The sequence below is a fragment of the Prionailurus viverrinus genome, chromosome A2 (genome assembly GCF_022837055.1).
Source record: "Prionailurus viverrinus isolate Anna chromosome A2, UM_Priviv_1.0, whole genome shotgun sequence".
In the NCBI taxonomy this organism is placed as follows: Eukaryota; Metazoa; Chordata; class Mammalia; order Carnivora; family Felidae; genus Prionailurus; species Prionailurus viverrinus.
The window spans coordinates 15,340,591-15,480,635 of NC_062562.1; the positions used below are offsets into that span (position 1 = coordinate 15,340,591).

The 140,045-nt window shown below is 49.9% G+C and overlaps 5 protein-coding genes and 1 long non-coding RNA gene across 11 annotated transcripts; 4 read left to right on the top strand and 2 right to left on the bottom strand.

Annotated features, from left to right (window-relative positions):
* The first annotated feature begins 5,687 nt into the window (after positions 1–5,687).
* CCRL2 (C-C motif chemokine receptor like 2) lies at positions 5,688–8,872 on the top strand. Of its 4 annotated transcripts, XM_047849119.1 has the most exons (4): positions 5,688–5,751; positions 6,087–6,185; positions 7,181–7,298; positions 7,733–8,872. In XM_047849119.1, the coding sequence occupies exon 4, from the start codon at positions 7,792–7,794 to the stop codon at positions 8,839–8,841; it is 1,050 nt and encodes a 349-aa protein (XP_047705075.1). In that variant the 5' UTR covers positions 5,688–5,751; positions 6,087–6,185; positions 7,181–7,298; positions 7,733–7,791; the 3' UTR covers positions 8,842–8,872. The 4 variants fall into 4 exon arrangements, with proteins under 4 accessions (XP_047705075.1, XP_047705077.1, XP_047705079.1 ...); XM_047849121.1 differs by lacking the exons at positions 5,688–5,751; positions 6,087–6,185 and adding an exon at positions 6,790–6,907; XM_047849123.1 differs by lacking the exons at positions 5,688–5,751; positions 6,087–6,185 and having other exon boundaries at positions 7,062–7,298; positions 7,733–8,504; positions 8,598–8,872.
* A 2,390-nt stretch (positions 8,873–11,262) lies between these two features.
* Positions 11,263–39,700, bottom strand: LTF (lactotransferrin). The gene is made up of 17 exons (XM_047849112.1): positions 39,582–39,700; positions 33,544–33,707; positions 31,834–31,942; positions 31,341–31,523; positions 30,855–31,002; positions 29,897–29,952; positions 26,558–26,736; positions 25,925–26,099; positions 24,954–25,108; positions 23,365–23,455; positions 22,041–22,088; positions 20,757–20,912; positions 18,907–19,048; positions 16,908–16,975; positions 14,223–14,407; positions 12,865–13,054; positions 11,263–11,454 (listed from the first exon to the last, which is right to left on the bottom strand). The coding sequence occupies exons 1-17, from the start codon at positions 39,622–39,624 to the stop codon at positions 11,420–11,422; spliced, it is 2,127 nt and encodes a 708-aa protein (XP_047705068.1). The 5' UTR covers positions 39,625–39,700; the 3' UTR covers positions 11,263–11,419.
* Positions 39,701–54,069: 14,369 nt separating this feature from the next.
* RTP3 (receptor transporter protein 3) lies at positions 54,070–79,602 on the top strand. Of its 3 annotated transcripts, XM_047849487.1 has the most exons (4): positions 54,070–54,074; positions 57,511–57,514; positions 75,268–75,427; positions 78,786–79,602. In XM_047849487.1, exons 3-4 carry the CDS (start codon positions 75,273–75,275, stop codon positions 79,516–79,518), a joined length of 888 nt encoding a protein of 295 aa, XP_047705443.1. In that variant the 5' UTR covers positions 54,070–54,074; positions 57,511–57,514; positions 75,268–75,272; the 3' UTR covers positions 79,519–79,602. The 3 variants fall into 3 exon arrangements, with proteins under 3 accessions (XP_047705443.1, XP_047705442.1, XP_047705441.1); XM_047849486.1 differs by lacking the exons at positions 54,070–54,074; positions 57,511–57,514 and adding an exon at positions 73,970–73,986 and having other exon boundaries at positions 75,213–75,427; XM_047849485.1 differs by lacking the exons at positions 54,070–54,074; positions 57,511–57,514 and adding an exon at positions 74,534–74,960 and having other exon boundaries at positions 75,213–75,427.
* Positions 79,603–85,000: 5,398 nt separating this feature from the next.
* On the top strand, positions 85,001–86,193 carry LOC125160598 (uncharacterized). The gene is made up of 3 exons (XR_007150294.1): positions 85,001–85,607; positions 85,731–85,885; positions 86,007–86,193. It is a non-coding gene; the product is annotated as an uncharacterized LOC125160598 (long non-coding RNA).
* LRRC2 (leucine rich repeat containing 2) lies at positions 85,215–110,750 on the bottom strand. The gene is made up of 8 exons (XM_047849688.1): positions 110,626–110,750; positions 104,341–104,548; positions 102,496–102,652; positions 101,634–101,770; positions 96,510–96,655; positions 94,564–94,719; positions 88,183–88,319; positions 85,215–85,264 (listed from the first exon to the last, which is right to left on the bottom strand). The coding sequence occupies exons 1-8, from the start codon at positions 110,748–110,750 to the stop codon at positions 85,215–85,217; spliced, it is 1,116 nt and encodes a 371-aa protein (XP_047705644.1).
* Positions 110,751–136,121: 25,371 nt separating this feature from the next.
* On the top strand, positions 136,122–139,806 carry TDGF1 (teratocarcinoma-derived growth factor 1). The gene is made up of 6 exons (XM_047850413.1): positions 136,122–136,238; positions 137,249–137,307; positions 137,389–137,526; positions 138,158–138,272; positions 138,371–138,480; positions 139,617–139,806. The coding sequence occupies exons 1-6, from the start codon at positions 136,204–136,206 to the stop codon at positions 139,730–139,732; spliced, it is 573 nt and encodes a 190-aa protein (XP_047706369.1). The 5' UTR covers positions 136,122–136,203; the 3' UTR covers positions 139,733–139,806.
* Positions 139,807–140,045: the final 239 nt, after the last annotated feature.

Sequence of the window (140,045 nt, forward strand, 5' to 3'; positions counted from 1 at the left end):
GGTTGAACGTCCAGCTTTGGCTCAGGTCATGATCCCACGGTTCATGAGTTCGAGCCCCACATCGGGCTTCGAGCTGACAGTGCAGAGCCTGCTTGGGATTCTCTCTCTCTTGCTCTCTCTCTCTTCCTCCCCTACTTGTGCTTTCTGTCTCTTATAAATAAATAAATAAATAAATAACCTTTTAAAAAAGTATTTTTAGGGGCACCTGGATGGCTCAGTCGGTTGAGCGTCTGACTTCAGCACAGGTCACGATCTCACGGTTTGTGAGTTCGAGCCCCGCATCGGGCTCTGTGCTGACAGCTCGGAGCCTGGAGCCTGCCTCAGATTCTGTGTCTCCTTCTCTCTCTCTCTCTCTCTCTCTCTCTCTCTGCCCCTCCCCTACTCATGCTCTGTCTCTCGAAAATAAATAAACATTAAAAAATGTTTTTAAGTATTTTTAAACCTTTTTTTCCCCTAAGTGTATTTATTTATTTGAGAGAGACAGAGACAGCGTGAGCGGGGAGGGGGCCGAGACAGAGGGAGAAAGAATCCCAAGCAGGCTCCACGCTGCCAACGCAGAGCTCGACGTGGGGCTCAAACCCCAGAAACCATGAGATTGTGACTCGAGCCAAAACCAAGAGTCAAACGCTCAACCGACCGAGCTTCCCAGGACCCCCCCCAAAAAAAACATTTTTATAAGGAATCCAGATCCTAAAAACAAAAACAAACCGGAATATCATTACCAGGAGCCACTCGGTGTGTACAAGGGTGTATGTGACTCTTGTGCAATGTGTCCTCTGGCCCTCGCTCAACACATTGCCCCAGAATGTGAGAAGCCCAAGAAACCCTTCTGGAACAGGAGGGCTTTTACTCAGTAGGTGTTTTTCCTGTCTTTTCCTAGGGATACACTCTCCCTTTCTACCCACTTGTCTCCCAACGGGAGAGTGTTAGGATTAGGATAACTCTCAGGATTCACTGATTTTCCCTCTTTCTTTAATGCTGTGCCTGTATTAGGATTAGGTTTAGGCATAACTGTAATGCCCACCGTTCAAAGTTTTGAAACAAGGTTGTACCCTATTTCGTGTTCGGTTGCTACTGACAGATTTTGAGAATTTTTGCTGGTGAAGCTGTCGTGTGGTCGTTTTATAAGGTACCGATGGGGGGAGAGGCCGTGACCCTGCTTCCCTCTGCCACCTTTACTGGAAAGGCCTGTGCAGATGTCTTTTTAGATTGCATGAGGGTTTCAGAAACTCCAAGCGTGGCTTCAGCTGGGGCAGCCCAGGAGGTAATGGTGCCTACGTGTTGTCCACCGTATCGCGAGTAGGGGGAGAGTGGACACCTCCCACTCACGGGCACGCGATGCGTCAGCTGCCCCAGCTTCACAGAGCAGTGGATGGCATTTCTCCATGGGAGGCTGTTGGTGACCCTGGGGAGGCCGATCTCAGGGGAATGGTGGAGACAGACGCCAGGCTGGAGGGGACTGAGTGGGGAGTGAACGATGATAATATAGGAAGAGTGGGTTTGGACGACGAATGAAGGCTCCCCAAGAAGAGGGAGGGTATGTCGTTAGAGCGGACTGTGGGGTTAAGGATGGGTTTATTATTTTTCTGGGTTTTTTTTATTTAAAATTTTTGTTTTTTAATATAATTTATTAGCAGGTTGGCTAACCTACAGTATATACAGTGTGCTCTTGGTTTTGGGGGTAGATTCCCATGATTCATCGCTTCCATACAACACCCAGTGCTCATCCCAACAGGTGCCCTCCTCGATGCCCATCACCCAGTTACCCCTCCCTCCCCGTCAACCCTCAGTTTGTTCTCTGTATTCAAGAGTCTCTTATGGTTTGCCTCCCTCCTTCTCTGATTGTAACTATTTTTTTCCCTTCCCTCCCCCCATGGTCTTCTGTTAAGTTTCTCAAGATCCACATATGAGTGAAAACATGATACCTGTCTTTCTCTGACTGACTTAGTTCACTCAGCATAATACCCTCCAGTTCCATCCACGTTGCTGCAAATCTTTCTCATTGCCAAGTAGTATTCCATTGTAGATATAAACCACATCTTCTTTATCCATTCATCAGCCAATGGACATTTAGGCTCTTTCCATAATTTGGCTATTGTTGACAGAGCTGCTGTAAACATTGGGAAAGATGGGTTTACAGTCTTTATTTAAGGGAGACACCAGGGGCGCCTGGGTGGCTCAGTCGGCTAAGTGTCTGACTTCGGCTCAGGTCGTGATCTCACGGTCCGTGAGTTCGAGCCCCGCGTCGGGCTCTGTGTTGACAGCTCAGAGCCCGGAGCCTCTTCGGATTCTGTGTCTTTCTCTCTCTCCCTGCCCCTCCCCCACTCACACTCTGTCTCTCTCTGTCTCTCAAAAATAAATAAACATTAAAAAAAAAACTTTAAGGGAGACACCAGAGCATTTCAATATCGCGAAGAATCTAATAGATTCTGGCTGCTGGCGATCAGAGTGCAGGAGGAGAAATGAACCTTTACTATCAGAGGAACAACTCTTCCTACGGAGGAGGGAAGAATGGAGATGCCACCATGCATTTGAAGCCAGAGCCCAGGGGGTGGACAAAAGCAGAGATGGGCTCGCCTCCTGAGCGTAAGTGTGGACGGTGGCGGTGGGCGTTCGAAGGCATAGGAAGAGGTTTCGGGTGCTTGGAACAGCTGATGGCAAATAGGAGAAGGGGACAATTTGGGACACTCAGAAGAGTGACTAAGGAGACTAGAGGAATTTCTAGAAGCTAGCTGAGATGGGAGACCACAAATTAGTGATAGGTCTTCTCTTCGTGGCTTAGGTGGTTTCAACCAGCTATCCTCAGACTCACATACTCAGAGAAGGAGTGAAAAGGAGAAGCAGGTGGGGAGGGTCGATCTAAGGCCGGGGCTTCAAGGGAGGGCCAGGTATTGCCCAGAGAGAGTGGCTAAGTGATAGACTTGGATCCCAGCGAGACAGGAGGGATGTGACCACCCGGGGGGCTCGCGGGCAGAGGCCGGGGGGGCTCGAGGAAGGAGCACGGGCAGGAGCAGAAAGTAAACGGCGGGCGGGGGTGGTGGTGGTCAAAGCAGTGGAAGCTGTAATCAGGAAAGTGAGCGAGTGTACTGCAAGGCTTCGGTGGTGAATCAGCGTCAACGGACCTCAGGGAAGTCGAATTCGTGAGTTGATGGAAGTTACGAGCTGGTACAGGACGAGGGTCAACACCGGGGACATGGAGGAAATTGGGATGGACCGAAGTTCATTATCCATGGCTTTAATTTTTAAAAAGTGGGGTGGGGGGAGGGAGCAGGCAGGCAGGCGGTGGCAGGGATGCAGTGGAGCAGAGGGTGATACAGTTACAGGACTGGGGACCGGAAGCATACCTGGGAACAAGGGTCGGCAAGTTGCACCGGGGCCAGGGATGTCACCTCCTGACCCCCAAGATAGGTGTGAGAGGGAAGGGGTGCCGCCAAGGGATGAGAAACGTTAGGAATATTCTGGGAAACGTTAAGGAGGTCAGCAGGAGTGTCTCTCATGGAATTCAGGTTCCAGAGGGCACAGAGGAAGAGCGTGGGGGGGGGAAAGGGAGCACGGAGAAGTGAGCTGAAGGCAAAGAGGGCACGAGGGAGATGGTGATGAGAACCAGAGAAGGCACATGACCTGAGGAGTTGAGCAGGATGGGCCATGATGGCAATCCCTGGTCTCATGTGTTCCAGAGAGCTCGAGCTTGGCAGGCCACAGGTAGATGGTGGTGGGCAAGATGGTCAGAGAGGGATGAAGTGTTGCAAAGCATTTTTCTTCTCCAGCAAGCCAAGGGCTCAAGCCCCTAGAGATGGATGCCGCCCTTCTGAGGTTGTGTTAGCTTGGCTCCTTCGAGATGGGATGATGTGGCATAGAAGAAATGCATTAGAGGAAATGTCTCTGAGAGATCGTAGGGAGCCGGAAGAAGCTGGGAAAACCCCAGATCACAAAGCAGATCTGAGCCCCAAGTAAAGGAGAGAAGGAGGGTCAAGGCTTGGGGGCGAGGGGAAGCACCAGCCAAAGTCACCGTCAGAGGAGCCGGCCTCCCAGGACTGGGCCTGCTCCGGTGTCCCTAAAAGGGTCACTGGCCGGAGCAGCCCCCGGTAAGCACGGCCTTTGGAGGGCACGCGAGGATGTGTTTCAGGGTGAGGCAGCTGGGACCCTCAGTTACACTCCCTTCAGAGTGGCGGAGGCCCGTCCCCATGGCCGCCCCACGACACAGTAGTGTCGTGTATGTCACGACAACACTGATGTCAAAGGCAACACTTCTCAAATTGTGTTCTACAGAACCGTTGGCCCGTGAGGACCTGTTTGTGAACATCAAAGGGGGTTCCACGATCAAACCACCTTGGGAAACACTGCAGACCCTCTCTTCCTCAGGGAGGATCGCTGTACTTATTGGTGTATTAAGAGTTCTGAGAAGTCCTGTAGTAAAGAAACTTGCTTACATTTTTTAGTTCAGTTTAGTTCCCAGAAGGAACACCCTTGGAAGGTGCCTTCCCTCCCAAGGCTGAGATTCGGAGCTGAGATCCGAGATGGTATGAATGCAACCCACTGAATCGTGTGCTTTCCAACGTTAGTTATCGGGCCCCCTCATGTGCCGCTCCTGTGCACACCTGTTGCCAAGCTTTCTCTGAGCCATCCTGTGTAAAAGGTGAACTCTTGCACCCCCCGGCCCTTCCTACCCTCTTTCCTGCTTTTTCCCTATAGCACGTCTCTGCCACTACCCTACAGTTTACTTACGTATTCTGCTTCTGTCCGTAGCACGCAAGCTCCGTGAAGTTCAGGATGTTTGCCGGCCTCGTTCATTGATGTTCACCTTGTTCACCCAGGATGGCGCTGGGCACACGCCAGGCACTCCGTATACATAGTTGCGGAAAAGACGAATTGAATAGATGAGTTGATCTGTGTGTATAGGAAAGCAAGAGTTCTAGTTTCTTCCTCTCTTCGACGGAAATCGGGGTTAAATGACAGTGATAAAGAACTCAAGGTTTGTGAGCCACATGCCAAAGCCACAGAATGTGGTGAGGTTTCACAAATAGCGAAGAGACCCTATTATGGTTCCAGCCAGTGGAATGGTAACGAAACTCTCCTCTTGCCTCCGCTTCAGACCTCCAAACCATTCCTTCCTACCAATTTAGAAGTTTCTGGAATCCCATGGCCTTGGAGATCTAACACACAGTACAGTGATTAGAGGCGACGAAATTGTATAATAAACCTCGAACTTGCTGGCAGAGTAGATCTGAATTGTTCCCACTCCTAGTAGAAGAAATGATGGTCGCGTGATGGGAACAGAGGTGTTGGCTAACCTTGCAACGGCAATCCTTTTGCAATATAAACGTATCAAATCAATACGCTGTACACTCTCAGCTTACACAATGGTATATGCCGATTATATCTCAATTAAAGAAAACAAAACAAAAAATAAAATAAAAGGAAGAGCTCCCTGGCCTGAGTGTGAATAAGCAGAATGTTGGGAGTCAAGCCAAAATAAAATAATACTGAAAGTGAAGCCCGTACTAATATCAGGAAGTTAGGGTGAGCCTGAATTTCTAGTGTTTTTCCTGGGGAAATTCAAATTTCAAGTAATTCTGTGACATACGTGAGGTCCTGCTGGCTGCTGTTTTCCTTTAAATAGAGGAAATAATCATTAATCATGTAGTGTGTGTGTGTGTGTGTGTGTGTGTGCGTCCACGGGGCTTTTTTAGGTTTCAGAGTTGACTTGACTACTCGCTGCCTCACCCCGGATGGATCAGTGAGCATCAGACAGTAAGGCACCAAGGTCCTGGGGTCGTAGGGCTGGTGTGGCTCAATAGCCCAGGCATGTCTGTTGGTCCCAGAGCTGTGCCCAGGGGGCAAGGCTTCCGGGGGTGGGCAACTCCCACTCACTCACAGAAGCCTGGGGGATGGGGGGGAGTGAGTGGGGCAAGCCTTGCTTGGGAAGTGCTCACATTTGGGGTTCCCAATGACACCAAACCCCTCCACGCAGAGGAACATCATCTTCGAGGCAAATTTAATGCTCGACCACATGTTCGTCTGAGCTCTTTTATCTATGTTTTCCTTTTCTTTTAATAGCGTGCTCAGTTCTATTTCCATCTCCGCAGGTCCACGCTCTGCAGTGAATGCTCACCTCGGACACGTCTCTGGCATTCGTTGACAGGACGCCGTTTAACCAACTCTGTGAATGCTAAACCACGGTGTAGGTCTGGTCCCCAAATTAGGTCAATCACAGGTACAGGGACTTGATCCGGAGGAAGTTCATACAGACTTTCCAGCTGGTTCACGTTCCTCCTCTCCACCCACCTTTCTTCCAAGCCACCCCCATGCAGCCCCCCGCCCGCTAATTCCTCCCACTCTCCCAAATCTGGAATCTTCCCGGCCTCCTTCCTCTCTGGCCTCAGACCTCTCACCCCACCCCTGCCTCAGTCAGGGGGTAGCACGTTCCCTCGCCGCCTCTGTAGCCCAGACTTGGCATTGCTTCCGTGGAATTTCCTGGCATCTTCTCAGAGCAGGGTCAGCACCTCACGGCTTGCCTAACTCCGGGTTTTCCCCACTGTCAGTTTTCCTCAAATCCCACAGCAGCCCCACACCCACTGGTACTGAGCATCTCGGCAGAAACGCCCTTCCCTGTCCCAAGTGACACCCCTCCGTGGCTTCCTTTGTCCCCCAAGTTCTCTCTCGGGACCCCCTCCTCCCTCAGCCACAGCTCAGTGTCTCTCAACAATGACAAGGAGAATCCAAGCACATGCCACTCACTGTGGTTCTCCCCGAGCGTTCTAGATGCCGGGTGGTTTCTGCTGCTGTGGATGAGCCGCTGCAGGGGAGCGCCGGGCCCTGGGGTCCGGACATAAAGCTACCACAGGACCCTTTCTCCTCCGCTGCTGGCTGTTACCTGCTCAGAAGAGCCCTCCTGCCACCCCACCTGGTATCACTGGGGAGCAGTGACAACTCAGTTCCCTTATCTAGGGCAGCCAGCCGGACGCCTGTCTAAAGGCCACAGGGAAATCAAAGGCGGGGTCGGGGGGGGGAACCGGGAGGAGAAAACAACTTCCTGGTTTGGCTCAAAGGCTTGAGAAACACTCTAGGGGTCTGGAGGAGCTTTCGAGCTGCTTTATTTGGGTTACTCCCCGAGACCGGGCACTTGTGGTGTAGACGTAGACCTACCAAGGGCTAAAAGTGGCTTCTCTTGCCCCTCAAGGTCAGGACCGTCTGCTCAGAAGAAAGCCGGTCTCCCAGCTGCCCCCAGGCCATTCCCACAGCAGCTCGGATGGTGGGTCAAGAGGCTGTGCCCTGCCCCCCTGGAACTCGGTCAAGTGGTAAGTCATCCAGTGACGTTCCTGTTGGTGCTTGGGGATGGTTTCACTTTTGCAAACCTTTGTTTCTCTCCTTGGAGAGAAGGACTCAGTCATCAGCCCAGCCGGTCACAGGAAGCTCCTTCACAGGGTGAGCAGGCTTTTTGCACACGTAGAAATTAGGACCGGGACCGACTTCGAGGAAACTAGACCACAGTTCTCGGCTCTCTTTAGAGCTCTGTTTTCTCAGATGGTGTCTTCAGACAGGCAAGTCTTGTTTCCACCAGGAGAGCTGAAGTTCTCTGAAGACGTGGAAGGCTTCCTTTTATTCCCCCGGGGTGTCAGCACCGGTTTCAGTCTCCTGAGATGTACACCTACTGTGGGTACAAGGAAGCACCAGGAGAGGGTAAGTATGGCTTCGTGGATGCTAATCCAGTTTTTTTTTTTTCCCCCTGCAGGACCACCCAGCTGTATGAAGGGAAGATAATCCTTCACTTCTCCACAGGGCAGGCTGACGATGGCTAATTACACGTTGGCCCCGGAGGATAACTATGACGTCCTCATAGAGGGGGACCTGAATGACGACGAAATAGAAACGTGCCACCCATACGACGCCAAGGTTCTCTTGAGCCGGGTGGTCCCCAAGCTCTTCATCCCTGTGCTCCTGGCTGGACTGCTGGGCAATATCTTGACTGTGCTCATCCTGGCGAAGCACAAAGGACTCAGGCGCACGGAAAATGTCTATTTCCTAAACCTGGCAGTTTCGAATTTATGTTTCTTGCTCTCCCTGCCTCTCTGGGCCTACACCGCGTCCCATGGGGGGGTTCTGGGCAGCCCCGTGTGTAAGACTCTCGTCGTATTTTCCTCCGTAGGCCTGTACAGTGAGGCTTTTTTCAACGTCCTTCTGACCGTGCAAAGGTACCTGGTGTCTTGCAACATGAGAAGGTTTCCCCCGACCAGGACGGTGCGCTGGAACATCGCCTCGACTGTTCTGGCATGGGGCCTGGCCACGCTGGTCATTTTGCCTGAATCCGTGTTTTACAAACCTCAGATGGAGAGCCAGAAATACGAGTGCTTTGTTAGCAGCCCTCCCTTCCTGCCAGCTGAGGAGACTTTCTGGAAGCATTTTCTGACCCTGAAGATGAACATCCTGGGCCTTCTTTTCCCACTGTGCGTTCTCACGTCTTGCTACACGCGTTTGCGAAAAACGCTGAGCTCTAGGGGGAGGAGGTATGACCCTCACAAGCTCGTGTTTGCCATAGTGGTTGTTTTCCTTCTGATGTGGGGCCCCTACAATATCGCACTTTTCCTGTCCGCGTTCAGAGAGCGTTTCTCCCTGCACGACTGTCAGAGCAACTACCACCTGGACAGAAGCGTTCAGATCGTGAGGATCGTCGCCGCCACCCACTGCTGCGTCAACCCCGTGCTCCACGCGGTCCTCGACACCACGTTCCGAAGACACCTCTGCCGCCTGTGCTGTCTGCGGGGTGACAGTCCGCTTCGGGGCGCTGAGGGCTCCGCACAAGACGCGTCAGTGGAAGAACATGACGATTTCACCAGAGTGTAAACAGGCTTCCGTCAACGGCGGGATAAATAAACATCGGGTTTTGTATTGCTGCGTCGTGTGTGTATTTATTTTTACACATCTGTGTCCAAAATAGGATACGAGAAGAGAGGCGCCTGGGTGGCTCTAGTCGGTTAAGCGTCGGATTCTTGAGCTCAGGGCATGAGCTCATGGTTCGTGGGTTCGAGCCCCTCATCGGGCTCTGCCCTGCCAGTGCCAGACCTGCCTGGGATCCTCTCTCTCTCCTTCTCTCTCTGCCCCTCCCGTGTGTTCTCTCTCTCTCTCGCTCTCTCTCAAAATAAATAAAAAATAAACTTAAAAATATTTTTAAAAATAGGATATGAGAAGACAAGTGGGGAGCACTGAATTTGTCTTAGGTGTCGTGCGAGGCAGGCCCTTGGCAAACGTGAGCTCCTCCGCGGCTCAGTGCTTGTCCGTGGGTGTAGACGGCATTTGTCTCATTTCGCCAAGGAGGAAACTAAGGCTCAGAAATTGGTCTCGGCTCACACAGCTAGAAAGTGGCAAGGCTGGGACCCAAATATGACTGCCATTCATTGCAGAATCTATGCTTTGTCCAGCACCCCAAACTTCCAAACACCGGGCAAGAAAACACGTGAAATAAATATGTGCTCTTACAACCAGACCACATTCCAAATTAGAAGCAACCTGTTCATATAAAAGCAATCGTTCAGGCGCATTTTCTTGCAGGTAATTAAAAGAACTGGCCGGCTGAAGCTATGGGTAAAGAGGTAAAAGCGACCTGGTCCGTGGAATTCACTAGGTTTTCTTGCTACATGAATAGCCTGCACAAAGTAACTACAGGCAAGAATATTTTCAAGGAAGTTGAGAGAACACTAATTCAGTACAATCTGAAGTGCGATCTGCCAATACGTGTTATAAGCGATGGGAGTTCAAGTCTGTGTTGAGCAGGAAAAGGCTCAGTTGGCCAAATTTACAAAATCTGTAAAAGTGGTAAAGTCAATGGTCATTCGCTACCGGTACTCTGTGGGAAATAATTGGAATTTACGATGTGAATTAAACCAGCAGTCTCAACGGTGAGGTTCATTGGCTGCCATGGGCTTACCTATCCTTAATTCTGTTGGGTTTTTTTTTCTGAAATAAAAATTTTCTATCGTGACTCACCCTACCTCACAGCAGTTTTGTGGCTTAGCAGTGGCAGATTGCGTTCAGGGCCACGACGGAAATTTTTCTGAACAAGAAGGATGGTCCGTATCTACTTTATAGAACACGGAATGGCTTTGAAAACTAAATTTCTCTGCCGAATTCACTATGTTTCTTAATAAACTCAACCTGACGTTACGAGGCAGAATAGCACTTACATATGAAGCATACACTGTAGCAAAGTCACTTGACAACTAATGTTTGAATCACAAGAAACGTCAAGACACTTTATATACTTCCCATGTGCTATCAAAGTTAAGTCAAAGATAGAGGAGGACCTGGAAAGTGTTATGCTAAGTGAAATAAGTCAGACTCAAGACAAATGTTATAGGACCTCACTCATAGGTAGAATCTAAAAATCAAAACAGGGGCACCTGGGTGGCTCAGTTGGTTGAGTGCCCAACTCTTGCTTTCGGCTCAGGTCATGATCTCGAGGTTTGCGAGTTCGAGCCCTGCATCGGGCTCACTGCCGTCAGCTCAGAGCCTGCAGCCTGCTTTGGATCCTCTGTCCCCCTCCCTCTCCCGTGCTTGTGCTCTCCCTCTCTCAAAAATAAATATTTTTTGGGGGCGCCTGGGTGGCGCAGTCGGTTAAGCGTCCGACTTCAGCCAGGTCACGATCTCGCGGTCCGGGAGTTTGAGCCCCGCGTCGGGCTCTGGGCTGATGGCTCGGAGCCTGGAGCCTGTTTCCGGTTCTGTGTCTCCCTCTCTCTCTGACCCTCCCCCGTTCATGCTCTGTCTCTCTCTGTCCCAAAAATAAATAAAAAACGTTGGAAAAAAATTTTAAAAAAATAAAAATAAAAATAAATAAATAAATATTTTTTAAAAATGTCTTAAAGGTTTTCACCTTTCCCTATGATCCTTGTAGTTGTCTGTTCTCTACTCGGGTTTGTCTGTCTACTCCCTATTCCCTCGCTCTGCCCTAGAAACACATGCACACGCAAACACACGCCCACACACAGGTACAAGTGCACACACAGACACACGCGCACACGCATACACGAGCACACGCACACACATGGCACCGATCATGTGAACGACCAGCCAGATGCCCCTGAGAAAGCCAGCTGCCGGGCCTGTCCTTTGGCTCCAGACCAGCAGGCCCCGAACCCAAAACTCCAGGCGCTGAACCTGGAAAACACGCAAGGACAGGCCCAGCTGTGCTCATATCCGATCAGACACAGGATTTCAGTATAAAATTCTAGAGAAGATGAAAGGACGCCTTCTAAGGAATGAAAACCGACAGCCTTTCTCATTTCCTTTATTGCCGGGATGACCGCTGAGGGCCGCGAAAGCGGGTGACTGGCTGGGAAGGGGGACAGCCCAGCGCCCCAGGCGGGGCTGAGAGCGGGGCGGGCCTGGGGTGCCGCAGGAGGGGAGGCCACGGAGTCTGCGGGTGGGTTTACCTCCTCAGGAAGGCGCAGGCTTCCAGAAGCGCTGTGGGACACACCAAAGCAGAAGAGTCAGTAACTGATTTCTTTTAATCAATAGATCAATCAAGGAGGGCACAAAGAAACAGACCCTCCCCTGCCTTCGGCGGTGCCGGCTCACTTGTCTCCCTGTGCCTTCCTCCTCAGGCCAGCCCAGCCGCTCGGGTCCTGGCTAACCCGGGTGATGTCCCGCCCTGGCCCGACGGACACAGCCCCCACCCCATCTGTCTCTAACGGAACCAAGTGTCACCCTCGAGTTCACGTGACACGATGGTCCTCTCACTTCTGAAATGTGGGCAACCCACGCCCTCGTCTTTATGCAAATCTGTCTCCACTCGTGTTCACCCAGCCCTTCACAAATACTCGCGGGGGCCTGCTTTGCGTGAGTCACTGCGCTAAGTGCTGGGGGCTCGGCAGGGACACACAGGCCCTGCCCTCAAGGGGCAGGCAGTCTGTGCAATCCTGAGCTGGCTGCTCCCAAGAAGAGCCCTACAACCTCTTTCTCAAAATGTCATCAGTGCCAGGACCACCCGACCACGATCCCGAGACGCCGGGTGGTTAAGGACAGTGACGCTATTGACGTTTGGGCCCAGGCAATTCTTCATCGAGAAGGCCGTCCCGTGCTTTGTTTGGTAGTATCCCTGGCTTCTGCTCCCCAGACGCCAGCAGCACCCCCCTAAGTTGTAAGAATCAAAAACACCGCCAAGCGTTGCCAGATGTCCCCTCGGTGTGGGGCAGGGGAACTGTGCCTGGTTGGGAACAGCTGATACAGAGATTCTTGGCCCCGCCCCACCCCTGGACCACCCCACCCGATGCCTCCAGCTGTCTGGACGAGGTGCCAGAAATAAGACTTTGGGTGATTCCCCGCCCGGCCTCCCCCGGCACAGGGGAGGCAGTGCCCGTTGAAATTTTAGAATCACCGCCTGGAGCCTTACAACGCTCTGCGATGTCTTAGAAATGTTTTTGGAGGGCCAAGTTATTTGTCAATATGTTTTCCTGGCTAAGATACTTTCTGAGAATTTGTAGTCTCGACAGTTGGCATATATGGTAATTGTCTAGAGACCGGGGTTTGTCCTTTCTGAATACATACACGTATACACATACATATATATGTGTGCAGGTGTGTATACTTACATATAGATATACACACGCTTCATTCTACTGAATACAATGAATTCTCAGTGTCTAAAACCTCCCTGACAGGCACTTACAATCAGGATTATAAAAACTTAGCATATTATCTACTGCTTTACTTTTCCTGAGTGTTTCCACCCCATCGGTGAGGCTGTAACTTCCCGAGGTCGGGGGATATCGCATTGCCTTCACATTTTTTTTCCCATCTTCCCTCCTGGAATGCCGTTTGGCCCTCCAACCTTGCCCTTCACGTGCGATGGTTTCTCCGGGACGTCCTACTTACGGGAGGTTGAGCACTGTCTCAGATTACCAACGGCCGTGACATATGCCGACCCCAAATATTCTTCATATGTCGTTTTGCCTTGGAGTTTGGCCAGGCACTCGGTGTTGTCATTGAACAGGAGGTTTTTGGTTTTGGACCGGAACAGGCAAAACTCACTCGGGCATTTGTCTCCGTTTGTTCCAAAATGAGTCTGTACCAAAAGGGCAGACAAGTAAGCGAGTCGCCGAGGGAAACAGGAGAACGTGTGGACCAGGAGAGGCCAAGGACATTCCTTCCAGCCAGGCTCAGCCCTGAGTTCTGGAGCTGAGTTCTGGAGTCCTTCCACTGCCTCAGCTGAGCCTCCTGCCACCCCCGTGTCATCCCGCAGCCCGTGCCCCGGGTGGCCGACCCACCGGGCAGGGCCTGGGCACCCCCCCCACTACCTCTGACCCACCTCCCACCATCGTCCCCTCCTTGTTAATCTGTGGTCTCTTCCCTTAGAACCTCTGGGTGGCCAGGTGACAGCTGAGGATTTCCGAGATCACCTACGGCATTCCCACAGGCCAGCTTTCCTGGAGAAACTGTCTGCATCGGAAATCTTCTCTGCCACTGAGCAGGTCATTGCCTTGGGCGGGCCGCTCAGCCTCCCGTGGCCATAGATCCTCCTCTATGCCCAGGAGTCAGAGCAAAACACCTCGATGATTAAAGACCTCTTATCAGCCCCAGTGAGTGTGCCAACAGTGAGATTACCGCGCCTTTTATTACGAGGCCGGGGTACTGTCTTTAAAGCACACTTAAGACGCATGGGGTTTTAATACAAAACTAGAAGCTCTAAAAGAGAATCCCAGGGGCGCCAGGGTGGCTCGGTCGGTTAAGCATCCAACTTCGGCCCAGATCGTGATCTCACGGTTCGTGGGATTGAGCCCCGCGTCGGGCTCTGTGCTGACAGCTCGGAGCCCGGAGCCTGCTTCGGATTCTGGGTCTCCCTCTCTCTCTGCCCCTCCCTGCTCATGCTCTGTCTCTGTCTCTCTCTCTCTCCAAAATAAATAAACATTACAAAATATTTTTAAAAAATAAAAGAGAATCCCAGACTTTAAGGAAATTGCACAGTTTGCTTCAAACCACTTTCCACAGACAGCCTTCAATCTATGGGAGTTCTGGGTCTGTTGTTGTCCTTCGAGATTACAAAGGCGGATGCCTCTGCTGTTCTCACGGAGACTCCGGGCAGCTCCTCAGCATGAAGCCAACACATGAAGCCACCGGCGCCAGGCAGAGGGACAAGACACAAGGGCCGTGGGTAGGCGGCTTTACCTACAACCGCCCCGCCCCCCAAGAGCCCGGCCAGTTAAGAAAGGGCCGGAGGCCCTGGGGATCCGCACCTGCTGTTGGAGCAGCACCTGCTCCAGGTGTTGAGCCTTATCTTCCCGAGACACCACGCCGTGGTTCGGAGCCCTGGCCAGGTGGCACCTCTCCGCCTCCTTCACAGACTTCCGGGTGCCGTCCAGGCACAGCAGCTCAAAGTCCTCCAGCTTCAAATCCTTAGCCCATGCCTCAGAGCTCCTTCCTGGGGAGAGAAAAAGAGGCGGCATCAGCCACGGCTGTTCAGCTTAGTCAAAGGTCCGCCCTGGGTGGGCTGGACGAGTCCACCGGCCTCTTGAAACGCGCACAGGCAGGTCTCAGTGACTCGAGAGAGAGGGAAGGAAGCTTTGTCGGCACCGACGATACGAACTTCCAACATATCAAACGTTAGGGCTGCTTCCATTCAAGGGAATTAGGAGTCAACAACCAAAGAGAGGGAATCATTGACACGTTCTACAACGTGGATGGGCCTTGAAAACACGATGCCAAGTGAAAGAAGCCAGTCTCAGAAGGCCACATGGTTCCATTTGTGTGAAATGTCCAGAGCAGGCCAATCTACAGAGGCAGAAAGCAAACTGAAGGTTGCCAGTTCTGGAGGAGAGGGGAAGGGCACAGGGTCACTTTATGGGCTTGTGTGAGTATTCTAGAATCGGACTGTGTGGGTGGGTCACACAGCTCCATGAATGTGCTGGAGACCACCGAATCGCACACTTTGAACGGACGGATTTCGTGGCATGAATTATCTCTCAATAGAGCTGTTGATTTTTTAAAAAGAAAACCTTCCATCTATGCCACATTTTCTAGTGAGCTCCAGAAAAAGAACCATCTGGTTTATGTCCGAGAAGAAATTGCTTTCTCCTTCCTTTCGTGTTCGAATGGTCTTACTGTCACTAGGAAAAGGAGAGGAACCTCTATACATTTCTCAAATATGTTCAGTCAATTCCAATAAAACGCACTTGTGAAATCCCAAAGAAATTGACAGACAATTAAATCTGACATCCATCTAGGGGATCAAGAGTCCCCTGATTGGGATGAGCACTGAGAAGTATACAGAAGTGTTGAATCCCTATACTGTGTATCTGAAACTGTTATCACACTGGATGTTAATTATCCTTCAGTATAAAAAAAAAAAAGCTGACATCAATCTGATCCTTGGACATCACTTAGAGTGACGGTTCACAAATTCAAAATGTAATCGTATGCATGTCTGAGTGTGTGCAAATACAGGTTCATTGCTCAGACCCCTGCGTCTCTCTTTCCGCTCGCTCTCCTCAAAAAAAGGGGCGCCTGGGTGACTCAGTCAGTTGAGCATGGGACTCTTGATTTTGGCTCGGGTCATGATCCCAGGGTCGTGGGATCGAGCCCTGCGTCAGTCTCTGTGCTGAGTATGTAGCCTGCTTATGAGGCCCTCTCTCTTTCTCTCTCTGCCCCTCTCCCCAGCTTGCATGCTCTCTCTCTCTCTAATTTAAAAAAAATTTTTTAAAAACACTTCATCCATTCTCTTGGCTTTGTCTATTTGATACTGAGATCATTCCAAATTTATATGGCTGTCCTCAGTCCATCTCCATGGAGAGGGGCAGGAGGAGGGAAGAGGGGCTGTGAGTGCCGATGTTTGAAAGACAAGGCAGGAAGTCCAGGTGGCTCTTCCTCAGGGGATGAAGTGGCAAGTTATCTGCTGGGGGCCGTGGGGGCCGAGTGGGGCTGCAGTTCGGAAGGCAGCCAGATGTACGGGTGCGGAAGTTGGCAATTATCACCATTCATCTTCCATCATCTGTATCTGCCTGTGACTTTGTCTCCAGTGACTCCCAAGGAGTTTCCAGACTGAGGGCTCCCATGAGGTCCCAATGAAGGCCCTTACTTCCTTTTTTAAAAAGGGAAGTTTGGGGCGCCTGGGTGGCGCAGTCGGTGAAGCGTCCGACTTCAGCCAGGTCACGATCTCCCGGTCCGGGAGTTCGAGCCCCGCGTCGGGCTCTGGGCTGATGGCTCGGAGCCTGGAGCCTGTTTCAGATTCTGTGTCTCCCTCTCTCTCTGCCCCTCCCCCGTTCATGCTCTGTCTCTCTCTGTCCCAAAAATAAATAAACGTTGAAAAAAAAAAACTGTATAAAAAAAAAAAGGGAAGTTTGGGGCACCTGGGGGTTCAGTCGGTGAAGCGTCCGACTTCGGCTCAGGTCAAGATCTCGCAGCTCGAGAGTTCGAGCCCCCCGTCGGGCTCTGCGCTGACAGCTCGGAGCCCGGAGCCTGCTTCGGATTCTGTGTCTCCCTCTCTGCCCCTCCCCCACTCACACTCTGTCTCCGTCTCTCAAAAATAAATAAACATTTAAAAAAAGGAAATTGTATTCATTGTATTTGCGCATATCAATTTTTCTTTCTTTCTTTTTTTTTTTTTTTTTTTTTTTTTTTTTTTTGGTAGCATCCACATTCAGTTGTCCATGTGGGAACAGGCAGACGGTGTGCTTCGTGGGTGACTAGACAACGCCAGGGAGACATTTGTTACTGAGCACGGCTGGTGCGTGTTTGTGTGCGTGTGTGTGTGTGCGAGAGAGAGTGAGACAGAGGGAACTTGGTTTCAAAGGCAACGTGACACTCACAGATGCACCATGTTGCATATGAGGTAAAGAATTTTGGAATGAACTTGATCCAAAGCCTGGAAGAGGTTCTAATAGCTTCCCGACTGCACATCTGAATACTGGGATGTATTCACCCACCATTCGTGTTCTGCAGGACAGTGGAGTCTTTCACAAAGGCGACGTCTCCGGCCTTCTCAGCCAGGCACCTAAAATAAACACATTGCCCGAGAAGAAAAACTATTAGGGTTTTCATAAATATTTGTCATATGCGTGGCACAGACGAAAACAAATATTCCTGGAACTTAGGATTTTAAATGGTAGCTTGAACACGCATGTGAACCTTCCCTGCTTCTAAGATCCCAATAAAATACCATTAGTGAGATTTTTTTTTTTTACAGTAGTGAGATTTTTTTTTTTTTGTAAGCCATAAACCATGAGCAAGAGGAGGGCAGCAGGGAGAGAAGATAATATGACCATGTTTGGAAGGTGGAGAGCAAATCAATGAGCAGTGATTTCCTCAGCAGAGCACAGAACAGCGGTACCATAAGCCGGAAGTGTAGGAAGCCCAGAAGAAGACGGATGTGCACTGCAGAGCTCCAGAAAGACTCATCAGTCAGAAGGACCAGGCACCCCTGAGAGTGGCTGACACAGGAGGACTGGGCAGGTACCCTCCTATCCCATGCACCCAGGAGAGCACTCCCCCTCCCCCCACCCAGCAGAAGACTGAAGGTTTGTTCACAGGAACTTGCACCCGAACAACACTACGGACAGACAGCCAAGCACCGCAGAGGGCAGAGGCCCAACACTAAAATCAGAAAGGGGATTGAAAGGGGCGCCTGGGTGGCTCGTCGGTTAAGCATCCGACTTCAGCTCAGGTCATGATCTCACAGTTCGTGGGTTCGAGCCCCTGTCGGGCTCTGTGCTGACAGCTCGGAGCCTGGAGCCTGCTTCGAATTCTGTGTCTCCTTCTCTCTCTGCCCCTCCCCTGCTCACGCTCTGTCTCTCGCTCTCAAAAAATAAATAAAACATTTTAAAAAAGAAGAAAAGAAAGGGGATTGAAAATCTCTATTCTGGAAGATTAAATCACAACCCCTTTCCCCTACTCAGCCTCCCGAGGAGCATACGGGGTGATTCGTTCTCTGGAGAAACTGATAAACCCAAGGAAAACGGCTATCGATTCTGATATTTGATGCCCCACAGTGAAACGACACAAACCAACTGCACCACAGGTGAGGCCCCTACTTGCCAAGATGTGGTAACTGATGCAGAACTGTGACAGCGCCATTATTTCCTTCTTAAATAGGGACAAAGGGCCAGAAACCGCTGGATAGTTGAAGAAATACCAGAAAAAATAAATAGAGACCAAAGCGATACTCAGAAAATACAGAGACAATATGGGAGAGAGAATAACACTTTTTTTTTAAAAAACGACAATGAATGTCTTTAAAGGGATAAGAGAAGGGGCAGCATTCATGAAACAAGAATGCAAAGTCTGAAAAAGGAGCAGTCAGAACAAAGAGTTCTTAGAAAGTAAAAAAAGAAAAAATCATCATCATAACAATTCTTAAAAATGATAGAACAATTAGAAGGTTAAGCTGAGCAAATATCCCAGAAACTGGAAGATAAAGAAAAGCAATTATGAAAAAATAAATAAGAAGAAAATGAGATGCTAACCCAGGAGTCTGTAATTTAAGAATCACAGTTTAAAGAGAAACCAAGGGCGCCTGGGTGGCTCAGTCGGTTAAGCGGCCGACTCTTGGCGTTGGCCTAGAGGGTGGCAGCTACAGGAGAGAGAAGTCTTCCCCTAAAATTGAATTATAGACGGGACTTAAGGGGCCACGTACTCTCCCCATTTGATTCTGAGGATGAGGACCCTGAGGCCCACTGAGGCCGACCTTGGCCCCAGGCCACAGGGAGGGCCCGGCTGAGCTGAGGTCAGACAGCACCCTGTCAGCCTCCACTGTCTGCAGTGGCTTGTGTGGGGGAGGAACAGTCCATCAGTGGACCTCCAGGCTGCTCCCTGCCTCTGCCGCGACAGGCCATATCTGACCCCTTAGAAATGCACTGCCAGGATGAAAGAGGATGACGGACGAAGGACAAGTCCCTGCCCTGGGGGAGGCTCGGCCGCGGCACTCACCTGAAAGCCCCAGTGTAGCCAAAGTATCTCTCGCTGCTGTTGGGCACACACTTGTTCTCACCCGTTTCGTCGCCAATGCACAGCGCACAGAGATTGGAGTTTGGGTCGGACCCGGGGGCACAGCTCTCGCTAAAGAATTCTCCTGCGGGGAAGGAACACCGGGAGTCAGCTCTTCCTGCCCGAGTCGACGTAAGAGGCCTTTGCCCAGCAGGCGATGCTACTGGGTCTGGGTTCACTACACGGCCCAGGACAGACAGAACACGCTCACCGTCGCGAATGGCAACACGGACCCACCCACCGAAGGCCCGCCAGAAATCGGAGAAGCTTCTCCCTGTAGGCACCGACGGGAATCTTGATTGCAGCCGGAGAAAAGAGTCTGTCACTGGACAGAGGGTCCCATGATGACAGCCTCGAGCTGGGGACTCAGCTGATGAACTTGGTGGCACCCTGCAGGACCTGATTTTCCTTTGCCTCCGAACTAGAAAGCCAGCTTTTGACCCAGGCTCCTGGTCCCTTAGAATAAAGACCGGGCCTCCCCCGCCACCCCGTGCCCAGTAGAGCCATGTGGCTAGGGACGTGCCAGGGAGCATCAAGCAGGAGCGCTGCGTGCCAACGTCCTGGAAACACCCTTAAAAGACAGTTGGCACCTGCCTTTTGCCTCTTCTTCTCCTTCCCTTCCTTCATTCTGCACATGGAAAGCAGAAGCGGGAACTAGACCTCCACGGGCCACGAGGTGACCTTGAGCATGGACGCCACATTGTCAAAGCCCGGGTTGCTGACACTGTGCTGCTGTCCCAGTAGCTGTGGACGATCCACCTCTGGATTGCACTTGCACGAGAGGGAAATCAGCCTCTTCCAGTCAGGGTTTTCTCTCCCAGCAGCTTAACCGTAATCTGCACTAGCCCTTCGTGTGGTTTAACCCGAGTTAGGGAGTCAACATGGATTAATGTGGGTTGAGGAGACAGAACACGATGCGGACAAGAAAGCCCCGCCTCGATGAGCAGCGAGAGCCCGTTTTGAGACGCGTGCAGCCCCCGCCCCCGGAAGAGCCACCCCGCGTGCCGACCTCCGGAGGAGGCTGGGGAGCACCCCGCTAAGGTCCTGGCGGCTTCCGCCCAGCTCGGAGGAGGCCGCGGGGGTTGTGCAGAGCAACCACAGCGAGCGCTCGCGGTGAGGAGCAGAGCCACGTGGAAACCTGCCCGAACCAGGGTCCCTAACCCATCCAAAATGCAGGAGGGCCCCACCCGAGGAGACCCCTGCACGAGAGGTGAGCCCCGGCGGGAACATGCCACATACTTCCACGGCACCAGGCCCACAGCAGGTAGGGCACGGGGTGTGAGCCTGGGGTACGGCCGGGACAGAAGGCCCCAGAAGCAGGTGAGCCAGAACCCTGGAGGTCTAATTTGGTTTCCTTGCCATGTGGAGCAAGAAGTCAGCTTCATGAGGCAGGCAGGTGCCTTTCCCCAAGTTAGGAAGCCAGCGCCTAAGAGAAATTCGGATCCAGGGCTCCAAGAGATTAAAATAATAATAATAATAATAATAATAATAACATCCGTACTTCTCAGAACCTGCCTCCGTTCTTAGGGTGCAGAGAAACAGACTGATACTCCAGAATTTTTATCTTGGGTTGGGGGGGCTGGGGTGGCTGGGGCATGGGACGTGTTGGGTAGAGACCCACTCAGTGCTCCTATGACTGTAGGAGGCAGCCACACAGAGAACACGCTTACCCCAAAAGCGGCCCGCGGGCCGCAGTCAGCCTGCACATCCCCGCCCCTGCCCTTCCCTGAGGTTCCACAGCTCGATGTGCCTACCGCCCAGGGTGGCCCACCCACGACTCCCTCAGGCCTCACCAAATTTGCAGGAGCCCGTCTGGCTGAACAGCAGGCCCATGGGGATGTTCCAGCCGGCAGTCCTGTCCACGGCGGTGTGGCAAGACTTCCTGCCTCTCAGAGAATTCCAGGTGATATCCGCATCTGATTTCCTGACAACTGCCACGGCAAGGTACCCTTGAGCAACAGAAGAGCAGGACTTAACCTCCAGGGTGCCTGGCATGGGACTCTAGCGCATCCGTCTGCAAGCCAAGCCAAAATAAGTCAAGAAGCATCGCCAGGCGATGATGCCCCCAGATATCCGGCCACTGCCTGAAGCTTCGGCTGCTGTTCTATGGGAAGGTGAGAACGATGTAGGCTATGAGACGAAATAATAAGAAAAGCTGATCCTTCCTCTGTATTTATTTTTGAGAGAGAAAGAGACAAAGCACGAGCAGGGGAGGGGTAGAGAGGGAGACACAGAATCCGAAGCGGGCTCCAGGCTCTGAGCCGTCAGCACAGAGCCCAAGGCAGGGCTCGAACCCACAAACTTGGGAGATCGTGACCTCAGCCAAAGTCGGACACTTAACCGTCGGACCCGCCCAGGCGCCCAGGAAAAGTGGATCCTTTAAGTGATTGCTAGGGACTGTCCTTGGCCAGGCACACATTGTGAGCTACTAAATTAGACGTGAGCCACTAAGGCAAAAAAAAAAAAAAAAAACACTGAACAAGCGTGACCCCAAGAGTGCATAAATCACCAGCTGCAACAGACACTGGGCCACAGCCACGATGGCCACCAGACTAAGTGCTGTGTAGGTGCGGGGAGTGTGTCTGCAAGGACCCCCTCCCCCCCCCCCCATGCCGAGTCCAAACCAGCCCTGCACCGTGAGAGGGTCCACATGGTGGCAATCCCTCTCCTGACGGTGCGTCACTGACGGATTCCAGCCGTGGACAAGTGCGGAGCTCCTCTCGCGCTGAGCAAGCCCAGGCTCCAGCGGGAGGGTGGGGGTACCGCTCAGAGCACAGGATCTAGCCCGGGAGACCCGGTTCAAGGCCAGGATCTGCCGCAGTACCGTCCATGGCTGTGAGAACGGTGAAGAACTCTGACAGTTCTCTGCTAAGCGTGAAGGTCAATACAACATTAATTACAATTACTCGTCTATGAATTATTTGCCTCTTCAAAAGAGCTTACGGCTTCTGTGGCTGTATCTCTTTCTGTGAGGTTTTTTTTTTTTTTTCTTTTAAGTTCCCGGCCGCCGCCTCCTCCTCCTCCTCCAGCAATGAGAACTTACCCCATGACCCTGAAATTAGCAGATTCCAACTCACCTTCCACTCGTCTATCCTCACAACGTTCATTATTAGGGATCTGTGATTCTGAAAGGAGCACAAACAAGCAAAATGTCATTAAACACTCAGCTTTACTGAGAAGCCACAAACTCTTAAATCTCAGCGATGCGGGATCAAATCCGAAGAGACCGTCCAGCAATCCCGTGCAGCAGAAAGGCACAGATGCGTGTGTTCAGCAAAAGACACAGACGCAGATGCCACCAATTGGAAACGACCCAAACAACAGCCACCAACTGGAAATGACCCGAACGCCTCTCCCCCGTAGATGGACGAATAACTACAGAATACCATACAGCAGCGAGATTCAATACTCTTTGGATGAATCTCACGGACATGACACTGAGCAACAGACGTACAAAGCACGTGTCTCGCACGGAAGGTTTAAAAACAGGCAGATATTGGGGCGCCTGGGTGGCTCAGTCGGTTAAGCGGCCGACTTCGGCTCAGGTCATGATCTCGCGGTCCGTGAGTTTGAGCCCCGCGTTGGGCTCTGTGCTGACCGCTCAGAGCCTGGAGCCTGTTTCAGATTCTGTGTCTCCCTCTCGCTGACCCTCCCCTGTTCATGCTCTGTCTCTCTCTGTCTCAAAAATAAATAAAACGTTAAAAAAAATAAAAAAAAAAAACCAGGCAGATATTGGGGCGCCTGGGCGGCTCAGTCGGTTAAGCGTCCGACTTCGGCTCAGGTCATGATCTCACAGCTCGTGAGTTCAAGCCCCGCGACGGGCTCTGTGCTGACAGCCCAGACCCTGGAACCTCCTTCGGATTCTGTGTCTCCCTCTCTCTCTGCCCCTCCCCTGCTCACGCTCTGTCTCCATCTCTCTCTCAAAAAATGAATAAAAATTAAAAAAAATATTTTTTAAACAGGCAGAATTGATCTGTGCCGTTTGAAGTCAGGGGTTACTGCCCTCGCTTGAGTAAGGCGGCTGGTGGCAGGAGGGCGCCGGGGGCCATCTGGAACTTGCCGTGATCGGGGCACTAGGGCATGGGGACCCACCAGTTTGTGACACGTCACTGAGTTGCACTTACGGGCACTTTTCTGTATGTATATTGTACTTGACTAAAATCCTGCTTTACATGAAGAAGAGGAAACCAGTCTGTGCTTTGTCACTTCTCAACACACAGGCCGTGTGAGTAAAGGCCCTTTTCATCTGTTCTTGCTCCCCCTCCCTGATTCTCCTGTTTGAATGCATCCGTCCATCTCAGCATCTGTCCCTGGACCCACCAAGTGGGGTTACTGCTCCCATGGGCCAGACGGAAGAAACCAGAGAGGACACCCCCGCCCCCGCCCCCAACACCGACTTACTTTGGTTCTCTGCCAGGACAGGCACCAAACCACACTTGCCCGCCACATAGATCAGTCCTCCATCCAGGCTCAGGGCGTCGGCTTCTCCTTTCTGTAAAACCAAAGCAAATCGTCGGCACCATACAGAGGGGCGCTTTCCCGTCTCGCCTATTTCTAGGCTGTCTGAGAGAACGGCTTTAGGTCAGAGAATGTCAGGTGCTCCGACGAGGTAGCAGAAAGAGACAGGGCCTGTTTGAACTGAGCACCCAAGGAAACACTTGGCACACTCTCGATTATCAGCCCCGCGCACCCTTCGTGCGGTCGCTCCCAATGGACAGACCAGGCACAGGTTGCGTTGACCCTCTGTCCCCCAGACGCTCTTGGGACGCCCTCCTGGACCAGCCTCACTCAGTGAGGAGACGGATCGAACAAGCCGCCTCGTCTGGTCTCAGCCCCTTGGCGTTACGCTCAAGTTCGACACAGAAGTTGTTCAACAAATGAGCAGAAACGACTGAGCTGCCTCGCCAGGGGAATGAACGCACCCGCACCCCAACATTCGAGTATGGATTCATCAAGACTGCAAACTCGCTCTTCGGCTCAGTAATAATTTTCTTACAACTCTATTTAAAAAAAAGCTGGAGGGACGCCTGGGTGGTTCAGTCAGTTAAGCGTTCCGACTTCACCTCAGGTCACGATCCCACATGAGTTTGTGAGTTCGAGCCCCACATCGGGCTCTGTGCTGCCAGCTCAGAGCCTGCTTCGGATTCTATGTCTCCCTCTTTCTCTGAGCCTTCCCCACTCTCTCTCTCTCAAAAATAAATAAACGTTAAAACTTTTTAAAAAGAAACTGGAGGGGCACCTGGGTGGCTCAGCCGGTGAAGCCTCTGACTCTGGATCTCGGCTCAAGTCATGATGATTTCACCAGTTTGAGCGTTCGAGCCCCACATCAGCTCTGTGCTGACAGTGTGGAGCCTGCTTGGGATTCTCTCTCCCTCTTTCTCTGCCCCTCCCCCACTTCCCCACTTGCATACACACACACACACACTCTCTCTCTCTCTCTCTCTCTCTCTCTCTCAAAATAAATAAACCTTACAAAAATTTTTAAAAACTGGAGATATGAAGATATGGATGAAAATTTCTATTCAGGGATGCAGCACGGGGGGCAGGGTGGGGGGTCTAATGGTAATAACAAAATAACGGGCCAAAGCAGAATAGGTTCGTGGCTGAACAGCCACAGCCACGGGAAAGACATCCTCAAATCATTTTTCAGTGTTTTCAGGGAATAGATATTCACGTGGGAGAATGGCCACGATGTCCCGTTAAGTGGCAAGGACTCAAAACCAACCGAACTGGCACGATCCAGGACGGTTGCGGGCACGCGCACGCGTGTCCGGAGAAATCCGGGGCTAGGAAATTATCAAGACTTTAGCCGTGGTGTATCTCTGCTGTTTGTTTTTCTACGAGCTACCTTTCTATGTCCTCCCAGCGCCCTGCAACAATCACGACTGTTCCTCGAAGCGGGGGAGTGGAAAGGCCACAAGCATTCTGGGCCTGCGCGGTGTCTCCCGGTCCCGATCGCCCCCACCCCCCGGTGGAGCCCGCGCCCCTACCAGGACCAGGGCGATGCAGTCCTCGCCGGTGGGCGCCGAGACACAGGTCACGTTCCCGCGGCTCGCGCGACTCCACTGCTGACACTTGCGCTCCTCCTCTCGGCCCACCGCGCACCAAGCGACGCGCGCGCGCCTCTCCGCTACTTCCGCAGCCGCTGCGCACAGGGACACACAGGGACACAGCGGTCGGTCGTGGGGCCCAGAGCCTGGCGGGGACACCCAGGCGCCGCCCACCGCCCGGAAGCCCTGCGCTCGCTGCCCCCTGCCGCTCTCCCCCTCCACTCTCAGGGGCCCAACCCCTTGGCCAGGCGCGCGTAACCCCGGGCCTCCTATTTCGGTTCCTTTGGAGGCTTCCCTGGCTTCTAACCCACCCTTCAAGCCTTAGTGCGGTGACTTGCCTAGTATCTGGGTCCCACGGGATTAAAGCTCCAAGGACACAGACAGCGGCAGCCCCAAGAGATGGCCTAGGGGACTGACCTCCCCTCAGTCAGGCACCACCATTAACTGCATCGCAGTGTCCTCGCTCAGGCTGACTCCATCTCAGCCCCCCAGGAGAGGAGGAGCCATGACTGAGCTGGCCCCCTGTGGTACCCCGGCCAAGTCCAGGGCCCCAGTCCAGAGCTGCGTTCACCAGGCCTCCAGATTCATCCCAGGAGGGGCCCTGGCTCTCTCGGTTCATGTGCGTGGTTCTTACTTCATAGGGAGGCAAGTTGATTGTTCTGTCCGGGCCGGGGAGCCGGGGACATACAACCACATTAACTGGGTGTCTGTCACATTAGTCCCGAGACTCTCCCGCATGTTAAAATGCCCTGGCTTGCTTCACGGCACACTGGCATCTGCCTCGAATGGACAAGGGCCGCTCCAGAGCAGGGCTCTGCTGCCGGAGAAGGGAGAGTACTTTCTGGAAGGCCTGCCCCTTGGCTTAGCACCCCCACCAGCCTGCCCGCAGGGCCTGCCCGGGCCTCACTCACTTTCCCTCAGGCCCTGGATGGCAGTGAGGTAGTTGAAGCCAAGGTACAGCCCGGAATCGACCCTCGAGGGGACCCTCAAAAACCCAAGGGCAGAGTCTTTGAACAGCAGATCCTTCTCATCCTTAGGGGAGCCAAAGAGCTGGAACGCAGGTGACTTGTCTTTTCCAAACTTTTCCTAATTAAGGAAAAATGGAATTACAGCGTCAGTGGGAAATAGACAGGAAAGAAAAGCACAATGTTGAACCACAGCGCCCGGAGCTTGGTTGGGTGTTGGGGACCTTGGTTCACTTCCTCGTGTGGAGGGACTGGCCCCGTGGCTCATTCAGCTGTGGCTTCAAAAGTCGCTAGGGCCCGGGCACCTTAGAGTCCTGAGAATACTGCCTCATCGTCCCCCTGTTGCTGCTCCAGCCCCTGAGACACCGTTCATCAGTAATGCTGGAGAGACCTCTATTGTTTCTGCTGTCCAGAGCCCATTGAATCTGTTAGCCTTTGTGCAGAGAGGCCGCAGAAAGACTTGTAGAGCAGCAGGACATTCGGGAAGGAAGCTCCCCACGGCAAATCCAGGCAGGTGGGGAGGGCCTCGGGAGCGGAGGGGGGGGTGGGGGGTGGGAGAGGGGTGGAGGAGGTGGACACCTGCGCCTTGTTGAGAAGCTCCCAGATCAAGTCCTCCTTGCCATCCACACTTCGGGCCACAACAGCGTGAGAAGGGATCCGGGCCAGGTGACACTCCTTGAACGCGTCCACTGGCTTCCGAGTGTTGTTTAAGCAGAGCAGCTCGTACTTGTCCTGGTCGGCCTTGTCTGGCAGGCTCTCTGGAGGAAAGGTGGAGGTGGAAGGGAGCCCGATGAGCCCACTGTAGGCATTACCCGTGAGCTGGAGCTCCCCTTCTCCCACATCGTGAGCTAGAGGAGACATCATGGGTACTCTACAGAACTGGGTGGCGGGGGGGGGGGTGTCAGAAAGGCAGTGGATTGCTCCGGAACACTCAAAAAAAGTAACGATAGTAACCAGAAAGCCTTGGGGGCTAGCCCAGTGTTCCTCTGGATCATACAGGCTGCTCTGGGATTGATGCACCTTCTGCCTGGCCAGCCAAGGAGGCTGAACCAGACCCCATCTGTTTCCATGGTAACCCCTCCTAGAGGCAATCCCAGCGCAGCAGCCAGGGGGCGCTGCCTTACCCACCTCTCTAGAAAGAATAAAAAGTTACAAACATTTTTAAGGCAGGATGTACAGTTGAATCACTTCCCAACCTGAGGTGTTATCAAAAGAAGGGGAAAGTCTGTTTTTATGAGTGAGTTCAGCCCAATTTGGAGCTGCCAATGTATCTCATATATGAGCATGTATAGTGACAATAGGTAAAGTGACAGGAACCTGACCAAGTCCTTTTGGGAGATTAGTACAACCTTGAGCTCAAAATCAGAGAGAGCAGTACAGGAGAGAAGAATTACAGGCCTATTTTCCTTATGAGCATACGTGCAAAAATCTCAAATATACATTAGCTAACTCAACCTAACGGAGTATTTTAAAAACTAATAGATCAGGGTTAAGGTTTATCAGCTTATTTCATTAACAAAGAACGGTCAATCATCTAAAAAGCCAGAATACTCCACGTCATTAATAAGCACCATGAGATAATCTTAACAGATGCAGAAAAAGCAGGTGTGCGTTCAACATCTAGTTGTGGTTGGGTTTTTTGTTTGTTTGTTTCAGGAAACTAGTAATATGGAGAATTTGGTAAAGTTCTTGAACCTGAGAAATGCCTTTCATCAAAATGGCTGCAGCAAAATCATACTAGCAGGAGAAAATGCAAGCATTCGCTTCAAAATCAGGAACAAAGCAAAAATGTCAGCTGTCATATTGCCAACACAGTGCCGGACGCAACTGACAAAAGAAACGAGATGGAACCACCGGAAGGAAGAAGGCAAACTCTATTTAAAGATGATGCGATCCACGGGGGTGCCTGGGTGGCTCCGTCTGTCGAGCGTCTGACTCTTGACTTCCGCTCAGGTCATGATCTCAATGGTTGTGAGACTGAGCTCCCCGCTGGGTGTGGAGGCTGCTTGGGATTCTCTCTCTCGCTCCCCCTGTGCCCTTCCCCCCCCCCCCACCTCAAAAACTGAAAATAAAAAAATAAAGATGATGTGGTCATCTACATAGAAAAGCCAACAAAACCAAGGAAGAAGGAATAAAACCAATAACGGTATCCAGCAGGGTAGAACTTCCAAAACCAAGTATTATCCTCATTAGCAACAACCAAGCAGAAGCTAAGATAGAATATCAGACTGTAATGGCAACCCGAACCATGAAAGAGCTAGTAACTAACCTCGCACAGTAAGACCAACAAAGAGAAACTTTGTAAGTTCCGTTAAAGGACATAGAAGAGGTGTGATCAAAGGAGGAAGATTCATCGTGATCAGGGATTGGACAACTTGACCTTAAATATAGTTCCCCATGGACCAATTTAAACTCAAAACAATTCTAATTAAAATTAAAGGATGACGTTTTTAGAAAGCCAGCAAAAGAATTCTACACTTTTCATTGAACGAGATTTGAAAACGAACAGCCAAGTGTAGGGTGAGCTCTCTCTCCACGAACCCACGTCGGGCTCTGCACTCCCATCACAGAGCCTGCTTGGGATTCTCTCCCTCTCTCTCTGCCCCTCCCCTGCTCGCTCGCTCTCTGTCTCTTTCAAAATAAATAAACTAAAGAAAGAAGGCCTCTCCCTGAATCAAAATCATGAAGAAACAGGCATTAAACTCAATAGGAAAATAGTCAAGATTAGAAAATGACTAGCAAATATATTGAGATGATCAATGTAAGCCTATCTCCGGAGGTCTCGGGTCAGTGGGGTGGGTCTGTCTCTGGTGGTCCTGGTAAGCATGTGTTCAGCCCGTGCACACCCAGCAGGGTGCAGCAGCATGTGGTATTTCAGGAATCTTCTGCACAACAGTAAGAGGACACACAGGAGAACGTGAGTCATGGAGCTGTTTGTGGTACAGGGAAAGGCAAGGTGACCTAGGGTGACGGATAAGTAGAACCCGATGAGCATTCCTCAGCTGTCAGAAACACTGAACTAGACATACAACACAGATAAATCTCCAAAACAAGACGCTGAATGGAAAATCCTGGCAGCAGCATGGTTTCTAATGCCGAAACTTTTGTGGTCTCAGAACCCAAAAACCTGTGTCGGGGACAGAGGCGGGGGTGTCTCTGAGGAAAAGAAAGGTAGTGGGTATTGGGGGATTTAGAGAAAGCTGATGGCTTAAAATGGGAAATAAGGGGTACCTGGGGGGCTCCGTCGGTTAAGCATCGGACTCTTGATTTCAGTTCAGGTCATGATCTAGGTTTCGTAGGTTCAAGCCCCACTTCGGGCTCTGCTCTGGCAGCGTGGAGACTGCTTGGGGTTCTCTCTCTCTCCCTCTCTCTGCTCCCCACCCCCCATGCTGTCTCCACCTCTCAAAATAAATAAATAAACTTTTTAAAAAATGATAAAATAGGGCGCGTGGGTGGCTCAGTTGGTTTAGCGTCCAACTTCAGCTCAGGTCATGATCTCATGGTTTGTGGGTTCGAGCCCTTCGTCAGGCTCTGTGCTGACAGCTCAGACCCTGGAACCTGCTTGGGATTCTGTGTCTCCCTCTCTCGCTCTCTGCCCCTCCCCCGCTCGTGCTCTGTCTCTCTCTCTCTCTTTCTCTCTCAAAAACAAATAGACAGTAAAACATTTTTTTAAATAAAAGTAAAACATATCAAAAGGAAATAATAAAAGTAAAACATATCAATAGATAAATAAATAAATAAATAAATAAATAAAGTAAAACATATCAAAACAAAATAATATCAAACAAGAGGCCTGCCCCGTAGAGAACCTTGATAATAGCGTGCCAAGAAGTGAAGAGTCCAATTTGCTCAATGCTCAGAATTATGGCAAAATAAAACCAAAGGAGGCTGTACCCTAGGTCTCCTCCCACTTCTTACCAAACACTGTAGTGTGCCTGACAAAAGCCACATCTCCACCTCCTTCGTGCAGACACCTGTGAAATGAGAAAGTCGCAGAAGGGTCAGCACAGAGCCGGCTGTCCCCAGCTTCTTCCTCAGGCCTCCCAGGGGAGCAGGGCCCCGGGCTCCCCTCCTCTGAGGCTTTGGAGCGCACCTGTCTGGGAGGGCGGCCACCTCCAGATAGATTGTGAGGAAGGACGGCTTAGGGGCTGGCCAGAGCCCCCCACCTCCTGCGTTAGGGCCTGAAAGGGCAAAACGGGTCTTTCTATATAAAAGGATCTGAAGCCTCTATATGCCTGAGTATGTGGTCCTTTCTCCCAGGACCGAGTGGGGAAATGTGCTGCGGCCAAGCGGGGAGGCCTCCGTCTGCAAAAATGCCTGAGCTCAGGAGGCAGATGTGGGGAGAGAAGCAGCATCCGCCTCATCACGGGGCATGGGGGGGCAGGGGGTGCAGGGGGCAGTCGGGCAGAGCTCGCTCTCTCCCGGCTGGAGGAGAAGCCCGCGCGGGGCGGACCACCTCAGCCTGGACGCTCCAGCTGTCCTTCCGGGAGCGAGGGCCTGGTTGTCTCAAGACAAGACCCCTTCAGTCCCTCTGTGGCTAGGGAGAGGGCGGAAGTCAGCAGGGAAACACAGGACATCCCAGTGCAAACAAAGCCACGGCCTCGTCTCTGGGGACAAGGAATGACCCCTGTCGGGGTGACGGCTCACGAGGCTGGGGTAGAGGTAAAGGGCCCGTAGAGGGGGATCCGGAGGGGAGGGGGCTGGAGGGGCACGTGCACTGGGCAAAGCCAGTGCCCTCTTTGGACTCAGGAGAACGACACCTGCTCTGCGGTCCCTGCCGGCAGGCTGAGCTGTGACTGGGGCCAGAGAAAAGGCCTCCCGGCCTGAGGACACAGGGTGCTCAGGCCACTGGGGAGAAGAGGGCCTTCTCACTCACTTGAAGGCACCGGCGTAGCCAAAGTATGGTTCCTGGGAGGAGCAGGCACATTTGTTCTCCCCTGTCCCCGCACACAGGCTACACAGGTTGGGGTACTCTCTCCCATCCGCGCAGGGCACACAGCTGGCAGAGAAGAAGTTGGCCGCAGCTGTTGAACACAGAGAAATAGGCCACAGGGTGTGAGCCAGTCCGGCCGCAGCTCATCACATCTCCCAGGGACGCTGGTACAAACTGGGGAGGGGCGGCGGGGGGGTGGAGACTGAGCCCCTTCCTCCACCCCTGCGGGACAGCCTCTTACGTGAGGCTGGGCGCTCAGAGCCGCGCCTTGGCCGACAGCAGACTCAGCTGCCGCCTCCCAAAGGGCCGCTGGTGCGGTGGGCCCACTGGGGTTCATCCCACGTTTACAAAGTGGCCTGCGCGTGCAACCAGCGTGGAGACCCCCCCTCCCACGCCCAGAGACTGCCCACAGTCCTCCAGTCATCTTACCCTTCTCAAGGGGCTCGGGCGGCCCTGCCCAGTTTAAGAATGGACGAAGCAACCCCATAGGGATGTTCCATCCGGCGGACCTGCCAAGGCCTGTGTGGCAGGACTTCCTGCCTTGTAGCTGGTTCAGCTGGAAGTTGGTTCCCTTCTTTGCTATGGCCACAGCATAATAGTGGATTTGTGGCTCTGCAAAGGGACAGAGAGAATTGAAAGCTCTTAGCCCAGACCAGAGGGAGAAAAACAGCCCAACGTGACCTTGCCCTGGTGGAAAAGGAAGCCATATGCTAGCTTTTCCTGGGACCTGCTCTGTTTCCCCAGGGAGCACACACGTGTCCTCCCCCAGCGGGTCAGCATCGGGCCCAAAGAGCCCAGGGACTCAGTTCCCTGCAAGTGGGATGCCGTCCGTGAGCCCACCTCTAGATGTCATCCACTCTGCACAGAGCCCGGGGCCAAGGCCAGGGCCACCCCAGCTTCCGGGTCTCCAGGGAGAACTCACCCGCTTGGGTCCCATAGACCTCAGCCGCTACAGGTCGCAGTTTATTGGGGTCCAGTCCTGCCTCGTACACCAGACCACCATCAAGGGTCACAGCATCTGCCTCGTTCGCCTGAAAGCAAAGAGGCCAGGCCAGCTTCAGGAGAGAGCCCACCCCAACCCAGGCAACTGGATTTCAGGAGGTCAGAAAGATCTAGAAGGATCTTCAAAAGGGTCTCCTTTGGGGCATACTCACTCATGTTCGCTTGGTGGCACGAGTCAAAGTTCCCTCTTTTGAGGGCAATAGCTTTAACTACGGACGTTGGCATATTGTCTCTTTCTTATAAGCGTCCCCACCTGTATCGTCTCATGGTTCCTGCCCTTCACAGTCATTTATACTTACAGTTGTTTATTCTAGGGGCACCGGGGTGGCCCAGCCGGTTGAGTGTCCAACTCTTGATTTTGGCTCAGGTCATGATCAGAGTCATGGGATCGAGCCCCATATCAGGCTCCAAGCTGAACATGGAGACTGCTTGGGATTCTCTCTCTCTCTCCTCTCTGCCCCTCTCCCTTGCTCATGCTCTCTCTCTCTCTCTCTCTCTCTCACATAAATAAATACAAGTAATAATAAATGAAGTTGTTTATTCTAGATGCTTTCTCTAGAAAGCCCTATATTGATTTAAGTTCTTTTTTATTGAATAGAAAATAAAACTATTCCGCTATCTTAAAATCATCATAATAAATCATGTTCATCCTTTTTAGCGTATTACTTCTCATATGTTTCCGTATGTCTTATATTTGCAATCTGGTACAGATAATACGTTGTGGACTGCTTTCTTCTTCTAAAATGGCATGCATTTTCATACTTCTGCAGGGCCTTTGTTGACTTCATAATATTTTACCATAATGTGGTTGTTCCATGGTTTGTCAAATAACCCCTCAGATGTTCAGCACTTTCTTTTTGCTATGAAATCTACGCTCTCGTGGGTAGCTTTGTCCTCGTAGAATTTTTTCCTTCCGATGGCCTGTCACCTTGGGATAGGCAACTAAGCGTGGACTCGCTCAGACAGTGACCTTGTTTATCTTCGTGGCTCTGGCTGTTCTTGTTAGTCCACTTTCCAGAAGATTTGTAATGCCAATTTGGAAGGCCACCAACCAAGAAGACCAGTTTCACTATAAAATCACCAGCAAGGTAGGCTTTCGTTTTATTTATAAAATCATCAGCAAGGTAGGATTCATTTTATTGCCATTACTTAAGAAAATGCAAGTTCCAGGGCGCCTGGGTGGCTGAGTCCGTTAAGCGTTCAACTCAGTTTCGGCCCAGGTCATGATTTCACAGTTCAGGTGTTTGAGTCCCATGTTGGGCTCTGCAGCTGGCAGCGTGGAGCCTGCTTGGGATTCTCTCTCTCTCTCTCTCTCTCTCTCTCCCCCCCCCCCCGCCCCTTCCCTGCTCGTGCTCCTCCCTGCCTCTGTCTCTCAAAATAAATAAATAAACAATAAAAAAAAGAAAAAAAATTGTGTTGCAACCACAGTTTCCCCACACGTGGTGTCGCCGCTTTAGAATGTTAGTATCTGCTTTCCAAATAGTCTTGTGTCCTATGAGGAAGGAGCACTCCCAACCCATCGGTGCCCGGGGAAGAAAAGCAGAAGAAGGGGGAAATGCATTTTTTACTTTATTCCCTTCCCTTCCCTTCCATCCAATTGGGTTCCAACCAACACATGGTACTGACTTACCTTGATGGCCTGGATACATTCTTGGCGAGAGTTTTTCCTTGTGCAGGAGACATGGGGGCCACCCACTTCTCTCATATTCTGTTGGAATTTGGTGCATTTTGCTTCCTCTGCCTGTGATATGGTGCACCACCGAACACTTCTCCCAGGGGTGCCCAGACACACACCTGGGAGAAAGAGTAAGGGCTCAACCACTGCCCATAGGAGAGGCCACCTCACCCCCTGCCAGACTTATCCAGACTCCTTCATCTCTCTGCTCCTCCTCCTTCTGCCCCATTCGGCCACTAAGTCAGGCCGGTCTCCTCAAGTGGAAGTGTCTTGACTGTCTAACAAGCGTTCTCTGCCGGCCAGAGGGGTCTGATTCTCCGCAAATTCAAGGAGACAGTCAGAGACTCTGGGTTACCTTCCTTCCTGTAACTGACACATTTCCTACCTCTAAGAACTGGTGACGCTCCTTTGCCTCAGTTGGTGGAGCTTTGTCCCGCTTGAAGCTGGGAGGTAGGCAGGAAAGGGATTCTTGCTCCTGTTTTGTTAATGTGGAATCTGGCTTTTGAGGAGGCTGAGGGACTGACGGCTCAACAGTGGCAAAATCTAGCCAAGAATCCAGGTGTCCCTAGACGGTTGTAACTGCAAGAACCGCCCCCCGCTGATGCCGAGGCAACTTAACCGCACCGGACTCCTTGTCAGTAGCTATACCGAGTGGTGTACCAAATGGGTCAATGTGCCCGAGTTACCACCATTCGCCTCTGTATCAGAAAGACTGGCTCTCCTACCTTGCTGATAGGATCGATGCAATTAGGAAGGAGCCTGGACCAGATTTGCTCACAGCTCTTAACCAACACATGGTTGCCTGATAAATGGCATCTATGAAACACTTACAGTTTTTCACCACTAAATTAAAATGGTGAAAGACTGAAGGCTTGCCCCCGGAAGATCAAGTCTCCACTCTCAGGTTTCCTGTGCAACAAAACACTGGAGATCCTAGCCACGATAATAAGAAAATGCAATAGAAGTCATCCAGACCAGAAAGGAAGGAGTAAAACTGTCTTTATTTGCAGATGACTCTAGAAAATCCTAAGGAGTGCACAGAATGCTATTAGAACGAATACACAAATATAACAAGGTCACAGGATTCAAGGTCAATACACAAAGAGCAATTATATTTTTGCAGATAAGCCTTGGATGCTCCAAAAATAAAATTAAGAAAATAATTCTATTCGCAATAACATCAAAAAGAGTTAAATACTTAGGGAAATATTTAACCAAAAAATACAAAACTTACGCTGAAAATTAAAACTTTGCCGAGACGAATTAAAGATCTAAATAAATGCAGAAACATTTACGTGCACGCTTTATGAATTCAATATTGTTAGGATGGTAATTCTCCTGAAACTGAGATAGAGTATCAACACAAACCCTATCACAATTCCAGCAGGCTGGGAGGAGGGGGAGGTTTGCAGAAGTTGACAAGCAGATTCTATAATTTATATAAGATAAATAAATTGATGCAAAATAGCCAAAATAATTCTGTATAATTTACATTGACAATTTATTTTTGTATAATTTATACATAATAGTCAAACAATTTTGAAAAAGAACAAACCTCGAGAAATTTTACTTCCTAATTTCAAAACATACTATAAAGCCAAAGTTATCAAAAGGGCGTGATATTAGCATAAAGACAGACATATAGATCAATGAAATAGAATGCTTATATGTACATTCAATTGATTGTAGACAAAGGCACTAAGGCAATTCATTGGCAGAAGGGCAGTCTGTTAACAAAGGGTCCTAGCAGAACATATATCCACATACAAAAACGATTAACTTAGAGCCCTACCTCACACCATACACAGAAAGTGGATCATAGAATTTAGTATAAGAGATAAAACAATTAAACTTTTAGAAGGAAACACAGGGAAAAACTTTGCAAGCTTGGGATGGGCAAAGTTTAATCAGCCATGACACCAACAGCACAGTCCATAAATGAAAAAACTTGATAAAGTGACCTCTCAAAATCCAAAACTTCTGTGTTTCAAAAGTCAGTTAAGAAAATACAAACACAGAGGTGCCTGGGGCAAGGCTCAGTCAGTTGAAGCCACTTTGGGAAACAAATTGGCAGCTTCTCAAAATGTTAAACATTTTGACCCAGGAATTCCACTCCTAGATATGTACCCGAAAGAAATAAAAGCGTATGTCTGCATAAAGACTCGTGTATGAATATTCACAGCAGCATTATTCAGAAAAGCCAAAAAGGGGAAACAGCCTGAAAGTCCAGCCACGGGTGAATGGCTAGACAAAATGCGGTGCATGCACCCAACAGAGTATGATTTGGCAGTAAAAAGGAAGGAACCAGCAGCATGCGCTACAACATGAATGAGCCTCATTCACGCTAAATGGAAGAAACCAGACACACGACACCACCTGCCGTATGACTCCGCTTGTATGTGAAAGGTCCTAAAAGGCAGACTGATGAAACAGAACGTAACTAGCGGTGGGCCGGATGCTGGGGCGGGAACGGAGAGTAACTCTAAATGGACATGAAGAATCTTATCAGCGGGGCGGAAATGTACTAAAAAGATTTCACAGTGATGGTTGTGCCTCTTGGTAAAATTCCTAAAAATCATTGAATTGTACACTCGAAGTAGGTGAATCTTATGATATGTAAAATACAGCTCGATAAAGCTCTCTCTCTCTCTCTCTCCCTCTCTCTCTCTCTCTCACACACACACATACACAAAGACATGCACACACGTGATTGCAAAAGCCCCTTTCCCACTTGGATACGCTTTAGAGTGGAACATTCAGCCCTCTGCTACTTCCTGTTCATGAACGATCCCCTGCGCAGTCAGACCCGCCAAGGTATTTGAGGCTCCCTGGGAGGGTGAGGGGAGGAGGGCAGCGGCTCCCAGGCTGAGTCAGCGGGGGCTCAGGGGCATATGCTGCCACACTCCTTCCCCACTGACCGTCGTCCCAGGAAATCCCAAAGGATGTAATCGATCCCGAGGCCCTCAGGGAACTGTCCTGCCATAAAAATATTAACCTGGTCCTATCCGGCCACTCGTGACCCAGTAGCATTTACTGGAAGTCTGTATACACAGCACCGTGTCTCATGTAAGCAGACGGGACAAGATCTCCCCTCCCATCTGGAGAGAAAAAAAAGTCAAAAAAGAGGAAGCTAAGGATGATGAATGCTCTAGAAGAGACAAATGCCAGACCAGAAGTGAGCTCCTGGGGACCAGGAATGACGGTGGTGTCGTTCCTGGAGGCGAGAACCATGGACCCATGTGCACACAGCTAATGCTGCAAGCATTTCACATCTTCTCTGGACATCGAATCTCCCAACTCTCTGAGTTCTGCTAATATCATTTCCAGGTGAGAAAATCGTGTCTTTAGCTAGTTACGTGGCTTGCCCGAGGTCCCACAGCTAATAAGCATTGGGTCTAGGATTTGAATCTACGCAGTCTGACAAACCCCCGCCCTGTTCTTACCACAAGGCTAGCCAGTCTATTTAGGCTGGCTAGGTTAGAATCGGGCTGCAGTGGAGATGGGGCTGGCAAAGGATTTGGGGCCAGAGCGTGGAAAGCCCTCCAAGCTGGTCAGAGGAGGTCTGGTTCCAGAGGGAGTAGAGCTCGCTCATGAAGAGAGTAGAGATAAGGGCTCTGCCTAGAATGGGGGAGGGAGTGGACTGAAAGCCGGGAACCAAGCAGAAAGGCCCTGGGAATGGAGAAGGGGCAGGAATAGGGAGCTGGCGTCAGAAATTAGCTCGGTGACGGATGGGATCTGGGGGTGAAGAGGGAGAGCCAAACAGAAGGGCATGCTTCAAGGTGGGGGGAGGGCACGAACAGCAGCAGGAATGGGGAACCCACGGGTAGAGCTCATTTCTCCCTTGGCTGAACTAGGAGACTAAAGGACCACCGAGGGGTTTTCCAAGATCCACCGTCCCAGCCCCCCCAAACACCAGGGGCACCAAGTGCACCACAAGCTCATCCCCCCCCCCCAAGAGCTCTCACCAGCCGGCTCTGAAACCACACATCCCCCCCCCTCAAGATGATATGTTCCCCAAAGCAGGTGTAGGGCTGGCCCCTCCTGTATCCCCAACCTAGCATCTGAACTATCTGCCCCTCAGACGCTGCCCCCATGAGCCTGGATGGAAACTTCTTGAAAGTAGGCATCTTGTGATTGTTTCCATGCAGACATGCGGTGTTCTGACCTCAAAAGGCAGGGGCTGGGATGGAGCTACCCTTCTCGGCCCAGCCAGCCTCTGCCAGCCAGCACAGCCATGGGGGCAGGGCAGGAATCCCCCAGGACAGGTGACAGGGTTTCAGTGACACTTTAGGATGCTAGCCACCATTCTATTGACTGTAGGACTTAAACTGCAGATTCAGCAGGGGGGAGGGGGTGAAGGGAGGGGGCGAGGCAACCAAAGATTCAAGTGAAAGTGGAACCCAAGGGTGCAACTCTGAGCCAGGATCTGTGGCTGCGACCTGTGACCACATCCAGGAAAGCAAGGTTTCCTGCTTCTCGATCTCTCCCAAGCAGCCCCAACCCTGTGCTGTGCTACCCAGCAAGCCCCAGGTCAGGGAGCAGAAGGGAAGTTGGCTTTGGCAGACCCGATCCTGCCTCAGAGAAGACAGGGATGACAATACCATAGGAAGGAACTTGGAGAAGGGGACCAGAGGTGGGGACAGAGATGGCTTCACAGTCCCTAGGTTTGGGGGCATAAGGTCACTGTGCGCTCTATTAGTCCTTTCCACCCAGGGAGCGCCCAGCTCAGAGGAAGCTGACCTGGGCTGGCAGGGGCCTGGGAATTGGGAGACACCTGTCCTTCGCCCCCCACCCCCCACTTACTGCCCAGGCACTCATGCCCCTCACAGCCCCGCCCCTCCCCTGCCGGAAGCCCCGCCCTCACACATCTACATCACTAATGTCTACGACTGGTGAGTGCCCTCTGTAAACCCCCAGAAATTGTTTCAAATAATTCTAGTCTGGGCACATTGAAAACCAGAAATCAGGGCGAGGGGGGTGCCCCTGGGTGGCTCAGTCAGTTAAGCATCAGACTCTTGATTTCGGCTCAGGTGATGATCTCACGTTTTGTGAGTTCGAGCCCTCCATCGGGACCCGTGCTGGCAGTGCGGAGCCTCCTTGGGATTCCCTCTCCCTCTGTCTCTCTCTGCCTCTCTCTCTTCTCTGCCCCTCCCCCACTCGTGCGCGCACTCTTTCTCTTCCAGAATAAATAAATAAGCTTTAAAAAGAGAACAGAAATCAATCATCTTTCCCTTAGACCCTCTGACAGTGGGGTCCGGTGGCGGGGGCGGGGGGGGGGGGGGGTGCTGTCTGTGCCACCAGCGCTGCCCTTCCGGGGTGGGAAGCCTGTGCACCTTGGCCCCACCGTTGAGCAGCGGGCAGCCGGCCTCCACCTCACAACTGTGTGGGCAGGTGGCTGGACTCGTTTTTTAACTGAAGAAACTGGGGCTCTGTCTTGCCCATGTCGCACAGCCCTGCCGGCGCTGGCTTCTGACTCCCGTCTCCTGTGTGTCTTGGGCAAGTCGCTCATGCTCTCTGGGTCTCATTTTCCTCCCATGCAAAAAGCCTGCAACAGTCCTATGGCTACCAGAGGTCCTGCTGGGACGCAATGGGACAGGGTCCCAGGAGGCTCTTTGGGACGCTTTGCGCAGCTCTGGGAACTCCCGGATCCGCCTGGAGGAGCTCGGCTCTGCCTCCTCCCCAGGCAGGTGGGCGGGGCCCGGCCCCAAGACCCCCCAGCACCCCCGCACCCCCGCAGCCTCCCACGCTGCAGGCTCTGGGCGCCCACCCGGCGGGGCGCAGGGACAGAGGGGCACCGATCCCGCGGGGCGCAGGGCGCAGGGACTCGGGCGCCCAACCCCGCGGGGCGCAGGGACACGGGGGGAGCCCATCTCGTGCGACGCGGACACACGGGCGCCCACCCCGCAGGGCGCGGGGACACGCGCGCCCATCTCGCGGGTTATGGCGACCGCGGCGCCCACCCGGCGGGCGCACCCCCAAGTCCCTGCACTCACCAAGGGCCCCAAGGAACAGCAGCTCAGGAAAGACTAGCTTCATTCTGGGTTCGGGAGGCGACCAGCCAACGAAGGCTCTGCCACCTGAGCAGTCTCTGCACCCCTTTATCCAGGGCTGGGTGACCTCACGGGGTGTGGCCCGCCCTGTGGCCCAATCGGCACCCCCTGCCTTCCCCCGCTCAACCCCCAACTAGTTCCTCAAGGCCAAGTGGGGGGGGGGGCGGTGAGGGGGAACAGTGGCAGGTGGGGAGAAGGACCAGTGAGTGCCAAGCCGCTCAGAAAACCCAGCCTACAACCCCTGCGCCTCTGGTCCCTTCCGCTTACTGGGGTGGTCTATCCCCTCTGTCAGTCTGCAAGCCCCTGGGGGGTCGCGGCCCCTGAGTCTGGTCTCAGCGCCTCCTAGATGGTTGGACACAGAGCCGGCATCCTAAGGGGAATATCTGTGGTCATCTGTGATCAGAACTGTGGGACTTGCCTAGCCTTTAGCAGATGGGTCTAAAGCGCAGGGGAGCCGGTCAAGGCAGGGGGACCCCCCCCCTCCCCGGCACCCCGGCCCCACAACTCTGCAGAGGACCCAGCTGCCTGGGGTCAGCGGCCTGGGACAGCTAGCGGAGGTGACAGACGCTGCCCACCGGGTCTCTCCTGGCCCCACGGAGAACACAGTACAGCTCCCAGAAACCAGAGCCAACGGTCTCAGAGGAAGTGACAGCCACCCACTGCCCACCGGCTGTCCCCTTGGCCCCTCATTTGCCAGTGAGAAGGCTGTCCTAACTCTTGTTTTATTTTTGTTTTGTTTTGTGGCAGCATGAGGTGGGAGATGGGCACCTCATTTTTTATTTTATTTTTATTTTTTATTTTTTTCTCTTAAATCCAAGTTAGTTAACATATAGGGCACTAATGGTTTCAGGAGTAGAATTTAGTGATTCATCACTTACATACAACACCCAGTGCCCGTCACAAGTACCCTTCTTAATACCCATCACCCATTTATTCCCCACCCACCCCTTCTCCAGCAACCCTGAGTTTGTTCTCTGCATTTAAGAGTCTCTTATGAAAAAAAAAAAAAATTAAAAAAAAAAAAAAAAGGGGCGCCTGGGTGGCGCAGTCGGTTAAGCATCCGACTTCAGCCAGGTCACGATCTCGCGGTCCGTGAGTTCGAGCCCCGCGTCAGGCTCTGGGCTGATGGCTCGGAGCCTGGAGCCTGTTTCCGAATCTGTGTCTCCCTCTCTCTCTGCCCCTCCCCCGTTCATGCTCTGTCTCTCTCTGTCCCAAAAATAAATAAACGTTGAAAAAAACAAATTTTAAGAGTCTCTTATGGTTTGCCTCCCTCTCTGTTTTCATCTTATTTTTCCTTCCCTTCTCCTATGTTCACCTGCTTTGTTGCTTAAATTCGACGGATGAGTGAAATCATGTATTTGTCTTTCTCTGACTGACTTATTTCCCTTAGCATAATACACTCTAGTTCCATCCACGTTGTTGCAAATGGCGGGACTTCATTCTTTTGGATCGCTGATTAGTATTCCATCATATATGGATACCGGATCTTTATCCATTCATCCGTCGATGGACATTTGGGCCCTTTCCACAGTTGGCTATTGTGGGAACCTCATTTTGATAAATCGCCCTTTTTGTCCTCATACATCAGCGGACCGTATTTCAGGAAGATGTTTTTAAAGTCTAAAGCTAGGATTCTGCTGGGAACGTATCTTGTAAAAATACACCCCCATGATGCACAGCGGCTCACATACAAGGGTCTCCGGGGCAGCACTGTGTGTCATTAACCAAATGGAAGCAAATTAAACGTCCGTGCCTGGGGGGGGGGGGGGGGGTGTCACCGAGTGTGGTGCCACGCATGCCGTGGGACACGCCTGCAGCCTCAGAAATTTCGGGCCATCCTGTACGTATCCATGTGAACTCGGCGCCCAGAGATATGAAGTGAAGAAGTAAGGCAGCAGGAGGGAGGGAGATCAGAGGCACCTGGACATTGGCTCTTGCCAGGTCCGTCTTGCCAATACATTAGTCTGGAATCTGCTCATCCGGGGAAGCTGCTTTGGGCTGTTTGCTTACGTGGTGCACCAAGGATTTCCTGGAGCCGCCGGGCAGTAGCTAGGGAGGCAGCCCTGTGTAGGGTGGGGGTACAGCAGGCTCTCGGCCACGAAGAAGCAGACCTGGCCCGAATCCGTGAGACCCTCAAGGAATCCGCGGGCCCCCTCTGCCCCAGGTGTGGAGCCTGGCCAGGCACAGAGTAAGGTCTGATCGGGCACCCTGCTGCCCGGACACGAGAGTGGGGACTGGGGTTCAGCCCTAGAAGCAACACCTGGGTTTGGGGGTGACAGATCCAGGGTCTCCTATGGTTTGGAAACATAGTGTCACAACCTTGAAAGTTGCTTTCATCAATAATTGCAATAAGCCATTTCAAAATTGGTGAAGAAACACGCAATTGACTAATTCTCGAGAGTGCCGAAGCATCTTTGGGCCTCAATCAACAACTCGGCTCTGCCTTTCCATGATTATAGAAGAATGAAGAAATGTCACATCCCACGTGTCTGTCCCTGAGCGCAAATTCTAAAAAAAGGTGGGTTGTGAGATGAGGGGCCCCTAGACCCTCTTATGTCTGCTACAGCATTGGCAGGGACACAGAGAACCTGCGGCCACGACCAGCAGGCTGAGTTTCAGGGATGCCCTCGAGGCAGGACTGGGATCCATTAGGCCACAGGGCAGACTGTTTTATGCTGTGCCTGCAGGGAATGGCCCAGCCCCAGGCCAGGCATGTGCTCAGCTGCACACACGCAGAACAGGGCTCCATCCACAGAGGAAGCTCATACAAGGGAGGGATCTACCCAAAAGACGACGAGGTTCAACTGATGTATTATCAGCATTCATTCATGCATGTCAGAACTGGTGAATTCCAGGAGGGACACGGAGAAGAGGGGGCTGTCCGTGACCTCAGGAGCCCACAGCACAGTCAAGGAGCAGGGGCCAGGCACAGGCACCTGGGAAAAGGCCAGGCAGCATAAACAAAGTGAGGGTGGGGACCACCCGGGTGGCTCAGCGGGTTGAGCGTCCGACCCCGTCGGAGGCTGGCAGGAGAAATGACCAATCAGTTCCCGTCACGAGGATTCCAGAAGAGTTCAAGGAAGAACATTTGACCCGGATACCGGGAGAAAGGACAGCATTTCTGTAAGGAGAATATTCAGGTGGAGGAAACAGCCCAGTAAAGGCTCGGGAGCGTGGGCACGCCGTGACCAATTAGCTGAGCGTGAGGAACAACGGAAAAATACTCGGGGCTTTCTGGCCGGGAACTCTTCTTGCAAGAAGGATTAACAAAGTCACCTCCTCTATCCTGAGCGCCACACCACGTGTCTGTCTGCCTCTGAACCACTCCTCTCACAGGGCCTGTAGGTACCGAAATTCGGTGCGTCTGAAACGAAACTCATCCCCCCCCCTCCAGCCCGGTGTCTTCTCTCGGATTTCCTACCACCCTCCACCAAGCCCTCCAAACAGAGAGCCTCAGAGTGGTCCTCAAATCCTCTGACGAGCTAGCCCTGTATGTGTGATGGGCAGCTGATGATCAATACTGGTTGAATGAATGCGTGAATGAATGGGGAGGAAGGCCAGGAAGTGGGGGAAGGATCCTGTTGGCAATGTGTCGAGTCTGAAAGACAGCGAGGCCCGGAGCTGGCTATGCCAGGGCCTCCCCAGGGCCAGTGTGCATGGAGTCATTAATTTGCCTGTTTGCCCGGCATTGAACAGCGGGGCCAGATCGTGCACAGCCTGCAGGGGAGCAGGGGACGGGTTTCCCAATGCTGAGACGGTGGCATGGCGTGAATATAAGGAGTGCGAAGCCGGGTGGCTATGGTACAAACCGCTGGACGGTGGCGGGAGCAGGTGTTTGGCAGGCAGGCGAGGGAAGTCAGCTAACTTCTCCCGCATCCTGGCTTCCTCTCCACCCCTGAAATTCACACGGGGACCCTTGGCCGGGACAAGGACTGGCACGAGGTAAGCCCTTCCACACAGGCATGCCGTAAGCCCCACACCTTGCCCTCTATGGAGTCCTCTAGCTTCAAACCCAAGAGGAGCTCTGGGAAGAACCCCCGATCTGGGCAGAACCCACTCTAGATAGAATAGACGAGAGAAAAGGAGTTCTTGAGATAGCTACTCACCCGGGAGCTCCAGCCTGGCCAACAGGAGAGACCCCAGACCAGGGATCCTGCCCCTGCCGATGTGTGAGGTTACCGGCTGGGCAGAGAGCCACCTGTTAAATATTTAGGAATTTCGTGGCGGGTTGTTGGACCATCGGCAGCTTGAAATCATTCATGGTGGGAGGATTTACACCATGGAAACTAGCAAACGCTATGCATCAGGGCCTTTTTCCCTCCTGGAGAGCCAGTTCACAGCACATCGCTGCCTGGGTCTGTCCCTGTTTGGAGGCATGCAGTGCCCACGTTAGCGTGGGTATCTGGGACTGGGGTGCCATCCCAGGAGAGAGACAAGATGATAACCCAAAACCCTGAGTCTCCCCTGAGGCCCACAACCAATCCGTCACCCTCAAGGGCCCAGAACTCCCTGAGAGCTCAGGATGCAGAAGCTGAGATCCGGGGATACCCCTAGCTTTTGATCTCGTCAGGAAGGAAAACCCACAGGTCCTGAGCCCCTTCTGTGCAGATGCTTCTGCACATCGGCCGGGGCTTTCCGTCCTCATGGAAGCACCGTGACCTGCCTCATTAGGCCTGCTTTCCAAACGGGGCGGAATCAGGCAAGGCAACTTGCTCACGGTCACCCACTTGGTCAGATCTAGAAATCCGCCACGGATCCCTGACCCTTATCCAGTGATCCTCTATTGCTATTGACCCTTCCTTTGCTGACCACCCTGAAGGGACAGCAGAAAGCGAGCAAAACTGAGGATGAGGTGGACAGAGAACCCCCTGCTCGTTGGCCAGTGTGATGGTCATGATTTCCAGAACAAGGCCCAAACGTTCGGCCCCAAGGTGGCCCCCTGCACGTAGCCGAAGGCCCTGGAGAGTCTTCAGGTGTGTCGGTGGGCGGTGGGGGCTGCTATGGGGAGAGAAGCTGAGCTGAAGGGTGGCGGGCAGGAAAATGGTGGCTTTATTAACTAATATGTCTTGTTGCCAAACCTTGCCTAATTTACAGAGAACCCACAGAGACAAAGAGCTTCTGTCTCTTCCTCCTTCTCCTCCTCACCTACCTCCCCTCGTAATCAGGACCCTCCCTTCCTGGGACCCTCCCTGCCCCTCTGGACCCTCCCTTCACAGGGCCAGCACCCCACAGACCTCCGGAGTGCCACTGCACCGTTCTGCCCGATGGTCCAAGGGGCAGTGGAAATTGGCTTTTCCACTTGCAGATTTCCATTCTCCCTGCCAGAATAGAACCCCATGTCCCTGGCAGAAATCCCAACTCCACGAACGCCTAATCACCATATCCACGGAGATGAGAATGTGCAGCAGGCCAGGCCCAGGGAAAGTCTTCCCGGAAGGTGCCAGCCAAGGGCAGCCTGGAAGGTGGCAGGGGCTGGCCCAGCGTCAACCATGCAAATTTCTTCCCAGCAGGAATGAGGTCCCTGCCAGAGAAAGCCCCGGGGAAGGAAGCACCTGAGCCTGAGGCCACCGCAGCCGCCTGTCCCAGGGGGCTGCATTCTGGCGGGAAGGAGAAGGAGCTTGAGCCGGCTCCCGGAGGAGCCAGGAGCCACTGTCGGTCTCCATCCCGCTGGGCAAGGCCAGCGCTGCTCCTCCCCAGCTCCCCGAGGCCGGGAGTGGCCAGCCCCACCTGCTCCAAGTAGACGTCTCTTCTGCACCCCCCCATTCACTGCTTCACCGGACGGCCTCTCGGGCCAGCGGGCACAGGGACACATGGTTAGAAGCATGGGAGAACCGGCTCCACTCTAAATAGCCACCTGGACCCTTGCTAGTCTCATAACCTGTCTAAGCCTCAGTTTCCCCACGGGTCAAAGAGGCATAAACATGATACCCACCTCATGAAGTGGGCAGAGTTAAAATCTGGTGCTTGAGATGCTTACGAAATGCTCAGCAGACACTCACGAGCCCCCGATGAGTGGGCTTTGGCTGGGCATGGGCATCCGGGGGGGGGAGCAGGTGGGCAGGGGGAGGTGGCACCCCGGAGCGGAGACCAGGGCAGAGTTATTTTTCCCACATGCCCCTCCTTCTAACAGAGCACGTGGCTGCCCTCAGCTGCCCGCATTTTCTCGAGTGTGGGTCTTACCCCGCCCTCCTCTCCAGCTTCTGAATCTCTGCACCCCTGTCTGATCCCGGCCTCTTCCCCTCTCCTCCCTGCCGACCCCGGCTGAGCCTCCTTCTGTCGCGGTGCTTGTAGCACTGACCCACTGACCCACCTGCCTGTACCTGCCCCCGGATGCCGAGCTCTGGGAGGAAAGGGCTGCAGCAGACCCATCTCTGGATCCTCAAGGACAAAGGTCCACTCATGGCCTGGCTCAGAGGAGACCCTCGCGGGGGGGGGGGGGAGGAGAGGGGGGGATCGTTCAGTGGGTGAGTGTGAAGAGAGGCAGGTGGAGAGGCCAAAATCCCCACCCCCAAATCCTTCGATTACAAGTCTGACAGCACCCTTCTCATCCTCACGAGGTAGGAAGGCTGGCCTGTGAGGGTGACCGGGGCGCTGAGCTCCAGCGCGGCAGGTGTGGGGGCGGCCACCCCATCTTTCCTTCTCCCCAGTCTGTGCCCTGCAGAAACCTCCCAGCCGGTGGGGCATTCTAGTCCTGCCCCTGGCCTGCCCTGTACAGCATCTGAGCAGCCTCAGTATGAGGACAGCAGCTGGGGGGAGGGGGGGGAGTGAGGGGGAGGGGGTGATGGGAAAAGCTGGGGGAGAGATTCCTCCATCATGCCCAGCACCCGGCCCCCTCTCCTACAGGGAGGCTAAGACCCCCTTCTACTGAAAGCCCTCTTCCCTCCCCCACAGCCTGAATCAGCTTCCAAAGACGAGGCAGGGGGAGCACCAGGAGAGCACCGGGGAAATAGACATGAGCTGAAAGGACTGCGGAGGCAGGGGGGCCAGACCCCCCCCCGGCTCTAATGCACCCCCTTTTCCAGACCAGAGATACTCTTATTTTAGGGAATTAGTTTGCAGCCAGAGGCCTATTGGCATGACCTCTCCTTCTAGCTCCTTCTCGGTGCTCTCTTCTCTCCAGGGACACCCACCCTTCCTGTCCCCCCACCTCTCCCTCCCAGCTCCAGAGTCAGTCACCTTCCTCCCCACCCCACCACCCCCCACCTACTTTGGTTCAGCTGAAACCAGAGGTAAAGCTTGCACTAACCCAGGTCCCTATAGGGGGTGCCTGCACGTGAGGTGCGATATTCAATCCTACAAATGGATGTTATCACTGAACTTGCACTCTGCCAAGGGTGCAGAGAGCACTAGCCGGGTTCTCTCTGGGTCACCCTGTCTGCTCCTCCTTAACCTCCTGTGTGCTCACGTGGAGTGAAAGGAGGGGCAGAGGCCGGGAGCAAGATGCCCCCTTTTCCGGATCCACCAAATGGGTCTTGATCCCAAGCAAAATCTTCCTCCATAAAGTATTAACAACTTCCAGAGAAATCCATCTGGGAAAAGACAAAACTCAGCCGCCTGCTTGGCCCTCTTGAAGACAGAGCTGAAACCAACCCCCCATCCTGGCGTGTGTGGTGTTTGAGGGAGGATTGGGGGAAGCTGGGGGTGGGGGGCGGGTATGGGGAGCAAGGCTCTGACCAATAACATTGTTGCCCAATGTTGCCTCATTCGTAAAGGAAACTCAGCAATCAAAGAGCTTCTCTCTGCTGGTCCTTCCTGTCCCTTCTCCGTGCACTCCTGCCCCCTTATAGCTTTCTCTTCCCTCCAGTCTGGCAGGCCTGGGCCTGGCTCCCAATCTCTCTAGATCAATACTTGTGTGTGTTTTCGGATTCCCCCTCTCCTTCACTCGCTCGGTGCCATCTGCCGCCCAAATGCACCCAGCCTTCCTGCATCCTGCCTCTCGTGCCCATGCGTCCCTTTCCATTCTGTGGTCAGGAGATGGTCCTGGGCTCCTGCCTCAGCTCTTGACACCCTCCCGCCTCTCTCGACCCCAAGGAACTCTCTGGAAACCACAGACCTGACAGCGGTTCCACGGCTTCTTTCCTTGCCCCTCCTCTCTTCTCCCTAGGCTCTGTCCCAGAGGAAGCTCATCCCCCTTTCTCCTTTGGATTGAACTACCCTCTCTGTGCTGAACGCTCCCAGGACCGCATTGCCCACCCAGAGCTCTCGTCTCCCCTGATGGAGGTGTGCTCAACCATGAGCTGGGCAGCTCAGCTTGGGGGTCCCAGCAGCACCTCAAACCAGCATGTCCGCCTTCCAGTTCTGGATCAAGATGAAGCAGACACATCTCTCCCTACCCCCCCCCCCCCCCCCCCCGCCCCAAGTACAGCCAAAAACCCCTGGGGAGGATAGCTATTGTGGCTCAAAACAACACAAATGTATCATCCTAAAGTTCTAAAGGTAGAAGTTCAGATCACCCTCAGTGAGCTAAAGAACGCATAGCTGTGTTCCTTCTGGAGATTCTCGGGGGAATCCATTCCCTTGCCATTTCCAGCCTCTAGAGGTTGACTGAGTTCCTTGGGTCTTGGCCTCACATTACTCCTAATTCTGTTCCCATCGTGACACCTCTGTCTCTGACTCCCCTGCCTCCTTATAAAAGCACTGTGATCCCATTGGGTCCATTTGGATAATCCAGAATACTCTCTCCAGCTCAAGATCTTTAATTTAATCATACCTGCAAAGTCCCTTTTGCCACATAAGGTAACATATTTGTAGGTTCTGGGAATTAGGACATGGACATCTTTGGGGACCATTACTCAGCCCAACAAGCCAGTGGATTATGATAAATCGTGTATGCAAAGTAATTCCTAGAGCGACCACTAAGTAAACTATACGAGGAGATACACTCAAAAACACTACAGATAAATCAAAATGGAATTGTGAAAAATGTTTAAGTCACCCACAGGACGGTAGGAAATGAAAACGTAAAAACAAAGGAAACAAAAAAATAAAATCGCAGAGGTAACCCTAGTATATCAATAGTTATATCAGATGTAAATAAACACTCCAATTAAAAGACTACGATTGGCAGAGTAGTTTTAAAAAAGACATAACCCAGCTGTCAGCTGTCTATAAGAAACTCACTAGAAAATATAACAACCTAGCTAGGTTGAAAGTAAAAGGATAGAAAAAATATATATCAAGTAAATATTAATAAAAAGGAAGTAGCAGTGGCTGTATTGAGACCAGATAAAGTTAAATTCAGGGCAAAGAAGACTGTTGGGGGACAGAGGGACATTGAATGATGATAAAAGGGTCAATACGCCAAGAGATCATAGCAATCCTGAACGTGCATGCACCAAAAAACAGGGCTCCAAAATACATGGAGCAAAAACCAATAGAACCGAAAGAAGAAATAGACAAATCCACAATTATAATGGGAGACATCGAACCCCTCTCCCAACAACTGAGAGAACAAAGGGACAGCAGATCAGCAAGGGTGCAGAAGAACCCGACGTCACCATCAACCAACAGGACATAGGCGACATTTATGAAGCACTCGGCCCAACAGCAGCAGAACACAATTCTTCTCCACGGCACGTTCACCAAGACTGCGCGTGTCCCGGGACACGTAAAACAAACTTCAACAAATATAAAGAAATCGAAATCATCCAAAATATGTTCTCTGCTCAAAATCAAATCAAGCTAGAAATCAGTAACAAAAAGAAGAAAATCTCCAAACCCTTAGAGACTAAGCACTCAAGGGGGGGAGGGAGGGGCCAGGGAGGGGGAGGGGGCACAGGTAGGACCAAGGACAGAGTGGGAGCTGCTTTCCCACCATCTCCCTCTTGAAGCTGAACCAAGCAGCGTGTCCCCCATGCTTGACCCAGGGCATCTGTCTTTCTGATCCCTGGTCCCATCCTGTTATCTGTCTGTAACTCTCTGTTGTTCCCGCATTCTCTCTCTGGTGTCACTTCTAGCTCTTTCTACATCTTCAGATTTCTCTCTGCCTTGTCCTCTCACTACATCTGTCTGTCTCACATCACCCCTGCCCCCCTCCTTCAGCCCCACAGCCCCAGTCACTCTCCTCGGCAATGTCTGGTCTATCTCCCAGCCTGCTGCCTCTCGGCTCTCAGGTCCTGCCTCTGCTCTACGATGCCTTCTCCTTCCCACTTGCAATCTTCCCCGGGCTACCAGGGAAGCTTTCCTGGAGCCCTTGAGGCCACTTGGTCTCTTCCCCAAGAGCTGAAGTTCACTGTATTGGTGACTAAGGACAGGTGACGTGCTTTGCCCATCAGCAGGCGATGGCAGGGGCCATGGATAGCGCCAGGGACTGGGTCCAAGTGAGTCCACGTGAGTCCAGGCCCAGCTGGTTCTCAACCACCGTTCCCTGGTCACCAGGGAAGTGACACCTTGATGGGAAAGCAGCGGCAGGATACAACACAGATGCCAGAGGGCCACTGTGAGGACATAAAGGCAGATGACTTATAGAACGAGGAAGTGGTTGGCAAAGTAGATGGGGACCTGGTAGATGAAGCAGAACCTGATGGCTCTTTGGAAATGGAGGAAAGAGCCAGGGAAGTGAGCAATTTCCAGGATATTTGGAAATATTTTGGCTTGACGTTGCGCCCATGAAATAAGCTGACCAAAAAATCAGACCCTTTCAGAGCTGCATGGTTCCCCTGACACCATTTTAAAAATGGAGCCTCTGTGCACAGAAGGGGCATGTGGCCTCCCCAGACCTGCCCGGGTAGGGCAAGGTGGACTCTGGTCTCCTGACCTCTTGCACGAGGTGGAGAGAGGAGAGTGGGGAGAGGCAGGGTTCCCTTCAGCCAAAGACGTCCTCACAGAGCATTTGCTCTGGGCCAGGCCCTTGTCAAGTGTTATAGGTCATCAACACGCATCAGACTTGATCCCTGCCTCCAAGGATGACAGACAAGAGTGGTACTGGGGCAGCTCCGGAAGGGGCTGGAAAGCCCTCACACTCCCCCACCCTGGCATCTTCCAGCAACCTCCAGAAGGTGGGCCTGGTTAGAAGCAAGTGAGCGAGGGAGAGGTTACAGGGACCAGGAACTGGGGGTCCTTGAGAGCAACTGGAAGAACTTTTGCATTCACTCTGGGGGAGAGAGGGGCCTTTGGGGGGCTGGGAAGAGACTAAGAGGGAGGGGCAGGAGGGGAGCAGACAGACTATTGTGGGGGTGGCCGGAGGAACTACAAGAACGGATTCACATTGCTGAGAATGGGAAGACTGCAGATGGGGAGTGGTAGACCAGAAGTTCCGTTTTGCACGCTGTCAGTAAGACGGACCTTCAGACCTCTGGACGGGGGGTGATGGGAGAAGCCCCCTGACTCGTTCCCACCCAGAGTGGCTCTGGCACCACAGGAGTCAAAGATAGAAGTCTGGCACTTGACTTAAAATTTATTTTGGAGCATGGGTCCATTTTCTCCCCCAGGATAATGCTGCTGTCTAGCAACGCAAAATACCATTTCTGGCTCCAGGGCTCACGAAACACTCCGCATCCTGTCCGCGGGTCGTTGTCACGGGCTGGGCGTCTGAGGCTCCGCAGCTCTCCTGACCACTCCTTCAAGCCCCACTCTGACCTCCGTGCCCCCCGCCCCTCCCGTGCCCGTGGCCGTGGGGCGCAGACAAGCTCCCGTTCCGGCCTCTGGCTCATCTCACTGGTCACGGACGTTGGGGCTTTCTTTGCACAGGAGCTCCGGAGGAGGCTGAAAATTTTCTCCATCCGGCCCGTGTGGAACGCAGAGCCTGTCTCTTCCGGTTTCACGTCTAAAACTTGTTCGTGATTGATTTTTGACCCCACCGTAGCCTCCGCATGAGAGAAAGAGCAGGAAATGTCCACCCTGGCCGCAAGAACAACGGGCACATTCACAAGCCTCAGGGGCTTGTGTGCATTTGGGGACAAAGTTTACTCATTAGGTACGGGCCACTCGCTGTTGCCCGAGGATGTCAGTGCACAAAAGAACGTATTGAGGTTGGAACTGAGCGGTGATGCGCAAGACATGAGGAGTGAACGTGCAAGAGAAGGCTTGAGAAGGAAACAGCTTCCTCAAACCAGGCTTCTGCCCCAGGGACAGCCCCCCTCCCCTGCCCATTCGAACCCTCGGGGCCATCAGAGGGCGGCCCCCTCCAGGAAGCCGAGTGGCCACGCCTGCACCCCCACTTCCAACAGTGGCCCCGACCCAAGCAGTATTTGCTCATGGAATCTGTTGCCAATAATCACCAACCAGCCCACGTCGGCTTGTTTGCTCAGCCGTCGCCTTAGTTTCTAGGGAACTGCTGGTCCTGAGATGGGGGGACAAAGTACAGCTGAGTTTTGTTGTTAAAAACCCACCAGCAGACACAGACACGGGCAGAACCGTGTTTCGGAGAAGGGTTTGGCAGGCCCGGCGGAACGCGCCCTCTGCTCAGCGCCAGGCACATGGGCGCTTGACCACGGCTGCTTCTGGGAGTGCGGCTCCAACAAAACCACTGGGGGCTCATAGTTTTGTTTGTGTTACAATGTAAGGCGAAAGAGAGACGGCCTGGAACGTCACTCATTCGTCACCGATGTGAGCAACTGACTTCTCTCCAGACTCAGGTCACGGTTTCCCGAAACTGGAGAGCCATAGCCTGCCTTGCTGCGCCAGTCACAATGTCACCACTGTGGAGGTAGCCCCCTCCGGAGCTTAATCGGCATTATCCACATTTGCTCTATCACCCTTCCCTTAGTCTGACCCTAGACCATCAACCAAACGAGGCATCTATTAAGCCTTGACCGGTAACATTTGCCGAGTGCCGCGGTGTAAAACCTCCCCCGTGGCTGGTTTCACGCCACCCACGTGGATGGTTGTCTCCAAAGAGGGGGCTGGAAAGAGAGAAGTAATATCACCTTATATGGCACAGATACAATAGGCGTAAGCAACCTCAGGAGCCCCAGGAGCGCAAGGGAAGGAAGGTGAGAAGGGGGCACAATCTTGCAAATTCTTTAACAGCAGGCTCTCACGAGCCAGGAGGGGCCGGGCCCAACACAGCACAGCTCCTGTCGCAGAACTCCGCCCGACAGACGTGAGCACGCGAGAGCACCCAAAACTCAACAGGAGGGTGCGTCAGAGCTTTCCCCCAACCATCCGAAACGTCTGCGAGTGATAGGCTTGAAAAGACATAAATGATAAAGAAATCAGCAAAGTAAATAATAATACCATAAACTAAGCCAGGAGCACGAGGCCCTTGCTGCTACCTGCTACTGTATGGCTGAATCTCACAAATACAGAGCTGAGCAAGAGAGAGGGGACAGAAAGGAGCACTGTCACCTTCCTGCGTCTACAAAGCTCAAGGGCAGGTCAAATCAGCCTGTGATGTCACAAGATACAAGAGTGGGAGGGGAGCCTGGGGGGCGCCGACGGTTAAGCGTCCGGCTTCGGCTCAGGTCATGATCTCGCGGTTTGTGGGTTCGAGCCCCGCGTCGGGCTCTGTGCCGACGGCTCGGAGCCTGGAGCCTGCTTCGGATTCTGTGTCTCCCTCTCTCTCTGCCCCTCCTCCGCTTGTGCTCTGTCTCTCTCTGTCTCTCAAAAATAAAATAAATGTAAAAAAAAAAAAATTTGAGGGGCGCCTGGGTGGCGCAGTCGGTTAAGCGTCCGACTTCAGCCAGGTCACGATCTCGCGGTCCGTGAGTTCGAGCCCCGCGTCAGGCTCTGGGCTGATGGAGCCTGTTTCCGATTCTGTGTCTCCCTCTCTCTCTGCCCCTCCCCCGTTCATGCTCTGTCTCTCTCTGTCCCAAAAAAAAAAAAAAAAAAAAAAAAAACAAAAAACGTTGAAAAAAAAAATTTTTGAATAAAACCTGTCTGTTGTATTGACCATCAAACAACCAAAGATGATCTTTAGACTCCGTCAGAGACATGAGACTAAGATATTCTGTTATTCAGAAGACATATGTGATGGATATGGGGGGTATGGGTCAGCACATTACAGACTTTTGGTAGCAGTTACTAGAAAAACTAAACAAGTTGGATTTCTCTAAACAAATTGACCTTCACATGTCAGATAGCTTTCCAGGGAATATTTCAAGTGTGGGTGCTGATTTTCATAGCCCTTGATTATAGTATATCAAACATTTGAAATCTCTCTGGATCATCTTTTCATTTAGCTTTAGTTTAGTTTATTTTTTAATTTTTCTAATGTTTATTTTTGAGAGACAGAAAGAGTGTGAGTGAGGAAGGGGCAGAGCGAGGGGGAGACACAGAATCCGAAGCAGGCTCCAGGCTCTGAGCTGTCAGCACAGAGCCTGACGTGGGGCTCGAACTCACAGACCGTGAGATCATGACCTGAGCTGCAGTCGGACGCTTAACCGACTGAGCCACCCAGGCGCCCCTCATTTAGCTTTGTTTTAGAAGAAGGTTTTGGGGAGCCTGGGTGGCTCAGTTGGGTAAGCGTCCCACTTCAGCTCAGGACATGATCTCGTGGTTCATGGATTCGAGCCCCACGTCAGGCTCTGTGCTGACAGTTCACAGCCTGGAGCCTGCTTCGGATTCTGTATCTCCCCCTCTCTCTCTGCCCCTCCCCTGCTTGCACTCTGTTTCTCTCTCTCAAAAATAAACCAACATGAAAAAAAAGAAGAAGAGTGGTAACTTTGGGGAATAGGAGAGCAGGAAAGTGATTGACGGGGGCAGGAGTGGGGCTTTGGGGTACTGGTAACATGAGGTACTTGGGTGGTGATCACATGAAGGGATTCATGTCGTGATAACTCATCCAGCTGTACAAATATTAACGACGCGCTTTTCTAGACATTTGTTATACATCAGTAAAAGCTTATTTTTAAAAGCCACCAGCGTGAAGGCATACGCATGGCTGCAAGCCTGGCCGCGGCCTCCTTGGTCCCCCACAGGTGCTGCCCATGTTCAGGATGTGTCAGAAATGCTCCTCCAGGAGCCCTCTGGAAACTGCAAGCTAAAACCACCTCCTCCCTCAAATGTCAACCCTTGCCAGTGCCTGAAGACAGAAGGGATGGGTGGGAGAGAGTAGGGATGAATATTTGTAGATGGACACAAGTTATGGTTGCCCAAGTCACAGTGGGATGGGTGCTTGAGCTGGGGCATGGGCTCTGGGGAAGGAAGGAAAGAAGGAAGGGAGGGAAGGAAGAAGGAAGGAAGGAAGAGAGGGAGGGAGGGAAGGAGGAAGGAAGGTGGGGAGGGAGGGAGGGAAGGAGGCAGGAAGGGAGGGAGGGAGGGAGGGAGAGAAAGAGGGAAGGAAGGAAGGAAGGAAGGAAGGAAGGAAGGAGGGAGGGGGAGGGAGAAGAACAAAGATGTTTGGCAGACTCTGGCGAGCCCTTGAGCACAGGACCAGGCACTGTTTTGGACACTGTGCTTCCATTACTCGTTGGGTCCTCGGCCACCCCTGTGCGGTAGATCCTGCCATCATTCTGCCCATCTCATAGATGAGGAGGTTGAGGCTCGGGAATGAGGGAAGGCTGAAACGTCCCCCCAGACAACCGCAGGTCCCATACCCTCCCCCTACTCCCCTAGAAAACTGCACATCGCTGCTGGGAAGTCAGTGCCAAGAAGGGCCCGGAATGTTCTGCCCCAGAATGCTCTGCCAATGTCCACACTCCTCCCACACTCGCACTGAGCCCTTATGATCTGGGGCCCCCAGGATATTGTTGATCAAGATTAACTGTGGTCGAGGAAGCAGGGACTTCAAAGGAGCACACAGGAGGACTAAGGAAACAAACGAAAGAAAAATCAGAGTCAAATGTTCCCAGCAGGTGCTGACACCTGTTCCCAGCCAGGGCTGATCCCCGAAGGCAAAGGCGCTGTCCCATCTCACATCCCCACCCCGGCCCACCTCCTGGGGCAGGGGGAGAGCCTGCGCCTTAGGGCAGAGAGGACAAGACTTCCGAACACTCCAGACTGGAAAGAGTCACCATGACCTATGGGTCTGTCCCCTGGGGCCATGCTTCCTCCCAGGCCAGCCTCCAGCTCGCCCGAGCCCAGCCAACTCCGGGAGGAGCGTGCCTTCTTCCTTTCTTTGTTGATTCAATTCTGAGTCGGGTGGGATCTCAGTCCAGGCCCCAGCTGGAGTTTCAGGGAGCAGGAAAGGAGGAAGGTCAGGGGTACAGGCGGGTTGAGCCCGAGGCAGATGGCCCAGAAAGTGATGACAAGTCGGGCTGGCTGGACTGCAGGCTTTTTTTCTCCCAGGTTCCGGGTTCCAGCTGTGCTCTGGGCCCCCGACGGACCCACCGTCCACTGGGCTCCCTGCTGGCGAGGAGGCATGAGCAGGAATGGGGTGCTGGGACAAGGAGGGAGGTCTGGTGGGAAAGAGGGGCTTCTCCGGCGCAAGATGTCCACCCACAGTTCCCGTGACAGCCGCCGGTGGCTGTGGAGGACCGTTGCCCGCTTCCTGTCAATCACAGAGACACTGAGGTCACAGACAAGGCTGGCGGGGGTGGGGGAGGCTTCCGAGGACCCAACCCAACACAGCTCCTAGGGAGAGTCATGGGCCTTCTAGAGAAGAGGGCGGAGGAGGTATCCACCGCCTAGAAGGCCCTCCGGCCTCTCCCTTCCTCTGATTTTACAGAACCCACTCCTGCTGGCTGCCTCCTTTATGCCCATGGGTGTTGGCAGTCACACCCGTAAAGCGGTTATTTAAACATCTTCCTCAAAAGGTCAAAGTTCGTGGCAGTAACGCTGGGAATTTATGGTGCATTAACTGCGGCCACTATTGGCTAGGAGTAGAAACAAAGGCCCGGTCAGGTGGCTGTCGACCCGCCGTTGCCGGGGCCGGGGTCAGGGTGCGTGCTGTGGCCACCGGGTGAAGACCTTCCCTTGGGACTGCGTGTCAGGTCTACACTGCGGGCTCACTTCTCGGAGGAGGAGGAAGCTGGGAGGCCCTGGGCGTGAGGCACACCGGGACTGCCACCCTCTACGCAAAGGCTCAGGAAGGAGCTCAGTAGAGCAGGTGTCCCAGAGAACCGTCGGGAAGCTTCGGAGGGCACCTGCAGCCCTGGGAGAGGAAAGACAGAAGGACAGGAGTGACGGGACAGAGCACACGTGTGTTCGTTCCTTCAGTGAAAGGAGGCCGCGGTTTCAAGAAGGAACAGCACATCTGTGCCCAGAAACCCTCTCTCCCGCAGGCCACACTACAGACCCCGGTCCCCTGGCAGGAACAAGGAAGCTCCAGGGATTCCTGCCTCCTGGCCCGCAGCAGTGCCCTCGTGGGCTTCGCGGGAGGAAGGCCCAAGGCAGAAATGTTGCCAAGGGTGGGGAGGGATGATCTCGGGCGGGGCAGTCACCCAGAGCCTGATTGATGTAAACCAGCCACAAGGTGAATAGCTGCCTTCAGCTTCCATTGGTGCATCCGGCCCCACAGGAGTGGCATTTCCAGTTTGCCAGTTGGGACCTCAGTTTTCTCACCTCTAAAATGGGAACGGTAATCTCCATGGTGGTGGTGAGGATTGGACAATTTATAAGAAGCTTAACATGGTGTCTGGTGCACTGAGGAAATGTTGGTTCCAGTCTTCCTTTTTGTCCCGTCTGCCGGGCACCCAAGCTACATGCTGCTAGGGTGTCACAACCACTGGGTATAAGAATGAATGAATCAATCAATCAATGAACGAATGAATGAACGAGTGATGAATGCGTCAGTGAATGAATGAATCAACCAGTCAATAAGTGATGAATGAATCAATGAATCAATGAATCCACGAATGAGTGAGTGAATGAATGGATGGATGGATGGATGAGCGAATGAGTGAATGAATGAGTGAAAGGAGGCAGGGAGGAAAGGGAACAAGGAAGAAAGGGAGGAGGGTAGACACTAGGAATGCCAACAATACAGATTCCACTTCCAAATTGCTCAGAGCCTCCCTGGGAGTTCCAGGCTGAGCCAGGGCTCCAGGGCCAGGGCTGTTCCCCACCCTGAGCCCTCCCCCTGTCACACCTCAGCCGGAGGGCCTGTCAAAGGCCTGCAAACTTTGCTGAACTTTCCAGGGGGTGAGGGAGGTTCCCAGCAAGAGCCAGGCTGCATCACCCATAAGCACAAAAGTGCTTGAAGTTCTCAAAGCCTCAATAAATGTTTCTTCGCCTCTGTTGTGGCCCCACAGGTACCCCAGAGGGACAAGGGCTTGAGGGACTAGGTCTGGACAGGGTCTGGTCGGCTTTGCGGAAGTGTTCTGTAACTGTGCTACGTCTCTCTTTCTCCCTCTCCTCCTCCCCGCCCCCCCCCTTGTCCTCCCCCTCTCCCCTTCTCTCTCAAATAGATCAGACACCCTTCCCAGAAGGCAGAGAGCTGTAGGCCCCAGAAGCCTGGACCCCCGCAGGAAGGGCGGCCACAACTTGTCTCTAGGAGGACAAGCCGAAGTCCTATTCCCGATGCCCTCAGCAGAGGGGCTGAAGTTTCAGGCAGCCAGGATTCAGGAAGGTTTTAACAGCAAAAAATAGAAATCTGAAAGGCCTCTCCAGCTCAGCTAGTTCCCTGAAGGTAGAGGGGAGGAGCAGGGCCGCTGGCCACCTGCTCTCCTTCCCTGGGGCTAAGACACAGTGGGGGGGACTCCTGCCATCCACTCACTCAAGTGGCATTTAGCAAGTACTGGGCTAGGCGGAGGACCTACCAGTTCGAACACAACCAAAGTCCCTTCCCTCTAGCGGACATTCCGGGCCCAGTGAAGTGGGGAAAGGCAGATGACATCAACATCCTAGGGCAGAAACATGACCGGAACTCTTGAAAGATAAACTAAGGCTGGGGCGCCTGGGGGGGGGCTCAGTCGGTGAAGCATCTGACTCTTGATTTCAGCTCAGGTCCTGATCTCCCAGTTGGTGAGTTCACCCGGGCTCTGCACTCACAGCGCAGAGCCTGCTTGGGATCCTCTGTCTCCCTCTGTCTCTGCCCCGCCCCAGCTCACATAATCTCCCTCTCTCTCTCTCTCTCTCTCTCTCTCTCTCAAAAATAAGTAAACATTAAAAAAAAAGATAAACTGAGGCATACTAAAAATTTTAAGAGTTTATCCAAGCACAAATCCTCACCAGGCGGGCAGAGCCAAGCCAGAAGGGGTTAGGAATGCTCCAGCAACAGGAGCAGCGAGCAAAGAAAGGAAATTCTTGAGTGGTTGTAGTTGAAAGTCTCGTTGGCTGATTGTGATGGGTTGTCCTTATCATTTCGTTGTTTGTTTGTTTGTTTGTTTGTTCTATTTTAGAGACAGCGTGTACAAGCAGAGGAGGAGCAGAGACAGAGAGAGAGAGAGAGAGAGAGAGAGAGAGAGAATCCCAAGCAGGCTCGGCCAGCAGCGCAGAGCCTGACGCGGGGCTCGATCCCATGACCCAGGATCACGACCTGAGCCAAAGTCAAGAGTCAGACACTCAACTGACTGAGCCCCCCAGGCGCCCGTTCCTTATCATTTTGACTTCAAAACCTTGAGGCCTTCACAGGCTCAGACTTTGGATTGCTGGTATAAGGGATGCCCCAGCACTGGAGCCACCTCAGGCTGGTGGCCCCCAAGGTCTCAATGCTGCCACGGGGTTTCCTGCAGGGGGCCGTAGCATGCTCACTCAGCATCTCTCTCCACCAGCGGGGTGTGGCACATCCTGGGGCACACAGCCCGAGGCGTGGCAGCGGGGGGGGGGGGGGGGGGGAATCCCCGTTGTCCTCACTCACATCTTGGGGCTCTGCCCCTAGAAGGGCTGAGGCTCTATTCCCTGGAAGTAAATCCAGCCAACCCAGAAGAGGTTGGAGGGGACCAAACCAAATCTCACCTCCTGGAGGGGGGTGGGAATCTCTACATATGTTCCTGGGAATTCTTCTGTAAAGATTGGTCTTTCGCTCGTATTTTTAATCCCCCCAATCATCTATTTCTATCAGTGTGAATTCATGTATGTTTATGTTATACTTTGGGTTATCATCCAATACTATGCTACTTTGTGGCTCAGATCGTCCCAGCTTTGCCCTTCCGGAGCTCAGTCAGGTTGGTCCCCACCGTGCATCATCTTTCTGGTTTTTAAGCCCTTCCTTACTTTCGGGCACTACACGATGCTCCGGGCTCATCTTGTATTATGCATTTCCTACCACCTCACCAAGGAGCGCCATTCTTTTACTAGACAATGGTATTAAAAACCAAGTTGTGAGCACTGGGTGTGCTTGCTGCTTCCAGAACCTTCCGCAGACCGGGCTGGGTGGATGCGTGCATGGGTAACAAACGCAAGTCTGGACACAGACATACGTCCCCTGTTTCTGCATCTACCCATCTGAGCACACACTGAGCTCCCTGGGACCGTCTCCAGTTCCAATCCAGCCCTCAGGATTCATCCCAGCCTTCTTCCAGCCTCCCTCTCCTACAGTGCGAACAACCTGGCCCCCACCTCTGTCGTCCGCGTACTTACTTGTGTGTTGCCCCCACCCCCACCCCCACCCCGCACGCCTATGAAGCAACTTCAGAATGCTCCCTTCGGGGAACCACACTCAGCAATTAGATGCGATACCTGCAGACCCTTTCAGCTTGATCCCGACCACACCCGGGCAAAACCCTACTTTCCAAACTCAGTTGGATGGGCACCTTTTCCTCCAGGGGCTTCGGGGAGGTTCTGTCACGCATTTGTAGAAAGTTTGGGTCAGTCCTAACGGAAGGTCTCCCACCTCTGAACACACCCTTCAGCGTCCTTGGGAGGGAGCACGATCACTTTCGAGTAAGCTTTCTCGGTAGAGGGCGCTGGAGGGACACGGCAGGAGGAAACCCTTCAGCCATCTTCAGAGTGGAGGGGGGCGGGGGGAGGGCGGATGGGAGGACTGACCTCGGGGCTGCCACTTTACAGCCTGGGTCCGGTGCTAACCCAGCAGCCCTCGCAACTCAGAGCTTGGAGCCCCGTGCGACTTGTGTGCCCCGCAGGCCTGCCGAGCGCTGGCACCCAGGCTCCGCCCCTCAGGAAGTTCCGTGTGGCCTGCACGCAGTGACCTGTGGCCCCAAGGGTCACAGGCTCACCTGCAGCCCCCCCCCCCCCACAAGCCTCCACGTGGCCCAGGCACCCAGAAGGCCTCCTGCCCCCACTGGTGCCCAGTGAACCACACCTTCTCCAAAGACACCTGACCCCTTCCGAGTATGTCCTTGCTTGAAAGTCTCCTCCCGCTCCGCAGTGCCATAGAGAGGGGCCCTCTACCTATGGTTAGTCTTGTGGTATAGTTTATGTTTCTGTATCAACTCCTCTACTACCCTAGGGGCATCCCCCCCGGGAGAGAAGGTGGGTCTTGGGCTCAGAGGAAGCATCCTAATTTAACAAAACTGCCCAAGTATGGCACCCACCCTTAGGTTGTATGAATTTCCTTATGTTTTAGTGCAAGTGATTCCCTACACGACATAGACTACCCTGCTGTGGGTTCTGTTCTTCCTTAAGGGGTATCATACTGTATCTATTTTCAGCAACTTGAATTCTTTGCTCCACACTACGATTGGGAGATAGGTCCACGTTGATATACGTAGCTCTAGTTCAGAGGTCAGCAGTAAACGGCCGGGTAATAGGTATTTTTCGCTGTATGAAAGAGGCAAAATGGAGGGTATTATGTATGTGTTGATGTAACAAAAGGGAAACCAGATTTCTACAAAACTTTTCTTGATGCAATTCAAAAGGTAATAATAATTGAATAAAAATTGTAATATAGGTCTAATAACAAGAAGACTGAAATTCTCTCTCTCTCTTTTTTTTTTTTTTTTTTTTTTTTGAGCCACCCAGGCACCCTGGTATTTTTTATTAAACTTTTAATGTCCAGGGCGCCTGGGTGGCTCAGTCGGTCAAGCGTCCGACTTCAACTCAGGTCACGATCTCATGGTCCGTGAGTTCGAGCCCCAGGTCAGGCTCTGGGCTGATGGCCCAGAGCCTGGAGCATGCTTCCAATTCTGTGTCTCCCTCTCTCTCTGTCCCTCCCCCGTTCATGCTCTGTCTCTCTCTGTCTCAAAAATAAATAAACATTAAAAAAAATTTTTTTTAAACTTTTAATGTCCATCATAATAAATCTGTAGCAATGATGTCCCCACTTTCATTCCTAATATGAGTAATTTGTGTCCTCTCTCTCCTTTTTTTTTTTGCTCTGACATAATCATATATTTCCATCTTTGATTACAAAATAAATGCGCATATGCTTAAAAACATCATTGCAAATCTTACAAACATTAAAAAGAGTATTAAGGTAATATCAACATCTTTGTGTTATCCCGATCCTGAAAACATATACACCAATTCTAAGGAGAAAACTATAAACTAATATTCCTTCACATAAATACAATAATTCTCAAAATATATTATCAAATCAAATTGGAAAAATGTAGAAAACTAATACCGAATTACCGGTAGCATTTACCCTGGAAAGAAATATTGGTTTTATATCCATTATATACCTCATTGGAATTTGCCACTTTATTTTATTTTTTTAATTTAACTTAAATCCAAGTTAGTTACCATATTGAAATTCTTTTAGATTAACATCAAAGTTAATGTTCCCTATCTATTGCAATTGTTCATCTTTATCAACCATTCTTGGTTCTTGGGTTGTACAAAAACAGGTGATGGGTCAGATTTGGCTGCAGGTAGTAATTTGCTGACCCCTAGTTCATTTATTTGTACTGCTGTATAAAATTCCATTGGGCGACTCTAAAAAATGCATTCATTTATTCACAGGGAATGGAGGAGTTACAGTTGTTTGATATTAAAATGCTATTTCTACAACAGTCTAGTTTGTATCTGTGCACTACATGTATAAGTGTTCTTCTGGGTAGCATACATAGAAGTAGAACTGTCAATAGTTGAATAGGGCATGTGGATCTTTAATACTGAACTGCCTTCCAAGGTGGGTATACTAATTTCTATTAAGTCAGCAGTGTATATGTAGACGTGCTGGGCCACATGCTTATAAACACTTGGTATATTATCAGTGTTTTAGGTTTTTCAAATATGTGTGTGATACTATGGCATTTTTACTTTAATTTTCATTTCTGGATTACAGGTGAGGTTGAATATCTTTTCAAATGTTCGTTGACCTTTCATGCTTTCTCTTCTGTAAATTGCCTGTTCATACCTTTTGCCCATTCTTCTATTGAGTTGTTTATATTTTTCTCATTGATTTGTGAAAGTTCTTCATACATCGATTAACCCCTTTTTAGTTCAAATGTGTTTGTGGCTCTGTGGCTTCTATTTTCCATGTTCAAGTGTGTCTTATGAGGGAAAAAGCTTAGTTAAATGCATAGCTCTTCTTCTTGTGTCTTGTTTAAGCATGTACTTGAAAAAGTTTTGAAATTTTCCTTTTCATATTTAGGTTCTTAATCTACAGGAAATTAAGGTAGGGATCTAACTGAATTTATTGGATAGCACATTGTCCTGGATAAATGGATTGGTAGCTCTACCATTTCCTAATAATCTTTAGGGCTGTGTCTCTCATATATCACATCTCTACATATGGGTGGGTCTATTCTGGGCTGTCTATTCTGTTTCATTAGACAGTTGGTGAACACTGCTTTGATTTACTAGTTGTGTGTGTTTTAATTAAATGTTGATACCTAATAAGGAGAATTCCTGCCCCAACTTGATCGTCTTTAAAATGGTCTTAGTGGGGCGCCTGGGTGGCGCAGTCGGTTAAGCGTCCGACTTCAGCCAGGTCACGATCTCGCGGTCCGGGAGTTCGAGCCCCGCATCAGGCTCTGGGCTGATGGCTCAGAGCCTGGAGCCTGTTTCCCATTCTGTGTCTCCCTCTCTCTCTGCCCCTCCCCCATTCATGCTCTGTCTCTCTCTGTCCCAAAAATAAATAAACGTTGAAAAAAAAAAATTTTTTTTTAAATGGTCTTAGTTACTTCTGTACAAATTTTAGAATCAAACTTGTCAAGTTCTATGAAAAATCTTGTTAGATTTTTTACTGAAACTGCATTGAGCTTTTAGATTAATTTGGGAAATCATGACATTTTTATGCAGACTTACCTAACCTGTTCATATGTCATAGTTCTCCTTTGGGAAATATTTGGGTCTTTCTAAAATGTCTTTTATAAAATTATAGAATTTTTCCATAAAATTTGCAACATCCTTTGTTAGATTTATTCCTAGGTCCCTTAATTTTTTATTGTTACTGCTGTTGTAAATGTCACTTTAAAAAAATCTTTTTTTTAAGAGCCTCTATAGAAATGCATATAATTTGGGTCTGTGCACCCTATATGTAGAAACCTTGTTGAACTCTTAATAATTCTTATCATTTATCTATAAATTCCTTGGGGATTTTTTTCCCTATGCAAACAATCATACTGTCTGTGAATAATGGCAGGTTTTCTTTCTCTCTTCCTAATCCCTATAACCATTTTGTTAACAACTTATTGGGCTGCCTAGGGCCTCTATTACAATGTGGAATAGAATTTCACATGTTAAATGATGGCTGGTACCCTTGTCTCATTTCTGATTTTTAAGGGTAAACTTCTATTGTTTCAGCTGGGAGAATGATTTTGCTGTTGAGTTTTATTAGATACTCTATCAAACAAAGCAATTCCCTTCTATTCCTAGTTTGCTAAGATTTTTTTTTCTTTTTGTCTTACATGGATGTTGGATTTTGCCAAATACCATTATTTTATTTTATACTATTTTGAAGATTATATGTCAATCGGGTGAATTACAATAATAATTTTCTATTAAGACATTCTTGCATTTCTAGCATAAATTCAAGTTGGTCAAGATGCATTTTACAATACATTGCAAGGTTGACTTTGCTGGGGTTTTTTCTTATTGTATATAGGTGTTTTTTTTTTAAATATATATATGTTGGGGCGCCTGGGTGGCGCAGTCGGTTAAGCGTCCGACTTCAGCCAGGTCACGATCTCGCGGTCCGTGAGTTCGAGCCCCGCGTCAGGCTCTGGGCTGATGGCTCGGAGCCTGGAGCCTGCTTCCGATTCTGTGTCTCCCTCTCTCTCTGCCCCTCCCCCGTTCATGCTCTGTCTCTCTCTGTCCCAAAAATAAATAAACGTTAAAAAAAAAGTTAAAAAATAATAATAATAAATATATATATATATATATATGTTAAGTTCTCGGTGACATGGCCTACAATTTGTCTTCTTGACTGTTTTTTAATCAACATTATACTGCGCTACTAAAATGAGTTATCAAGTGTGACTTCTTTTTCTATACATGTAAAAAAAAATGTGTAAGTTTGGAATTACCTTTTCCTTGAATGTTTTATAGAACTCACCTAGAAAACAAACGTAGATCACACAACCTAGTCCCAGCTTGGGTGGCTTTCTTTAATAATTATCGAAACAGTCCAATGCTAACTGTGATGTTTTATAATTTTGGCCAGCTATTTGTTTCCTCTGTTTCTTTTTATTTTATTTATTTTAGGTAATATGTATTTATTTTATTTAAGTTTAATATTATCAAAATCTCCAAAGTAGAAAGCTGAAACACATATGTGTCACACACGTAGCTGAAAAAGAATGAATATGGAAGATATATATATATATATATATATATATATATATATATTTTAATTCCAACAAACCAACAAAATAAAGTTAAACCACTCCGTTTTCAAAATGAAGTAAAAGAGAAGCCTGGGTGCCTCAGTTGGTTAAGTACCTGATTCTTGATATGGGTTCAGGTGATGATCTCATGGTTGGTGAAATCAAGCCCCATGTCTGGCTCTGCACTGTCACCTCTGACAGAGCTGTTGGTACAGCACCTGCTTGAGACGCTCTGCTTGAGATTCTCTCTCTCCCTCTCTCTCTGCCCCTCCTCTGTTTGCTCCCTTTCTCTCTCTCTCTCAAAGTAAGCAAACATTTAAAAAGAGTTCTAAATTTAAAAAAAAAATGAAGAAAAGACTTGACCAAGTGGTTCAGAATGAGAATATCCAAATTGTCCATCAACATTATGAAAAGATACTCGATTTTCAACAATAATCAGGCAAACATAAATTTAAATCATAGTGAGATATTTCTCCATAACCGCTAGAAATGTCACATTTTAAAATAATAACAATATCAGGGGCGCCTGGGTGGCCCAGTCAGTTAAGCGTCCAACTTCGGCTCAGGTCATGATCTCAACATGTGTGAGTCCGAGCCCTGCGTCGGGCTCTGTGCTGACAGCCCAGAGCCTGGAGCCTGCTTCGGATTCTGTGTCCCTCCTCTCTCTCTGCCCCTTCCCCACTCACTCTCTGTCTCCCGCCGTCTCTCATAAAATAAATGTGAAAAACAATCTTTTTTAATAACAACAATATCAAGTGTTGGTGAGTACTGACACAATTGAAATATTCATAAACTTTCCAAAACTGTCGTATCTACTGAGGGTTCACATATGCATACTTTATAGCCAAGGATTTCCACTCTTCGTTGTATACCCACCAAAAAGGCATAAAAAGGCACAAAAAAGATATGTCTAAATATATGGATAGTCTCATTATTCATAATAAGCAAAAACTGGAAACAAACCACACAGGCAACAACAGTAGTGTGGATAAATATATTGTCGTTTTCATTCAATGGAATATACAGGGTTGAGAATGGAATGGAACAGCACGGATGAATCCCACAAGTACACTATTTTGTAAAAGAAGCATTGAAAGATAAACTGAGGTACACTAACATTTTTCAAGAATTTATTTCAGCCTATACCAATTCCAATCAGGCAGCCCACAGATGCAAAGTGGCTACAAGTATGCTCCACCCACAGGAGCTAGGGGGGAGGTTTTTATAGAGAAGACTGAGAAGCCAAGCAAAGGAATTATTTGATTGGCTATAGCTTAAGCAGTGGCCTTATTTGGGAGAGTCTGGTTGACTGTGCTACATAATTCTGAAGTTTCACTTTCTCAGATTCCAGTGCATTGACCCTGACTTAGGTTTCAGTTTGCTAATATATGCTACCAAAGCATTGAGCCACCTCAGTCTAATGGCCTCCTCAGTTAATTAACAGAAGCAAAACAGGGCCCCTGGGTGGCTCAGTTGGTTGAGCCTGTGACTCTTGATTTCTGCTCAGGTCATAATGGCAGGGTCATGGGATCGAGCCCCGCGTCAGGCTCAGTCCTGAGCCTGGAACCTGCTTGGGATTCCCTCTCCTCTCTCTCTGCCCCTTCCTCTGGGTGCTCTTTCTCTCTCTCTCTCTCAAAAATAAAGAAACATTTTTTTTAAAAGTTCACTGGTGGCCTCTCATTGACTATGCTTGCCATTTCTGGGCAGGAAGAGGATTTTCCTTCCTCTTGCTAGAACTAGGTAAGCTATGAGGAGTGGTAGTGCATGAGAGCGCTCCCTTCCTAACTCAATTTCGAGTAAGACTTCCTAATATTATTCTATTTTTTGAACTTGGTGGTATTTATACAAGTATTTGCTTTATAATTACTCATCATGCTCATATATATGTCTTACCCATTCTTCTATTTCATAAAACACTTTTGAAAAAAATAAAAGCCAAGATCTTAGAAGCCACAATGGACAGATATGAATGGCCTAAAGATGGGTACTCACACCTATTTTCTTAAAATATGGTCAAAACGGGGATATTCTAGCTGTATTTAGACAACAACAGCGACTGCGAGCTCAAAAAGATTTAAAATAGGATGAATGAAATATATCAGAGATTAAACTGGACTGGCTTTCCAGGAGCCAACAGCAGGTGAACTGGGGGGTGTGGCGGTGAAGCCGTGGGCAGTCCCCAGTTCTCTAGCTGGGGACGAAACACCGTAAACTACCTTTCATTCTCTATGCAGTGTTTTATTCTCTCTTCAACCAGCCAAGAACATGGTTAACTCCTCTTCGCTTAATCCTAATAGTGCTGATTTTCATTTTAAAAACTTACTGTGAAAAAAATGTGTTATTTTGTGGAATATGCATATCTTCAGAAAGTCCGTTCTACTTCAGGACAAGTTACTGCAACAGGTGAGGCTCCGCTTCGGGCGAGAGTGGGATGAATATCAAGGGGGCGTGTTAATCCCGAGCTTCAGTCCCTTCAATCTGTAACCGGTGGGGCCGCAGGTGGCGCGGGGGAGGACCCGCCAGCCCTCCCCTGCAGGGGACCTGAATGCTGCCTTTTCTTCCCAACGCCGTGAGGCTTGAAGTATGTTTTGTGGGGTGAGAGGGCACAAACCCTAAGACTTGAATAATCTGAAATATTACGTGTGTTTTGTTCCTTTACGTAGATTCTGGACCTCAACTCATCAGCGTACAGTTCAGATGGAAGGGTCCTGGCTTTTCCCCCTTGTCTGAGTCGGTCCGCAATGAGGGTCCTTGGCCCAGAGGGCCAAGCAGCGCGCTCCAGCAGCTACTCCGCTCCGCCCTCCGCTCCGCCCTCCGCTCCGCCCCCCGCTCCGCCCCCCGCTCCGCCCCCCTCCGCCAGGCCCCGCGCGCGCCCAGCACACTTCCGGCCCGCGGGCCGCGCCCCCTCCATACTTCCGGCCCGCCCCCAGCCTCCTCCGCCTCTCGCGCGACTCCTAGCGAGCGCCCCGCCCCCTCGCCCGCCGCCGCTGCCGCCCCCAGTGGTGGACCCGGATCTCTCCTAGGGTGACAGCGAGGGGCGCGAAGCCCCGCGACTACCGTCGCCCCATTTAGCAGCCCAAAGCCAGCACCGGGACCCCCGACTTAAATTCCAATTTCAGACGAGCGGCGAATCAACTCTTAGTTGATTACACTAACTTTAGTGTAAAATTCGCTAAGAATATCATTCGTTGTTATTGAAATTGGAAGTTCAGATCCAGACGACCCGGTGTTTCACCTGGCAGCCCCACCTGGGATCGGCGGGACCAGCGCCCTTTGCTGCCTGCCTGGTGCTCCACTGAGGCCGCCCTGTCTCTACACTATTTGTGGGCGCCTGGGGGGGAGGAGAGCGGGGAACTGCTGTGAGGCCTGTTACTACCAACATATTTTAAAAATAATAATTATTATTGGTGTTTGGCTCCTTTTTCCGCCATTAACAACAGAAATAAACGTGTGTTTTGAATTTTAAAAATAAGAAACTTGAAGCCCAAAGATGCTCCAGGAGGGGGACAAAGAGACTGAGCAGGGAGGACCACTGCCCACCCTGGGGGTCCCCGTCCTGTGGCCCGCGTAGGCCAGGAGCCGTGCGGAGTCAGAGGCCTCGCGGCCTCAAGCACCGCGTCCGGCAGTTCCAGCGTGAGAGGTGTCTGCCTGGCGGGGGGGGGGGGGGGGGGGGGGGGGGGGGGGGTAAGCAATTCCTGTGGCCCTGCCCAGGGTTCTGAAGTCACATGGTTTCACGCTGGTTCGGGTCTGTTCATTACCTAAGCCCCGGCCCCGGGGCTGTGAACCCAGGGGGGTGGGGAAGTTGTGTCAGTGAACAGATACTCAGTAATGGAAACTTTTATGCTATACCAGATAAGTCATCCTGTTGTCTTGAAGTCATGAATTCTCTGTTGAATAATAAAACCAGTGGTTCAAATGGAACTTTCAAAAGCCCCAAGAGTGAAATACAGGGATGAGGAGACTGATGAGGGTTTTCTCAATCTCTAGAGGAACTAAATTGTCTCTTAAAGGTCTGTTTTGGTTTTATCTTCTCTCTTGCATTCAGCACAGGGACAGCGCAAAATCAAAGAAAAATAGTGGAAGTCATTTTAAACTTGACTTAGCAATTTCCTTGGGGAATAAGATCGCAGAAGCCAGAGTGGTCAGGTTTGAAAGAGAAGAGAGGCTTACTTTGACTAAAAAGCTGGGACTGTAAAAAAAAAGGCCTCACCCTTGAAAGCATTTTGTACTTATCCTAATGCAGTACCTACACGCCCCGGGGGAAGTGGGGACAGATACTAGACAACATGGGACAGCCTGTATGCCCAGGAGCCCAGGAAATTATTCAAGTTGGCCAATCTACAGTGAGCCCCTGAAACCTAGCTAAGCCCGCCCTGCTCGCCATATACAAACTGCCCCTTACAGCTCCAGCTTATTGTTACCTTGCCCCCCGGGGGTGCAGCCCTCTGGCGGCCTTCTGAACTGTAAATCACAAAAAATTCTGCCTTTCATCTGAAGGTCCTCGTGTTGTACCATCAAAAGAAACTTTAAACCATATAAAACAGATCTCATCTCAAGATACTTAATCTAATTATATCTGCAAAGACCCTTTTTCCAAATACAGTCGTATTCATAGGTGAACACTTGGGGGGGAACACAATTCAACCCCCACTCTACCCTCCTTGAGAAACTTTATATCTCATTTCTTGGATCATCCTCCTCTTCCCAGCTCTATGCAATGGGCGGGGGGGGGGGGGGGGGGCTGTCTCAGGACCGAGCCCTGTGACCTCTTCATCTCTCTGGGTCACCACTCCCTGCAGAGATAACCTCATCCACTCCCATGGCTTTAAGACTGTCTATATCTCAGTGACTCCCACGTTTGTGTCTTCAGTCTTCCCGTAGCTGGGATTCCTACATCCAACCTCCTGCTTACTATTGCCACCCGGGTGCTTAATATGCATCCCGAGCTTAGCATACCCCAAACCAAACATCTGATTTTCCCCTGCCCATCCTGTTTTAATCCTTCAATGTCTGCAGCTCATCAAATGATACTTCCATTTCATTTTTCATTTCTGGCTCAGGCCAAAAGGCTTAAAGTATCCTAGACTCATCGTGCTCTTAACATGCTACATCCAAATCATCAACATACCTATAGGTCCTACATCCAAAATGCATCTGGATGATCATGACCTCTGGTCATCTCCCCCATGACCACTCTGGTATACATCTCTGTGGCATCTCACCTGTCCCTCTGCAGCAGCTTCCTGGGAGGGGGGGGGGGGTCTCCCTACTTTGTCCTTGACCCACTAGGCAAGTCCATTCCGTCCTCAGCTCAATGCGGAGACAGCAGAGAGCCTGAGTGGACAGGTCAGACAGCAAAGATCGCCACGGGAAATCAGGCCTTATCGCCCTCCTCCCCGAAACTCTTCAGTGGGCTCCCGTCACGCGTGGAATAAAATCCTGCGAGTCCCTGCTGCCCTCAGCTGTGTCTCCAAACTCATGTGTGCCTTGTCTGCTCGTTTGATTCTGCCCACGCTCGCTTTCCTGCTCCTGCACAGACACACCAGGCTCGCTTCTACCTCAGGGCCTTGACACTGGCTATCCCCTCTGATCTGAATGTGCCTCCCCCACATATATGCTTGGCCCAGTCCTTCGCTTCCGACAGGTCTCGGTTCAAAGGTCATCTCACGTGGCAGCCTCTAGCACTGCCCCCTTTGAGCAGCCATCCCTCCTGCCACCCAGTCCACGCTCTTCCTCTTTCTAGCCCCTCACCCTGCTGTTTTCCTCCATAGCACTCACGGCTGCCTGACACGACCTTGCACATTTGGCCCACTGTCTGTCTCTGTGATGGCAGTCTTTGTTTTCTTTGCCACTGTACCCGTGGGGTCTAGAACACAGAAACTGACACTAATATTTTCGGAACAACGGAGGAACACTCTAATGACGTCTGTCGGTGTCTTTTCATCTACCATATAGTGAACAAATGAGGGAGGCTCCTAGGGTGTCTGTCGGCACCTTGTGACATCACACAGAGGATTTCTTTCTTTCTTTTTTTTTTAATGTTTATTTATGAGAGACAGAGAGAGGCAGAGTGCAAGCAGGGGAGGGGCAGAGAGAGGGAGACACAGAATCCGATGAGGCGCCAGGCTCCGAGCTGTCAGCACAGAGCCCGACGTGGGGCTCGAACTCACGGACCGTGAGATCACGACCTGAGCCGAAGTCGGACGCTTCACCGACTGAGCCACCCAGGCGCCCCACATAGATGATTTCTTGGGGGATTGAGCAGAGGTTACAGAACGCTCTGCTGTTTGGGGAGAGAGCAGAGAGCGCCGCAGGGGAAATGATGATACAAGGAACCGCCAGAAGTGGCCGGACGGCCTTTGGCACAGGGCTTGGAAAGCCCTAAGCTGAGGATGGAGAGGACTTGCTTTCCTGGAATATATAAACCACCGCTACCCCCCACCACCCCCCAGATTCCAGGCAATTTGGTACACGGGAGTAAAAAGAAATTGCAGTCTGAAACGGCTAGATTCAGAGTTCCCGGTGCATTCGATCAGTTATAGCCAAAGCGAGGGGTGCACCTTCGGTTAACCACCGGTTCAGAAGCCTGGCTGGTAAGAAAGTGGCACTTGGGTCTCTGGGCCTCAGACTCAGGACAGGAGCCAGCAGAGGGCCTGGAGATCCGGCAGGGGCTAATACTAGAGCTAACTGCACGCGTCGTCAGCAACTTTCTGGACGAAAGCTGGGTACCAGGGGAGGGCAAGGCTCGGAAGTGATTTCGTTTCCCCAAAGCAGCTCCCCCGGTAGAAGGGTGGGAGGGAAGACAAACCACGGGGTGGACGAGGAAAATGCAGCCCTTCTCGCAATTTGCTGCGGTCACAGTCCGTAAAGGTGCCCAAAACACTGGAATAGCAAATGCTGAACCATCGCTCCCAGGGGAAATACAGACTTAGGTTCCTGCCAGCGTCTAGTACCGTTGTGTTCAACTACTCAATACAGAACCTTATGTTGCTTGTGTCTAAAGACACCTTAGGTAGCAAATACTGTTAATTTATTGACACTGAACTCGCGGCCGTCAGCACGAGAACGCATGCCCGAATGGAGCTTATGTAACACGCGCATTCTCTCCGTGAGGCGCATCCCAGTCTGCTCGCGCTTAGTGCACTTGAACTTAGGGGCACCAGACAGAGCTTGGGCACTACGCCTCGTGGCCACTTCGAACCACGAAGCCACCAACCCCAAACCGCAAAACTCTGGAAAACATGGCACTAGTAGACCACGAAAAGGACACTTGTGTTCAGCGCGAGAGCTGGCGCAAGAAGGCAGAGGGTCGTCTTGTTTGTTCAAGGTCAGCGGGGCACATCCCAAGCTTTCCGACATGGCGGCCCCCTCCCAGCAGCAGAGCCAGGGCCCAGCCGATGGTCAGAAAGAGTGACAGCAAGGGTCCCTGACCTTTGGGACCTTGGGAGGAGAACGGCCTCTGGGTTAGAAGCTGGGTGTGAGGAGGGACGCGCCCCAGCCATTGCCCACGAGGAACGGAGGGACAGAACCCTTGCAGAGGCAGTGGGATGAGCTGCTGTTTATACACTTAAACCCCCGTTTCCAGAGTGGAGGGGTTTCCGTGAGAGTCACCGGCCCAAGCGAAGTCCTGGGAATTGTTTTTGTAAAGCTTCAGGGACCAGCGGTGGCTGCCTTCTGGGCCCTTCTCTGCACCAGGGATGCCTAGTAGCCTTCCTCATAAAAGCCCAGAGTGACTTGTCCACCGTCACACAGCCTGTCGGAGCCCCAGACCAAAGACCTGACCAGCAAACCCCTCCTGCCTCGCCCCTCCTTCCTTTCCTTTTCCTCCTTCCCTCCCCTTCCTCTCTCCCACCCCACCCCTGCCTCCTCCCCACAGCTCAGACTGCCAGCGACCCCGCTGGTGGATGCAACCAGGCGGTCTTAGGACAGTTTTAGGCTGTCTTAGGCCTGGCTGATTTGGGCACAGCACTGGGCGGGGGCGCAGGGACGGGGAAAATCTCTGCCTCTGAGTCTGCGATTGCTGGCCAGGACCTGCCCATGTTGTCTTTCCCTTCAGCCTCCCTGTCTCCACCATAAGCAGGCCTCGGAATCGCTTGAGGAGTCTTCAGAAATCTGAGGCCCAGACCAGTTCAATGAGAACTTCGGGGCTGGTCCGAGGAATGTGAATCTCTGGCTGTCTTCAGGCCTGCTCAGTTTATGTGCCTCTTCCTAGGCCTTGACACCCCGCTCCTGTCCCAGACACCCAGAATTTTCTGGAAGATCAGGTAAATGACGTTACTCACGATAGTCAGAGGGAGGACATTTAGCCTATGTTAACGTAAATGTGACAAACTTTCTCACATCATCAAATGCCTGTGTTCAAATACTTATATCATTTAAGAATTCAGAATTTTCCAGTTAGAATGTTCTTATTGATGGGGCGCTGGGTAGCTCAGTGGGTTAAGCATCTGACTTCGGTTCAGGTCATGATCTCACGATTCAGGAATACGAGCCCTGCATCGGGCTCTGCGCTGACAGTGAGGAGCCTGCTTGGGGTTCTCTCTCTCCTTCTCTCTCTGCCCTTCCCCTGCTTGTGCTCTCTCTAACAGGATAAGTAAAAAGAACATTTAAAAAAGATTTTTTTAATAAAATAAAATAAATACATAAATAGAATATTCTTAGTAGAGCAAGACGCCAAAGGTAATCTTCACAGGACATAGAAACACCGAGCCATCTGGGGATCTTCAAGGTCTCCTTGCACACTGGCTTTCAAGGGTAGTTTTAACACAGAACCACCTATGACATTTTCACACAAGACCTCATACCAGACCCAAAAGTTAAGACAGGCCATTGTCTCAGTACCCTCTAGTCTCCACCTCCCTCTGAATCACCTCTGTGATGCAGAAAAGCTTTTGCATTTATACAACTATCCATGGGTGAGATTTCTTTCTCGGGTGCAGCTAAGACGCTGGTGCGGGACCCGGGGTGGGGGGTGGAGGGGGACGAGGGAAGGGGCGTGGAACACGGAGCATGCGCTATTGGGCCTTGGAACTGGACCCGGGGCAGGAGCCACGTCAGCGAAGGCAGGTGCTCTGCGTGGGGCGAACGTGAGCACAGGACGCAGGGCTGGGTGGCACGGAGTGAGGAGCTGTGGCTTAGGGTGTAGGGGTGGATATGGGCTTGGGAGAGGATGGGCTGGGCAGGGCCAAGGGTGGCCTGTGAGGGCTTCAAAGGCCATGCTGAAGTGCACTGTGCGCGTGGGGCCTTCCACTCCTCCCCCAGCTGCAATGCGGAGAGTGGCTGGAGCTACACAGAGGCACCTGGGGGGGACACCAGGACAGAGGCTCTTGTGCCGCGAGAGGCTGAGGCCGAGGCCACGCTGGAGGATGGCCAAGGGCGGGGCTTTTCTTTTGGAAAGGAGAAAGTGACGCAGGTCAACACCAGGCTGGCCGGGGAGGGGGTCGTCCCCAGAATCTCGCCCACGCTCCCTGGGCCGTTGCCTGCCCCCTGCTCCTCTGTCCTTCCTTTTCAAGCCTCCCCTCCAGGAAGTGGGGTCGGGTGTGGCCACTGGCCTCTCACCCCCTTGGGGACCTTGCAGCCTCATCTGGACACACAGCTTTGTTTGCGTCAGCTTTGTTTTCTAATGGGGAGGAAGACGAGCCTCAGGAGTCTCCTTGGACAGCTTGGGGGCTGTGAAATCTGGTCCTATGAACGGGAAGCGAAGAGCACAGAGCAGGGACGCAGGGAGCCGGGGAGGGACACGATGGCCACGGCCCTCTTCTTTGCGGCTCTCCTCCCCAGTCGGGAGCACAGCAGCCCAACGGATAAGGACTTTCAAGTGCTAGAACCAGAAAGAGCCCGGGGAAGCCTCTATCCATTCGAGATGAAGGGGCAGGTGCTCAGAGCCAGAGTGAGTCCACTTCTCCCAACCCAGGGTCCCGACCTTGCTTTTGGTAGTATTTTGTTGGCCGGAACCATGCACGCCGCGTCTTTCGAAATTCCCCGTGGAGGCTAGCACTGTTCTCGGAACTGGGAGCCAGACTCGACTGACCTCTGACCTTGAGGCAAAGAGCTGGTCCACGGGCCCAGTTCAGGTCCACAAAGGGAGAGCGGGCCCCAGCCCTTGCTCTGTAAAGCTGGAAACCTCATGTCCTGCTTCCAGATCCAGGAGAGTCCAGAGTCCAGGAGATCCTGACGCACCCGGCTCTCCACAGCAGCGGCGATGGGTGAGGACGTGGAGGTATGGAAGCAGGTGTTCCAGGAATTAATTCAGGAGCTGAAACCATGGCACAAATGGACCTTGACACTAGACAAAGACCTTCTTCCCAACACCCTGCAGCCAGGGTGGTCACAGTACCAGCAGTGGGCCTTCGCCAGGTGAGTGGGGAACGGGAGGGGACGTATTCCAGAACATTCTTGTTTATTCGTTGCTGTGTATACTTGCTACTTTTCTTTCTTATTTATTTTTTTTAATGTTTATTTATTTCTGAGAGAGAGAGTCAGAGACAGAGTAAGAGCAGGGGAGGGGCAGAGAGAAAGGGAGACACAGAATCCAAAGCAGGCTCCAGGCTCTGAGCGGTCAGCACAGAGCCCGACGCGGGGCTCGAACCCACGACCCGTTAGATCACGACCTGAGCCGAAGTCGGACGCTTAACCCGCTGAGCCACCCCGGTGCCCCTACTTGCTACTTTTCTTATTCCATTCTGTGCTTGCAAATTGAGCGCTACAGGAAGTAAGATGCCCGTCACCCAAGAAGCTTTAGCTTCGGCGAAGGCTTTTTCCTTACTACAGTGAACCTCACACCGTAGCAGGACCAGGCACTGGTGTAGGCAGACGCCTTGATGCAGAGAAATCGGGGGAGGGGATAGCAGTGAGGAAAACTGAGAGCTACGTTCCCTGCATACGCTCCCTGCCTCGGGGGACCTGGGGCTCACGACGGAGCCTAGGAGGGAGAGGCCTGAGGAGCCCCTCTGGGAGAGGGCAGAGGATAGGGGTAGCTGAGGAATATGCATCTTGTCCCCTCTGCTCCAGGCTGATGGATCCTTTTAAACTAAGACCCTCAGGAGTCCATCCAAAGCCCCACCCTTTTATCCGGGTGGGAAAGCAGAGCTCCAAGGGTCAGGTGGGTGGGGTTGCCCACCTGCCAGAGGCTGGGAGCCCGGGACTCTCTCCTAGGACTGGGGCAGGGGCTCGGTCCCTGCCCACTGCCCTCCTCTCCGGGACAGGGTCTGGGCAGAGGAAACAGAGCTCTCCTCTCCTGGTGGCCCACGGCTTCCCAAGCCAGGAGCACCCGAGCAAAATCTCAGCTCATTTCTTCTTCCTTCCTTTCCTTCCTTCCTTCCTTCCTTCCTTCCTTCCTTCCCTTCCTTCCTTCCTTCCTTCCTTTCCTTCCTTCCTTCCTTCCTTCCCTTCCTTCCTTCCTTCCTTCCTTCCCTTCCTTCCTTCCTTTCTTTCCTTCCTTCCTTCCTTCCTTCTTTTCCTTCCTTCCTTCCTTCCTTCCTTCCTTCCTTTCCTTCTTTCCTTCCTTCTTTCCTTCCTTCCTTCCTTCCTTCCTTCCTCCCTTCTTTTCCTTCCTTCCTTCCTTCCTTCCTTCCCTTCCTTCCTTCCTTTCCTTCCTTCCTTCCTTCCTTTCTTTCCTTCCTTCCTTCCTTCCTTCCTTCCTTCCCTTCCTTCCTTCCTTCCTTTCTTTCCTTCCTTCCTTCCTTCCTTCCTTCCCTTCCTTCCTTCCTTCCTTCCTTCCCTTCCTTCCTTCCTTTCTTTCCTTCCTTCCTTCCTTCCTTCCTTCTTTTCCTTCCTTCCTTCCTTCCTTCCTTTCCTTCTTTCCTTCCTTCCTTCCTTCCTTCCTTCTTTTCCTTCCTTCCTTCCTTCCTTCCTTCCTTCCTTCTTTTCCTTCCTTCCTTCCTTTCCTTCCTTCCTTCCTTCCTTCCCTTCCTTCCTTCCTTCCTTCCTTCCTTCCTTCTTTCCTTTCTTTCCTTTCTTTCCTTGAACTCTGAGCTGGCACGTGAGCAGAGCAGCATGACCCAGAGGGAGGGACAAGGGACAGCAGCCAGAAGAGCAGAGCCCAGCGCCCACCCCCCCGCCCCGAACCACGAACTGTCGGTGATTTGACCTAACACATGGTCCCAGGGTCACCGAGGCGGAGGAAGAAGAGTGAAGCGTTTTCCAAGAGCTTCTGCACTAGATTTGGAAGTAGCCCGTGTCACTGCCCACCTCCCGTTGGGCAACCGGTCACATTGCCCAACCTAACTGGGCTGCGAAGCAGGAGAGAGCACACAGGCAAGCTGATCAGCGCGAGACGGCCCTGCCACCCTGCAGCTTCTGTGTCTCCCATGATGCCCATCGTGGGGGCAGCCATGTGCTTCCCTGCCTCCTTCCCCTCTCTCCATCTCTCCTGCCGTGCGTGTCCAAATATCTGAGCTCAGGAAATTGCCCCCTTCCCTGTGGAGACGAGGTGTCATTCTCTTGTACCCTGAGACCAGGCACACACAGAACCCAACTGGGTTGGAGGGGCGTAAAAGGAGAGACATCTGGACACTGTGATCTCCCTGTAATACTGGCAGATCAGGGACCCTGGGCAACAGGGCAGAGCAATGTTTTTCCTAGGACACTAGACCCTCCCTGATCTGTGGGGCTATGACTTATTGCCTTAGTCTGTTTGGGCAGCTATAAAAAAACAAAGAAAAACAAAAAAACAGAACAGAGCAAAACAGAGGCACCTGGGTGGCTCAGTCAGTTGAGCATCTGGCTTCGGCTCAGGTCATGATCTCGTGGTTCACGGGCTCGAGCCCCATGTCAGTCTCTGTGCGGACAGGTCAGAGCCTGGAGCCTGCTTCAGATCCTGTGTCTCCCTCTCTCTCTGCCCCTCCCCTGCTCACGCTCTGCCTCTCTCTGTCTCTCAAAAATAAATAAACATTAAAAAAATTAAAAAAAAGAAAAAACAGACTGGGCAGCTTATATGCAACAGACATGATTGCTCATGGTTCTAGGGGCCGGAAGTCCAAGGTCAGGGTGCTAGGTGGTCAGGTGAGAGCCCTCTTCTGGGTGGCTTCTGGGTTGACTTCTGTTGTATCCTCACGTGGTGGGAGGAGCTGGGGAGCTCTATGGGATCTTTTTGATAAGAGCACTAATCCCATTCGCATGGGCTCCCCCCATGACCTAATCACATCCCAAAGGCCTTCTAACATCGTCCATCACCTCTGAAGGTAGGATTCCGGCATGTGAATTGCGGGGAGGCATAAACTTTCAGATGGTAACACTTAACCATCACCCATTTGTACCATTGGTGGATTTTAGTTCAGGGTTCTTGGGGGCTGATTTAACGGCTGCTGTTGCACCTGTAGCTTTTTGACCCACTTCAGTCTACATTTGAAGAAGCCTTGGTTTGGGGCCAGGAGCCTGGAGGTCTAGTCCTGCTTCTTACGCCCACTGAGTCTCTGCACACGATTAGTTCCAACACGTGCCTCATCTCCAGCGTGATCGAGTTGGACTTAGAAAGTCCCCTCCAGCGCAGACACCTTGTGATTAGCTATTTTCATGACAGACACCTGTGGGTCCCAGGGCATGTTGGCAACACCATGGAGGCAGGAGTGAGGGGCTCGCTGAGTTCTTTCCCCACTCACCACAGCCCCAGTGAAACCACATCTGTGTGTTGTTGGGTCCCCTTTCTTCCCTCTGGCCCAGCCCCCAACTCAGCCTTCCTGGGCCAAGCTGAGGGCCTCATCTTCTGTCTCCGCAGGTTCCAGTGCTCCCTGTGCTCTCGTCGTTGGGCCTCTTCCCAAGTTCAGGTCCTTTTCCACATGCACAAGAGTAAGGGGGAACCCCAGGGCAAGGTGAGGATGAGGGTCTTTGCCCAGAGATGTCGGAAGTGCTGTCAGTCTCCATTTGAGGTTCCCGAGTTCACCACAGAGAACATCTCAAGGATCCTGAATAACTTGGTGTTCCGAATTCTGAAGAAATGCTACAGAGAAGGATTTAAGTCGATGGAGGAGCTTCCTATGATCAAGGAAATCTCTCTTGAGGGGCCGCATGACAGTAACAACTGTGAGGCATGTCTACAGGGCTTTTGTGCTCAGAGTGGGGTGGGTCCAGCCGTGCAGGCACCGATGTCCCCGGCACTTGCCTCCATAAGCTCACCTACTTTCGGGACCATCATTCCCATGCCCTCTCCCGCAGGGAGTGGCACCACAGTGGACGCGGTGAACACCCAGGCCAACAAGGGAAAGCCTTTACCCAGACCCTCGTATGCAGGGCCCACGCAGGCTGCCAGCCTCCCCACCCACTGGAGCCCGAGAGCAAACACCTACCACCACGTGGAGAGGCGAGTTCAGGTCACCCGCTGGCGTGAGGGACTCTGTTCCCACAGAGCCCCAAATCCCAGGTACAGGTATGGGAATGTTTGCTGTTTTTGCCTCGTCCTAGTCATCGTGGTGGTGATTATCGTAGAGACTATTCAGTGGATCTCAACGTGACGCCAAGTTCAAAGTCATGTAGTATGATCCCCAGGATAGGAAATTTCCAGAATAGGTAAATACAGAGACAGGGAGCAGATTGGTGACTGCCAGGGGCTGTGGGGAAGGGGATTAATCTGTACGGGGGCTTTTTTTGGGTGGGGGGAGGTGGTGAGTGGTGATGAAAATGTTTGGCCCAAGATGGAGGAGGTGGTTGTACAGCACTGTGAATGCGGTAAACGCCATTGAATTGTTCATTTTTAAATGGTTGATTTCATGTGAGCTTTAACGGTTAATTTCATGTTAATTTCACCTCCATTCAATGTTATTTAAAAGACACTGAAATCCTGCTCATTCTCTGTAGACCGAAACCATTATAGCCCACAGAACCATCTGGAAATCTCAGGAGACTCATGGGTCCTCTCACCAGAGAAGCTGGCCCAGACCCTGTGACATCAGTCTGTGGAGGCACTTGCTGTGGTTTTCATTAGGCTGAAAACCTGAGTCTCAAAGCAGTGGTCTCCACAGCAGGGTCCACATAGCTCAGGGGGGACCAAGGCAGGACCACCTGTGTGGTCAAGGTAGGACCATCTACCCAGGTTGAGGATAGAACCTTCAAACTCCATTTTTTGTTTCTTTCTCCTTTACTATTTCTTGTTGTGTGGCTTATAATGTATGTTGATGTATGAGTAGAATGGTATTGTGACACAATGTGTAAATAAACAAATATACATCCACTTGGAGCGCGTGCTCAGCTTGTCACTGACTTCTTCATTTTCAGAACTCTGTACCCATTAGATGCCAACTCGCGTTTTCTCCCTCCCTCGATCCCTGCTAACCACCATTCTTCTTTCTATCCCCGTGAATGTGACTTCCCTGAGGACCTTATATAGGCAGACTCATACAGCGTTGGTCTTCTTGTCACTGGTTTATTTCACTTAGCGTAATATCCTCATGTTTCCTCCACGTTGCAGCATGGGAAGGATTTCCTTCCTTTCTAAGGCTGAATTATATTCCATGGTTTGTGTATGCCGCATTCTGTCTATCCATCTGTAGAATCCGGGTGGCTCCCACCTCTCGGCTGTTGTAAATAGTGCTGCTAAGAATACAAGTGTATCAGTAGCTCTTTGAGACCCTCCTTTCAACTCGTTTGGAGGCACACTCAGAAGCGGAAATGAGGGGCGCCTGGGTGGCGCAGTCGGTTAAGCGTCCGACTTCAGCCAGGTCACGATCTCGCGGTCCGTGAGTTCGAGCCCCGCGTCGGGCTCTGGGCTGATGGCTCGGAGCCTGGAGCCTGTTTCCGATTCTGTGTCTCCCTCTCTCTCTGCCCCTCCCCCGTTCATGCTCTGTCTCTCTCTGTCCCAAAAATAAATAAACAACGTTGAAAAAAAAAAATTTTAAAAAAAGAAGCGGAAATGGGAGAACATACAGTAATTCTATTTTTAAGTTTTTGAGGCATTGCCACGCTATTTTCCCTAGTGATTCCACCATTTTACACTCTCGCCAACAGGGACAAGGGTTCCAACTTCTCCACATCCTCACCAACACTTTATTTTCTGGGTTGTTGTTTTCTTTATAATAGCTATACCAATGGGTGTGCTAAATTTCTAGAAAATGCAATTTTTTTTTTTGCCATGGAAGTTTTCTTTGAAGGAAAGATATTTTTTATTGCTTTTTTTTTTTAATGTTTATTTTTTATTTTTGAGAGAGAGAGCATGTGTAAACAGGGGAAGGGCAGAGAGGGAGGGAGACACAGAATCCGAAGCAGGCTCCAGGCTCCGAGCTGTCAGCACAGAGCCCGACGCGGGGCTCGAACTCACGGACCGCGAGATAGTGACCTGAGCTGAAGTCGGACGCTTAACCGACTGAGCCACCCAGGCGCCCCAGCAAGCTTACTCTTTCAAGGCAATATCAGAAATAATATTTGTACATCTCAGCACAGACAGAAGTATTGGGAACACAAAAGAAATGTGTAGGCAAATTCTTCTGGGGCTTGCTATTTGTTTTCAAATATTTGAGCCCAGTCTGTATACCTATTCAGCAAACCCCAGAAACTTAAAATGTGATAGTGGACAAGACAGTTACAAACACATGTCTAAGGAACAAGCGTACCTAGTAGCCCCATAAACAGCTGGCAGCTGAGTGACCAGTGAGGTAGGAAGGACATGGTGGGTCGTTAATACAAAAAGGGGTTCTGGGGCACCTGGGTAGCTCAGTTGGTTAAACATCCAACTCTCAGTTTCAGCTCAGGTCATGATCTCACGGTTTTGTGAGTTCGAGCCCTGCATCAGGCTCTGTGCTGACACTGCAGAGCCTGCTTGGGATTCTCTCTCTCTCTCTCTCTCTCTCTCTCTCTCTCCCCCACCCCAGTCATGTTGTCACTGTCTCTCTCAAAATAAATAAACTTAAAAAAAATTTTTTTTTAATTTTTAGTGGAAGGCAAGTCATAAAATGTTTAAGATGGAATCAGCCTTAGAAATTGTCTTCTCGGGGCACCTGGGTGGCTTAGTCAGTTAAGCATCCAGCTTCAGCTCAGGTCACGATCTCGCAGTTTGTGGATTTGAGCCCCGCATCAGGCTCTCCGCTGTCAGCACAGAACCTGCTTCAGATCCTCTGTCCCCCCTCTCCCTGCCCCTCCCCCACTTGCTCATGTTCTCTCTCTCTCTCTCTCTCCCTCTCTAAAATAAATAAAACTTAAAAACATAAAGATTTATTTTACTTTTTACTTCTTGAGAGAGTCCTGGATCCCTGAGTCCCGGTGGTGACCAGACTGCAGAAGAGCCTGGAACGGGCACGTGCGTGTGAGTCCACGTTTGCACAATAAAGAGATTGCAGGTACAGGGAGGTGGGAAACACGTGCCGGTATCCCTCCCAGAAAGACTCTACTGTATCCGAACATAGGCGGGATGGGTGGAATGATTTAGTGTCTGTCAATAAGGAAAACAAACTAGAGCACGGTAGAAAACTTAGATAATGGGGACATTAAGGGAAGCGGATGTTGAACAACTTGTAAGCTCACTGAAGACTAGAGTCAAGAACTTTCATTTCAAGAAAGAATTGGAAAGTACGTTAAAATCCTAAGAAGTGTTGTCACGTGATGAAAAGTTACCCTGATACCAAATATTGCTACTGACAAGTAGGGTGGGGGAAACTATTTGCTGTCCCTGTGCCTCAGGAATGGAGCAGACTTAGGACACGGGAAATTAGAATCGAGTAAACCTACAGCCACCACAAAACAGTACCTCGAAGTACGTTTTCCTTCCCGCTCAGGAGTAGTGAGAGATTCAAGAGATACATTGAGGTGGGAAGGAAAGGATACAGAGAAAGAAAGACAGTAACTGATTTCTGGACCTTTCTGTTTGCCATCATCACGAAGTTACCCTAAACTGGAGTTTGGCAAGCACGCCAACCGGTCATTCTAGAAAGCTCCAGTCAAGAAATGTGATGCGGACCTTGCTGGTAAGTAAAATGCACTACTGAATGATTTCACCTAAGTGTCTTTGTCCCTTTAACGTCGCTGCATTTTTATACATATATGAATAGATTAAGTGGTGTCCTACAAACGTCATATTCAAACAATATATTTGGTTTGGGATATTATGTAACATGAGATAATTATATATCGGTGCAGTACTTTTTCCCTTATATGTAACACCAACACAAGGTTTTCGCACAAAAGACTGGTTTTATTGAAATAAATTTTACAGAAGTCATGGACAGTTTTCATGAAAGCCCCATTTGCCCCCCCCTTTAAGATTTATTTTCTATTTGACTATCTACAACATATACCTTGGCATGAAACAAAGTCTCAAACTTATTCGAGCAGTTCAATTAATAAATTTCAGTCCCATTTTTAAGGAGTTAAAAAGAAAAATATAATTGTTTGCTGTTCACTTGAAGTGATTTCTCATTTTCCTACTCTTTTCTTCTCTTAACCTACTTCTCAGAGTTTGTTTCTAACTTGAGGCAATCCTCCGCTGAAGTATTGCCATGTGATTCTAGAATGCTCTGCCCGTTTTGCATCTGTTGAGGATAAAATACTTGGAATTTTGATTCCGTCTACCAAGACAAAATATGGGGGGGGTGTCATAGTAGCCCTTCTGATAAGAGAAAATAAAAATCACCCTTCGTTTCTTCCCCCAAAACCCAACTGGCTAGACGTGCGTGTTCAATATGGTAGCCACCTGTGGCAATCTAAACTTATATGTAATTAAAAATTCTAAATTAATTAAAAATTCCTCAGTTATGCCAGTCATTGTTCAAGTGGTCAAAAAGCACATGTATCTGGGGGTCACTACATTTGGACGGCACAGATATAGAACATTTCCATCACTGCAGAAAATTCTACTTAACAGCACTGAACTAGACCATGTAGGAGTTGATTCATATATAAATATGTGAAATATGCACTTTTTCCTTCTTAGTCACGAGAGCTACTTGTTAAAGCTTATCTTCAACTCACAATCCTGTTGATTTTAGCTCAAGACAATGGTATAAAAATAGATATTTGTACAATTTCTCCAAATCATACGATGTGTTGTAAGAGTCCAAAGCCCTAAAATGAATCCCATCTTTGCCACCATAAAACAGTCTCATGAGCTTCCTGCGGACCGCAGCATTATGGCCATGGGCAGAGTTCTGCTGTGGTATCTGCAAGGAAGCCTTGCTAAGGGCTCCTCACCATGGTGGACTAGCCATCCCTGCTACCCTGTGCAGCCACCTTGGAGGAGGAGTCCCTGAGGGTACTACCTCTGCTCCCTGGTCTAAGGTGGGTCCCAGGACCCCCAAGGTTCCCACTCAGGGCAGGGGGACCATCCATGCAGCCCACGTAAGGCTTCCCAGGACCAGCCAGGCCCCGAGTCTGCTAGGGCCCCCAGTGCACCCTCTGAATGTCCTGTGCCCAATGCACGGGCAGACAATCCAGCCCTTCTTTCTACAGTCAATGCCCAAATTATGCCCAAAGTCTCTCCCAAGACCCTACACTTACAAAACATCATTGAAACATATGAAAATAGCAGTTTGTATAAGCCCAAGGAAAACTCTCCTCAGTAAAAGAAATCACACATTAAAACTCCTTCAAAATAGGGGTGCCTGGGTGGCTCAGTTGGTTAAGCGTCCGACTTCAGCTCAGGTCATGATCTCACGGCCCGTGTGTTCGAGCCCCATGTCAGGCTCTGTGCTGACAGCTCAGAGCCTGGAGCCTGCTTCAGATTCTGTGTCTCTCTTCCTCTCTCTGCCCCTCCCCCATTTGCACACTCTCTCTCTCTCTGTCTCTCAAAAATAAATAAAACGTTAAAAAAAATTTTTTAATAAAAAAATAAAGGTAAATAAAATAAAATCTCATTTGACTAGCCCGATACAAATGTTCTTTTTACCACCCCTTTCTTTATTCCTGGATTCTTAAAATCAGTGCGATCAACTTCCTAATTTGGTCTTTGAGTTATAATTTTTAAAATGAACGCATTTTCTAAAATATTAAAGGTGGATTGTTTGGAAATAAGTATATGCAAATGAACCCTTACATATTACTTCTAGAAACCCGTTTATCAACTCTCCAGCCCCCAGAGAGAAGTATTCATAAATGTGAAATTTGAAATCCATTTTTCCTATGGCCGTGGTGTCTAGACTTTGTCCTTACGCACAAACCGTTATTCCACAACACGAAGATTGCTGGCTCCACGGGACAGGGAGATTCTGCAGTCTTCTGATGGATAGTATTAAAGCTGAAGACTGAAAGATACTTTGGTGGTATAGCTGGGAACAGATTCTGTAACAAGAGGAACAAGTCGATTCAACCAGTCCCCATTTTATCACCAACTGTAGCTACAAGCCATGGCTTAGGTCACCACACAAGTTACTGCTTCATATGTTAAGGGTAGAGATAAATGCACCCTCCGGTCCCCATTAAGGGTGACATTTGCCTTCACCAATCCTAGTCGTGCGTTAGAAACATTTACATCTAGAAGAGAATTCTTAACCCTCATTCTTCTGCAATCTCTCCAACAAACTCACACAGCTGCATCCGGATCTGGGAAACGTTATGACCCTAAAATAATACCAACTGACAAAAGAGAAATCAAAGGCCAAGGACCTGAGACCGTGGACACCAGGTAGAAGGGAAGATGGTTTGGGAGCAAAGTTGGGGCTATTCCTAAACCAAGTAGGATCTTAGGAAGTATGTCTTTTCTTAGTCTTGCTGTTGACACAGGTTACTGCCCACTCTGTCTTCACAGCCAAATTCTGTCAAAGGATGGTCTAGACCAGTGGCTCTCCAGGTGAGGCTCCCGGACCCAAGGCATCAACATCACCTGGGAACTTGTTAGAAATGCACGTTCTAGGCCCTACCCCGGACCTGGCGAGTCAAAATCTCTGAGGGCGGGGCCTGCAGGTGATTTTTTAGGTTCACTAATGCTTGAGGACCAGTGAGGAGTTTCACTTCCTCATCATGCTTGAATCACATGACGTTGGAGGGTCACATGTCTCACTAAAGCTACCCTTTTTCCTTTCAGCTTTGGACTCTGGGTCTGACTCAGACATTAGAGTGAAGAGGAAGGAGAGAAAAGAGGGAAGACACCACGATGAAGAAAAGAAAACAAACTTTAAAAATATGCCCAACCACATATAAGTTGAACTGTTAAGAAATTGTCATTTTTGGGGATGCCTGGGTGGCTCGGACAGTTAAGCATCCAACTTCAGCTCAGGTCATGATCTCACGGTTCATGGGTTTGAACCCCACATCGGACTCTGTGCTGACAGCTCAGAGCCTAGAGCCTGTTTCAGATTCTGTCTCTCTCTCTTTCTCTCTCTCTCTGCCTCTCCCCCACTTGCGCTCTCTCTCTCTCTCTCTCTCTCTCTCTCTCTCTTAAAAATAAACTTAAAAAAAATGTAAAACAAAGAAATTGTCATTTTTACAGGTAAAAACCAGCTGAATATTGGCAATGTCCTGTGAACCAACATGAACATATGAAGGGTAGAATGATTATAATTATTTAGAAATAAATGAATGAGTTCAAAAGCTATCATCACTAGAGGAGCCTGAGTGGCTCAGCTAGTTAAGCGTCTGACTTCGGGCTCAGGTTCTGATCTCAGGGTTCATAAGTTCAAGCCCCACGTCAGACTCTCTGCTGACAGCCCAGAGACTGGAGCCTGCTTTGGATTCTAGGTCTCTCTCTGTGTCTGCCCCTCCCCCACTCATACTCTGTCTCTCAAAAATAAATAAACATTAAAAAAATTAAAATGAAAAAAGCTATCAACACTAAAGTTAAATTTTAAAAGCAAATTATGTTATCGCTGACCAACAGACCCAAAGCTAAATACCTGTGTTCTTCAATTCTTTCTTGCATTTTTAAACAATAACTCTAAAATGTAACTATGAACAAATCAACAAAATACAACAATGAAGGTTTACCCAAGAGGAAAATTCTACAACCCAAAGATAAATTTTGACGAAATAAATGGTTCTCTATTTGTTTCATGTTTCACACAAATTTCTAATTTATTTCACAATATTTGGTTTTCTCAAAGATCTTTTAGTGTTTATTTTTGAGAAAGAGAGAGAGAGAGAGAGCAAGTGGGAGAGGGGCAGAGAGAGAGGGAGACAGAGAATCCGAAGTCGGCTCTGTGCTGAGAGCAGAGAGACCATTGGTGGGGCTCAAACTCATGAACCATGAGATCGTGACCTGAGCTGAGGTTGGACATTCAACCGACCAAGCCGCCCAGGCGCTCCTATCTCATAATATTTCAACATCCAAGATTAGGGATGACCGAATAGATCGGAGGTAAAAGTTTTAATTTGACAAATAAATGGTGTCTTCCAGTGCTGTCATGAAACCCCTGAATAGCTACATGTGATCAATCATCTTTAGTCCATGAATGGGGGGTGGGGGGCGGGCAGCAAGCCCACATGCAAATTTTCTGAGGGTGACCGAGGTGCACATTTTCAAAGCTCTGGGGGCCAGGGCCACCTCCTCCCTAAATCCACCTGCGGGACATCTTTCTGGCAGGTCCCTACCTAACTCACAAAAACAAGGGACCTGGAAAAGTAAGAGAGAACTCTCAGGCATCCATACCCAGGAAGCAGGTGGCGATTAGAAAAACAAAGAGTGACTTATGCTTTTTTCCTGTGTTTGTGTGCTTGTGGCAGAAAGAAGGGCTTCTGACATTCCGGAAAAGTCTTTGGAAAACCGCCACTGGGGAAAAGGCTTCCCGCCCTTTCCTGAGGTCCTGTGACCGCCCGTGCTCCTCTGTAATATCACCACCCGTGGGAAAACCAGAGCTAACCCAACCTAGGTACCAGTCTGCCACCTCGCGTTTCTCCTTTTGTGATTTTTATATATAAGTGGACCTTGATTTATGTAACCCAACTTTTCTAAAGTTGAACTTAAATGGACTTTGAAATGGAATCTTACCTTCCCATTAACTAGGATAGCCTTTTGTCAATGTCATTTAGTTAAAAACTCATATACAATCAGTAATGCCACGTCTGAAGTGTATGCTCCCTGGCCTGTCAAATAGTTGATGACAAGTACACTAGCAAATGTTAGTATTTTAGAGAAACTATAGATATTTGGTACCTGGAAAAATAACCAATTAGCGTGTTGTTGATGTGACTCGTGTCAAATGTGTCGCATGAGTGCCAGAATTCTGTATATTCATTTAAAAGAATTTTAAAGGTGATTGACGTACCTCTTTCTTTAAGATCTTCAATATAGGCTTTCAAAAATTCTTTATCAAAGTGTTGACGATCTTGTTCACTTTCCATCACTTCCACACCGTCTTCACACTGGGTATTATCAATAGGATTGTCCATAAGGCTTACAAATCTATTTGAGAAAATATGGACAGTATCACATTTTCACCTGTGCATTTTTAACCGCAACATTCCTCTCACATGAAGTGAAGTTTTGTGGTACCGAATCGCAAGTTCTTGGTTACCCTTGAAGGTCACAGCCGGCCACATAATATTAGCGTCACCAGTGGAACTGACCTGTGGAAAAATCTAACCGGATTATGGGAGCAGTCCTGCCTGCTCAGGGCCTTCTGGGAAAATGAGAGCTACTTAGATGCAAAGGACAGTGGACAGGAGGCCCTGAGACAGACGCTAACACTTGCTCACAGTCAGGCCCTTTAAACTGGGCGATGTCCAATGGAATAGAATAGAAACCCCAGAACTAGACCCACAAACGTATGGCCAGCTCATCTTTGACAAAGCAGGAAAGAACATCCAATGGAAAAAAGACAGTCTCTTCAACAAATGGTGCTGGGAGAGCTGGACAGCAACATGCAGAAGGTTGAAACTAGACCACTTTCTCACACCATTCACAAAAATAAACTCAAAATGGATAAAGGACCTGAATGTGAGACAGGAAACCATCAAAACCCTAGAGGAGAAAGCAGGAAAAGACCTCTCTGACCTCAGCCGTAGCAATGTCTTACTTGATACATCCCCAAGGGCAAGGGAATTAAAAGAAAAAATGAACTATTGGGACCTCATGAAGATAAAGAGCTTCTGCACAGCAAAGGAAACACTCAACAAAACTAAAAGGCAACCAACGGAATGGGAAAAGATATTTGCAAATGACACATCGGACAAAGGGCTAGTATCCAAAATCTATAAAGAGCTCACCGAACTCCACACCCGAAAAACAAATAATCCAGTGAAGAAATGGGCAGAAAACATGAATAGACACTTCTCTAAAGAAGACATCCAGATGGCCAACAGGCACATGAAAAGATGCTCAATGTCGCTCCTCATCAGGGAAATACAAATCAAAACCACACTCAGATATCACCTCACGCCAGTCAGAGTGGCCAAAATGAACAAATCAGGAGACTATAGATGCTGGAGAGGATGTGGAGAAACGGGAACCCTCTTGCACTGTTGGTGGGAATGCAAACTGGTGCAGCCACTCTGGAAAACAGTGTGGAGGTTCCTCAAAAAATTAAAAATAGACCTACCCTATGACCCAGCAATAGCACTGCTAGGAATTTACCCAAGAGATACAGGAGTACCGATGCATAGGGGCACTTGTACCCCAATGTTTATAGCAGCACTCTCAACAATAGCCAAATTATGGAAAGAGCCTAAATGTCCAACTGATGAATGGATAAAGAAATTGTGGTTTATATACACAATGGAGTACTACCTGGCAATGAGAAAGAATGAAATATGGACCTTTGTAGCAACATGGATGGAACTGGAGAGTGTGATGCTAAGTGAAATAAGCCATACAGAGAAAGACAGATACCATATGGTTTCACTCTTATGTGGATCCTGAGAAACTTAGCAGAAACCCATGGGGGAGGGGAAGGGGAAAAAAAAAAAAAAGGTTAGAGTGGGAGAGAGCCAAAGCATAAGAGACTCTTAAAAACTGAGAACTGAGGGTTGATGGGGGGTGGGAGGGAGGGGAGGGTGGGTGATGGGTATTGCAGAGGGCACCTTTTGGGATGAGCACTGGGTGTTGTATGGAAACCAATTTGACAATAAACTTCATATATTGAAAAAAAAATTTTTTTAAGTAATAAACTGGGTGATGTCCTACTATGTTTGCTATGACTCCCAATTAGTGTTATCAAACTCTAAAACAAGGTGGGTTAAGTTACAGAGGACACTCAATAAACAAAAAATATGGAAAGGAAAGAAACAAAAATGGGATTTGATCTGTCTTCACAGTTTTGAAAGATGTTTTGATGTGAAAGGCGATGTTATTATTTCAATTCAAAATAGGAAATCCCTCAGGGCACCTGGGTGGCTCAGTGGGTTAAGCATCTGACTTCAGCTCAGGTCATGATCTCACTGTTTGTGGGTTCAAGCCCCACGTCAGGCTCTGTGCTGACAGCTGGGAGCCTGGAACCTGCTCAGGATTCTGTGTCTCCCTCTCTCTCTGCCCCTCCCCCACTGGCACACACACTCTCTCTCTCTCTCAAAAATAAATAAACGTTAAAAAATAATTTTTTTTTCATAAAAAGAAAAAAAAAAAGGAAATCCCTCAAACAGTCTTTGGTCTATGAGCCCGGCCGGCTTGGGCGGTAGCTGTTCTCATTGGTTTGTAGAAGTTCTATATACATGGAATATAAAGCCACCCATCTGTCCTATTTCAGTACACATATTCCTTAGTTCATTTCCCTTTTAACTTTATTTAATGTCTAACGTGGAGAGAGCAACAAAGTTGTAATTTCCTTGGCAAGCTCTTTCACTGAATTAATTTTATCACCCTTCGTTATCCAGGAAAAAAAAAAGCCTGTAGGTTATCATTCTTCAATGTTTTATCCAAGTAATCGCTGTCTGTATTTTATTTTTTGCTTTATTTATTCATTTTGAGAGGAAAGAGAACAAGAGCAGAGGGGAAGAGAGAGAGAGAGAGAGAGAACGAGAGAAAGGGAGAGAGAGGGAATCCCAAGAAGGCTCTAGGCCATCAGCTCAGAGCCCGACACAGGGCCTGGATCCCGTGAACTGTGAGATCATGACCTGAGCTGAAATCAAGAGTCAGATGCTTCGTCGACTGAGCCACCCAAGCGCCCCTGTATGTATTTTGAAATTTGATAGGCACAAGGATACTTTTTATTGAAAGCCATGGTCTCTCACCCTGCCTCTGTCTCTCAGATCCCAGAGGCAAGCTCTTTCATCTGTGAATCATTATTTTTACTTAACCTGCCAGAAATCTCTTTTACGCAGGACAAATACTTCAATGTTGTTACATCAAGTGGAGGCATCCCTTCTCTTCCCTTCAGTTGCCCAACCCTCCCACCTCCCAGTTTTTACGATCCATACTTTTACTTTTTCAACATCCTAGTATGAAATTTTTCCAACGTTCAAAAGGGTCAAAAAAATTTTACAGTGAACACCCCCATACCCACCACCTAGGTTCCATACGTAAGATTTTATGGCTTTTGCCTTATCACACACCCAGCCGTCCTCCCTCCATCCACTCGTCAGGCCGTCTTATTTTTTGATGCATTCAAAGCACATCGCAGACATCACGTACTTAGCACATCGCAGACATCACGTACTTTTTACTTTTGCATTAACACCAACGCTGTCCGCATTCTGATCCAAAACCGTATTTAACTTTTCTATCTTGCCTGAAGTTTGACTCTAAAGTTGAAAAATGTGTATTCTTGGGACAATTATCTGGGAAGGCTTGGTGATGCCTTCCCCCTGGGGAGGCTCCAGACACAGAACTCCGGGGTCTTTCCCCCAGGGCCACCCTAGAGGAAACCTCAGGCTTTGGTCAGGGGGCCAGACTGCGGGGGGTGAGTGGTCTGCCGGATGGAATCGAGGAGGAGATTGGAAGGTGGGGGGGGGTCATCTGTTTACATGAGATTTTCCTTTATTTTTAGCACCATGTCTCAGGCTGCACCAACACGTGCCTGGAATTTCTGACCTCGAGCTTCTTCGGAGTTCTCCAGGGCAAATGGGCTCAGTTTCTTGGTTTCTAAACTTGAGGCTACTCCGTACAATTTTTATCAGTCACCACTGTTCTGTCTGCCGTTTGTCTCCCAAAGTTGTGTTATTGTCTCTCATTCTGGGAAAGCCTTCTCCGGCTTTCCTGATCATTGTCGACTATAGGTTTTATTATTTTCCTCATCTCAGCGGGGTCTCCAGAAGGATAGGTGTTAAATACATGGTCAATCTATCATAATTAACATCTTATTCCTTTTATAGTTTTCTTTTTACATTTAATCTGTGGCTTTATGTCTTCCTACATGCTATATACGATATACAGCACATACATGGCTATGTGCCGTAAGCCGTCTTATGCTATAAAGTGACGAACAGACTTTGTCTTTCCCTGAGTAGCCAACTTCCTTAATGGCGTATTAAGTCACTCATACCTTCCCCACTGGTTTATGAAAATCCCTGTATCATATACTAGGGTTAATTTCAGTACTACCTATTCCGTTCTAATAATTCACCTACGAATCATTGCCTAACACGACCTCATTTTAATTATTACATGCCAGTTTTTTTGTTTTTAGTTTATTTATTTATTTTGAGAGAGAGAGAAAGAGAGAGAGTGAGCGTGGGAGGGACAGAGAGAGAGAAAGAGAGAGAGAGAGAATCCCAAGCAGGCTCTACGTTGTCAGCATGGAGCCCGATGCGGGGTTTGAACTCACAAACTGTGAGGTCATGACCTGAGCTGAAACCAAGAGTCGGACGCTTAACCCAACTGAGCCACATAGGTGCCCCGTTATTATACCTTTTAAACCCATCACAATTCTCAGTAAGGCAAATTCTGCCCCGTCACTCTAGTTTTCCAAAGTTATCATTGCTGTTCTTAGCTTTTTGCCTTTTAGGTATACTTTCACATCAGCTTTTCAAGTTCCAAAAAAAGAAATTCCACTGGCGTTATGGTTGGGATCATATTATACACTTAAGTATAATTTTTGGAAGAAATCATATGTTTATATTCTTTTCATCCAGAAAAGACAGTATGTCTTTCCAAATATTCAAGACCTCTTCGATAGGCTTTGGGAGCACTTTTTAGTTTCTTATAAAGAGCTCTTTTGCTAGCATTTTGTCTAGATTTCTTTTTTAGGTTTTTATATTTTTGGCTAATACTATTACTATCATTATTCCCTTCCACTATTTTTCTATAGGTTATTTATAGAAGTCTTAATGCAAACTTATATCTAGGGGTTTTTTTTATTAAACTTTTAGGGGCGCCTGGGGGGCTCAGTCGGTTGAACGCCCGACTTCGGCTCAGGTCACGATCTCACACTTCATGGGTTCAAGCCCCTTGTCAGACTCTGTGCTGACAGTTCAGAGCCTGAAGCCTATTTCGGATTCTGTGTCTTCCTCTCTGTCTCTGTCCCTCCCCCACTTGTGCTCTGTTTCTCTCTCTCAAAAATAAATAAACATTAAAAAAAAATTACACTTTTATTAATTCAAAGAGCTTCCATCTGATTCTTTGAGATTTCCAAGTCCTACAATTATTATCGTTTGACATGACTTTAGTTGCCCGCACACAGGTCAGTTTTACCCTGAGCAGAACTCTCCTGACCGGAAGTCTCCCTCCCGTGCATCCTTGGTTGAGAGGCTGTCACGCCTGCTCTCAGCTGGCTGAATGTGGAAGGGGCTTACGGGTGGGTCTTGCCAGCCCTCTCACCAGGGAGCCCCTTCTCATCCAGAAGACATTCCTGGGACAGCCAAGGACAGGGGAGGACCCATTCCAGTGGAAAGAGTATGGTGGGGCAGTGGGGAGATGTCATACCCCATTCATCTTGTGATTACACAGTGATGGATGTAGTCTCTCTCTTTGCAGTTGTCAACTTCTTTATTTCTGTCTGCTAGGTATCTTATTGCCAGGATTGGAAGACAAGGAAGATTTATGCTGATAGTGAGCATTTACCAGTGGAAGAATTGGGCGCCCCTGGGAAAGAGCCCCTTGAATGATGGTCTTCGCCAACAACTGGTACTCAAGGCAGGTGGACACTCTGGGCACAGTGATGAAATGGCTGTCACTGGAGTGGCCTCGTGTAAAGCTTCCTGGAATGGGTCAAAACGGGCTCAGGAGAGAGGTGATGGGGGGACCCCCAAAGCCTCAAATTCTGGCAGCTGGGAGCCTAGGGGATGTGCCCTGGGGTCAGCTTCAGGGGAGGGTGGAGCGGGGGCTTTTCAAGTCCACTGCCAAGGTAAGAAAGACGGTTCAGTGTCTCACGCCAGATTGGAATCTGTTTGTGTCACATTTGCATGGATAGTTTTTCTGAGTTTGGGGTGGTTTACACATACCTTTAAGGAAACCAGAGAGCGAGGCCACCAGGAAACATTCAAAGCCACTGACCCTCCAGGCTCAACAACAGACCAGGGAGCCCTGGACAACTGCCCTGTCACGCTTCAAACAGCGGTAGCATTTGCCCAGAAATCCTCTGAGTTCTACCTCCCCGTGCCAGTGGCCAAAACCTTCAAAATCCTGTAAAAAGGCATTGGAACCTCTGTGAACAGGGATCAGGTCCTCAGAGCACAAGAACCACCTCATCTGGTTCCTGAAACAGGCAGGCGCCCAGGCTCCAGGCTCCAGGCACTCCTTACCTTGTGTCTGACTGTCTCTACTGGGATCTACTCACTTTAAAGGTGTGGACGAGTCACACAGGGCCGTGGGGAGCTCCACCAAACGGTCCCCACTGACGACTAACAAGGCCAGCTTCTTTAGGTTAAGCAAGGCATACGGAAGGTAGGTCAGCTTGTTCTTATACAAGATAAAGGTCTGCAGCTCTTCTAGCCTAAGAAGGAGCAAAAGGCAATCAAATCAGGACTGACTTCACAGCTGAAAAACCAAAGCGAATGACACATCAATTCTGGTATGAAATCCCTACGCAGTTTACCTTGTATAGGCGACCCCTGCGAGAATAAGCTGACTTCAAAATTTAAATAGAGTCATGCCAGGTGACGTGAATTTTAAGTTTTCGCTGGCTTAACTGCCAGCCGAAGACCCAAAGAGAGCAGCGGGATAAGCAAACTGCACAATGTGCCCGAGGCCGAGAGGGGGCCTGACACCCGGTCATCCCTCCAAGGAGCCGTCGCATTCCCCGGGGTCAGCGGGGGCGGGGCGTGGGAAAGGACCCGCCCTGGAGCTGGGCTGAGAACGAACACATTTGGGCAACATATTGCCTTGTGCACGTCTGGAAAGCACAGTATTCCTCCCCCGTCATATTTCCTATCTTTGAAATGGAAAAGCAACCCGCAGAATGAGCAGGAAACGAGCAAACTACGCTCCAGCTGTGTTTCACTTCTTTCCCATTTTATTCTAACTCAGTGACACCCCCCCCCCTCCAGCTTTTTCTTGCATTCACTTGCAAAACCTTGCCTGATCCCACAAGTATTTCACAGAGCTCCCCTTGTGTTTCAAAGTAGAGCAGTTTCCACTTAGTCTCACAACCTGGAAAGCACCGATGCATTACAGGTGCCAAGAGTACACAAAGGTCATGTGAGTGACCTTCAGAACTGAGCCAGTTTTGGCCTCTGTGTCATAACAGCTTACTTATTATTATATACTTTAGGTATACTTAGAGTAGTAAGTATTACTTACTTATTACTATATTGTTATAATGAAGACTGTGGATTTAAAACCATGTTAAACTCTGGACCAGCCATGCAGGAGCCTAATATTATTGGTGGAATGAATGAATGAATGAATGAATCTTACATGATCCAGTGTAATTTTTTTTTTTTTTTTTTAAGTAAGCTCTACACTCAACGTGGGGCTTGAACTACGACCCTGAGATCAGGACTCGCATATTCTACTGACTGAGCCAGCCAGGCACCCCAGTGTGATTATTTTTTTAAAAATGACATACAAATGGGGCGCCTGGGTGGCGCAGTCGGTTAAGCGTCCGACTTCAGCCAGGTCACGATCTCGCGGTCCGTGAGTGCAAGCCGCGCGTCGGGCTCTGGGCTGATGGCTCAGAGCCTGGAGCCTGTTTCCGATTCTGTGTCTCCCTCTCTCTCTGCCCCTCCCCCGTTCATGCTCTGTCTCTCTCTGTCCCAAAAATAAATAAACGTTGAAAAAAAAATTTTAAAAAAAATGACATACAAGTATATAATTGGAAAAAACTTACTAACCGTATCAATTTCGTTTGAAAGATTTGGTACAATAAACCAATAAATGAAACCAATAAAAATGATCCTTACTGATACTATAAACAGAGTGGTAATATGTATAAAAACACAGAGTGATAGGTTTCTATTCCATAGATAATAAGCATGCTTTTCCATTTCTGTGGAATAAAAGAAAGCTAATGATAGCATTCTATTGAGGACAGAAGTAAATTAAAGTTCACCAAGACCATGAAGGTGTGTTCAAATGCACATCTATGTGCACACACACGTATGACACAGACTGGAAATTGTCTTATTATTTCCCACAGACACATCTCCCAGAAACAACAAACTCTTGGAAGATTAGTTGATTTTGAAGACCATTCATGGGTTACACATGTTTAAAGTGGCAACAGTGTTTAAGGCGTTAGTAACTAATGCATACACACCTCACCTTCAGAACTCGAGTAGCTACCTGTCTATATCTTGGGGCAGGTCGGTCAGGCTATTGTTGCTGATATCCAACCACTGCAAATTCGACATCCTCAGGACACAGATCGGGACACTGGCAAACTTGTTTGCCGCGATATCTACGAATGTCACTTGCTTCAAGTTACTTAACTAGAAAGGAATAACAACAGGTATACTCTAATTACTTTTCTAGAATGAAGTTCGACTAATAATTTTTAGGTGATGTTTCTTCTCAAAGGCACCTCTAGAAATCTACGCAACACGGACCCATATAACATGAATTTTGGAGCACCTACGGATGTGCTCCATGCTGGGGGTACTAAGATCGTCGGCACATAGAGGCTGCCCTCAAGGAGTTCACACTTTCCAAAATAAGAAATGCAATTTTTATGTAGCAAGAACTAACGTGAAGAAGGTTTCAACTGGCAGTGTTCGGTAACACAGACATAAGTGGCTAATATGCCAACGTCAAGGTGGAGTAAGGGTCAGGGGTCAGGAAAGATTTCATGGAGAATGGAGTATTTGCACTGGGTCCTGAGGTTCCTCGACAGGTGGGAAGACAGGGAAGGCAACTCCAGGTGGGGAACAGCCTGTGCAAAGTCCCAGAAAACAAAAAAGCACAAGCTTTCGAGAATAGAATGACTTGAAGACAGCCAAAGGAGTTCCAACAAATCTTAAAAAGCCTCAGAAAGGGACAAGGCAAATGATCAGAGATCTCTACTATTTCAGGGTTTTTTTTTTAATATAATTTCGATCTCTACTATTTATGTCTTATCTCCATAATCTGTGTTTTTAACATGGTGACTGAATCTGTAGGGGAATATACTTTTTTCAGTTTATTTATTTATTCTGGGAGAGAAAGTACAAGTGGGAGAAGGGCAGAGAGAGAGAGGAAAAGAGAGAGAATCCCAAGCAAGCCCCATGCTGTCCACGCAGAGCCCAACACGGGATTCAAATCCACAACCATGAGATCATGACCTGAGCTGAAATCAAGAGTCGGACGCCCAACCGACAGAGCCACCCAGGCGCCCTGGGAGATATACTTTTTTTCTTTCAAATGCAAATCTATGAACAGCGAATAAAGCAGGAAAATGTCTCTCATGTTTGGATTTGGTTTTGTAAGTCAGGTCGTGACTATGAAACACATAATAAGGAGCTACCTTTTACTGGCTTCTTCTGAGAGTCCAGAAATAAAACTTGAGCTGCCTCTCAGAATACATTTTCAAAACAGTTCCACAATATGGGACCAACTGGACCAATAGGAGGAATTAGTGAAAAGTAGAGAAGAAGGAAGCAGTAGGTTTATGCCTCTATTTACCTGAATATAATACCTAATTCCATATTGCCAAATTCGCCCAAGCGAGGCGCAGTCCAAAGTGGTCCTATTGAACGGGCACATCCTAATTTTGCTCTTGTTTTGAGTTCATAAAAAGAAATGTGAAGGACCGCCTGGGTGTCTCAGTTGGTTGAGGGACTAACTCTTGATTTCAGCTCAGATCATGATCTCACAGTTCGTGAGTCTGAGCCCCACATCGGGCTCTGCGCTGACAGTGCGGAGGCTGCTCGGGATTCTCTCTCTCTCTCTCTCTCTCTCTCCCTCTCTCTGCCCCTCCTCCCCTTCTCTCGAAAAAATAAAATGTGCAAGGTATCAGAAAAGGATTTGGGGAACACCTTAAAAAAATGAGCATGAAGACAGTAATGTGACAGTCAAAGAAGATGCTTTGGGTGCCCACGATTCAGTCTGAACTCCCTGACTGTGTGGCCAGGGTTATCAGATCGGCAGAAAAATCAAGACTGAACTATCCTCGGTCTCTCGTCTTTCTTCTTTTTACGATAAACGTAGAAAGTACATTTTTTGGACTGTAAAATAAATTACTGGGGATATTTAAAGGAAATAACGTAAGACGTCTGTGAAAATTAGAATAAGGAAAATCACAGCGGTATTCAACTAGCAAGGAGACGGAAGGCCCAGATCTAGCCATTCCCCACTAGCTACTTTCATCAAGGGCAAAGCAAAACACTCACAAACTCTTTTGAAAAGTAATTCTATTTGTCTGAAAATTCCAGTGTTGTCCAGATAAAAATCTGACGTTCAGTCATAATAAATACAACACGCATTTACACAGAAGTTTCATTATCTTTACCTTTGTCTCAAAATTCCTGACGGTTCCTTCCCGTAACTTTCTATACGTCATTTATTCTGCTCGCTGTCTATTTGAATTTGAATTCAGGATTACGTCAATTATTTGTGAGAGAAGCATCCTCATGAAGACAGGGCACAACAATGTGACAGCATTGAACCCTAGTGAACCATACACTTAAAAATGGTCACAATGGGGGCGCCTGGGTGGCTCAGTTGGTTAAGCATCTGACTCTTGATTTCAGCTCAGATCATGATCTCACAGTTTGTGGGTTCCAGCCCCACGTCAGGCTCTATGCTGACAGCTCAGAGCCTGGAGCCTCTTCGGATTCTGTGTCTCCCTCTCTCTCTGCCCCTCCCCTGCTTGTGCTCGCTCACTCTCTCTCTCTCAAAAGTAAAAAATGAACATGAAAGAGAATTTTTAAAAAATAATAAAAATGGTCACGATGGTAAACATAATGTTAGTTTTTTAACCAATAAAAAAAATTTTTTTTAATGCTAGCATTTGGATATGGCATCCGGGCAAACAGTGGTTTCCTGAGTCTGTAGACATCAGAACCTGGGGTGTTGTGTGCTTCCATTGGGTAAATACAAGTTGGACACGTGAGGCTGAGATGCCCTCACAGATGACACTCCCTTTAACACAACCGTGTAGCCTGTCTTCAGGTATATGGTTTTTCATCTATCTTGAATAAACCACAGTTTGAACAGATAGTTGACAATGATGACCACTGAGAACCATTCAGGACTGAATTCGCGAAGTTATAGATAAGAAGAATCAGTGAACTATTAGAACGCAGCCAACTGGGGAAGCATAACAAATACTGTGCATTTATGGAATCCCATTCAAAGCAAAGAGCCTAAAAAATCTATATCCAGAGACCATTTGCTCCCGCGGGTGTCAATATAGTTTCAGTGAACCGGGTGAAAAACAACAACCCAAATGGTGATTGCCTGGTGCTGCCTGATATGCCAGCTCATGGGGATTAACTGCGAGGAGGCAAGACAGAATTTCGAGGGTGAGATCGAAATATCCTACAAGTGAATTTGGTGGATCGTACACTTACAATGGCTGAATTGGGGGCCGTATGAATTATATTTCAACAAAGGGGGCAGGCGAAGAGAAGGGACAGAGAAGCAAGCCTAGGAGGCTAGGTCAGGTGACGGATAACACGGGCTTGGACTAGGGTGTTGGTGGCAAGGTGCTGGGCAGGGGTCAGATACAGAATATATTCTAAAGGGCATGCTCAACAGGACTTATTTACAGAGTGGTTACAGGGCGTGGGAGCAACAGAGGTCAAGTTGACTTGCCTTGCTTCCAGCCTGGACAACTGAGAGAAGACTGGGTCCCTTTCTTTCTTTCTTTCTTTCTGGACAACTGAGAGAAGACTGGGTCCCTTTCTTTCTTTCTTTCTTTCTTTCTTCCTTCCTTCCTTCCTCCCTTCCTTCCTTCCTTCCTTCCTTTCTTTTTTAATGTTTATTTATTTTTGAGAGAGAGACAACAGCACAAGTGGGGAGAGGGCAGAGACAGAGGGGAAGACGCAGAACCCGAAGCAGGCTCCAGGCTCTGAGCTGTCAGCACAGAGCCTGACGCGGGGCTCGAACTCACAAACCGTGAGATCATGACCTGAGCCGAAGTCGGACGCTCAACCGACTGAGCCACCCAGGTGCCCAGAGCCATTTTCTAAACTAAGGAGGCTTGGGGAATGAGCAGTCTTATGAAGGGGGTCAGGCCCTTGGGGGGGCACCCCTCACCTGGACCACTGTCGGGCATTTCCTGGGGCGACAGTAGAAGCGACTACTTCCTCCCACCCAGAAGTTTCCAGGCAAGGACAATAACACCCCATCTAGGACTATAATCGGTGGGCGTTGGCAGGACCACATGAGCACTACTGTTTCCGGTGTGTTCATTACCAGTTCGTTACCATGAGATCCATATCTCCCTTCAGCATAAGAAGCCTGTTCAGTTTTATTTGGCAATAAACTCTGCTCCCTTTCAGCTGCTCCATTTTATCAGAATATGATGTTAAATCATGAATGATTACAGACCAAAAGTAATGAACTTAATTCATTTGATTTTGATTAGTGAACTTTTAAAATCCTATCTGTAAGATGATTTTTGTTACCTCTAAGTTTGTATGAATATATAAACTTTAAAAAAATCTTACCCCCTTTATTTCCATTTCTGATTTATTTCACAATTGCAGATAAGCATTACAGACAACAGGAATCTTACATTAAATAGGCATTAAATAAAAATATCCTGTGTGAAAATAGGACATTTTGCCTAGTTTTGTGTAGCTCTTTATTTGTTTTGTTTCTTTTAAGTTTATTTATTTTTGAGAGAGAGACAGAGAGAGTGAGCAGGGGAGGGGCAGAGAGAGAGGGAGAGAGAGAACCCCAAGCAGGTTCCGCGTTGCCAGTGCAGAGCCCAATGTGGGGCTCAAACCCACAAACCGTGAGATCGTAACATGAACCGAAACCAAGAGTCGGACGCTTAACCAACCGAGCCACCCAGGCGCCCCAGTGTTTGTTTTTGTTTTGTTTTGATGGCTTTTCCGAACTTAAATTCAGCTCCTGGTCTAGTGTAAGAACACTTTCAAGGACCTTCTAATTGCTGGTATAGTGATTGACATGTCAAGAAAGTGTGATATAACAAAGACAGATTTCATCTTGTAAAACATCTTCCCCACGTTATAGATCATCCCACGTCATAAGTCAAATAAAAGTAAATCAGGGGCGCCTGGGTGGCGCAGTCGGTTAAGCGTCCGACTTCAGCCAGGTCACGATCTCACGGTCCGTGAGTTCGAGCCCCACGTCGGGCTCTGGGCTGATGGCTCAGAGCCTGGAGCCTGTTTCCGATTCTGTGTCTCCCTCTTTCTCTGTTCATGCTCTGTCTCTCTCTGTCCCAAAAATAAATAAACGTTGAAAAAATTAAAAAAAAAAAAAAAAAAGTAAATCATAGTGCAAACGTGATCGCTTTCTTACTTCAAAGGGGAGCTCAGTTAATTCCAGATTTCCGGAACAATCCAGTTTCTCGAGATTTTCGCAGTCCCCCAGCTCCGGAGGGATGCTCTTCAGATGGTTGAAACTCACATTGAGTTCTCTCAGGTTCTTCAAACGACCTGTCATCAGAACAAATGAACATCCATGGGGTAGATCCCTTATGGTTTTTTAATGGCAAAAGCAAAACAAAGATACAACACGTTTGTACAAATGGGGGGGGGGGGAGACAGGAAACATAATTTTGTATTTGTTTTTTTAAGCACTTCACTAAATGCCAGCTCGTCTTTCATCCTGAGCATGTTGGTCCTTGATCAGAGCGTTTTTTGCTTATTCTCTGTTTAATCCTTCATCCAACTAGGCAGCCGCAGACCTTCACCCCTCACACCCCAAGAGAAGGAGAAGCAGTAGTGATCATCCAGTCTTCATTTTCAGCTACTGATGGAAATTTATCAAATGTTGGTCAAAATGACCTACCAGGCTACACGAAACTCATCAACAGACTAATATCCGGGACCGACTATTATGGTTTATGTTTACAGTGAACGTGTCATTGCACGTTCGTCCTTCTAAAACTGAAAGAAAATAGACACGAAGCTCCCAAACACGGCACTGCTCACTCGTGACACTTCTAGCTTCTGCGCAACTGGCCCACGTCTGCCTGTGCCGAGTTCCGCAGGTGGGACGGTGGCGTCGCAGCCCCAAGGGGACACTGCAAGCAAGCCAACGGCTCTGGGAACACAGGAAACAGCCCCGTCCAAGCAGCCTCCCAGAGGGCCATGCTGCCTGCCCTCCAGCTGCCCGCTTCCCAGACCAGAACACCGAAGGCTCCCGCTGGGGAACATACCAATTTCAGCCGGAAGATGGGAGATTTGGTTTTTTGGCAGATCCAGAATTCTCATCGCTTGAAACAGCTCGATATAGGTAGGAATGATTTGAATCAGGGTATTGCTGATGTGCCATTCTTTTAGGTGTGTCTGCTCCTTCAACGAATCCGGGAGCTCCTGAAACAAAATGAACGACGTCAGTCACAACAAGTTCCTCAGCGTGTCGGGGCTGAGGGGCAGCGTGCACAAAGCCGCGTACATCGGGGCATCGATGTAGAAGACGAGAGAGCACGCGGGAGAGCGTCAGGCCTGACCTTCGCCAGCTCGACAGCCACTTCACGAAGCCACTTTTAAGACTGTGTAGGGGCGCCCGGGTGGCTCAGTCGGTTAAGCGTCCGACTCTTGATTTCGGCTCAGGACACGATCTCACGGTTCGTGGGTTCGAGCCCCACGTCGGGCTCAGCCCTGACAGCGCAGAGCCTGCTTGGGGTTTCTCTCTTTCCCTCTCTCTCTCTCTCTGCCCCTCCCCTGCTCTCTCACTTCCTTGCTCTGTCTCTCTCACAAAATAAATAAACATTAAAAAAAAAAAAAAGAAAAGAAATCCAGACAGGTACCCAGTACCCACGGATCTCAATAATGGGGGCTCAGGAGAAAGAACACTAGAGGCCATACAGTGATCATCTCTCCCAGCATCAGAGGGCAGTGCAGCTAAGAAATCGGTGTCAGAAAATATCCACTCATTTGGTCGCCACAACAGCCCTCGCAGGGGCCGACACAAGCATTAGCACCGTCTTACTGGGAGGGACACAAAATATATGAAAGTGGGCTAAACTGCCCCAGGTCACATGGCCAATAAAGGACGGCCCCAGGATCACCCCCCAAAATTTAGTCTCTCGGCCCAGAGCCCCTTCAGCTAGAAGTTGGGGGGATAGAAAGAGATGAAGGGTAGGTCCCAGAGAGCCCTGCCCCCCAGAAAGGGACCACAGCCCAGGTTCACCTGCCCACAGCACAGCAGGTGCCACTTCCACGAGTAAACCTCGGATCACGGGGCAAGCCCTGGAGGTGCCTCTCCAAGCAAAGCAGCAGGTCAGGGGCGGAGGGAGCAGGAAGCCAATGTAAACACGGAGGAAAGAAAGGGGGCATCTTTGTCCTGGCCTCAGAATCTCAGAGGAAAAACAGCTAAAGGGTCTGCTGAAATTCCTTTACTGCTTTGCATACCCTGACACTTCAGCAAAGTCACCACCACCTGCTGGGAAATGTTCGGTGAAAGTCACAGTTCATTTGAAAAAGAAAAAAAAAAAACAAAACCAGAAACAAAAAGCGCCTGGGTGGCTCAGTGGGCTAAGCCACTGACTCAGGTCGTGATCTCGTGCTTTGAGCCCCAGAGATTGGCTCTGGGCTGACAGCTCAGAGCCTGGAGCCTGCTTGGGATTCGGTGTCGCCCTCTCTCTCTGACCCTCTTCCGCCTGCATTTTCTCTCTCTCTCAAAAATAAATAAACATTAAAAAAATTTTTTTTTTTCAAAGACAAAGTGATTTTAAAGTCTGGGGGAGAGATGGCAGGATTAAGCATTTAAAGGCTGCGCCATTCTGGGGAGGGCCCACTCCCCCCTCCCCTCCCCCCCAGGTCCCAGCCCCTGCCAGGATCCAAGGGGATCCTGCTGCCCCCTCCCGCAGGACGACAGGGTCTTACACAGAGGGAAGGATGTGAAAACAGGTTCGGTTCGAAGCAGGCAACAGCCTCCTCCCCATCCAGGGGAAAGTTCTCTAGAGGCAGGAGCGCTCTCTGGGTCAGGGCCAAGGCCAAGGCCAACGCCCTGAGCTCAGCTCAGCAGCGCTCACCGGGCACCCCCTCGCTGCACTCACCGTCCACTGCTCCCCCGAAAGTTCAAACACAAACGCACTGCTCCGTTTGTCTCTTTCCTTGGAAAGCAAACTCTGCCTGGTGAGAGAGTTCCTTTCGATCTTTTCCAGAAGCCTCACGCTGGTGTCTACGAAGCCATTCTTGCAGTACACAGCCTGGGGGATGCCTTTCCTCCTGCACTCGGCCACGAAATTCCACTCTTCCTTTATCCTAAACGGGCAGCAGAAGCCACAGTCACTCTCCTGGGGAACCGCCCTCACCTCCCTGGAGCAGCGGGCAGGTCAGCCTGGAGCTGACACAGTCCCTCCCTGGCCCGAGGCCCCAGCCCCCAGCCTAGGGGGACTTAAGCACCTGCCCAACCCTCAGTCCTCCCAGCTGAGCCTCCTCCCTCATTTCCTCTGCTGCGGGAACATAGGGGGACCTTAAACCCTCAGAGGGTTTTCGTTTTGTTGTTTTTTTTTTTTTTTTAACGCAGGGCGAAAAGAACAAGCTGATCTTTCAAGGCCATCTGATTTGAACTACACAGGCAGCCCCGGTTCTCCAGATACCTGACAGGCTTTGACAACTCTGTAGAGACCAAGGTGAACTTGTAGAAAACCTACAGCAACACAAATACTTCCCGAGACGGCGGGCACACAAATCGATTCTGTCCGGTGGACGGACGGCCCTCCTCCACCTCTGGAGACAGTCTGTTCCGGGCGCGGGTGCGTTTCAATTTTCCTGCCACCTAAATGTGTGTGTCCTCTGGGCTCCCCTTGGACCCAGACTAAATGCGATGTGCAGCCCCCATTGGATGAGCGAGCAGGGAAACCACGGGCAAAGCCGCGGGGACGGCGCAGAACTGGCAAAAGAGCCCTGACTCGGGGCTGGGGCCTTGCAAACTGGCCTCGCTTCAACCCTCACTCCCTTCGGGGCTAAACCCAGCCCTCCAAGACTCAAGGACTTTCTGCAGGGGCTCTCTCTCTCCTCAGTGTTTCACTTTGGGAGACCATTCCCATCAGCGCATGAGCACGCGGTTACCTCTCCCAGCTTAAAGGGCACCCCCTCTCCACCCCCGCAACCTCACGTCTCCCATGGGGCCCGCTTCTCTGCTCCACCTTACAGTCAACCCTACGAGAGACCTGTGCTGGCTCGCACCCACAATCCTTCTTTCCCACCCCACCCCACCCCCGTTCTCTGTTGAACCCCCTTCACTCACCATCACGGCTCTTTAGAAACTATTCCCAAGGTCATCATGACCTCCATTTTGCCAGACCCAGCGGTCAAATTCAGTCCTCATCTTCGCGGACCCATCTGCAACATTTGACACAGCCCTTCCTCCCCCGTGAAGCCTGACTGTCACTTGGCTCCCAGGACCCCTCTCTCTGCTGACTCCACTCCTGCCTCTCCAGCGACTGGGCTGCCTCCCCCCGCCCCCCATCTCTTCCCAACCTCCAAATCCCCAAGGGCCCAACACCCAGCCCTCGGGCCTCTTCTCGTCTCTCTCTACACTCATTCTTTGGCTGTCTTTCGGTCTCATGGCTTTAAATATATCTGTATGCTATTGATGATCAGTTCTGTTTCTCTAGCCAAGACTTCCTCGCTGAATCCAGCCTCTTTGCCTCCCCTGGAGCTTCACCTGAATGTCTAAAAGGCGTCCCGCAAACAACATGTTCCAGACCAAACTCCCGATCCTCACCCTAAAACCTGCCTCTGCCCCATTAAAGCCGTAAAAGCCTTCCAGAGGCTCTGGCTACAAACCTCAGGCTCATCATTGGCTCTGTGCTTTTTTCACACCTCGTAGCAAATCCTTCGAGGGATGTGATCGGTTCTACGAGAATCCGCACGCCTCACCACCGTCCCTGCTTCCATTCTTGCCCTTGTCCCCATCATCTCCTTGCAGACACCACTGTTGTCCCCCCTACGGGCCAAATGCACCCAGCGGTTCGAGTAAGCCCATCACAAGGTCCCCGATTCCTCATCTCACACAGCAAAGCAATGTCCTCCCGCACCGACAAGGCCCTGCAGGTCCGTGCCGTCGCCTTGCCTGTCTGGCCACATCCACGACTGCACAGTCACTTGCTTTTTCTGGCCCGCACGCTGGCCCCCTTGCTCTCCCTTGAACACCCACGCCAACGCATGCCTCAGTATTCACATTGCTGTTGTGTCTGCCTGGAACGTTCGTTCCTGGATTTCTGCAGAGCTGGACCCCCAGGTTTCTGTGCAGACTTTTCGGTCTTTCAAAACCACTTTGGGTATCACTGGAGTTTCCAACTTGCCATTAAGCTGGGAGAAAGGGGAGTGTTTGAGAAAAGTATTTCGCCGATGGCCCTGGCTGGCCCAGCTGCCACCCTACCCCGGGTCCTAGTCACTGAGCTGAGCTGAGGATAAGCACTCAGCAACCAAGTAGGTAGGGCTTCGGGTTCTACAAAGAAGTCTATACATAATGCAATAAAAGCAACAAACTTAAAAATACCAGCACGTGGAGAGAGATGAATTTAATCCTGGGGGAAAGTGATGGGATTGGCTTGGCATCGTTACCTTTCATGATTAGCTCTTCTGTATAATGTAAATATTTTAATACCTGTGATAAAAAGAAATGCAAATACCTGCCCACAGATCTAGATCTGATTGTAGCAGTCAGGGATGTGGGGCAGACCCTGGGTCTAAGACATGCTCCGTGAACGAATAGAAGAAATCGCCCGAATTGTCAACGAGCAATAGTACAGCCATCGCCAGGTCTTGGGTCCACCAAGTACTTTTCAGGCTAATGCCTCCAGCTTTTCTACCCTCATTTCTTAGACCAAACCTGAAGGGATGCCCTTCCAATGTAATGAAATGATGCCCGTTAAGCCCTACAGAATACACACTTCCTATATTACACATTACAAACCGACGCAAGTAGCTCACATATCTGGGTACAGCCAACATAAAAAGGAGAAAAAAAGGATATCGGACAGATTTCATTAAAAATAATCATTTACCACGGGGTGCCTGGGTGGCTCAGTCGGTTAAGCATCCAGCTCTTGATTTCAGCTCAGGTCATGATCTCATGGTTTGTGAGTTCCAGCCCCGTGTCGGGCTCTGTGCTGACAGTGGGGAGCCTGCTTGGGACTCTCTCTCTCTCTTTCTCTCTCTCTGTTCCTCCCCTGCTTGTGTGCACACTCTCTCTCTCTCTCTCTCTCTCACTCTCAAAATAAATAAACAGACTTTAAAAAGTAAGCATATACCAAATCTTTTTTGGATTTCTTTTTTTTTAATTTTTTTAAATGTTTATTTATTTTTGAGAGAGAAAGAGAGAGATAATGCAACCAGGGGAAGGGCAGAGAGAGAGAGGGAGACACAGAATCCAAAACAGGCTCCAGGCTCCGAGCCATCAGCACAGAGCCCGACGCAGGGCTCGAACCCACGAACCGTGAGATCATGGCCTGACCCAAAGTCGGACACTTAACTGACTGAGCCACCCAGGTGCCCCATTTGGACTTCTTTTTAAATATTTTATGTCTCATTCCTTCCAAAACCTCATAAGAATATGAGCCCTTGTTTAGTGAGAGTCAAGGTGAACATACAAACTTTTTTTAATTCCATTCCCTTCCTTGAGAGTAATTCAAATAAGTAAGCTGTCTAGCATAATGTATAGAGTTGTCGAATCACTACGTCATACACCTGAAGCTACTGTGACATAGCGTGCCAGTTACACTTCAATAATAAAAAAAAAAAAAAATCCGATGGGGAAAAAAGATCAAATGAGATCAATAAACTGTCATTGTGTTTACACTTTATCACCCATATAATTGAATAACCTTCCCCTTGAATCAATTTTTTTCAGATTTTTTTTTTAAATTTTTTTTTTCAACGTTTATTTATTTTTGGGACAGAGAGAGACAGAGCATGAACGGGGGAGGGGCAGAGAGAGAGAGGGAGACACAGAATCGGAAACAGGCTCCAGGCTCCGAGCCATCAGCCCAGAGCCCGACGCGGGGCTCGAACTCACGGACCGTGAGATCGTACACCTGGCTGAAGTCGGACGCTTAACCGACTGCGCCACCCAGGCGCCCCCAATTTTAATAGAACGTCAAATATGAGCCAAACACGTAAAACAATGCCCTTAGGGTCCTACTAATTAAATCGATCACGTGCAAACAAAACGTTGCAAGGAGCCTCGTTGGAAGAGGAAATCATCCCTTGGACCCTGACAGCGACTTTCTCTCTTTCTTTCTCTCCATCAGTGATTGGATTTCATTCAGGTAGGGATATTCTGTATTATGTCTCTACTTATAACTTCTAAGTTTTGATACATGCTTCATGGAACAAATACAGCCTTACAAAATAAAGTACCATGAAGGGAGGTCACAGGCCGCAGGGTTTGGCCTGTTTTCGTGAAATTAAATTAACCAGATAATTGCCTCTTACGATAAGGCATTCATCAGTTTTTCGACGAGTTAATGTCCCCGCAGGAAACAGATCTTGAGAGACTCAAGATTAACCTTCAGATAGTATTAATAATCACAGTATGAATCATATGATGGAAACTCAGCTACCTGCATAAAAAGGTAAATTTACTACCTGTTTTGCAGGTCTTGGGAAACCAAGAAGCTTCCTCCTTGAACACCTACGTTCCTCCCTCCACCATCACCACTTCCCCCTCACCTGCCCAGCCAGTTGGATGGCTCTTTTTCTTATCTTGAGCCAGAAAAGCCTAACAAATCCCTAAAAGGTTTTCTGTTCTTAGGACAAGATAGGACACAGCACAAGCCCAATGACCCCAAGCCCAATTCAAGGCCTACCTGGGGCACAAGAGACATGCCCACCTGTTCATGAAGGCATTTAGCACCACAATGAACGACAGAGTCCAAGAGGCAAACACCACTCCAAAGCAACTGGGAGAAGAGTCTGTGGACCCCAGCTCTCTGAAGATGGTTCCTGCTCCCTTAGAATCCTCGGGGGAGGGTTACATCAGCTACAGATACTTTCCCCAAAACCCCCAGGGCTTGGGTCCCCATTCAGCAAGTTGTCCTACCCTAGGGTAACCCCAGATGCTAGGAGGGAGGAGAGGAACAGAGCTGAGAGTCACTCTGGGCTCACAGGCCCCTCGTGTAATTCGTGCTAGTGTAGATAATTCGTGCTAGTGTAGATCGCTCAGACCCACTGATGCCTACTCTGAGGTTCCCGTTCTTAAATTCAAGATTCACATCATATTGGATACCCTCAGACGAGTGCAGGTGAAAAGAACATCCCAACTCTCTGGGATTACAGCACAATGCGGGGGAAGAGCTTGGCCAAATCCTCCCCTTACCAGCTGTATCAACTCGGGCAAAGTCACTCAGGCCCCAACCACCTCGTCTTCAGACTGGGGAATAATGATATCCCCCTGGGACAGCGGTGAGGCTTACAGCCACAGCGGAATTATCAAGCATGGTCAGAACAGGTATTTGTTGCGTCCAAATAGTTCAGAAAAATGGAGAGCCCAGGATAGAGAGACATTGACCCCTTACGCATTTTGTGTTTTAGCTTCAAGCATAGAAATAGGTCACCAGCTGCCAACTTGAGACAGGGTCATGGGCCTCCCCCGAAAATGGGTCTGCCAGTCGGAGTCCCATTCCGCCTTTCTTAGGTAAGTCACATCCTTAACGCATCAGCCAGGAGCACTGGTTTGGGTTCCTCCGTAGGAAATAAAAAGTACAGACATGCAAATCCACCCACATGTGCAACCTTTCCAGCTTGTCATGTTCAGACTTGCGCAGTGCAGAGTCCATTGTGTGGCTCATATTTTTTGTAAATGTAGTTTTTCCCAAAGCCCTCGACTTAATTCCATAGACAAGTAACTCTCTTTCCCTCAGACTTCATGAGTCGACACGAATAGTTAGTCCCATCACATCATCTCAATCGGAGTAAAAAAGGCATTGATACAGGGACTCTTATGCAGCCTTCAGTTCAATAGGTGGGGGCTGAAATGGATGAAGGGGAGTGGCCTTGAGCTGCCCCGGGGCATGGTCACAGGGGTCGCCCGGGTGTGGAGAGCATCAGATGGCCTAGTGAGGCCAGCCTGGCAGCCTTTCACCAAGTTCCCTGTGTCGTCCTGGTGCCCAGTACCGCGCCTGGAAGGTATGTGGGTCCTTACGACACTGGGGGTGACTGTTAACAGGAATCGAACGTTCACTAGCCAGGCAACAGCGTGACAGCTCTGAGGTCCGTGAGCAAGAGTCACTGCCTGAGAAATCCCAGAAGAAAGGCATCCCCCTCCACTATGCTGCCTGCCAAGCCCCCGTGTCCCCGAGAAGCCACAGGCAAGTACAGAAAACACATACTTTTCCAAAGCGCTTTTCTCAAGCCTTTCCGCCTCCTTCTTCTGCCAGGCTTTGTGCTTCTTGACACGAGTTTCCCACAAGGCTCTGACGACAGAAATGTCGAATACGACCACTTTGTGTCCCATTTTGGGCGTGTGAAATTACCTATTTGAGAAACATATGTTATGTCAGCTTTGCACACACAGAGAGAAGAAAATAGTTGTAGCATGAACTTTAAAATGAAACATGAGGGGTGCCTGGGTGGCTCCGTCGGTTGAGCGTCCACCTCTGGATTTCAGCCCAGGTTATGATCCCAGGGTCATGGGATTGAGCCCCACATTGGATGTGGAGTCCGCTTGAGATTCCCTGTCTCTGTCTGTCTCTGTCTCTCTCGTCTCCCTCTGTCCCTCTCCCCCGTTCACACACACACACTCTCTCTAAAATTTAAAAAAAAATTAATGAATGAATCAATTCTCTTAAGCAATGATGAAATGCCTGTTACTTCCAGGATGGCAGTTTGCTAAAGTTCTTAAAGCCTGATCGTACTCTGGGGAAGTCAAGTTCAACATCACCCTTCAAGCATCTATTCTAGAAGTTCACACTTCTGCCCTTGCCTCTCAGCTGAATTGTGGGTTCCCAGAGCCCCCTGGGCATTCCTTCCTCAAGCCTCATGGTTCTGCCTTCTATTGAATTTCTAGCAACTAATCTTCCCACAGGTTGGAACATACTCAAAGGGAAGTTCGTGAGTTAATCAGAACACACACACACACACACACACACACACACACACAGCGTGTCGGCTGGCCAATAGCAGGGCTGTTGAATACTCTCTGCTCCAGTTCCAGACGCTTCTAAATGGCAGTCAGTGGGGATACAAAACCAAATATTTAATCTTCTGACTCAGCTGTGTCCTCGCCATAAACGGCCTGCCTGTCCGAGGGGGGGACGCAGCTTTCGTCTGTGCAGCCGAGCGCTGAGGAGCCGTAATTTCCGTCTAACGAGCTGAAAATGCTGGCTCCAATTTATTTCCGTCTTTCCCTTCATTTCTGGCATCTGGGACTGTCTTTGGTCTCCCTTAAAACTCTTTTACCTACAGGAGATTTCTGATTCAGGTGCAAACGGTGCACGTCTTTGTACGGACATGTTTTCGGTTCTCTTGGGTAACTACGTGGGAGCAGCTTTTGGAGGGTCGTCTGATAACTGTGTGTTTAACCTTTTTAGGAACCACGGGACTCTTTTCCAAAGCAGCTTCATCATCTTATGACCCCAGCAGCCTTGCTTGGGGCTCCAGCGCCTCCACATCCTCTCCACACTCGTTCTTCTGTTTTCTTCCATCAGAGCTGTCCCAGTGGATGGGAAGTGCTATCTAGTTGCTTTGATTTGCATTATACCTTCCTGGGTATTCAGATCCTTTGCCAATTTTTCAATTGGGCCATTTGTCTTTTTATTGTTGACTTGTCATAAATACTTCTTTATATATTCTAAACACAGGTCCTTCGTCACATAGATGATTTGCAAAACTTTTCTCCTGTGTTCGGAGTTGTTTTTTCACTTTCTCAATTCCATCCTTTTACTTTTAACCTAAGTACGTATACGGTTATATTTGATGTGAGATTTTATAGCTAGAATCTTTTGGGGTTTTTTTTGTTTTGTTTTTTTGTTGGTAGGCTCCATACCCAATGTGGGGCTCGAACTCACAACCCTGAGAGCAAGAGTCGCATGCTCCACCGACTGAGCCAGCCAGGCTCCCCTGTAGACAGAATCTTGTCGGATCATTTATTTAGACACACTCCAACAGTGGCTTTTAATTGGTGTGTTTGGGCCATTTACATTTAATATAATGCCTGATACTTTGCGTTTAGGTCTACATTCGTTTATTACCCGATTTCTGCATGACCCCTCCTTTGTTTTCCTCTTTATGCCTTGCTGCCTTCTTTTGTGTTTCACGCCTTCTAGTATTCAATTTAGCTTCTCTACTGTGTTTTTGACTATGTTTCTCTGTGTCCTTCCTCTTCGTTTTCATGGTTGCCCTCCGGAGGATCAACTCTGGCTTCACTTCTTATCTCGGTCTATCAGAAACAACATTTCACCACTGATAGTGAGCCATAGACACCTGACTCCCACCAAGGTTCCCCTAGGCTCTCTCGCCTTTGTGCTGTGGTTTTCCCAGGCACCGAACCTGTCAGTGTTCTATTTTTGGCTTCCAATCATGAATCTTATGTTAAAGAATGCACTAGGAGGACGCGAGCCCATCACGTCTACCCTGATATGTACCATATCTGTTGTTCCTCCCACATTCCTGTGGTCCCATGTCCCCTCAGACAGGGGATGTCTGCTGATAAATGTTCTGTCCTCCCCCATCTGAATATCTCATTTTCACCTTTACCCTGAAGATTGTGTTGGCTGCCTCTGGAACCCTGAGATAATGCTTTTTCTTCAGCACCGTATAGACACTGTGCCTGTGTCTTCCGGCCTCCGTGGTTTCCCAGGAGAAATGTGCAATTGTTGGAACCATAATTCTCACCAAGGTGACACATCATCATTCTCTCACAACTTTTCTAGAGTTTTCCCTTGTCTTGGGTTTTCCTCGGTTTAATTATGATGAATCCGGGCATGGATTTCTTTGAGTTTATCCGGTGTGGGATTTGCCTTGCTCCTCTGGTCAGGAGGTTTGTTCTGTTGCCAAACCGGGGGATTTTCAGCCATTCTTTCTTCAACGATTTTCTTCTGCCCTGCCCTCTTTCTCCCCTCCTTCTGAGACTCCGGCAACACAAATATGAACCCTTTCACTACCGTTTCGTGGATTCTTGAGGCTGTTCATTCTTTATAAATTTCTTTCCCCCTTTTTTCTCAGGTTGGTATTATCCAGCAACCCATCTTCAAACGTCCCACTCTTCCCTATATCATATCATCTCCAATTACGTTTATGAGCCTATCCAAGGAATATTTTATTTCAGTGATGGCCTATTTTATTTCTCAAGGTTCCATTTGGTTCTCTATAGCTTCTGTGTCTTTGCTGATACTTCCTACCTCTCCATTCACACCAGAGGGCAGAGGGAGAGTACCCCAGAAAGGGCAAAACTTGGAAGGGCTTCAGACCTCGCTTTCGTTGTCGAAAGCAATGAAAGTTTTCTCCACCCTCTGGGGCCTGTAACTCCTCTGATCAGAATGGAAGGATCCCCTTTCTCCAAGCTTTGGGTGACTGAGGTCCTCTGCTATCAACCTTCCCTGTCTCTCCTGTTACTGCAGAATCCTTTGGGGGCTGAAACGTGACAGGATGGGGAAAAGAAGAACAGGGATTTGCACCCACTCTCTGAGCACTAGGAGTCCCCTTTTCTATTCCTGGAGCACGACTAGGAACCGTTGTGCCCAATTCTGGGCTCCAGGCTGCCTTGGGTCCAGGCTGCGGAACACTGGAGGGGAAAATGGGAAACACACCTCAGGTTCCTGGTACTTGGAATTCTGGGGTCTTCCTCTGATTCTCTTGCAACCAGTTACTTTTCAGAGTCTTCATATTCCATGTATTCCGTCTGGGTTTTATGGAGCTGCCTTTGGTGGGAGAGACACAGCAGAGTATGCCTAACTCCGTCTCACCCAGAACCAGAAACCGCTGCATTTAATTTGTCTTCTATCAGTTTCCTTACTGTCATCTTCAGGTCCGGAGTGCCTAAGCTACCAAGGGCTTAAGGTTTTGGTTTTTGACAAAAAAAAAAAAAAAAGTTTCCATTAAAACATGCAAGGCACCAGCCTACAAACAAGAGAGCAAAGGCCCCCTCCTGAAATGGAGAAAAATTCAAAGGAGAGAAAGAACCAGATAGACTAATTGCTTTGAGGCGATCTCTACACATAAACCAAGTCTACACGGAAAAACAAAGCAAAAAGGGGGCGCCTGGGTGGCTCAGTCAGCTGAGCGTCCAACTTCGGCTCAGGTCATGCTCTCACAGTCTGTGAGTTCGAGCCCCGCGTTGGCCTCTGTGCTGACAGCTCCGAGCCTGGAGCCTGCTTCGGATTCTGCGCCTCCCTCTCTCTCTGCTCCTTCCCCGCTCATGCCCTATCTCTGTCTCAAAACTAAAAAAAAAAAACATTAAAAAAATACATTAAAAGCAAAGCAAAAACCAAAGTAAAGGGGACTTTCTGAGCAGCGTGGACAGCCCAGGCAGTCAAGGGTACTTCAAGCTGAAGGACAGCGTGTGTGCTCTAGATCAACCAGCCGTGACTCGGCCTCTATTGCTGAGTGTCTGTCATTTTCTTAGACCAGCAAATCCTTGGGGAGTAGCCAGATCTGTACCTTAATTGCCCATGCATTAAAACACAAAACCAAAAACCATTGCTCATTAGTTTCCATGCATTCATTTGGAGAAATATGATTCAAGTTTGCGTCTTAGAGGAATGGTCTCTTCTTGATCCTTTGAGTTCTATTTTTAAATGGTTGTAAATCAGTGTTAGTGTCAGTGTTTTGGTGGGAAAGAGTATATCCTGTCTGCCATCCAACCACGTTCCCCATTTCCCCTGCGTCTTGCAAAGCAGTGAAGGAGGTTCTAGTCTTCAGTTAAGAGGGTTTTGAATGTGCCGGGATTTTAAGTCAAGGTCTTGCCGGTGAGACGTTCTGTTTGCAAACATGTGTGACAAAATGTGGAAGCTCTAAGAACAGTAAGAGATGACCACATTCGCTAGGGGTCTACACATAATGTGAAATCCAGGGAAGCTAAGAAATACCAACGCCTGAAGGCCGTGTCCAGCCCAGCCCCTGGTGTCCTGTGCGGGCCAGGGCAACACGGAGGCCTCCCTAAACAACCAGACAGGTTCAAAGTTAACCCTTCAGAGAGTAGCTCTATGGATGGGTGTCAGATCCGAGAAGCGGTTTTACAACAAAGCCCATGAGTCATTGAAGGACAGGTAGGAGACCCATCCAGGGACAAAGCCACTTTGGGGCAAGCAGAAAGCAGGCAGATGTCAGGGACCCATGCAGGTGACAGTCACTCAAGAGGTTCAGGAAAGAGAGCCGGTGTCAGGAAAGAGAGACAAAGCTAATCTCTTCTTTGTAGCATGAGTTCTAGTCAACACAACCTTTCCTGCAAATACGTAAAATGTAATTTCCTGAGCATTAACTTTCTCCAGAACTATAGAAATAGCACCATGGTAGACTCTACCAAAGCTGGAGTACAGAGAAAAATTCACCTCTACAGGATCCAGTCTGAGAGACCCTCGTTTCAAAGAAAGCAATATCCTCCTAGAGAAAACTCCACATCCGAGTAGACTGTCCTGAGGCACCGTAAGAAACGCAGGGCTTTAGGGCGAGCCCTCACTGAGTTTTACAGCAAAGATTCACGAATCCAAGAAGACGCCTGATCCCAGTTCCCTGCTGGAGATCTGGCTTTGCACGGTTACAGCAGAATCATAAGGGAACACAGATCCCTAGATTTGGGCTACATGGTCCGCAGCCACAGGGCATCTTCCCGACAAGAAACCACATGGGACTAGAAGAGAGCAGAGGATAAGCATGACGTCACTCATGGCAACAGAAAGGACACTGGGACAGAGTGTCGTCAGGCTCATTTGTGTACTTCTCTTGGTGTCCCGGGTCCTGAGCGAAAACGTCAACAATCAGAGACTCTCCAAGTTTGGATTCCTAGTGGAAAGGAAAATTCCTCCTGGAAAAATCTTTCGCTTTACTCTAGGGGTCAGCAAACCTTTTCAGGAAAGGGCAAGAGAGTAAATGCTGTAGGCTTCATGGGCCAACCGGCAAAATGGAAGATATTATATAGGCGCTTACATAACAAAAGACAAAGCTCCTGGCCTGCCCCTCCCTGCTGACTTGGCCGTGGGCTCGCCCCAGCCTTGAGCTTGCCTCCGTGTTTTGTGATCAGTTGCCACCTGCTGGAGACATACTCAGGACAAGAGCCACTGGCCCAAGAGGGAAAGGCCCCGGCAGGCCAGCACGCGGAAGGACGGGGAACGGGGACCTGCTGTGCTCAGTTTCCCTCCTGGCCCCTGTGACGCCCAGATGCTGGTCTGTCCTTCTCTCCTCTGTGTCAACTCAGGTTGGGTAGCTGGCTGGAGGCTAGGAGGACTTGCTAAGTCACCAGCCCCTGAGCAGAGATTCCATGCTTGGTGCCTGGCATTTGCAACTACAGCGAAATCTCCAACATGTAGGTGGCAACCAGCGTGGGCTTCGGGCAGCCGCGAGATACAGCGGGCCAGGCAGACAGGCACTGAGAATGAAGGGGAATAGGGGGAGGCAGGGGGCGGGGGGGGGGGTTGTCTCCAGCTCGGTCTCCATGGCTCGCAGCACCAGCCCCCTCCAGCAGTGTCCGAACACCATACAAAAACGTGTGCCAGCCCTGTTTGTGCTTCTCGGCTTCGGTGAACAATAAAATGTATTTTGTTTTGTGGATGTGATGGATTGCAATTGTACCCACAAATTCCTTGACACTCTTTCCTTTAGAAGGGTGGAGCTCGGGGCGCCTGGGTGGCTCAGTCGGTTGAGCGTCCGACTTCAGCTCAGGTCATGATCTCGAGGTCTGTGAGTTTGAGCCCTGCGTCGGGCTCTGGACCGACAGCTCGGAGCCTGGGGCCTGCTTCGGATTCTGTGTCTCCCTGTCTCTCTGCCTCTCCCCTGCTTGTGTTCTGTCTCTGTCTCTGTCTCTCTCTCAAAAATAAAAAATAAACATGAAAAAAATATTTTAAAGGGTAGGGCTTGGGGACCCTGGGTGGCTCAGTCCATCTGACTGTTGATCTCAGCTCAGGTCGTGATCTCATGGTTCGTGAGTTCAAGCCGCATATCGGGCTCTGCACTGATAGCATGGAGCCTGCTTGGGATTCTTTCTCTCTCTCTCTGCCCCTCCCCTGCTTGCACTCCCTCTTGCTCTCTAAAAAGGGGGGTAGAATTTCATTCCTCCCCCCGCCCCCCGAGCGTGGGTTGGATTGTGACTCATTTCTAATGAATAAAATGTGGTCAAAGGGATGGCGTGCAGCTTCTGAGACTAAGTCCCACCAGGCACTGCTCTCTCTATCTCTTGGGTCACGCGCTCTGGGGGAAGTCAGCCGCCATGTCATGAGGATGTTGAAGCGGCTGAATAGAGAAGCTTCCTACAGGAAGAAGTAGAAGCCCCCTGCCAGCAGCCATGTGAGCAGAAGCTGTCTAAAAGCAGGTCCACCAGCCCCAGTTGAGCCATCAGATAGCAGCAGCCCCAGAAGACATCTTAAGTGCAATTTCACGACAGACCCTGAGCCAGGACCGCTCAGCTAAGCCATTCCTGACCCTCAGAGAGAGAGATAATACGTTTTTTGTACTAAGCTGTTAAGTGTCGGGGAGATTTCTTATACGGCGATAAATAATGAATACAGCGGACAGTGAAATAAGAGCCTCTTAAAAGAACCGGTCTCAATCTACAGCGACCTCTAGGGCCTGGATCGCACCGCTTCCTTGACATATCCACCTGGATGTCTCCCACATTTCTCGAAGAAACACAACTCCTTTCCAGAGTTACTCACTCGGAATCTATCCGTCCCCAGCCGCCTTAATTCCTCACCTTGACTCCACCGTTACCTGGAGGTCACTCCTTTACGCCTTCTGTGTCCTCACCCCTCCCGCCATGTGGGCATGAACTCATACGCAAACACACACATTCATTCACGCATCCGATCTATCACCCAAGTCTTAGAGGGCAGGCATTTCTCACCACCGATTAGTGTCACAGCTGGCCCCGGTTGTGCAAAAGCCTTACAGCTGGTGCCCCGACTTCCCACTCACCCACGTCCAATCCATTTGTCACCCAACAGCGAGAGCCATTTTCCGACGAGGGTGAGATCACACGGCCACCTGGCTCAAGTGCTCCAGAGACTTCCCTTTCGGATGAAGGGACATCCCAGCCCCTCACAGGGCCCTGGCATGTCCACCCTCGACTGCTCTCCTCCTCAGTGCCTCGGCCTGGACCCCTTCCCTCGTCCACGGGGCTCCCCTGCACCCCATACCCTGAACTCAGTGTTCTCTCCTTGGCATGGCCTCTTCCTCTAAGCCAGAGCCCCCTGTTACTTTCTCCCTCAGACTGTTGCTTGTTTACCTCACAGCACACAAGGCAAGTTGAGTTGCCCGCTGGTTGGTTGAATTTCGCTTTGTCCGTAGACCGCGCTGAGAAGGGCCCCGGTTTGCTGATGGGAGCAGCCCCCGGAGAGGCCCCAGAGGTGGGCTCCAAGTCAGGCGCGTGCCCCGAGAGGTCACCGGGTGAATGATGGTAGCCCTGGAGGGGGGGTGCAGCCAGGGTCCGGCTCCTTGACCTCAACACAGAAACCCTGCATATTGGGCCAGTTCCTTTGCTGTGCATTTCTGTCCTTTGATTCCTGGGAACCCCAAGTAACTGACGTTTGGGGGCGCTTGTCAAATGCAGAAGGGTGAATGTCCCTGCGTCAGAGCTCTCCCCCTGGAGAGGGGAACAGAGGCTCAGAGAGACGGATTTCAGCGCGGCGTGGGGATTTGACAAGGGTGGCTGGATAGACGCTGTGGAGGCGGGTTAGGAGGGAGACCCTCAAGTGTGTGTGGAGAGTGGGGCTTGGGGAAGCGCCACGGGACCCTGAGGAAGGGGAAGGGGACTATCCGTGCAGGTTTGCTTGAGTAATTGTCCACGCTCCCTCTGCAAGCCAGGCACATGAGAATCACTTCGCAGAACCACCCACCATCCGAGCCAGAGGGCATGACTGGAAAAAACACGTCCGCTAGCACCAGAGCACGAGTCCCCACTCAGAAGACATATGCCAGCGTTCCAGGCGGGAGGGGGGTACTTTCTGGTCACCTAGTCCTCTCCCTTCTTGTCAAACAGCAGTCTGGACAGAGAGGGGGCAGGGGGTTGGGTAGAGGGCTCACATCTCTGAGAATCTAAGGTGCAGAGGCCCCGGGGGAAGAGACCCTGCACAGCCCACAGTGCAGGTGCCCAGCCATTCCAGGTGCCAGGCTGGGGGAGGGACAGCGGCAAGTGCGGGGAGGTGGGGAGACAGGGACAGAGCTGAGGTCAGGAGGTCACCTGAACAGCCATGGGGAGAGGGGCCCGGCCCCTCACCCCGACCTACTCTTCAGAACCCCCGGGCCCCCTCTTTCCCTTGGGCAGACCAGCTCCAGACCCTCCACAGCATTCTTCCCAGTGTATCTACCTCGGGAAGAAGACACCCACCTCAGCCTCACCGGAGCTCAGGGAACAGCCACAACCAGTGGGAATTCTTGGCGACCCCAACGCACAGAAGAGGCGGTAACGTGGCCAACAAGGGGCTTCAGCGTCGCACAAATCCTGTTCTAGCCTCATGTAAGACCGCTGCCTGGACCCCAGAGCTGGCACCCAGAGTGAGTTTTCGGCTAGAAACAGTAGGGTTATGAAGGGCTAAGTGCTCAAGTGAGGTCAGTACCGTCAGGATAGTTCAGCCAAATTCTGAATTAAATGACATCTTACGTCACAGGGTCAGAGTTTCCCTGGGAGCACCCATTGCTTTCCTGGTAACTTGTTAAACCAGAAAATCCAAGCAGGGAGGCAGAGGCCACCGGGCATGGGATTAAGAGGGGTCAGCCTGCTTGGGCTGGAGTCCCGCCTCCTCCATTTATGGCTGTGCGCCCCTGAGACAGTCACCTAACCCCTCTGCGCCCCGGTGTACTTCTCTGAACGTGGGTTGACAGGGGCACCCAGCTCACGGGACTGGCGACTGGAGCGCGTGTGATCATTTCAGTCAAGTGTGTAAGAGAGTATTTGGCACCCAGTAAAGCTCCAAAAATGTCAGTGATTTAAAGGAAAAAAGAGAAGAGTTGAAGACGGACATCATCACTTATGAAACGTAAGACACAAACCAGGGGTCCGTGAGCACCCTTGGATTCTTGTGCCCGGGGCATGGTCAGCGGAGGTTTTCTGGGAGACGGCCCCAGGCCCTGAGTTTCCGGAGAGGATTTGGTGGAGAAGAGCCGCCAGCACAGCTGAGCCGCTCACAAAGCCAGATGGTTTTCCTCTGGGTCTCCGATCCCCTTCCCACCCTCGCCCTCTCTCTCTGGAGAGCGGGGAGACAATCCCCAGAAGGAAAGTGTCCCCCCCCCCCCCCCGCCCCCAGATGTCAATCATCCCTTTCAGGGCACCGAAGGCACAAACAAAGTTGATTTATCTCCCCCTAGACAGCACTTTGGACCGGAACATTTTGAGCTCAGCCGCGGGCACCAGGGCAGTTTCCTGGGAAAGACTCACAAACCAGGAGCAGGAATCTTGGGGACCCCCCGCCACAGCGGCAGCCTTTCTGGGCACCACCCACCTCTGCCACAGTCTCTCCTTCTCCATTCAGTTCCATTTCTTGCCCTAAAACGCAGATAAATTGCTAATCCACCCACACACACACACACACCATATTCCACTGGGGATGTTTGCCAGGGTCCTGCCATGCACGGCACAGTGGGAAAGATATAAACAAGGAGGCACTGCCCCCCAGCCTCCCACCAGCAGGTGCACAAGCCCCCTCGTTCCCATTTCCCCCCACGTCCCCACGCCCACGACGGCCACCTACCCGTGAGAGCGCCGCAGTCCCGGCCCCTGCCCGCTGCCTGCCAGGTGGAATCCGGGCTGTGGAGTATTGTTGACACCCACAGCAGCCACACACACTGGAGCCTCCGGCCTGTGCGCTAACGGGCTATATTTGTCAGTCGAGAATATGATCTGTAGGACATGTGCTGATAAACTATCTATCTATTCTATGTGACTCAGCCCGGCATGAGACAAAACACAGTTCAGAGGGGAGGGCTTGGCCCAGAGCAAACGACGAGCCGGCCAATTCGAGCCCTGTAACCCAGGATTACCGCGCCTGCCATACAGACCGCACGGCCTTTTGTACGCTAGCCATCCTGGAGTGCATCGAGCCCAACGGGCCAGAGAAACAGGGAAGGGGCCCCGTGCTCTCAGCACTCCAAGCTAAGAACCGAACAAAACGGGGGATCAGAAAGGGATACGACCCAGGGAAGGTAAAACTGTTTTCCGTGTTTGAAGCCACAGACATCAGAGATCTGGATTTCCCCTTTTTTTCTTTTAAATTCCTTAAAACAGGGGTGCCTTGGTGGCTCAGTCGGTTAAGCGCCCGAGTCTTGGTTTCGGCTCAGGTCATGACCGTACGATTCATGAGTTCAAGCCCCGTGTTGGGCTCCACGTTGATGGTGTGGAGCCTGCTTGGGATTCTCTCTCTCTCTCTCTCTCTCTCTCTCTCTCTCCCCCCCTCTCTCTCTGCCCCTCCCCTGCTAGTGCACTCTCTCTCTCTCTCTCAAAATAAATAAATAAACTTAAAAAAATAAATCAATAAATTTCCTAAAACATATGTGAATTTGGGTTCTCTTTGGTGATCTTACTAATTGGACAAAGATGCTTTGCTAAGAACCAACACTGTGACAATTCAGTTCATCAGAAATTGCTCTCACCTCACTGCATCCCCCACCCCCACATCCCCCCGCCCGGCCTCTACCCCTGCCTGTTCCAAGAGGTCCATATAACCCCCACTTCATGGCCACAGACTCCTCATACACTTTTATCCGAAACAGAAAAACACCTTTTGCCTACTATAGACAAGATAACTCTAATTACAAAATAGTTGGGTTTTGAAAGGACTATTTTCTGTGTGCAACATCTTCTATTTGTTGGCACTTATAATTAAATTATCATTTTATTGGGGTGCCTGGGTGGCTTAGTCGGTTAAGGGTCCGACTTCAGCTCAGGTCACGATCTCACAGTTCGTGAGTTTGAGCCCCTCATCAGGCTCTGTGCTGACAGCTCAGAGCCTGGAGCCTGCTTCGGATTCTGTGTCTCCCTCTCTCTGCCCCTCCCCTGCTCACACCCTGTCTCTCTCTCAAAAACAAATAAACATTAGGGGTGCCTGGGTGGCGCAGTCCGTTAAGCGTCCGACTTCAGCCAGGTCACGATCTCGCGGTCCGTGAGTTCGAGCCCCGCATCGGGCTCTGGGCTGATGGCTCAGAGCCTGGAGCCTGTTTCCGATTCTGTGTCTCCCTCTCTCTCTGCCCCTCCCCCGTTCATGCTCTGTCTCTCTCTGTCCCAAAAATAAATAAACGTTGGAAAAAAAAATTTTTTTAAAAAACAAATAAACATTAAAAAGTTTGTAATTATCATTTTATTAATGCAACCCCTATCCAAATACCAACAGCATTTTTCACAGAATGAGAGCAAACAATCTTAAAATGTGTACGGAAACACAAAAGACCCCAAGTAGCCAAAGCAATCTTGACAATGAAAACCAAAGCTGGAGGCATCACAATTCCAGACTTCAAGTTATCGTACAAAGCTATGGTCATCGAAACAGTATGGTGCTGACACAAAAGCAGACACCTAGATCAATGGAACAGAATAGAAAGACCAGAAACAAGCCCCCAGTTATATGGGCAATTAATCTTCGACAAAGCAGGAAAGAATATGCAATGGGAAAAATACAGTGTCTTCAACAAGTGGGGCTGGAAAACTGGACAGCGACATGCCGGAGAATGAACCTGGACCACTTGCTACACCGTATACAAAAATACACTCGAAATGGGTTCAAGACCTACATGCGAGACCTGAAACCATAAAAATCCTAGAGGACAGCACAGGCAGTAATTTCTCTGACATCAGCCCTGGCAACATTTTTCTAGAGAAGGAAGGGAAGGGAAACATGGGAGGCAAGGACAACAAAAGCAAAAATAAACTATCGGCACCTCATCAAAATAAAAGCTTCCACACCATGAAGGAAATGATCAAAAAACTAAAAGGCAACCTAGGAAATGGGAGAAAATATTTGCAAATGACATATCCAATAATGGGTCAGTATTCAAAAGATATAAAGAACTCGTAAAACTCAACACCTCCGAAAACCAAATAATCCAATTAAAAATGGGCAGAAGACATGAACAGACATTTTCCAAAGAAGACAACCAGATGGCCAACAGACACATGAAAAGATGCTCCACATCACTGACCATCAGGGAAATACAAACCAAAGCCACAGTGAGATACCACCTCACACCTGTCTTAATGGCTAAAATCTAAAACACAAAAAAAACAACGCGTGTTGGTGAGGATGCAAAGAAAAGGGAACCCTCATGCGCTGTTGGTGGGAATGCAAACTGGTGCAGCCACTCTGGAGAACAGTGTGGAGGGTCCTCAAAGCATTAACAGTAGAACTACCCTACGGTCCAGTAATCACACTATTGGGTATTTACCCCAAAAATACAAAAACACGAATTCAAAAGGATACATGCATCTGCTATGTTCACAGCAGCATTATTTACAATAGCCAAATTATGGAAGCAGCCCAAGTATCCCTGGAGAGATGAATAGACAAAGAAGAAGTGGACCCTCTGCTATGGTCCATATATATATATATATATATATATATATATATCTCACTGCTTCTTTGTCTATTCATCTCTCCGGGGATACTTGGGCTGCTTATATATAATGGAATATTATTTAGCCATAAAAAAGAATGAAATCTTGCCATTTGCAATGACATGGAAAGAGCTAGAGAGTATCACGCAAAGAGAAGCCAGTCAACCAGAGAAAGACAAATAGCATTATCACTTCACTCATATGTGGAATTTAAGAAACAAAGCAAATGAGCAAAGGGAAAAGAGAGAGAGAGAGAGAAACCAAGAAACAGACTCTTGTCACTGGAATCTACTCCTGAAATCATTATTGCACTATATGCTAACTAACTTGGATGTAAATGAAAATATAAATAAATAAATAAATAAATAAATAAATAAATAAAATTTTTACACGTGATCTTAGCCAAAAGGCCGAGAAGCAATAATAAATAAAATTTTTTAAAAAAGAAATAGACTCTTTTTTTTTTTTTTTTTTTTTTTTTTTTAAATTTTTTTTTTTTTCAACGTTTATTTATTTGTCGGACAGAGAGAGACAGAGCATGAGCGGGGGAGGGGCAGAGAGAGAGGGAGACACAGAATCGGAAACAGGCTCCAGGCTCTGAGCCATCAGCCCAGAGCCCGACGCGGGGCTCGAACTCACGGACCGAGAGATCGTGACCTGGCTGAAGTCGGACGCTTAACCGACTGCGCCACCCAGGCGCCCCAAAAAAGAAATAGACTCTTAATGATAGAGAACACACTGATGGTTAACCAGAGGGGAGGCACATGGAGGGGATGGGTGAAATAGGTGATAGGGATTATGAGGACACTTATGGGACGCCTGGGTGGCTCAGTCGGTTGAGCGTCGGACTTTGGTTCAGGTCATGATCTCGCGGTTTGTGAGTTTGAGCCCCGCGTCGGGCTCTGTGCTGACAGCTCAGAGCCTGGAGCCTGCTTCGGATTCTGTGTCTCCCTCCCTCTCTGCCCCTACCCCACTTGTGCTCTCTCTCTCTCAAAATAAATAAACATTTAAAAATTTAAAAAAAAAAGAGTACACTTATAATGAGCACTGAGTAATGGTGTAGAGAATTGTTGAATCACTATATTGCACATCTGAAACTAATATAACACCACGTTACCTATATTGGAATTAAAATATTTTAAGTTTTTTTTATTTTACTAGGCAAAAAAAATCTTAATAAATTATCATTAAAAATGTTTTTATTGGTTATTTTTGAGAGAGAGAGAGAGAGAGAGAGAGAGAGTGGGGGAGGGGCAGAGAGAGAGGGAGACACAGAATCCCAAGCAGGTTCCAGGCTCTGAGCTGTCAGCAGAGTCCGTCTCGGGGCTCAAACCTAAGAACTCTGAGATCATGACCTGAGCCAAAGTCAGACGCTTAACTGAGCCACCCAGGTGCCCCAATAAATTATCCTTTTAAATTGTATACCAAGTTGATGAGAATCAGATAAATCTTTGCAACAATATACTTTTTTAATGTTTTATTTATTTTTGAGAGAGAGAGCAGGTGAACAAGGGAGGGCCAGAGAGAGAGGGAGACAGAGGATCTAAAGTGGGCTCTGGGCTGACAGCAGAGAACCCAGTTCAGGGCTGGAACCCGCAAACCACGAGATCATGACCTGAGCCAAAGTCAGACGCTTAACCAACTGAGCCACCCAGGTGCCCCAAATCCTTGCGACAATATTAAATCATACCAATCACGTGTTGGATGAGCTTCTCATTACTTAGAATTTGTACGGTATCTTTCTCCTTTGATACATAATGTAAGTTACCTATTTAGTAATGGTTTCATTTGGTTTTTTGTTTTGTTTATGATATTCTGAACCAAAGAATATAAATTGAAAAAGGTAGTTGCAGTTCAAACACTGCTTAAATACTTTTTCAATTTATAAGAGGGCTACATATTCAAAAGCTCGATCATATTTAAAGGGAAAAATATTGCCCCCACCCCCAAACACATTCAAATACAATAGGCTTCCTTTATGATGCCAGGGTTAGAGAAGCAGGCCACTGTTTAGCCCAGGCTCCTTCGTCTATAATGTGCACCCAACTAGGACTCAGGAATTTAGCAAATAAAAATACTTTCAAGTTACGTTTGAATTTTGGACAAACCACAAGTCATTTTTTAATATGAGTATGTTTCTAATGTTGCATGAGTCATACTTAGAAAGTATTTGTGGTGTATCTGAAATTTAAATATGACTGGGTGTCCTGTATTTTATCTGGCAACCCTCCACCCAAACCACCTAGGATGTTACCGAAACGCAGAGTCTGACGCAGGAGGCCAGAGAGGGGCCGAGAGTCCGTCTCTCTAATAAGCCGCAGGCGATGCCAAAGCTGCTGGTCTGGGAGGACCACACCACAAGTGGCCCTAAGGACGTGGAATTAGCACAGTCTGGTGCAGTGGTACCTGGGACTGGCTCCTTGGGGGCTTGGCCTGGGTGGACCCCTCCCCGCTGGGAGGTTCTGACTCAGTAAGTCTGGGGTGAGGTCCAGTGGTCCATATTCCAGCATGTTCCACAGAGCCTCTCATTCACAGGTAGCGATATGAATCAGGAAGTATTTTAAAGCACAAAATGCACTTCTGTTAATACAAGGAATTGTTATTATCGTATTGCACTCACCGTGTGCAGATGGCCGCATCTCTCGGCTGTGTCCAGAAAGCATCTCCAGCTTCTGAGCTTCCCGGGGGCAGCACGTAAGACCGTGGCCTGTGGTCTTCACCCGCCAGTGTCCCCCTGAGTCCCTGACTCTCGCATGGTCTTTGTTTTGGTTTTTTTAAATGTCTTTTATTTATTTTTGAGACAGGGACAGAGCATGAGCGGGGGAGGGGCAGAGAGAGAGGGAGACACAGAATCGGAAACAGGCTCCAGGCTCTGAGCTGTCAGTACAGAGCCCCACGTGGGGCTCGAATTCACGGACCGTGAGATCATGACCTGAGCAAAGTCGGACGTTTAACCGACTGAGCCACCCAGGCACCCCAAGTTTTCTTTTTTTCAATGTTTATTTATTTTTGAGAGAGAGTGAGAGAGTGAGTGGGGGAGGAGCAGAGAGAGAGACACACACACAGAATCCGAAGCAGGCTCCAGGCTCTGAGCTGTCAGCACAGAGCCTGACCCGGGGCTTGAACCCATGAACCAAGAGATTATGACCTGAGCCGATGTCAGACGCTCAACCAACGGAGCCGCCAGACGCTTGTTCGTGCAGTTCAGCCCCCGGGGGCCTGGGAGCCTCTCACGACGTCCACAGACCGCAGCTTCAGCGTCTCTGCCTCGTGTGTGAGGGGGTCCCACACGCAAGCACACCCAGGCACCCCCAGGGACCAACTCCATTCCTCACCTCCATTCTGTGGGGACACTGAGTCACACGTACCGCGAAGCCTTCTTCCAAGGAAACCTCTGGTGGCACAAGCCTGTCATTCCCGTTTCGTGACACAATGACAGAAGGATGAAAAACCCCAAATGCTATAAACTGTTTCATTCTACTTCGGCGACCGTTGCAAAATGCTTCCCACTGACGTAGGGGCGCACGGTGAGGGCCCAATTCACCTGCCCCGGCCCTAGAAGCCTCAAGCACGGAGCCCCGGGCTGAGGAAGGCTTCCCTGGCCCCTTATAGTAAATCATACTAACTACGTGATCAAATGCTACTCTCTGGGATCAATTGGGCTAAATTAAAATATATTATGGAAGATAATTTTTTTTAAATGTGTATTTATTTATTTTGAGAGACAGAGAGAGAGAGAGAACAAGCGAGGGAGGGAGGGGCAGAAAGAGAGGGGGAGAGAGAGAGTCCCAAGCCGGCTCTGCGCTGACAGTGGGGCTCGATCTCACGAAACATGAGAGCATGGCTTGAGCTGAAATCAAGAGTCAGATGCTCAACCGACTGAGCCACCCAGGCTCCCCATGAAAGTTAATTTTACCCGATTCTCTGCACTTTGCCGAGGTGGCTAGCCAGAAAAGTGAAAATCCCACGTGAGGCTGGCGTGGCATTTCTATTGGGCTGCACGCCCCAAAGAACAGAGCCTAGACCCGGGTGACCCCAGTGGGCCATCCTGACGGCTGCTCCCCTCACCACCAGCATGGGCCACAGAGAGCGCTGAGAACCCGGGATCGGAAAGCGGCACCCTCTCGAAGACTTTCACGGGGTTAGTGTTCCTCTGGGAGGAGGCCAAACCTCTTCACAAATACAATTATTCAACGGCAAGAGGCCAGAACTCAGATCTGTGCCAGGTCCACCGCAGGGAGTCGCGTCATCTGTCATCTGTACGTCGGACGAGAACAAACAGCCCTGTGGTCCACCGGCAGTCAGTGTTGCTGACCAGCGCCCCCTGGAGGAGAACTTTGCCAATGCATCGGCTCTCTAGAAACTCAGGGATGCTTTGGTGGTTCCCACTCAGCCAATCTGTAATTATCAAGAACGCCAGGGGCGCCTGGGTGGCTCGGTCGGTTAAGCGGCCGACTTCAGCTCAGGTCATGACCTCGCGGTCCGTGAGTTCGAGCCCCGCGTCAGGCTCTGTGCTGACCGCTCAGAGCCTGGAGCCTGTTTCAGATTCTGTGTCTCCCTCTCTCTCTGACCCTCCCCCGTTCATGCTCTGTCTCTCTCTGTCTCAAAAATAAATAAATGTTTAAAAAAAAAGAGGAAACACACAAAGGCAAGACAAAATGACAAAACACACACAAATAATTGCTCACACTCTTTGGGTGCCTACTATAGGCCAGGCACAGTTCTAGGTGCTTTGTAACATATCTAACCTTAGAAAATACCAAAAACAAAACAGGAGATAAAATGTCCTTAACGTGGCAGAAATGACATTCAGCGTTTTCTGTTCTCTGGTCACATGCTGGCCACGAGACACTGGCAGAGAAGCACTACTCCATTCATTTCACTGACCAAGCTCCGAGGCCCAAGGATTCCCTGTTCTCAGGTGGACACGGACCCCGGTCTCAGGCCTGTGATGCACAACGCCAGTGACCTTTCTGACATACTGTATGGTGTCCAGAAGCCTGTTTGTGCTTATTTTATACACGAATCTCTTTCTTCTTTTTTTCTTAAGGTTATTTATTTATATTTGGGAGAGAGAGCGGGGGAGGGGCAGAGAGAGAGAGAGAGAGAGAGAGAGAGAGAGAAGCCCAAGCAGGCTCTGCATTGTGAGCATGGAGCCCGATGCAAGGCTCGAACTCACAAACCATGAGATCGTGACCTGAGCTGAAATCAAGAGTCGGACGCTTAACTGACTGAGCCACTCAGATGCCCTGAATCTCTCTTTCCTATGCGCTTAGGAAACTAGAAACTGCACATTGCCCTTAAAATGCATGACCACTCCCTCCCCGACCCCATCGAATCCCAGCAGACCCTGCAGACCCCACCTTCTCGCCCTCATCCATATCTGCCACTTCTCCAGGCGCACAGCTGAGCATCACTCGAGGCCTCTGCGTTTCCCGGCTGCTCTATTGCAACAGTCACCTGGAAGAACTTCTGTTACCAGCCTTAGGTCCCCCTGAAGCCTAAGAGACCCCCCTAAACACGCAGACCAGCTCAGGTCACTCTCCTGCTTGATTCTTCATAGTGCTACATGGAAAGGCAGAATTCATGGGCTACCTGGTCTCTGGGACCCTCCCCCTGCTGGCCTCCCCCTGCCACTAACATCACCGTCACCGGCCCCCATCACACTTCTCCAGCTCCGCCTGCCCTTCCAGCTTCCTCCTTCAGCCAGGCCGTCATGCTTCTGCGCCTTCGCTCTGCAAGTGCCTGTTCCCCTGTCCGACTCCTCCGCCCCCTAGAAAAGTGGCCCCTCACTTCTTCCTGCCACCGCAGCATCATTAACACGGACTCCCTAACGTTGATGAAACGTGCTTAATTACATGTCCATTTCCTCTTGACTGTGACGGCCTGAGGATGGAAACCATCGTTTGTTTGAATCCTGAAAGGCATCACGCCTCGCTCGTTACCTGGCACACAGTAGGAGTGAAGAGTGAATGAATGTGGGACCATCGGTCCACCTGCCTCAGGAGGGAGAGAGAGATAGAAAGGCAGTGACATATGTTAAGTGCCTACATATGCCGCAACTCTAGTAGGTGTTTATCTTTTTTCTTAATGTTTATTTATTTATTTTGAGGGGAGGCAGAGAGAGAGAGAGAGAGAGCATGAACAGGGGAGGGCCAGAGAGAAAGGAAGAGACAGAATCCCAAGCAGGCTCTGCACTGTCACTGCAGAGCCCGACATGGGGCTCAATCCCACGACTATGACATCATGACCTGAACCTAAATCAAGTCAGATGCTTAACCCTTAACCGGCTGAGCCACCCAGGCGGCCTGATAGTAGGTGTTTTACCTGATAAAGATAAGATAAAAGACAGCTTAAAAATATAAGAAGCCTATAGTTGGGCATCTCTGTGGGGCAGGTGTTCATATGCCAATTTTATGAGGATAATGCAGGATGACGAAGCTGGAGTTTAGTAACCTCTTCAAAGCAGGTTAAATGTATGCACTCACCTTCCTCCTTTCACCGGCATTAAACATATTTGTTGAGAAACTCCAAGAAGCATGGCCTTGGGTGTTGGCATCAGTCTGGCACAGCGTGACCTAGAACATGGACGAAAAGAACATCTGCAAATACTCCTTCATAAACAAGGTCCACGTCAATGGCCAATCTTGATCCAACTACACCTGAGCCTGTATAGAGCCGGGGGGAAGCGGGGGGTGGGGGTGGGATCCGCTCAGGAACACCTGAATGGCTTATCTAGAGGCTGGATAAGACAATGGACTTGAGATCTGGTGATTTTCATGAGTGGATAAGGAAAAAGGTAAAATACATATTCAGAAACCGAGCTGGGAAAAATGCCCTTTTCTCCCCCTATTATTAAAATCTTGAATTCACCATAGCCTTGTTCTAGCCTGAAGGACCCAGTTCCGGACCAGCTAGTCTGCTTGGTGTCCTGTGCTGTCTTTCCGATTAAGTCCCCTTGTGGCCTTACGCTGTCAGATTTATCGTCAGTGTGTCTCTTCACATACGGTCTCCGTCTGTTCAGGTTGCTGTAATAAAGCACTGTAGACGGGGTGGCGTATACACAGCAGAAATCCATTTCTCACAGCTCTGGAAGCTGGAAGTCCAAGGTCAAGTTGCCAGCATGGTTGAGGGGTGGCCCTGTTCCAGGTGGCAGACTTCTCATTGTTGACCTTGTATCCGATACCGTTGTGAAATCTACTTATGTAAGTTTGCTAAGGCTGCCATAGCAAATACCACAGACTGAGTGCCTTGAACAACAGATAGGTCTTTTCTCACAGTGCTGGAGGCTAGAGGTCCAAGATCAAGGCGTCGGCAGGTCTGGTTTCTTCTGAGGCTTCTCTTCTTGGCTTGCAGATGGGCATCTTCTCCCCGGGTGCTCGCGGGATCCTCCCTCTGTGTGTGCACACACCTCTGCCCTAACCTCCTCTTCTTATAAGGACACCAGTCATACTGGGTTAGGGCCCATTCATGTGAGATCACTTTACCTTAACCGTCTCACCAAAGGCCCTGTTTCCAACACTCATTTCTGAGTCAGTACGGGTTAGGACTTCGACAAATACATTTTGGGACAACTCAATTATGCTCAGAACACTTATCAAGCCCCACAGTTCATCTCTAGATTATTTTGGGTTGTCTCCATGTAGAATCACGTTATTGGTGAATAATATATTGTGTGTGTGTGTGTGTGTGTGTGTGTGTGTGTATTCTACAAGAAGAGACAGAGACTAACCAAACAGAATAAGGCAACAGAATCAGACATTAAAAAACAAGCAAACAAACAAACAGAAACCTCACAACATGTGAACAAATGATTCCTGATGAAAACAACATTGTAGAGGGGCCTCTGGGTGGCTTAGTCGGTTAAGCGTCCAACTTCAGCTCAGGTCATGATCTCACGGTCCATGGGTTCGAGCCCCACAACCGGCTCTGTGCTGTAACAGCTCAGAGCCTGGAGCCTGCTTCGGATTCTGTCTCCCTCTCTCTCCACCCCTCTCCGGCTCACGCTCTTTCTCTCTCAAAAATAAATAAAACTTTAAAAAAGAAAATGGCATTGTACAGCGGAAATGTAAGAATGATCTTTTCAATAAGCGGTGTTGAGTCCTTGTGCAGATTCAGTGCAATGGATATTATACAGGAATGAATATGAGCGAAGTTCTACACCCAGCATGGACGGATCTCACCTGCATGATGTTGAGCAGAGAGAAGCAGACATACATACTCACTTATGATCACATAAAGTTCCAAACCCTGGAGAAACCAATCTTTGGGATTAGGAATGAGAAAAGTAGTCGGCTTTCAGGAACTGGGAAGTGGATTTCTGGGGTTCTAGTAATATTCTTATTATTTTTTTTTAATTTCTTAATGTTTATTTTTGAGAGAGACAGAGACAGAGTGCGAGAGGGGGAAGGGTAGACACAGAATCTGAAGCCGACTCCAGGCTCTGAGCTGTCAGCACAGAGCCCAACGCGGGGCTCGAACCTATGAACCGTGAGATCATGACCTGAGCCGAAGTTGGACTTAAGTTGGACGCTTATCCGACTGAGCCACCCAGGCGCCCCAAACAATAGTCTTATTCTTGACCTAGGTAGTAGTTATGTGGCACTTTGGAATCATTTATTAACCTATAACCCTTGTTTTTTTGTACATGTTTATGAATGCATGATATACGTCAATTTAAAAAAGCCTGAAAGTGTTTGCATTCCTTCTATATTGCTGTGTAAGAAATTCTCACAAACTTACTGGGTTAACACAACTTCCACTGATTATGGATCACAATTACCGTAGGTCAGAAGTCCAGCCTGGCTCGGACGGTTTCCAGAGCTGGGCACGCTTCAGAGTGCCCAGGGTCGTTTGCATAGGGGAAAGCTCACTTTAATCCATTTCTGATTCGGCTTGGGATTTGCATTTCGGCCTTCAACTTCCACTTGCTTTTAATCCATTTCAAAACCATTCAGAGCTGTGAAGAATGCCCGGATGCAATCAAATCCAAAATCCACTTAAGAAGCGCTTTGAAATGAGATTCTCCAGGTCTTGTGACCCCCCACCGCTCTGCTGGAGCCATGACTCGGTCGGTGTTCCCTCTCCATCAGCATTTTTTTTTCTTTTTTTTTTTTTGGAAACTAAAATGGCACTTGGCGTAGATTTCTGGGCTTGTCTTATGACGGAAGGAGCCGGTGATTAGGGTGCCGGAGATCTCTGTCTCCCCCACTGCGCTCAGCACACAGTAGCCAGTCAGTCAATATTTGTTGAATTTGATTGGCAGGAGAACAGTTTTGGTGGGAAAGCATTCTAAACCATAGACATGGCTAAAAGCCTAAATCAGACTTCCGGTAAGCGCATCGAGATAATCTTGTCTTATATACAGTCAGCTGTCCCGAATAAGTTGCCCGGAATCAGCAGAGTGTGGAGCACTTAGGATTTCCTTTTCTTCTCTTCACTGTCTGGGGGAGGGGCATGCTTTGTTGGACTTCCCGGCTCGAGATGAGGCAAGCAAGTTGTCCTCCTGCGGTGCCTCTCAAAGACCTTGCCCTCGCCCCACCCCACCCCCTCCCGAAGCGACGGCTGAGACGTATTTCTGTCACCGGGGGATGGGGCAGGCGGAATGAAATTAGCCGGAGGGAAGGCAGCCCAAGGTCACGCTGCACAAGAGGCCAGGGAAGCTGCGATGCTGGGCTGACCACGTCTCTGGACCTCCTCGTCTGGGGAACAAGGCACTGGGGGACGGGTCGGTGAAAGACCTGAAAATAAGCAGCTCACAATACAGTGTGGCTAAGACGAGGTCAACTCCAGCAGCGGGCACCGGGTCGGGGCTCCGGCCTAACCGGAAGCCAGGGAAGGGAGGACTGTCCTCAGGAAAGGGCTTCCCGGAGCAAATGGCAAGAAAGAAGTCAGTTCAAGTTCGTTCTAAGAACTACCTGGCAGCTCGTAGAGAAAGAAACACAACATCCAATAAAACCCGGAGACGATGTGAATGCAAACCACGAGATACTATTTTCGGACACAGAATTGGTACAAATTAAGGTGCTTTCTGCAGCCAGCTGGCGAGGACAAAGGGGAAGGGAGCCTAGGTGGGCGGGGGAGAGGAGACTGGTGCAACCTTCCTGGGAGATGATTTGAAGTGCCCACCCTTTAAGCAGGCAATTCCAGGGCCAGGCATTTCCTGGCTGGAAAAGCTTTCTCCCTATCAGCTTTCGTATCATCCATGTGTCCCCTGGAGGGGCACCTTTCATTTTCCTTCCAGAACTTTTCCTTTTTCCCGTCGCAGTCACAGCTTGGCTAACTGTTGGGCAAAGGAGGCTTAGCTCTCAGCCTATGTCGGCTTTGGACGCGCCTTCTTCGCTAAGCTTTTGATTTGAAGGGAAAGACACGGGACTCTTCCCTTCCCTTGAACACTCAGAGCCCATGGTAGGGTTATCCACTGGCCTGAAGTCAATATTGTGTCTCAGGGAACAGGGAGGCCCGAGGAGAGGGAGAAAGACGGATGGGGGGGGTGGGGAGAACCACTGGCCAAATCAGGGTCGCCGAACACCTTCAATTTGTTTAAAAAAAAAAAAAAAAAAAAAAAAAGGTAGTGTCTGCAAAGCGCCCTGAAGCGAAGCGTGAAAACAGGAGGTGTGCCTGTCTGTACTTTCTTTGCTTCCTGGCAGTTCCTGGGGTTGGGTGATTAGCATTCTCCTCATCGCTGCCCTCCCCCCACATCCAGCTCCCAGAGCTTTAAGCTGAGACCCCCGTCCTCAGGGAAACTCAGCGTGTCCCCCGAAGCATTTAACAAGTCAAAAGGCCACACCTCCAGCTGAAGCTCAGAGAGAACTGAATAGCCCCTCAGGTGACTGGGCTGCACCCAACCATTGCTCCGGTGGGGCCCTCCCACCCTGTAAAAAAAAAATATATATGTCAAATGTAATTCCCCCAAGACGCAGGTGTGGAAGCAAACAAGGGCGCCTCTCAGCACCTGTGCCATGGCCTGCGCGCACAGGGGACACTGATGCTGAAATGGCCCCGATGCCGCCCACTCCTGCCGAAGTGTGAACTCAGTGGGCAGAGAAGGGTGAAAACAGAAGCACAGAAAAGCCTCCCACCTGTGTGCTCGCAACGTTAGGCAAACAGCAGGCTTTTCCTTTGGAAATGAGAATTAAAGGGTAGTTGGAAACTACCCATGACTTTGTATGTGTTTAGTAACGAACGACCTCATCCGGGGCGCAGAGATGTTAGGTGGGGACTCCGGCTCTGGGATGCGCCTCTCCGGCCGCAGGGTCTGGGGCTCTGAGGAGCCACCAAATTACGGCTGGTGGGGTAACACAGGACGCGGAATTGGGGTAGGGGGTTAATTGCCGTGTCATGGGGAGCCCGGAGGAGACTCCACCCCCAATTTGAGCCGCCTGGAATTTACGCTTCCCCGCAGGAGGTCGGGAGCCGCCAGGGACCCCTGGCGACCCTGAACTTCCCCTTTGAGAGTTTCCCCGCCTTTCTCCTCCCGCTGCCGGAGACACGCCCAACCGGGCCGCCTAAGTACACCCAAGGCCAAGCACTGGGCTCAACACAACTTTTTTGGGGAAAACAAAGATGAAAGCAAGTTTCAGGTAAAACCTGACAATTAAATGTCAAGCTCCTTGAGAGACCCATCCGAGGTGTTGAGGGTTTCCTGATTAAAGCAGTCCCTTTCCACCGCTCCTCCAATCTGGAATCACCAACTGGACAGAATAATTGATTTGTTGTTTTTTTTGTTTTTCGTTTTTTTTTTTAAGAGTAAATCTGTTGTTTTTAAATGGCAACTAATTATAAAGACCTAAGGGCTAGTTAACCAGCTTTATAAGACCCCACCTTTTCTCTCTTTGTCCCAGGGCTTCACCGCCTCCTACCTCAGCCCCCGGGAGGTTTCCATGGTAATGGGCTTGGGTCTCCGCCTCCGAGCCCACCTGAGGGCCCTCCCTGGCGCCCTGCGTGGTTGTTGAGGAAGGAGAGGCCCCAGCAAGGCTGATCCCCGGCTGAGGTCAAAGCATTCCTCAGGACCGAGCTCGGCGATGAGCCCCCAGTCTCCCCGGACATCCTGGTTCCTGCTTCTCCTAAGAACTTCTGGGCAAAGTGTAATTCTCATCTGGGATACCCTTCTTTCTAGAATCCCATTTTCGCTTCAGGAAATCCATGTTTTCCTTTAGGCGTTCTAGCAACGGCTGTGAATTAAAGTCATGCTGACATCGTCCCCCCTAGCGTGTTAGGAGCTATGGACCGCAGAAGCATGGAGCGCCTCTCTTGCAGGTATGAACCCATCTTGAATGTGAACTTTTGACCGCTAGAGCTTACCAGCTTCAGAGATAATGGTCTGCGCCTCTCTGTCATTTGACTTCATCCTGCGCGAACCTCAAAAGGGCTGCCGGCGGTGATGCTGTTTTTCCCGAGAGACCTGGAACTTCACACTTAAGAGTTCCATCCAGCGTTGCCTGTTGGCTTTGAACTTTTCCAATGGGGGTAATGGCGCCATCTATCAAATGACTAGGGCTTTCCTCTCTTGTGTAAGAAAAGCTCAATGTCACAACCAAATGAAAAAGCTGCTTCTAAAAAGTTGAAAGGCACTGGGGCGCCTGGGTGGCGCAGTCGGTTAAGCGTCCGACTTCAGCTCAGGTCACGATCTCGCGGTCCGTGAGTTCGAGCCCCGCGTCGGGCTCTGGGCTGATGGCTCGGAGCCTGGAGCCTGTTTCCGATGCTGTGTCTCCCTCTCTCTCTGCCCCTCCCCCGTTCATGCTCTGTCTCTCTCTGTCCCAAAAATAAATAAACGTTGAAAAAAAATTTTTTTAAAAAAAAGTTGAAAGGCACAGACAGATTCGATACTTGCAAAACCCTGAAGAGCGATGGGGGTGGGGAAGGGATTGTCCTAACCTTAAAGTCTTCTAAGTGACTGGTTTAAGTGAAATCGTTTGCGAGATGTGATTCGTCAATTGCACAGAATGTTACGGCGTCATTTGTGAAATCGAAGCCAAGAGATTTTCGCCTACTTAAAATTATGTGTATATGAGGACAGAGCCTATGAAGGCATAATACATATTGGAAGGAACTGGCTTTTAGGCGGCTTTTATTCTCATCATTCTTTCTGCTGTTTGATGAATTAGCCATTTAAAAAGAAAGGAAAGGAAAGGAAAACAAAGGTGGAGTTCTACATTTTCTCCCTAGTGGTCTGTGGTCTTGTCCTCGCGTTGAGAAAGCCCAGGTGTTAACTCGAAGAGCTTGATTTGCTTTGTTTTGCCAACGGATGTTTGATTTCCTCCTCCCAGTGTGATTTTGATCGTGGCCATTTCCAAAGCGTTTGAACCGGAATTCGCCGCCGCAGCCGGTGAGGGACTTTTATTTTGATCGGTAGCAATTCTCACGTGGCCTGAAATACTGACCCCACCGAGCTAATTTTGTCCTTCAGGGTTGGGCCACCCCCGTGAACTTGCACGTCCCCCTCAGGGAGACCCCGTCTGGAGAGATAACGGCCTTCGGTCCCTGGAGGAGCCTGCAATTCGCCATCGATCTTTGCAGTTGGTGCCGTCCCTAGGAATCCAGGACAGTAAGACATACCTGCCTTAGATCTACAGCACGCTCTCCCCATCCTGGTCCCCCCTGCTTCCTGTCTTTCTGATGCTCTTTCTCCTGAGTGGCCACCTGATGCTGGAGCCAGGTGGATGGTTGGACTGAACTTGGCTCTGGAGGCCAGACCAACAGTGTGCATTTCACCTCCCCGGGACGCGGTCTCCCCCCTGCTTCTCTGGGAACCACCCCTGGCCTGAGCATGAAAAAAAACAGAGGCGCGATAGCAAAGCAACATCAAAAAAGCAGAGTCCTGAGGCGCCCGGGTGGCTCAGTCGGTTAAGCCTCTGACTTCAGCTCAGGTCATGATCTCACGGTTTGTGGGTTCGAGCCCCGCATTGGGCTCTGGGCTGACAGCTCAGCGCCTGGAGCCTGCTTCCGATTCTGTGTCTCCCTCTCTCTCTGCCCCTCCCCCACTTGTGCTCTGTCTCTCTGAAAAATAAATTAAAAAAAAAGAAAACAGCGGAGCCCTATTTTGTAAGGTTCACAATATTTAGACCTCGCCAAGCACTGGGAAGACCAAGACTTCAGCACTGTATTAACCTTTGCTTTTCCAGGACCTCAGCTTTTCCGTTCCCCCACCCTCTCAGCTGCCTCTTCTTCCATTTCAGGTAAGGAGCTGAACAGAACCTGCTGTCTGAACGGGGGAACCTGCATGCTGGGGTCCTTCTGTGCCTGCCCCCCCTCCTTCTATGGCCGGAACTGTGAGCACGATTCACGCAAAGAGTAAGCAAGCCATTAAGGCAGGGGCTGGGGGAGTGGATGGAGGGGGAAAGAGGTGAGGGTGAAAACCCATATGCGTCACCTTGTCTGTTCCTTTTCAGGAACTGTGAGTCTGTACCCCATGGCGCCTGGCTGCCCAGGCGATGTTCCATTTGTAAGTGCTGGCACGGCCGGCTTCACTGCTTTCCTCAGACATTTCTACCCGGGTGTGGTAAGCGGATAGTCCCCTCTTTCGCGCTTTCAAGTTAGGTGCCTGTGGCCACTGGGTTAACGGGGTCTCTCCTCTTAGCTCATGGCTTGCCAGACCCTGGCAGCCAGATTGTGCTTGTGAAAGCACCGAGGACCCCAGATGGGGTGGGCACGTGCACGTCCTTTCTATTTATTTTAAATTCACTGCCTCAGAAACGTCGCCTTCGAGGTGGAGACAGTTATTTCAAGCCTGTTTTGACATTTTATCGTATGTGGACTTCTGCGAAAAGTAAACAAGCAAACGCTTGGCCTCTTAAACACCAAGAGATGCTCTCCATTTGGGCAGGGAGATCCAGGCAAGCCCCAAGCAGACAATTCAGTGCCCACCCAACTCCACCTCACGCCCTTGAATTCCACCGGATGCTTGACCTCCCTCTCGCTCCTTGAGAAGCTCATGGATCCTCCAAGGCCCCCGCGTGGATCCCCCGGGTGAATGGTCTCAACCTTGTCACCTTGTATTGATTTGAGGAAAACAATAACAAGAAGGGCAGGGACCCAGGGGAGAACAAGAGTCGAGAGGGTTCTCTCCTCGCCCTGACCTGAGCCAGATTTCTAGGTGCACCCAAGTTCAGAGGCCTCCCGTATTCTGACCGTGTAGATGTTAGAAACTGCAAATGGTCAAGTCCAGAAATGAAATGAAGGCAAATGCTTCACTTGAGTACAAGATGGGACCCCTGACCCAGGCGGGGATTGTGGCTTTTCCATTTACATCCTGGATGTCAGGCCCAGGATAGGTAAGCATGGGTAGGTGGAGACCATATTTTCTTCCTGGAACTTGGGACCCAAAACGTGCTGTCTCCTTAGCATCAGCGCCTAACCAGGTTCGGCTTCATCCCTGCCATTGTCACCGGCTGGGGTACTTTTCCAGGTGTGAGGGCATGTGTCCAGGGAAAACCAAGTTAACGGGAGACCCATGTCAACTTGTGTTGAAAGATGGGAGTCTGAATTCCACATAATCGGTACTGTTGGTCCCATGAGCGCCCTGTACTCGCCAAATGTGGGGTCCCAACTGATTTTTGGCGGGTGTAGATATGCCATGTGCGCAGGATCAACTGCAGGAGGGATTTCCTTTAATGACCAAGTGTCCTTACCTTTCAGATGGCCACGTGATGGATGAGCACTTCCTGGTTTCCAGGACTCCAGAATTAGCACCGTCTTCAGGCATCACTTTCTCTCTAGCTGGCATCTGCCTTGTTATACAAAGTTACCGTTAACAGGCACCGGCATATGGGGTATTTCCATGCAAACCCCATAACCTGTACAGGCCGTCACCCTAATGTCCTAACTGGAAGATGATCATTTGTTAGTTGCCTTGAAACAGCGGATGGATTTTCATCACGGTCCGTAACACTTTCTTAAAGTCCCAACTACTTTCCTCTGCCTTCTCCTCTCCAAAAAACTTTTGTAAAAAAAAAAAAAAAAAAGTCAGCCATATCTACACTGTGACCAAGTTCTGTTTCTTGACACATGTTTCTTTACCAAGGGCTTCCTGTTTCCTTTAAACAATTGAATTCTATCTTCAGATTA

What these genes read in the sequence shown, in the direction of transcription:
- CCRL2 (XM_047849119.1), top strand. Translation starts at nt 7,792, where the DNA reads ATGGCTAATTACACGTTGGCCCCGGAGGATAACTATGACGTCCTCATA.
- LTF (XM_047849112.1), bottom strand. Translation starts at nt 39,624, where the DNA reads ATGAAGCTAGTCTTTCCTGAGCTGCTGTTCCTTGGGGCCCTTG. An exon ending in GCTGTTCCTTGGGGCCCTTG is followed by an intron (nt 33,708 to 39,581) that starts GTGAGTGCAGGG and finishes TCTTTCTCCCAG; the next exon opens with GTGTGTGTCTGGGCACCCCT. An exon ending in GGCTACGCCGGTGCCTTCAA is followed by an intron (nt 29,953 to 30,854) that starts GTGAGTGAGAAG and finishes CTCATTTCACAG; the next exon opens with GTGTCTGCACGAAGGAGGTG.
- RTP3 (XM_047849487.1), top strand. Translation starts at nt 75,273, where the DNA reads ATGGGTGAGGACGTGGAGGTATGGAAGCAGGTGTTCCAGGAATTAATT. An exon ending in CAGCAGTGGGCCTTCGCCAG is followed by an intron (nt 75,428 to 78,785) that starts GTGAGTGGGGAA and finishes CTGTCTCCGCAG; the next exon opens with GTTCCAGTGCTCCCTGTGCT.
- LRRC2 (XM_047849688.1), bottom strand. Translation starts at nt 110,750, where the DNA reads ATGGGACACAAAGTGGTCGTATTCGACATTTCTGTCGTCAGAGCCTTG. An exon ending in GAGAAAAGCGCTTTGGAAAA is followed by an intron (nt 104,549 to 110,625) that starts GTATGTGTTTTC and finishes CTGCCCGTTTAG; the next exon opens with GATAAAGGAAGAGTGGAATT. An exon ending in TAACTGAGCTCCCCTTTGAA is followed by an intron (nt 96,656 to 101,633) that starts GTAAGAAAGCGA and finishes ATTCCTTTCTAG; the next exon opens with TTAAGTAACTTGAAGCAAGT.
- TDGF1 (XM_047850413.1), top strand. Translation starts at nt 136,204, where the DNA reads ATGGACCGCAGAAGCATGGAGCGCCTCTCTTGCAG. An exon ending in GAGCACGATTCACGCAAAGA is followed by an intron (nt 138,273 to 138,370) that starts GTAAGCAAGCCA and finishes GTTCCTTTTCAG; the next exon opens with GAACTGTGAGTCTGTACCCC. An exon ending in GACATTTCTACCCGGGTGTG is followed by an intron (nt 138,481 to 139,616) that starts GTAAGCGGATAG and finishes CTTACCTTTCAG; the next exon opens with ATGGCCACGTGATGGATGAG.